Source organism: Diadema antillarum, unplaced genomic scaffold (assembly GCF_040938485.1).
Source record: "Diadema antillarum isolate AM-2024a unplaced genomic scaffold, OU_Dant_1.0 seq00000681_RagTag, whole genome shotgun sequence".
NCBI classification, from domain to species: Eukaryota; Metazoa; Echinodermata; class Echinoidea; order Diadematoida; family Diadematidae; genus Diadema; species Diadema antillarum.
This window is the reverse complement of record NW_027271586.1, coordinates 3,430-147,608: the sequence shown is the minus strand read 5'-3', so window position 1 is coordinate 147,608 and position 144,179 is coordinate 3,430. Positions and strand designations below refer to the sequence as shown.

Genomic DNA, 144,179 nt, shown 5'->3' with positions numbered 1-144,179 from the left:
GTTTTAAAGAAATGAAAAGGGGACTCTTTAAGACACACCTAATCACACTAATCAACAACAAAAAAGTGTTTGAGAAAACCTGCTAAAAACACAATTTTCTGTTCGTTGTAAGATCCCAAACTTTCGCATAGTCTAGAAGAAAACTTGCTCTTTCAGAAAATACGAAAAACTCAAGATTGGCTAAGTTGACCCATTTCACCTATATTTTGATATTTTGAGTCCCGAAACAAAATCAGTGCATGCGACTTTGTGTTGCTTTTGTGATGCACGGTCACAAAAAGATGACAATAGAAACACAAACAAAACACAACCAAATTAAGATTTGTCATTATTACCATTTTCTCTATTCTCATCAACGCCAGGGGACATGGCGAATGAAAATCACAGGATGTTTTCTCTTTTCCCTTCTCTTCTTCTTCTTTTGGTTGCATCTTGTCAGGACGTCGAGTATCGGTGAATGGAGCTTTTCCTCTTCACCTCCTGCTTCCCCCATCGCTTGACATTCAGGAAGCCGTCCAACCATTATGACCAAGGAGGTTCAAGCGATGGAGTAACAACAGTGTTATTCCCTTTTAATCCCATGTTTGATGCAGCCACTAAGAAATATTTGAAGTATGTGCTGAACCGGAGCTGCCTCACAGATAGGAAGACAATTGATTCATGTGGCATTGCATCTTGGACTCGTCACTCTCAATGGAAGATATGTCTTTATGATGGTAATTACTTTTCGCTATACCTTCTTATAAAAGGTAGGTTGTTATAGGGACACGAGGATACGCGAATAGAAATTGAGCAAAAAGAAAATGCTGAAATAAAGATGAGAATTACTCAACTGGGCATACCCGGGCACTAATCTGACATATCTATCAATAAAGAATTATACTTGAAGATTATTCCATATTAGTTTCAGTTGTGGAAATTAAGCGGAAAATTGATAAAACCAGCTTTCAAGGATGGTACAGTTTTAATCATTTTTACATGATACAGCTCTGATTTACACTTTTGCGCAAATTTCTAGACGGGATTGACTTTTGTTTTACATGCTTTATTATTAAGTGTAATTTCATTTCATTTGATAAATGAATAAGCAAGATATGGCCAACATTATGATCACGTTCAAAATGAATATTCAGATTGCTCAGCAAGACGGCGGCGTCAAGCATCGATCATCAAAGGCACAAGTGCACCTGCGGAATTCTTTTTTACATCAATAGAAATCTGACAACTGTTTGAATAATTACAGTCAGTTGGAACTCCATGTGTAACTCTCCTTGGTCCAACTCGCCGCCGTTGTCGTTCAATGGAGTGCTTGGCCTCACTCTCATAGACCAGGAGCTGGCTGCTGGTCAATTTACCCCATAAAGCCCAAAAGGTTTGACCCCTCAAAGTTACTGGGGCCACCCCCCTCATTACAAAACTGGGCGTCAGCCTGATACCTGAGGGCGGGGTCGTCCCCCAGGGACCCCCCCAAAATGGCCCCCGGCGGGTGTAATTTACCCCATGGAGCCCATGGACCAAACCTGGTCTAAAAGAATGGCCTAGGGGTGTACATAATAAAAATATAAAAACTGACAAAATATCTGGTCGGGAAAGGGGTTGCCAGACCGTCCCCCCCCCCCCCCCCCCCCCCCCCCCCCTGCCGGGTGTAATTTACCCCACACAGCCCATGCACCAAACTTGGTCCAATGAAAGTACTATGGGTGTACATAATGAAAATATAAAAACTGACATGATATCTGGTTGGGAAAGGGGTTGCCAGATCCCCTCAACCCCCCCCCCCCCCCCCCCACCACCACCACCACCCATTACGCCCCTTCGTGGGTTTAATTTAGCCAACAGCACCCATGGATCAAATTTGGCTTGGGGAAAGTAGGCCCCACTATGGGTGTGCAAAAAATGAAGATAAAAGCTGACAAAATATCTCACTTACAAAGAGTAATCAAACATATCCCCTACCTTTGCTACCCCCCCCCCCCCCCCCCCCCATTTTTTAGTGTGAAGGGCCTATACGGTTTGGAGAGGTATGAATGAGCGTGTCATAAAAAGTAATAAATGGAACTTCTTGAATTAAGATGAAGTTATGACAACAGAAGCATTGTGTGTGTACATATCCACATGCCCCATCCCACTCCCTCCCCCAAAAGAATGGAGTTATTGATATCTACACTAGAAACATACTCAGACAGTGCAGACCTTTGCCAAGCAGCTCATTTCCACCCATCCACACATGCTAAAAACTGCCAAATTTCCCATATAAAAGCCTTTTGCTCTTAAATGCCATCAACTTCCAGGTGTGTGGTAGTGCATTATACCTTGAGCACATGCCTTTACCTTTAGTGTGCATTGATGCAAACCTCAAATTCATGCAGCTTGAACTCCCAATTCCATTGATCTCATCTGCCATAAGATAAAAATCATCAAAATTTCATAAAGATTCCCGCATCACTACCAAAATTTATATTTATCATCTGTTTTTAAAATGTAATTGTGTTATTATCATCTTTTCATACAAGTTTCATCCAAATGTGTTCTCAACCTTTCAAGTTGTTTTGCATACAAACAATAATGCAGACAATACTATATATAAGTAACATAAAACCTCAAGTGGCAGAAATAATCACAACTGTATGCAACATCCTACAGTTCAACTGTGTTACCATGCATGTGGAGCAAGCTCATGTACAACAGTACAAGAAACTGTATACCTGTGATACAAAATTGTACATGCAGTGGGTGCATAGGCCATAGTGTGTTTAATTGCATGCATATATTTGTATGTTGTATACATTTTACTTGTTGCATGCAATTATACATTTCGAAGATCGGCAAGTACACGTGTATCATCAGTCTGCAAACAATAAAAAGGCGGTGTTTTCCTGACCTTGGTAAGTGAACTGGGCTTTCCTATTGTAGGTACTATACTGGTAGGCCCCTATGACAGTGAGTACATGTATTTCATCACTGGATGACAATTGGTGTCAGTAACAAAGCAAACAAAGAAAGGTCAAGAGTCTAGATCTTGGACTAGATCTAAGTCTCAAATATGCTATGATATGGCTAGATATCTAACGTTAGGACCTATATTTCCTATACATGCTATAGCTTGTAGAGTACCTAGTACTATTTGGCGAAACCAAATGAACTGGAACAGGGGATGGATTATCAGCGAGATGTAGTGTATTATGAGTCATAACTGGAAAACCAATAAATAGAACATCAATGTTCTCAGCCTATATAGGTTTAAGTGTCAAAGGTGTGCATTGCTTTAAATTTGCATAGAACACTTAAACCCTGAATTTGTTAAAGTCACTGCACTTCCTATCATTCACAGCTAGAGTCAAAAAGGCAGAATTATACTACATTTCAATTTCTCTATCTAATAGACAACTTTGATTTTAGGATTAGAAATAGCCTTATTAATAGCTATATGTATCAAAGTGTTGAAGATGCAGATGTTCCACTGAATGAATACTTGCAGAATTTGGTATGAAGATTAGGCAAATAATCTGAAACTCTCTTTAAATATAGCAAAAGAAATAACAAACTGTCCCTGTGTTGTAGCCTCTCCCAGGAGAGGCTGCAGTGCCAGTGTGGTGCATGTAGTAGTCTTTGTGCAGACTCATTGACAACCAACAAAGGTTTGTACCTGTAAACTATGAGAGCTGCACAAGGTATAGAAAACAAACAACTGAAGTGAAAACAAGCTTATGTGTACTTTCGCCTCATACATCAGTGTAAACAAACTCAGAGTTGAGCATAAATACTGTAGCAATGCACAATTATAGCTTTGGCTCTAACAGAGGTGTAAGTGAATGACCTTTGGTACAGATTCCTATATTTTTGCAGGTATTTAAAATATTATCTTACTACCAATGGATTTGATTTGCAATTTAAGCAATTTGAGGCTTCATTTGGTCACAGCTCTTCAATCTTAAGGCTCTCTGTCCATGTTTCTGGCATGGTAGACATGCTGCATGTACTGTAGCTTGTTAAGACATCGATATCACAATATTTGCAACTTTAATCAGGCTGTTTGTTATTTCTTTTGCTATATTTAAAGGGAGTTTCAGATTATATGCCTAATCTTCATACCCAATTCTGCAAGTATTCATTCACTGGAACATCTGCATCTTCAACACTTATGATACATATAGCTATTAATAAGGCTATTTCTAATCCTAAAATCAAAGTTGTCTATTAGATAGAGAAATTGAAATGTAGTATAATTCTGCCTTTTTGACTCTAGCTATGAATGATAGGAAGTGCAGTGACTTTAACAAATTCAGGGTTTAAGTGTTCTACATGTATGCAAATTTAAAGCAATGCACACCTTTGACACTTAAACCTATATAGGCTGAGAACATTGATGTTCTATTTATTGGTTTTTCAGTTATGACTCATAATACACTACATCTCGCTGATAATCCATCCCCTGTTCCAGTTCATTTGGTTTCGCCAAATAGTACTCTACAAGCTATAGCATGTATAGGAAATATAGGTCTAACGTTAGATATCTAGCCATATCATAGCATATTTGAGACTTAGATCTAGTCCAAGATCTAGACTCTTGACCTTTCTTTGTTTGCTTTGTTACTGACACCAATTGTCATCCAGTGATGAAATACATGTACTACTGTCATAGGGGCCTACCAGTATAGTGCCTACAATAGGAAAGCCCAGTTCACTTAATACCAAGGTCAGGAAAACACCGCCTTTTTATTGTTTGCAGACTGATGATACACGTGTTGCCGATCTTAGAAATGTATAATTGCATGCAACAAGTAAAATGTATACAACATACAAATATATGCATGCAATTAAACACACTATGGCCTATGCACCCACTGCATGTACAATTTTGTATCACAGGTATACAGTTTCTTGTACTGTTGTACATGAGCTTGCTCCACATGCATGGTAACACAGTTGAACTGTAGGATGTTGCATACAGTTGTGATTATTTCTGCCACTTGAGGTTTTATGTTACTTATATATAGTATTGTCTGCATTATTGTTTGTATGCAAAACAACTTGAAAGGTTGAGAACACATTTGGATGAAACTTGTATGAAAAGATGATAATAACACAATTACATTTTAAAAACAGATGATAAATATAAATTTTGGTAGTGATGCGGGAATCTTTATGAAATTTTGATGATTTTTATCTTATGGCAGATGAGATCAATGGAATTGGGAGTTCAAGCTGCATGAATTTGAGGTTTGCATCCATGCGCACTAAAGGTAAAGGCATGTGCTCAAGGTATAATGCACTACCACACACCTGGAAGTTGATGGCATTTAAAAGCAAAAGGCTTTTATGTGGGAAATTTGGCAGTTTTTAGCATGTGTGAATGGGTGGAAATGAGCTGCTTGGCAAACGTCTGCACTGTCTGAGTATGTTTCTAGTGTAGATATCAATAACTCCATTCTTTTGGGGGAGGGAGTGGGATGGGGCATGTGGATATATGTACACACACAGTGCTTCTGTTGTCATAACTTCATCTTAATTCAAGAAGTTCCATTTATTACTTTTTATGACACGCTCATTCATACCTCTCCAAACCGTATAGGCCCTTCACACTAAAAAATGGGGAGGGGGGGGGGGGGGGTAGCAAAGGTAGGGGATATGTTTGATTACTCTTTGTAAGTGAGATATTTTGTCAGCTTTTATCTTTATTTTTTGCACACCCATAGTGGGGCCTACTTTCCCCCAGCCAAATTTGATCCATGGGTGCTGTTGGCTAAATTAAACCCACGAAGGGGCGCAATGGGCGGTGGTGGGGGGGGGGGGGGGGGGGGTGGGGGTGAGGGGATCTGGCAACCCCTTTCCCAACCAGATATCGTGTCAGTTTTTATATTTTCATTATGTACACCCATAGTACTTTCATTGGACCAAGTTTGGTGCATGGGCTGCGTGGGGTAAATTACACCCGCCAGGGGGGGCCCAGGGGGGGACGGTCTGGCAACCCCTTTCCCGACCAGATATTTTGTCAGTTTTTATATTTTTATTATGTACACCCCTAGGCCATTCTTTTAGACCAGGTTTGGTCCATTGGCTCCATGGGGTAAATTACACCCGCCGGGGGCCATTTTGGGGGGGTCCCTGGGGGACGACCCCGCCCTCAGGTATCAGGCTGACGCCCAGTTTTGTAATGAGGGGGGTGGCCCCAGTAACTTTGAGGGGTCAAACCTTTTGGGCTTGATGGGGTAAATTGACCAGCAGCCAGCTCCTGGTCTATCAACACGGGACCGTTTACCACGTACTTCCTCCAGAGAGACGCCTCGTGAATTGGTACTCTGACTAGTGTTGCTGACGATAGAGGGCTCTGAATCTTTAGTCAAAACTTTGTGCAGAGTCGGCAATAGTCAGTGATATTTCGAGAAGAGTCTATTACACTTGCGGCTATTGTACAGCGCATCTTTACTTCATCAAAGTGGCGTACATTGGAAAAAAAATAATATGTGTTCTTTAAGTGCCATTAGCACAGTTACAGACCATAATATTATTAGTCCATGGGCCATTCCAGACATTGGTACCACCTGAGGTGGCAATACCTTTTTGGTGTCATTTTGTTTGTCGGGCATAGATATGCTTATCAAGATATGATAGCATTTCCAAATGAGTAGATTAGTCATAATAAATGAATTTTAAACCAATTTGGTCTCGTTGTTATATCCCTATACTTCTGAATCGAGACCAACCGCAATACAAAGAAGAGCACTGTCTTCTGTATGTTCTGTCTGTATGTTTCAGTGGCTTTTCACTCTTTCTTTAATCACTTAAAATGCATTTTCTGGTAAATTTGGACGTTTTGTTACGTTATGTCCATTATGCGTGAGTATGTATTAATTTTGTCTGTAATTTTTGTAAATGCTGTACCTGGTACCTTTTACGATCTAAGTCCAAACATTACTGTCAGTGCAATCACACATACACACACACACACACACACACACTCACAATCCCAGAGACTCCACCTCTCTCGCTTTGTAAAATCAACCCCCCCCCCCCCCCCCATCTCTCGCTCCAGTTTGAAAGTTCCTCCCTCTGTAGCGTGTTTTTAAAGACGTTAGCTTTCTCCCGCCACTGGCGTAGCCAGGGGGGGGGGGGGGGCGATGGGGGCGGTCGCCCCCCCCCCCCCCCCCCCTAAGATTTGGACCGGGGATTTGGGAGGCGGAAAAAAAATGCGTGTATACTGTATGCATTCACATGAAGCGGGTATCCTTTGCAACCTTTCATCAAATAAAATATTTTTTGAATATTTCACTCAAAGTGTGCACCAGATCGTTGAATTTCAATGCAAAATCTCTCGTGCTTGGGAGGGGGTATCCCTCTCCCAAACCCTCCCCCTCTGTGCCTCTTTCCCTAGCTTAGTACACTTTTTAGATTTACCCAAAAAAAAATGAATAATTCTGAGTGCACAACACTTATTGTGATTTCTAAAATGTTGATTCCATGAAATATGCGTATACGAGATATCTCAATTTCAACCTTAAAAAGGCAAAAGCTCCATCGGAAGGGAAGGGTGGAGATAACACTCACCCACACCCTCCCCTCCCCCTTCGCTCGCTGCGCTCGCTCGGGTTCAGTCGCGTTCATGATATTCAGTGAAAGGAATTAATACAAGAAGATTCTTTAAATGATACCATTTCATAGGCAAATTGTTCAATAATAATCTACACTAAAATATACTGCAACCTTAAACAAATAGGACTGTTTCAACTCGTTAAAACGCGCAAAAACATGCATCAAATTGCACTATTTGCAACATCAAAATGCAAAAAGTTCTCACGTGGGAGGGGGGACACCCCCCTCCCACACCCTCCCCTCCCCCTCGCTCGCTCCGCTCGCTCGGGTTCGGTCGCGTTCATGATGTTCAGTGAAAAGAATAAATACAAGAAGTGTATTTAAATTATACCATTTTATAGGCAAATTGTTCAATAATAATCTACATCAAAATATACTGCTACTCTAAACCAGTGGGACTGTTTCACGTCGATAAAACGCGCAGTAACATGCATCAAATTGCACCATTTGCAACATCAAAATGCAAAAAATTCTCACCGTGGGAGGGCTGGGGGACACCCCCCCCCCCCCTCCCACACCCTCCCCTCCCCCCTCGCTCGCTCCGCTCGCTCGGGTTCAGTCGCGTTCATGATATTCAGTGAAAAGAATTAATACAAGAAGTGTATCTAAATCATACCATATTATACGCAAATTGTTCAATGATAATCTACATCAAAATATACTGCAACCTTAAACAAGTGGGACTGTTTCAACTCGTTAAAACAAGCAAAAACATGCATCAAACTGCACCATTTGCAACATCAAAATGCAAAAAGTTCTTACCGTGGGAGGGGGGACATCCCCCTCCCACACCCTCCCCTTCCCCCTCGCTCGCTCCGCTCGCTCGGGTTCAGTCGCGTTCATGATATACAGTGAAAAGAATTAACACAAGAAGTGTACTTAAATTATACCATTTTATAGGCAAATTGTTCAATGATAATCTACACTAAAATATACTGCTACCTTAAACACGTGGGACTGTTTCACGTCGATAAACGCCTAAAAACATGCATCAAATTGCACCATTTACAACATCAAAATGCAAAAAGTTCTTACCGTGGGAGGGGGGACACCCCCTCACACACCCTCCCCCCCCCCCCCCCCCAAGATGAAATCCTGGCTACGCCGTTGTCTCCCGCCCACCACCAGCTGTGTTAATATTGTTGTAAATTAGGCCAAGATTTAGCACTAAAGAACATTACACTGACCATAGAGTTTCCCATCGAGTAAGCGGGTACTTGGCCTCTGGCCGCTTGGTTGGTACTGGCCCTGCTCCGGGCACGGTCCGTACTAACGATTTTAGAGTCATAATCTCCTTTATCAAAAAGTTAGAAAAAAAAAAAGAGAGCGAATAATTATAACGAACAGAAGATAAATCATTTAAAAACTAGGCTTAGTCTAGCGAAGGGGATTCAGTCTCTTCACTAATGAAACACTTCATGGCATTGCGATTAAATCAGGGTAGGAATTCAGAAGCAGAAGAAGAAACTTCAAACGCGTCACACCGAAATTCCAAGCATGTTAAGGTTGGTGCCAGGGAAGAATCGTTTAACTGCATTTACGGAATGAATTTAAGAAAAGAGGGTCGTATTCAATATTCCCTATTCTTTATTCCAAACAACGTCCGGTTGTTTAATTAAGTAGATGAGTCGTCATAAGATATAATTTCCTGTAAAAAAAAAAGGCAGCACAGTGAAAATCAATCTTTCACCAGCAGTTATTTTTCAAAACATTAAATTACAAAACAGAAGCTGATTATAATATCCCAAAAGGCAAGGGGGAAACATGAAAGCTTCGATATCAGTCGCGTCTACTAGCAAATTTCACCAACCTATTTGACTTCAGCAGAGAAAATTGAGGCATTTTTTCTCTCCTCGTACTTTGTTAAGGCCTATACACGCAGAATATATCTTTCAAATTGTCTTTGTACCTCAACAAAGTCACTTATTGTGTACACGTGAGTCAAAACACCATAGTTCCCCGCATTCTACCAGAGCACACTGATCCAGTACTAGGTCACATTGAGGAAAGTTCACCTCGTCACCTATACATCTCAATACATGATCTTCTTTGAAGCCTGGATGTACACTTTTCACTTTTTGATATGTTTGGTATTACAGAGCGATACCGCCCTGAATTACTGTCCATTGTATGTGTGTGTGTGTGTGTGTGTGTGTGTGTGTGTGTGCGTGCGTGAGTTCTTCAAAAAGTATCCAGGCATGTTGTGTGTGCACGGATTGCTAGCAGAAGCTGCTCCACCCCTTCTATTTTAGACACACCCCTTCTTGATCATTGGCAGACAAAAATGCCACGTCAGATTGTTTGATTGGCCGCTGAAGCAAGCATAGCATAAGCTTCCTGCAGTTTCACTTTCCTGGAGGCGTTCCATCAAGCGTTTTGTCAGATACACCTTTCTTCTGACAAATCAGCCGATGAAGTGTAAGGATTTCAGGAGATTAGAACAGTTTGTTGCAATCGAAAAAAAAAAAAATCTGACCAAATGATTGATCAAACCTCCCTCCCCTCCACGTTTTTATTCTTTCATTGGCTGACTCTTTTACTTGTTGACAAAGGAAATGCCCTGCATCGAAAACCAGCATAGAAAGGATATTATTGCTATTGCAAGAGACAGTAATTTCTTTTGTTTGTTTGTTTGTTAGTTTCTTTTTTTTTTAGTGAATTGAAAGTTAATTGGCAATACAGGATTCATATTTTCTTTAAGTATCTGCCATAGACCTTATTAGGTCATTCTGTTAAAATACTGTTTGATTGGGCCATTAAATCATCAAAGTACGGGCAAAAGGTGGCAAAGACTTTCAAAAGGCAAACCCACACACATTCACAACATCGTACACATACAAGCATACACTCATACAAGTATTGTATTGTAAAAGTGATATGGCGTGGTGTTAAGAGAAAATGAAATGATTTCATAGATTCCAGCTTTGGTGACTACAACAACTTTCGATATTGCCAGTAAATGAAGTCTAAGTGAAGTGCTCGTAATGGATAAGCCATTAAAACCAAAACGACAACATTAAAACCAAAACAACAACAACAACAACAATGGACAAACCAGTCACGGCCAATCACTCGCACGCAGATTTGCCGATTTGTGTTTGTCCCTATAGCGCGCGCGCGCGCAATGCACACACACACACACACACACACACACACACACACACCAGAAAGTTTGTGTGAGTGCACACACACACAAACACACAACCACACGCATATACACACTCGCTCACACTTTGGACATAGAGTTATGTGCCCAGCCATCTCATGGCGCAACTTAGCATCACATAACCGGGTACGATTTAGTTACTTAACTACTTTAAACCTTGATAGTCCAGTCAAAATATGGAATGACCCAAAACCAATTGCAACAGAAACCATTCCACTTGCATTTAACCTGGAAGAGCTATCAAAACAACATATTATTAAAAGTTCCCTAAAATTCGAGTGGTGTATGGATCAATGCCTAATTTGCATAAATTCAAAATGGCCACCATTCAAAAATACACCATATCTTAAAAAACAAAATGTAAGAGGATTTAAGAAATTGTTTGTATGCATTGAAACGAATCCAAATTTCTATCTAAAATCTAAAACGTGTCTTACAATAAAGGGAAATTTGTTTTATAGTGACGATGCCAATTGTCTTAAAGTCCTTATTCCGACATGTCTTGGAGTTCACACTTATTTAAAACATGAGATTCTTGGCACGTAGATTACAACTATGGTTTAAAGAGTTAACTGAGATACGCATACCGTATTCGGGCATTTCGATGAAAAACATTTCAATACAAGGTACTGTATATAGTATGAAAATCAAACTTGATATCAGCCCTTATCGGCAACCAATAGACACAATGGAGGATTGCAGTTATGTGTTCATAGTAGACTTGGTAAGGGGGTAAACGCTGCATTTTTAAGTACAAATGTGCTACTTGGCACAGATGTTCCCTAGGGCAATTGAAAACTCTTCATCTAAAGAGACAATCTGTACCTATGCAAATAAGCCTTAATTTGCATAATTTATGCAAAATTACATATAAAAATCGTTAAAAAATATATGTGCATCCAGCGGAAATATCTAATTTGGCAAAAAAAATTCTATTAAGTAAGTGGAAACAATTCCTGCAAAAAATGATTTCATACCTATGTAAATTAACATAGAATTTGCATAATTATGCAAGTTATTGTATAAAAATCTGCATTTTTGAGAGAATTTCTAAATTATTAAGCACTGGATCTTGTAGTACAAAGTTTGAACCTGGGATGGACGTTCCTTGGGTCAAAAGTAAATGATTCATCTGAAGAGACAAATTGTCTCTATGAAAACAACCTCTTATTTGCATAATATTCATATCAATACCTACATATCTACAGATAATCAGAACAAACAATAAGCCTTAATGTGACAATGTCTTAAATCGCTTTGAACTTAATATCCAAAAAGCTGATAGAATAAGACAATATTCTCACAGCAACACTTTTCAGTTGCTTAAATTGTTTCCATATTGTTAAATTAACTTAGGCATTTTAAGCATAAATTATGTAAATAAGTACACCAGACGTAAAATTTCAAAACATATTGATCTTTGAAATGATTTTTGCTAGCAACTTTCCCTCATTGCATAAATGCTTTGCAGGGTGGAAAAAATAACAATCGATAGTGGCACTCTTTAAATATGATTATGCAAATCTAACAATAGAGCCTACATATGAACAGATGCAAATTGGAACTATATTGCTTACAAAAGGACTGTGTTTCCCTTGCAAACAGTACACAACTGAGGTCATGGTTAGAAAATCATTACAAAAAATACTACCATAGTGAAAATGTGAATTCTAATTTTCATTGTATTTTCTAGGCAATCAAGCGAATAAGAGGCTTTTTACATCAAACCGATTGTGCAAATTATGTGGATGCAAGGGTAGCTGCACACATTAAGAACTTACAAGCTTGAGTTAGAAACAAAGTTTGTTTCTGTAAAAAAAAAATGTTAACTCAGTATACTATGAGCTACTATTGCATGGGAACTATACTAGGGAATTTATACACGATAACATTTTGATATGGCAATAATATGCAAAACTTGTCATGTGAACAATAAAGGAGATGTTATACATGTACTTTAAGTCAAATAATCTCAGTCTCTGACTTAGAATCAGTCAATTTCAACCATAAATCAAAGCAGAAATACTATGTCCATAGCCATAAAAGAGTTAATTCGATGGCTTTTACAATTACTAGGATGTGCTTTGTCAACAAATCGTCACAGGCTACTGTTTACGTGAATCGTAAATGTCATATTCTCCCTGGTTGTGACTGTTTTCCCTTGGGAAAATGTAACTCCCTGGCGGTCCAAAGAATGTTATATTCCACCACATATCAGCTAATGCAATGTACCTGTACAGATGATCATGACCTACATGATCTTGAAGCTTTTTCCCAAAAAACAATTATGTTAACTGGTTTAGTGTAAAGATGTCAGAGGTTAAATTAAAAGAAATACACAGGTAAAAATGTAAAAGGTATAAAGAATGTCAGAGGTTATACATGTGTGCATCAAAATTAACTTCCATGCGACCCATACATTAAATGTAATGACGGTGATGACTATACCATGTCACTGAATTTCATGTCCTTTCCTGCTTATCAAGAGGAAACAAAAACATTTGAGAGGGGAGGGCTTAACGGGGTTTTTTTTCGATAATAAACAAAGGCATCACTGTCAGGTAGAACATGCACAAATATGTACTAAGTTTTTCATGATCTCACCTTGATTCACATTCAAGATATGAAAGAAAAAGTGATATATAGCACTTTTATCAGAGCTTTGACATTTTGGCAGGAAATTTCCCAGAGAATATCCATTACATAAGACATGTATATATGAAGTTTCAAGAGAAATCCTATAAGCATTGCAAAAACATGAGGGAAATAGTGAAATTTTGAGGGCTCAATTGACCTTGATCTTTGACCCCTGACCTTTGACATGTGACCCCTAAATTCCCTAGAAAATCCCTGCCAGTACCAAGTTCCATGAAGACACCTTCAACCATTTCCGAGATACATAGAAAAAAAAAAGTGATATTTAAACACTTTCACCTGAAATTTGACCTTTGACCTCTTGACCTGAAACTCTCTGGAGAATCTTATTTGGGTAGTACATTGTATGCAGTTAGTAAGTTTGAAGAAAGTACCTTCAGACGTTGCATAGATATGGGGAAAACAATTAAATTTTAGCATTGACCATGAGCTTTTTTACCTTTGACCTCTAGCTGATTTTACTCAAAAACTGCTCAATCACTTGCCATATCATACGTCATCTTTGGACCAGGTTTGGTGAAATTTGCATAGTCTAGTCTCGAGTTATCGCGTAAACTGATACAATTTCTTAAGTCGACCTTGACCATTGACTTCTGGTACATTCGGGTATTAATATGCATGAGATGCTAATTAGGTGGTATTTGCATAGACAAATAGTCTTTTGATATTACAAACCATTTCCTTTTGACTAAAGGAAATGCATACGACTTCCGTAGTTTCGATTATAAAATGCAGTTCTTTGACTGTAAGAAAACTTTAAAAATTATGTTTTTGCTTTACTTTCTTTGTATAGTAATTATGTAAATTGGCGGGTAATGATGGTTCAATAAATTCAATTTCTTTTCTCATTTTGTTTTATAAAGTGTTTCTAACGGGTTAAATCTATCTAGGATGAGATTTAAGGGGAGTTTCTTTAAAGCTTCATTAATTCTTTTTGTTTGTTCTGATTATCTATTGATGTGTAGGTATTTACATGCATATTATGCAAATAACAGTTTGTTTGCATAGAGACAGTTTGTCTCTTCAGATGAATCATATACTCTTGACCCAAGGAACATCCATCCAAGGTTCAAACTTTGTACTACAAGATCCAGTGCTTAATAGTTGAGAAATTCTTTGAAAAATGCAGATTTTTGCACAATAACTTGCATAATTATGCAAATTTTATGTTAATTTACATAGGTATGAAATCAATTTTTGCAGGAATTGTTTCCACATACTCTATAGAATAATTTTACCAAATAAGGTATTTCCGCTGGATGCACATATATTTTTAAATAATTTTCATATGTATTTTTGCACAAATTATGCAAATGAAGGCTTATTTGCATAGATACAGATTGTCTCTTTAGATGAAAAAATTCCAATTGTACACAGGAACATGTGTGCCAAATTATACAAATGATGCACAGGATAGAGTGAGCTACGCCTCCACTAACGCCACGAAATAATCCTGTGCATCATTTGTTTTATAAAATGGGTCGAAAATTCGAAAACTAACAGCATTTTTCACGTACCTTTGTGGGTCAAGATGTCCGAAGATGTTCGTCCCAAACATTTACGCACGTCGCACTCGGAAATCCCGCACATATAAGTATGATGGGGGGTTGGGTTTCCGGACACTTAAGTTCCCGCATGAAAACTTACTTATTTTACATAGAATATGCACCTTTTACCTTAAAGACTTGACATAGACTCCTCATATAGGCCTACTAGACAACATACTCTGAAAACGGCGTGAGAATTAACCTGCTAAATCGTTGGATTTGCCCTTCAAAGTGACTCCATGTACGCGTCCGGTCCCACAACGCTTGGTCTACTGTACGTATAAGAGTATACGTACGCCACACATGTTATGCACAAGGGAAGAAAGGCCGTCCGGCCGGCAGCCCGAACTAGAAGTAACGTTGTTTACAGGATTGACAGCGCGTATGCATGCAATTCAAAGGAGCCGCCGCGCGCACAGACGATCGGCAATAGGATTTAACACGCAGTGCAATGGGACTAAAATAACCAAAGCACACGTGATTCATTTCAGCGCTTCCTATTGGCTACATTCTTGAACTCATGTTATAAAGGACATTATTGTACTATAAAATGCAGCGATCACCCCTTTTTTCGCCCTTAGCAAGCCTATACTATCAGATATTGTTTGGGTGATACACGCATTCCGACTGATTTGGGATCAATTCGAGTCCCTCTAGCCGAGATTCCGGAACTGCAATGAGCAAACCATCATTATGAATAACAAAGTGATTGAGAATAATGCATGCTCCAGTTTCTGTTTCGTTGTTCTAAACACAGAAAGTTATTCAAATTCATGAAATTCTTCCGTCGAGATGTTTTCATTGCAACTGATTGACAAATTGCCCTACATCGACGTAAATAAAAAAAAAAGTCATGAAATTGAATAACAAAGCAGTACCCACTGCATGCTATAAGGATTAGAACCAACAGTTGCTCTCTGGCGAAAGCTCGGGGGTCTAGTGGAGATGACGCCTGTCCGGTGATCAGGAGGTCGTAGGTTCGAATCCTCCTCGAGTATGTACGCCCATGATTTTTTTTTTTAATCATGGCTACTACTAAAACACTGATTAATTCAGTGATTTATTCATTTACGTCGATGTAGGGCAGTTTGTCAATCAGTTGCAAAACAGAAAGTTGTTTCGTTTTCCAATCCTGTGCAGAAACACAGGGATTTACAGATCATCTTTGGTTATAGCGCCATGGTCGCGTGCAAAATGAATGCAGCTTAGGCAAAAAAAAAAAAAAAAAAAAAAAAAATGTTGTATTGGCGTTACCCGCCCGACCCTAAAAATTCCGCCGACCATATGTTGTTTTATTATTATTTTTTGCTATCGATATCAAGTATCTTCTTGACTGCGATCGCGATCGCAAAAAACCGGAAGTGGAAACGGCTCTGGGAATATCGAATCAGATAAGGGAGAGATCTCGCTAGCGCCTCGCACAGCCTCGCTTGATCAGTACGTCATCTGTTTCCAACACGAACGCGTACTCTATCAAGATTTATACAGTGTATACTTGGCATTCAGACTACAATGTATTGTGCACAGTTTTGCCATAGGTTTCTTGTGTGGAGAACTTACACGAATCTGTATATGTGGGACCGTGATAGAGATCGCCGTGTGCGATGAAAAGATCGTACATATGGGTCAATTTGCATCTATCTTATCTAAGTAAAAATAGTAAAATATGAAGTGAAAACATTCAGGATAGGGATTTCAACATCTTTAAATTCTGTGAAGGGGTATAATTCGAGTAATATCGGCCTCATAAATGATTTGTAGAATAGATGAACACAGCACATGCGGTGTAGTTTTTTTTTTTTTTTTTTTTTTTTTTGGGGGGGGGGGGGGGGGGGGGGACTTATCTAACTTAACCTGTAGTTACCGAATGGGTGACTGCTGTATATTCAATTTATACATATTAATCGGACGATAGAACCTGTCAAAGAGTAAATTGCGGATATCATATACCATTGTCAAATTCACTTTCTATTCTATATACATAGTATCAATGGAATGTTTTGAACCCCTTAAAAATTTCCAAATCATGAAGTATAAGAATATCATAATTATTTCCTTGAAACGGCTGCATTTATATTAGCGGGAAGAGTTTGACACCATACATTGCAAGTGTTGTGACTACAAAATTAAATGTATGTACAATGTAGTATACAATGTTTTAGGACACTTTGAATCATGCCCCCCCCCCCCAAAAAAAAAAAAAAACCAAAAAAACCAAACAACAACAACAACAACTAGTGAAATGTTGTTTTTGACCTTTGAATAGATGGCCCGCATTTTTTCAACGAATATGCATTTGGATGCAACGTAAGTTTATATAAACGAAAAAAAAAATCAGGAAAATACATTTAACCACTTCAGAAATAATTATTGAACAAATAGCGAAATATTGACACGTTCACTTCTTCCTTAATGACATGATAGAAACTTTCCTCACCGAATCCTTCTGCCGTAATTCATGTGCAAGTCACGGACATTTAGTTCGATTAAAAGTATACATTGAGTCATTGCAAAAGTATCTAATGAAAAGTATGCTTCAGAACTACATCATTGTCATTAATATAGATTTATTGTTCCGCCATATTGCCTAACAGGTTGTTGTCCTCCTACGACGTTTGTTCAGCAAATAACGCACAGAATTTAATTTTGCACGTTGTTGCCAAAGACTCTTATCTTCGTTACCACTATTCTCAGATATGACTATGCTGATGCTGTATGATAGAAACGGAAGCTTCACAAATATTCACCATCTAACAAGGCAAAAGCGAAGTGATGTCTCGTCCACATATCGACTTTGTGATTACAGTGATTTTCAAATGGTAGGCCCCCTATAGTTCATTGACTTTTAACTGTTGACGTAGTCGGACTTCACCAATATTAACATTTGACAGCAATCATTACATGATCTGAGGAGTGAATTTTGTGGTCATATATAAATGGCTCAAAAGTGTGGAAAGTTATTGAAAGAACACCAGAATACTATGTCGACAGTGTTTACCAGGTGAGATACAAATTAAAACATAGAACAAGTTCCAGTGGGTTTCAGGAGGTCACTTTTCCCGCCTATAGGCTAGTCTAGCTGGTAAAATTGGGTCTTTGAGGGCATCTGGCGGCTACCCACCACCACTTAAAGCGTCTGACAACGGTCATGCATTTATTTTGTAAGTGTAAAGAACAAGTTCCAGTGGGTTTGATGGGGTCACTTTAATTTTCAGCTAGGCTAGCCTAGCTGGTAAGTATTGGGTCTTTGGGGCGTATGGCGGCTACCCCCACCACTTAAATTGTCTGGCAACAATCATTGAATTATCCTTTGAGTGTAAAGAACAAGTTCCAGAGGGTTTCAGGAGGTTACTTTTCCAGCTAGGCTAGTCTAGCTGGTAAAATTGGGTCTTTAAGGGCTTCTGGCGGCTCCCCCTTCCCCCACCACTTAAAACGTCTGGCAACGGTCATTCATTATCCTGTAAGGGTAAATAACAAGTTCCAGTGGCTTTCATGGGGTTACTTTTTCAGCTAGGCTAGCCTAATTCTGGCTTGCCAATATTTTGCGTCTTGCGGCTACGCCCCACCACCCAAAATGTCTGGCAATGGTGTATTATTGAATCTTCGGTTATGCCTCACAATGTCCCGCAGGTTTCAAGAGGTTACTTTTTCAGCTAGGCTAGCCTAATTTTTTTTTTTTTTTTTTTTTTTTTTTTTGGGGGGGGGGGGGGTCCTTTTTTTGGCCTTCCTGGCCATACCCACCACTGATGACCGGCCAGACGTGCATTTCCCTACTCAGGGGCATGTATCATGTACTAAATTGCTATATACATAAAAATTGGTAACCTTTTCAGCTAGGCTGACGCCCGCTGGCTCCCGTACTATAACTATAACTACTACGGTATAGTCAAGTGCTCTTTCATAATGCTATAAGTGAAAATTCCAGACCTATAGTATTATAATCTTGGAAGTTCCATATATAAATTAACAACTAATGAATTACCATCTATTCTTATCCACATGTTCAAAAGAAATCGCTCTATTCATTGCTACTCCACTGGTCAGAGTGAAGCTTATCACCTTCCCCGTACTCGCACTATTTTTGCAAAGAAAACAATTAATATGTTTACTGGACCCAGATACTGAAATGTCCCCCCCCCCTCAAGATATTACTTCTTCCTTATCTTTATTCACCTTCAAACGCAAATTAAAACCGCTATGACCTAGTGGATACACACTACCCGGCTTCTAGCAACTTTTTTAAAATACCCCCAGTCTTTTGTCTTTGTCCGCAGCTCCAAGTTATTTAACGATACCGTTATAGCACTTTTTTGGTAAACACGGCGAAATATGTACAGTCTCGTTTAAGCGATACTAAAGTATTCATGTGGTTCGATAGTTCGTTTGTAATACTGATTTTGCACTGGTACAATTTAAGTTGGTCAAGATAAACATGTCCGTTCTCCGTATAATTTCATGCCTATAAATTCGGGAACCTACAGTTTTTCCAAGCAGCATTGCTTTTATGTAGACCCCATCATATTTCTGACATTGATTTGTGATATCCTCTGACGATAATGACCATTTATATTTGTGTTTAATGTTTGTTTGTCTTTTTTTTTCAAACATAAGATATGGTTGTATATATTTTGTACTTTTGTTTTATTGTCAATCATTTTGTAATCCCATCACTGACAAAGTGGAAATATGAAATAAGCTTGAAACTTGAAAAGTGATTTTTTTTTCTTCATTATTTTCTTTAACTTGTTAAATCCTTCGTCGCGTGGGTAGGAGTATCGACCTCCTTCACCCCCCCCCCCTTCCACCTCTTCATCAGTAGGTACCTAAACAATGATGACGCAAATTGGAATAAGAGGTTTCAGATATGGCGATTTTAAACAGCCGTTCACATTTACCATTTTATATTTCTATTTTTTATTGGTAGAAAAAAAATCCTAATAATTCACCAAAAGTGTGCAATCGTACTGTAGATTAAAAAAGAAAAATCCCTTGAATACTACACGCTAGTAAATGCTCATGCCTATGTGGGAACAGTCTGCGTCCTTCCGTGCGTGTGCCCGCCACACACAAAGACACTCACCCACATGAAAGACAAACCTCTCTGCACAACTAACTTCCTGAATTGTAAACAAGTGGGGTATCTTACACTGGGAAACTGCCAAGACGGAAACGTATCAGCAAACATTGTCATACGTAAAACATAATGAAGTCTTTCGCAGCGGATCATATTTTGTCATAATTATTATGATAAGAGTTCAAGAACGCCGGATAAGATAACAACCAGATACTTTTACAAGAGATTTGATGTTTCTCGGCTGCCACCCTGGCCATCCGTGTCGTATCAACTTCCCTGTCGTACACTGCTAAAAAAAAAAAAAAATAAATAATAAAAAAAAATAAAACGTACTATAGAATTAAATCAAAATTCTGAGGGCAGCAGAGTGCCAGAAAATCTGCTTTGAAATACAGACTGCATGCAACTATAGCACACATTTCAGAACTATAACAGGTCGCTCTGTAACCTGAACTAGCAGTAGTACACTGTAAAACACTTCACAGATTATTTCTGTAGAAAAACATTAATGTTATACCTTGTCATTGCAATAGGGTCAATGCAGCGCCCTGAGTTTTCAGCTAAAAGAAAATGGGGTTGAATTGGGCATATCAATTAATAGTTACGAGAGTACGTGCAAACACACAGACACTCACCCACATGAAAGACAAACCTCTCTGCACAACTAACTTCCTGAATTGTAAACAAGTGGGGTATCTTACACTGGGAAACTGCCAAGACGGAAACGTATCAGCAAACATTGTCATACGTAAAACATAATGAAGTCTTTCGCAGCGGATCATATTTTGTCATAATTATTATGATAAGAGTTCAAGAACGCCGGATAAGATAACAACCAGATACTTTTACAAGAGATTTGATGTTTCTCGGCTGCCACCCTGGCCATCCGTGTCGTATCAACTTCCCTGTCGTACACTGCTAAAAAAAAAAATAAAAAAAAAATGAAACGTACTATAGATCAAAATTCTGAGGGCAGCAGAGTGCCAGAAAATCTGCTTTGAAATACAGACTGCATGTAACTATAGCACACATTTCAGAACTATAACAGGTCGCTCTGTAACCTGAACTAGCAGTAGTACACTGTAAAACACTTCACAGATTATTTCTGTAGAAAAACATTAATGTTATACCTTGTCATTGCAATAGGGTCAATGCAGCGCCCTGAGTTTTCAGCTAAAAGAAAATGGGGTTGAATTGGGCATATCAATTAATAGTTACGAGAGTACGTGCAAACACTATGGTCCGAATTCACGAAGGTGGTACAATTAAAATCATGGTTTAAACAATGAACAATTTGTATGAAGCGCCAAGTGTCACATGGCGTATTTTGTTGGAGAAATGTTCATTTCGTTAACGAAATTTCATTTGTTTTCATTTCATTGCGAAATGATTCACTTCGTCGACGAAATGACCGATTTCTCCAGGAAAATAGGCCATGCGACACTTGGTGCTCCATATAAATGTGACCCTGCACCTCAAAACAAACACAAAGTCGCCAGACATGAATTTTTCGTTAAGACCATATTCTGAAAGAACAGACCTTAAGCTTTAAAATGATGTATAACTCAAATCAAATGGACTCTCCTACTCTCTAAAAAAAATCGAGTGAAAATTTTCACTCTAAAAAGAGTGAATACAAAAATGTTCATTTTCACTCATTTTGGAGTGACGTCAGGGATCACTCGAAGATTTTGGAGTGATCCCAGACGTCACTCCAAAATGAGTGAAAATGAGAATTTTCACTCAAAATTCACTCCAATTTCACTCAAAATTCGCTCTTTTTTGTATTCACTCTTTTTAGAGTGAAAATTTTCACTCGATTTTTTTTTTAGAGAGTAACCTATCTAAATATTGGAAAGAAAGCACAAAGTCAGGAAAAGTGTGAACTGAGAAAAGAGGCTCTGAAGTACAGTATCTATTCAAGCGCTTAATCTTTACCAAACCGTGCTGGCTGTGCGATGAATGGGACAAAAAACAGGAAGTAAACCACCAGAGTAACAACAATGAAGCGATAATTAGATTAAACTGAAATTAGGCGTGCCTCATTAACACATTCTGTCCATAATTAATGCCAACTTTCAAAGCAGTAGCACTATCCTTTCAAGAGTTATTAGAGTTGAAAGTGAGGAGCGTGGACAAGGTTCTTCAGAATTGAAAAAGGGATTCTAAAGACACGCTATTCTACCAAAAATTTTCGAGATACACTGCTAAAAAAACACACTTTCCTGCCCGTTTTATGATACCAAATTATAGCATAATGTAAAGGAAAAAAATGGTTTTCAAATTGCTGAGATATCCAAAAAAATGATAGTAATAAAAGACTACAAGCCACAACTTTATTAGGATCTCTTTGTTTCACATTGTTTTTGGATATCTTGGCCACTTGAAAACCGAGTTTCATCAAATAAACTTTTTATACCCCTTAGAATTGATGCTCTTTGACAACTCATAGAGTGGTTTCAGAATACATTGTATCTCGCAAAACATTAAAAGCTAAATCCTCACCTCGACTAGAACTGTACACACCCTTTAATTAGGCACAATTAGATATGAAAATACCTGTATATAACACAATTTGAAATTGTGAATAACAGAGCAATAACGTAAGCACAATTTTTAGCGCAGCTAAGACCTTTTAACCCATATTAAATACGAAAGATTTTAATGTTTTTTATCTGTTTTCACTAGTTTTCAAATTTTAGATTTCCTCATCATTATTCTGAATATACATAAATATTTATAATTATTCGTGATATATGCCCTTATTGGTCCAATATGGGACCCATTTAGTTCCAATAGGAATTAAATCATTTAAATGGAATGAAATTTTGCAGTGTGTTAATAATACAGCCGCGGATAGGTCTGTGTGTTTAAATTACAAGTCCACAGTCATATACTGTACATGTGGACTGAGTGAATTCAGCAACAATAGTAGAGCACATCAGTGCAAGTTTGGGGGAAAATCAGACAATCCGTTCAAAAGTTATGAATTTTTGAAATATCTGTACAGTCACTGCTGGATGAGAAGACTATTACAGTGTATGATGTCACATGCGTACAAAGATATACGGAAAATAAAAAGAGAATTTCACAAAACTTTACTTTTTGAATAAAGTGCACATTTCTTCGACTTGTTACTGACGTATGTTAAGGGTAATATTATTCCCCTTAATTCTGAAAGAGAAAAGTCGAGTATTCTTTTGTTACGCGAGAAAAGTGAAAATATGTTGAATTTTCTTTATTCTTTCTTTTATCGTTGTACACAAGTGAAATCACAAGGTAAAGTAGTCTCCTCATCCAGCCGTGACTGAGCAGAAACTTCAAAAATTCATAACTTTTGAATGCATTGTCCAATTTTCCTCAAACTCTCACACTGATGTGTTCTACATGTACTACTGTTGCTGCATTCACTCAATCCACATGTCCATGAAGGTGAACTTGTCTTTTAAGTAGCAACCAGCTGTTTACGTACACACACACACACACACACATACACACACAGACAGACAGACAGACAACAATCACACACACACACACACATACACACACACACACACACACACACACACTCCCACGCACATGCACACACAATAAAAAAAGCTGGGCAGGGCTATATAGCCCTACCAAAACCCATCATGCTCCCTGCTTGCCCACCTGTGCCCATGCGAAACCTAAATTGCAAGCCCATGTGAAACCCATGTCAGTTTTCCTTGTCTGCCCTATTGGCCAGCCAACAAGGGTCACTTGAAGGATGACCCGCAAGTAGCCCTTGCCCAACCCGGTTTACCCATGTTTTACCAATGTTTACCCATGTGGGCCCCACATAGGTTTGTTGACTGGGAAAAGGCTCGAAAAAGTTGAAGAGGAACAAAAAATAATGAATAATTGGAGGTAAATCACACTGGCTTCTTTTTTTCTTTCTCTTTCTCTCATTTCCTCTCTCTTTCTCAACTCCCTTTTTTCTTCCTCATTGTCATTCCCCAGATTTGCACACTTTAGTAATAAAAAGACACAAAAATCATTAACCTTCAACTACCAAAGGTAAGGATTAAACCGCAATATTTTACAAGTCTTTTTTGTTTGTCTCATATGTAGATCGCATAAAACTTGTGTGAAACGTTATGCATAATCATTAAAGCTAAAGTGTTTACAAGACTACAGAAAATGTGTCCAAAATCAGACACATATAAAGCATGATTTACATCCAATAAATTTCTATTCAAATCAATTAAGACTGCAACGTTGGAAAACGGAATTCTATAAACACGCTACAGATTAATCATGTGCAATGGTTTACATAAAAAAAAAACTTTTATACAACACATGTATAGATCCTTACCATCTGATTTGATGAAGGCAGGTCACATGACATTCAGAAGAATCAGCTTCCCCACGCTCACTCCATGGCAGTACAATAGATGTCTATTGAACGGTAAATTAAGGGCATAGGGTGCCAGCGCAATAGATCGTAGGACATACTGAACTTGTGCATCGTAAAGCATTGATTCAATGCATATAATTTATGCGCACGTAGCACCCGTTTGCGCTGACGGCAAGACCTAGAGCCAGATCTAGATTTAGGCCTCACTGTTAGTCCTCCTCCTATATAGTTAGGCTTAACGTTAGATCTATTTTGTTCTAGACCAGGCCTATATCGTGTGTTGTGTAAAACATATTCAATGTTTTATCATTCGTACGACAGTTCATTAAAAAGACTGTAAAAACGGAAGTCGGTACCAGAATGTGGGTTCCTGCATTAAAATCAAGTCACGTCTAAGTAAAACTACATCATGGCATTTAATTTAAGAAATCTTTGTTTGAATACAAATAATCATCTGTAAAAATACAATGTGTTAATAGAAGCAAACTGTATAAAATGATTATCTTTCGCCTTGAACTAACAAGGCTTTGATGTTACTCCGTTTTTTACCAATAAAAATGAAGTATTTTTAAGGGGTAAGTGTAAAAACCACATCGTAATTGCTGTATTTAGTTAAAAACAGAGTAAATCTGCATATTTTTTACTGTTAAAATACAAATATTTTTACAGTGAATTCTAGTAATCACCATCTATGCCAGTAGCATTGGTCGATGTGGCGGATGATGTGGCAGAACGCTGCATTGTGGTCTCAATAGGACAACGATATAAAGAGGTTTTTTTTTTTAATTTGTTTTTTAATATCCGATGTTCAATCAAACTTTACTAAACATGAACAGCTCTACATCCACTGAATCCGCCGACATATTTTTTTTTTCTTTTCGGTAGATTTCCCTTTCTTCTCCCGTGATCACAATCCGGACGCATAACTACCAGATGGTTTTCCGGCACCAGTGAAATCTATCGCAGAGTTTGGGGGTCATAAAGTCTTGCCATCGTTATGGCGCTTGAAAGTCGGCAGTACATAACATTGCATCTTAAAGGGGATGGCTGTATAGCAACTGATCAGTGGGAATCAGTGGGAATGTTGGGGGATGATTGTGGGATTCATTTAAGAGTACATTATATATCTATTGTTGTGTGAAAATTATTTGCTTCAGAATGGTCCCATATTCAACTAATGTGCAGTTTAATGTTTCCAGATTAGCATGCCTGTACAGTGACGGGGCGATCGTTAATGGGCCGTTAACGATCGCCCTGTCACTGTACAGGCATGCTAACCTGGAAACATTAAACTGCACATTACTTGAATATGAGACCATTCTGAAGCAAATAATTTTCACACAATAGATACATAATGTGCTCTTAAAGAATCCCACAAGGATTGCAACAATCATCCCCCAGCATTCCCACTAATTCCCATTATACTAACCATCCCCTTAGAAGAATGTCATGGTCAACTAGGACACAGGCCCAATTTTGAGCAGTCCCTCAATATATCACCCTTCCTATATTCGCTATATATGCATCATTCTACAGACTACAGACTCATTCTACATTTAACTCAATAATAAAAACCATTGTAGACCCATACGACTTCAACTCACTATAGTGTCAATACCGAAGATGCAACCATGGATAGAGAACATCATATTACAGGCTTTTTCGTTCAATTCCTCATTTAGTACGCGCAAGTTTGTAGATAGTTCATTCAATTTTGCACATACTATCTCAGTGGCGGATCCAGAGGGGGCGCACCGGGTACGCGTCCCCTCTTTATTTTTGGTTAAAACAAAAGAAATAAAAAGAAAAAAAAGGGGAGCATGCACTCCCGCCCCCTTTATTTTGCAAAGGAGCCTCTCCTTTGCGGTATTCCTGGATATTCCCCTGTTGTTTGCACATAGTGCAAGTACATTAAAAGGTATAATAAGTCATTAAATTTTGTTGTAAGGGGAGCCAAAATCGCTAATAGTCATTCAGATTTGCAAACAAAGGCAGCATTGATAAAATTGCCAATCGGCATTCAAATTCGCTATGGTGGCCTGGGAGGAGGATGTGGAATTTTGGATTGTTTGATGCATATTTTTTGGCATGTAATATCGACATTAAACAGTCCTCGTTTAGATAAGGTGGAAGTATTTTGACTTACGCTTCGATATTTTAACAAAACAAATATACAATTTAGACATTTAGATTTAATTTTGAATACCGTCTGCTAAGCAATCAAAAAGAAATACATGTAGCATGAACACGAATTCCCAGTGGAGGCGATTTCATATTAGAGGGGGGCGGGGAGGACACGGAAGGTAAATCATTAAATCTTTACGCGGGAAAAAGATGGACGTACTCGAGTATATATTCATGACTGTTATTTTTATGGCTAGTATCTGATCAGTCGTAATCAGTGGGATTGCTGGGGGATGTTTGTTCCAATTCTTTTGGGATTCATTTAAGAGTAGGGGAACCCGGGGCAAAGAGAAACACAGGGCAAAGTGAAACACCCCCATTAAACCTATGTACAGTATATTCAGTCTTGAATCTAAAGCTCATGTACCAAGATCCCTATAGAGATGCTCCATCTTTTGATATCAGAGCTGTGTGAATAATAGGGAAAATATCTGTTTTGCATACCTCAAAACCAAGAATTGATTATTATATCTTATGCCAAATTATCATGCTAATCTGAAATAGAATCTCGAAAACCATGGTATGAACGATGCATAGATTTCAGTTCAATTCAATTCAGTTCAAAAATGATTTTATTTCCATATAAAGTAATACAAAGTAATTCGAGTTTCCATAAATCGTGATATCAGGGCTAGCACATATTGGCCGACGTCACAGTGATGCATGTTGGGAAAATTATACATGGTTGGGGCAAAGTGGGCGGGGCAAGGTGGAACATGTTAACTAATGGGCCTGTGGGTAAAATGAAGTTTGGTACATTTCCACGCACGCCGCATGCCTTGCGTTTTGTATTCCGCTTCGATCGCCCCAATAGTGTGGGGCAAAGTGGAATTTTCATACTTTTTTTCAAATTCACAGTAATTAATAAAACTGATAATTTGAAAACAAATTTTACTGCCATTTGTTAGCGGTAGTCCTCAGGTAATAGTATAAACAAACAAAAAAACAAAAACCTTGCTTTACTATGCTTTGAATTCCCGTTTTGGCTGCACAAGCATTTTTGGTCCACTTTGCCCCGGGTTCCCTACATTATATATCTATTGTTGTGTGAAAATTATTTGCTTCAGAACGGTCTCATATTCAAGTAATGTGCAGTTTAATGCCCGGTTACTGTACAGGCATGCTAACCTGGAAACATTAAACTGCCCATCACTTGAATATGAGACCATTCTGAAGCAAATGATTCAATTCAATTCATTCAATTCAATTCATTTATTTTCATTCTTCTTTTTCCCAACGAAACATAACACAAGATAAATCATGTATTACATCATAAACAAAAAACATTTGCCTTTGCAATAGATAAATGAAATCGATAAACATAAGAGCGCATACTGGCAAAAAAAGATGATACAAAGTCATGCTTCAGTTGAAAAAAAAAGAATAGAGAGGTCCACTAAAAAGCAAAGCTTGTATATTGTGAACCACTCATAAACTTATGAATTACTTATTTACAAACACTTGTCACAAATATGATATAAGACAGGACGGAACAAAACAGAAGAAACACAACATGACACAACTTGCCAGAATAGATGAACAGAATGGAAGGAAAGAAAGAAAAAGAGAGAATGACAGAATGCCTACACGCTGAACAAGGGAAATGGAACAGGGGATGATAGTGTGATGATTTTCACACAACAATAGACATATAATGTACTCATGAATTCCACAAGGATTGGAACAATAATCCCCCAGCATTCCCACTCATTCCAACTGATCAATTACTAGCCATTCCCTTTAAGTAAGATTTATATATATATAATATATATCTATATATATATATATATATATATATATATATATATATACATATATATATATATATATATATATATATATATATATATATATTATATATATCAGGGCTCCACACTAACTTTTATTTTGGGTGGCCCGATCAGGCCACCAAATTCTTCATTTCTAAAATTTTGGTGGCCCAACGTGCGTTTTTGGTGGCCCCGGGCCACCGGGCCACCGTTAGTGTCGAGCCCTGCATATATATAATATATTTATATTGTATATATATATATATATATATATATATATATATATATATATGTATATATATTCATTGAAATATATTTACCTTGGGGGACAAACTATGTTCAATTTATCTTCTTTTTCTTGGGGCGCACACAACTGAGGGCATCCTTGCCACAAGAGGGAGAATGTGTATTTTCAGGATTGAAATTCAACCATCTCGTGCATACCCTCTGGAGGAATATCATTTTGCATTTCCTTTCACTCATGAGGATGAAGAAGACTGGGTATGGTGGGATAGTGTGAATGGCTAATTTGTTGGCCTCTTTCACCTGCGTCTGCAACGTTTATAAAGGTGGTCCGAAGGGGGAGAGTGTTGGTGGGCGTGTCCCCCTAACACGAGAAGGAACTTTTGCATTTCTTTGAACAAAGATTTACTAATCTGGTGCACACTTTTAATTGAACATAAACATCTTTTAGTTTCAAAAATGCAAGAAAATATATTTTCAGGGGAAACTATGAATGGCTACATCATGGTACCTGTCACTTCATAATCCGCTGGGATGATAGGGTATTGATAACTTGCAAATTACATTTTTATCAAGCAAGTGATATTTACGCGTTTACGAGTGAAAGCTCGGGGAAGGTTGCTAAAACTTTTAGTCTATAGTTTGAGCACCTCTCACTATAACTTTTTTTTTTCTCATGCAAAGAAAAAAAATGCTTAAACGATTAAAAGAGACGAAAGGATGTTAGAAGCTGATGATGCACTCGCACGAGAACACTATCATCCTATAGCACAATAATTTACTGCTGCAGGTTGAGACAGACGAACAAAGAATAAATAAGACCTCTCAAATATACTATACGCAGAACGGTTAGTGCTAATTCTTATGTCAGACATGCCTTACAAAAAGATATCGAAAAAAAAAACAAGAAGGATGTAATGTGCTTATAAAGAAGTCAATACATTCATAATGAAAAGATTCTTTGAACTAGTAAGAGAAAATATTATGCATATAATCATTTTAAATGTATGTCATACTGTAAATATCATTTTAATACAACGGATTTAATGTCCATTGCGCTTTTTGGGCTGCACGATGAAGATTTTGAATGCCGATTTTTGTATTTTCGTCTGTACTTTGGCGATTTTGAATGATTTATCAATACTTTTGTATGTGCTGATCGCAAAATCGGGAGGAAAAACCTACATCACATGAACAATTCAACATATACGTTGAGACATCGCATGGAAACATGAAAGCTATGTTAGGTCAAGAACCAGTGGCGTACCGTGGGTCAAGACATGGGGGGGGGGGCACCTCGTGGAAAAGTAATTTTGAGGGTGTGTATGCTTGTGCGTGCGTGCCTGTGTATATGTGTGTGCGCATGTGTGCGTGCGCTGTCAGTCTGCAAACTTTATGGGGATTACAATACATAACGGAATGTGATACATTCCACAGCGTAGTCATAGATTAACATGTTTTCCTTACATGAATTATGGAATGACGGTGTGAAACGACAAATTACTGGTAGCAACATCAGGAGAATTATAATAACGAGTATAAAAATGTTGACATTTTACAGTCCAAAACTGTCCTTTGTAGCTACATTCTTTTCGTTTTGGAAATTAAGGGGAGGGGGGGGGGGGGGCGTACCGGCCGCAACTGCTGGCAATTACCGGCAGTGACATCAGGAGAATAATTGCCATTATGATTAAATGCGAGCGAGCGAGATTGAAGATTATGACATTATACGGTCCCAAAACTGCCGTTTGTAGCTATATTTTTCCGCTTTGTAAATTAAGGGGGGGGGGGGAGACGTACCGGGCGCAAATGCTGGCAATTAATCGGAAGAATGGCATAACGATTATTTGCGAGCGAGCGAAGAGAGCGAGCTTGAAAAATTTTACATTTTATATTCCCAAAACTGCTGTTTGTAGGTATAACTTTTCGCTTTGGAAATTAAGGAGGGGGGGGGGGGGGATGCGCATCGGGCGCAAATGCTGGCAATTACAGGCAGCAACATCAGGAGAATGGCATAACGAATAAATGCGAGCGAGCGGAGCGAGCGAGCTTGAAAATTTTGACATTAAGTTTTTACAGTCCAAGAACTGCGGTTTGTAGCTAAATATTTTTCGCTTTGGATATTATGGGGGGAGGGGCAGGGCACCGGGTGCAGCTTGCTGGCAGTTACTGACAGCAACATCAGGAGAATGGCATAGTGATTAAATGCGAGCGAACGGAGCGAGCGAGCTTGAAAAGACACCCAGTCGCGAGGATACATGGACATATTTCAGCCGCGGGCGGCAACACGTAAACTCGCTTCCGAAGTTGCTACGAAGCGAAATGTGTGTGTGCGCAAGACATCCCTAAAGCAATGTATGGCGCTATAGTATCTCGATTGCTCGCTTGATTGATCTGAGCGTTCGTAGCTAAAATTTTCGCTTTGGAAATTCAATGGGGGTGGGGGGGGGGGGGGGGGGCGGTGTCCCCCGATCCACCAATGGTAGTCAAGGGTGTCAGTTTATGTTCATGATTGGGGTAGCTATGACCAGCGACTGTGCGTCGAAGTGACCAAGCAGGGGAAGGACTTCCAAAATCTGCACTGGGGTATAGAGCATCCCCTAATCGATTGTGTGTGTGTGTGTGTGTGTGTGTGTGTGTGTGTGTGCGTGTGTGTGTGTGTGTGTGTGTGTGTGTGTGTGTGTGTGTGTGCGTGTGTGTGTATGTGTGTGTGTGTGTGTGTGTGCGTGTGTATGTGTATGTGTGTGTGTGTGTTTATATTCATTGAAAAATTAGGAAATAGCCCAGGTCATGTCTCATTATTGGCAATGCAAGGCATTTTAATGTAGACTAGTATGTAAACCAACACTGCAAAATCGATGATCTAGCTTTGATATACCGAAGCGTAAGGTACAAAGGTGTACATTCTACATCACATTGCGCAACATTGCAGCGACTTTGTGCCGTTCGGATGTTGTGAGTACACTGCGAATATACTACATTTGTACTTATATTCAGAATGCCAACCACGAATCACGCTGAATCACAATCTTTTGTCGGCTCCGGGCTTTTTGAACAAAGTTTCACGCTATATACCTCTTTAATTATGGTTAAAAGAAATCTTAGAAAAATATCTTATTTCTTGATCACCCTTTCATGTCGATTTCAAAAGCAGTTTACCATTACCATTTTGTATTTTTTTTAAACCAGCGGATTCCCATGCGCCCCCCCCCCCCCGTACTTAAGGACGTACTGTCAAGGACGAAGGTGAGGTCCAGTGTCTGAATAGGTAACCATTCTAGTGCTTTACCAATGATCATGATGATTGACAAATGATTTTACAAGCATAAGGACGGTTTTAATTGTGTGTGTGTGTGTGTGTGTGTGTGTGTGTGTGTGTGTGTGTGTGTGTGTGTGTGTGTGTGACGTGTGTGTGTGTGTCTGTGTGTGTGTGGGCCTATCATCTAAGTATTCCACAGAAAGAAAACAAGTAGTGAGGAAATCATTATAAGCATATGGACCGCAATTTTTGGTCTTCATTTGTCCACCAGAGTGATGTCGAGTGTATCATGAATCAACATGCATTCGCATTAAAAAAAGACGGAAAAAAAGACAAGCACATGACGTTTCAACGCACAGAAAGTTTCTTATGGCACTTATTTTTGTTTCCCCGTTCCTCGTTGGGGATTTTGAGGGGATATTTTGTTCTCATGTTCAAGGCTAAGGCTACGGCTTGCTAGGGAAAAAAAAAGAAGAAAAAAAAAACACAGTACTGCGCAGGATCCGGGAGCAGTGAACCTCTTTCTGTTGTTGTTGTTGTTGTTGTTGTTGTTTGTTTGTTTTTTTCTCTTTTTTTGGGAGGGGGGTGTGACAGCGGAGCTTTCGTGAAAGCTCTTAAATTGGCCAGCATTTCGCTATCAGAAATCACTTCTCTAATACGTACAGGAGGCAAAGTTTGCCAAATTAGTACTTCGAAGTATCTCTCCGCTGAGCCGAATTTCAATTGCTCTCAGGGCTGACAAGTCATCGTCCTCTTACCCCGTCCACCGTCAGACATTCTGTCATCATCCCGCGCGGCAGCATGGCGCGCCGGCAGTTTGGTCTAGCTCTGGCTGTTGTTGTCGTACTGATTTCAGCGGGAGCTGCAGAACCGTAAGTGTATATTTTTTTAGTATCGTATTCATCAACTTCAAATTATCTGACTGGTTGTTTGTCATAGTGAGAAGTTTCTGATGCATATTCCCATATTATGTGAACATTTACCCATCGTTGCTAATCGGTGCCAGGAAAGGGTGTCATGATCATGCAAAATCTAGATCCGTCAAAAAAAAAAAAAAAAACTAGAGTTAAACTCAACAGAAGCCTGGGGATTCAATCCTCGCGAAATCTTCATCAGAGGCAAAATACCCAAGCTATCAACTGTCGTCATAGCAACGCAGGAGAAAATAGAGAGGGATAATTTAGAATGAGGCCTGTTTGCATCTATATCGTATACCTATGTCAAGTTATTAATAGTTAAGTTTCTTTCTATTTATTATAAATTCAACAACAGACAATATTGTCACAGTGGACACAAATAATTAGACACAAAAAGGGGACTATAACAAAGTGGAAATGGGGGTGGGGGTCAGCAGGATATGTCAATGAGCTTTCAAACACTGCCCCTATCAATTCCATAGACTTGCAGGTTGCCTTACCAAAAAAAAAAAAAAAAAAACAGAAGAGAGAGAAAAAAAAGAGGAAAGACAGACAGACCTAAAAAAAATATAGAAAGAGATATCAAAGTTCGATTGCTATATTCAGTTCGAATGAGAGTATGAACTCAGAATAGAATTTTATAAGCTTGCTCTAACCCTATAAAGCCCAAGGGGCAACATTGTGCCTCCCCAACAATTCGATCAATTTGATTAATTCAAATTTATCGAACTCAAATAGTGATCAATTCAGTGCTTATTTACGTCGATGAATGGCAATTTATCAGTCACTTTGTGTTGTTGTTTTTGATAGTGCGTACGAGAGAGTGATGAAACTTCATTTTGTTTTTGCTTTGTTTCGTGTTGTTTTGTTTTCTATGAAAGTGTTGAACATGATGTAATTCATGGCTTAATAACTTTGAAGTGATGAGCACTCAGATCGGGCTTAAACCTAGGGTATGACTGCGTTAAAAGGGAGAAAATACGAGATTTTGTGTACAAAATATAATATGGCACTTTGTGAGTTAATTTCATCAGCAACTCATTCATTTGCATACTCATATTATTGACTACTCAAGTGGATATCTTTTTTTATTTTTTTTTTGTTAATTGGCGTTACTTCAAAGTGTCTTGATTTCCCTTAATTTTTATCCATTTTTGATCAAGTTTTCATTGCAAATCCCCTTTTTTCAGTTGGATTAATTTTTTGATTGAAATGCACGAAATTTCAACAGGATACGTCGAACCACTGCGGAGATGTGAAAAGGAGAATTTGTTTCAATCTAACTATTTGCCTTTAATCTTATGATCCCATTTTTTTTAATCTATAGTGATACAAGTAAACACTATGTCCGATCAATACTGCAGAGATATCGATAAAGGGAAAACAATGACATTTCAGCATTTCACTTTGACCTACTCTGTGACCTTTGACACAGACCCTGTGCTCCTAAAAGTCGATAGGCACAGTTTCGATTGTCCACTCATGCATACACACGCCCTCAAAAAGGTTCTCACGTTCAATCATGGATCTACTACACACGGACATTCATCGCTCGTTAATAAATTCATGTACCTGTTTCTTTCAAAAAGTAAAAAAAAAAAACAAAAACAAAAAAAAAAAAAAAAAAAACATTTAGAACATGCTTTCCTGCTTTGATCCAGTCTTGTTCACCGACAGCCAGCCTGGATAAAAACAACAAGGCGCTCTAAAAATGACATGGGCAGAAGACAATAACTATTTTAAATCAAGAAAAGTGCATGTGCAGTTGTAGTGTAATATTGCGAAAACATCGCTAAAGCAATTTCATTTGCGAAATACGATTACTTAACAAAAAAAAAAACACAAATAATTAGGCAGGTCGACTGTGCTTTGTAATATATTTTTCCCTATTTGTCGCACATTGTTTCAGAGTAAACATGGACAGTAATAGTAAAGGACATGCTTGTCTCGCTATTCAGGGACGTTACATGCGTAACGTGTGTGTGGCCGCAAGTGTCCGCACTGACAGTAAATTGCCCATTTTGGGACGCTAAATTTGTCCTCGTTTGAGGTTTGCCGCTCCCCGTCATCTGCATTTATTCAAAGGCAGTTGAGTCTGAAAAGGCACCTCAGCCAAATAGGACCAAAAAATGAGGGAAACTGTTCTTTTGTCAGTGACGATGCACAATTACAAAATCGTCATTGTCCATGCTTCTGAATGTACTCATGAAGATACACATAATCTGATGGCGGTGGTAATGATGGGATCAAAGAAAGGCCCCAATTCATAGTCCATATCTGTAATATAGGTCCATAGTTAGATACGTCGTCCACATAACATCGATTACGGACCGAAGGACGGACAATGCGAAGACATGCCTCTCTTGGTGGAAGCATAAGAAACCGCGTGCAATATGTTCCATTCAAGAGTCATAGTACAAAGTTATTATGGTGCAACGTTGTTGCTGTACCTTACTGTCACTAAAGAAATATTTGCCCCGTACCAAAGTAACATTCAGTGATGCAATAATTTTGTAATCACAATTTTCAGTCATCGTTTCAGGTGATTGCTACTCTACAAATGTCAAAGGTCAAATGCTCATAAATTATGCCACTGTCCACTTTATAGAGTTTTCTTCGCCACTGCACCCGAAGTGTTTCGGGTCGGCGTCGACGAGACCGTCTTCTTGAGCATGACTGGAGACGTGGCTGACGATGTCCCCATGTTGGTGTATCTGACTCTGCAGTATTCAAACGTGCAACTTACGAACACTACGGTAGTCATTCCTCGATCAGGTAAGAAGTTTTGCTGGACAACTGCCTGGCTTAAGGCCGTGTCACACCATTCCGGGCAAGCTACGCGGGCTTGTGGCGAGGAGGTAGTTTCCAGCACGTAGAAGATTTTCAGCGGGCGAACAAGAATGTTTGCAATTTTCATTCATGCCTTGTCATACCGTATCTGGGGAAGTTTTGCGGCTTGACTTGCGGGGAAACAAATTTACTCCCCGGAGCTAGCTCTCCGCAGTTGGTCCGCACCTGACAGTATTTAGCGTGTATCTCGCCTGTAGTTGCCCGGAGGTACTCACGCAAGTCCGATTTAACCGCAACCAAGTTTTGAGCATGACTTCACTGAGTTGTCAGCCCCCACGCGACTGGTACAAAGGTCAGACAGTATACTCGCAAGTATAATTTAAGTAGAACGCGTCCAGCAAGTAAGACACACGCGCTGACTCGCTCAAATCCTTTTCCGCCCTCAGGAATGTCCGGTATGCTAGAAAATCCCTACACGTAACAAGCCCGGGTACCTTGCCCGGAAAGGTGTGACAGGGCCTAAACACGGTTGCGGGTAAAAAAATATGCGTGCGCACCTCTGGGCGACTACGGTTGAGATACGTGCTAGGTACTGTCATGTGCGGATCATCTACGGGGACCTCCGGGTAGTCAAAATTGTTCTTTGCAAGTCGCACGCAAGGCTTGCCCGGAAAGGTGTGACACGGCCTTTAGGATGAGCGAGGGTACAGATCTATGTATTTGATAATCCCGATAGAAGCATTCGAAGACCTACATGTCATTTCAATCTGTTCGTTACAAATTGCATCATAATGAAAATAAGAGAGAAAAATGTCAACATTGCGATTACTTTTACCTATGAATAATTTGTTCTGTAGTTGTTTTGTTAATGTATTTAAATCTCGTGTTTTTTTTTCCTGTGTTCGTGAAAACAAGGCATACGCTAAGGCATAGAAAAACGGTAAAGTGGCATGACTGCGTTCATGCCCTCATCAGAGCCCATACATCTATACTTCATTACCTTTGCCTGCATCATAACTTTTTTTTCATTATTTCTATTTTTGTGTCCTTAAAGAGCAAATCATAATATAGGCAAGGTGACTTTCATGAACAAGATCCGAATGACAAATACGGTAGACGTTTGAATTATATCTGACATTATACAGAAATCAGAAAGTTATGGATATTATATTTCACCCGTAGAAATGAAATTTGCAGCCATACTCTCAAATAAGAAACTAAATAATCACCAAAGTATACTTCCACTATCGGCTTGCCAATAAATTATCTTTAGCTCTAGCGTTTTCTGTTTGTTTGTATGTTTAATTGCCATTTAGCGAAAAGTTATGAAGTGATTCTGATTAAATCCGCAGGTGTGGGTTCAGGATGAATGGTAAAAGGAAATGGTATGTTTTTAGAAGTGAGAAGGTTCATAATCCGGAAGTAGGATGTTTAAAGGAACGCGTGCACAGTTCTGGTACGTTAGCGATCCTATGACCAAGTTGGAGGTTGTACTGGTTAAGATATATATATATATATATATATATATATATATATATATATATATGTATATATATATACAACGATATAAAGAAAATACAAAGGAAATTCAATGAAACTTGATTGTTCATGAAAATTACACATTCCATCAACTTGGTACTAACATAATCATAAGGGTAGCACTAGAAATCTCCCCTGCATTCTGAAAGCGGTTAGTCAACTGCTCTTTCATTATGCTTGAAAAGTTAATTTTTTTGTTTAATTCCCTTCATATATTTCCTTTATATTGTTGTCATACGTCATTACCAGTAGTCTCCAGTAGTCTCCTCATCCAGCGGTTTCAACACCAATACTTCAAAAATTTCCCTCAAACCTTCACTAATGTGTTCTATTAATGTTGCTGTCTTCACTCAATCCACATTGGTCTTTGGGTTTGGGTTCCCTTTAACAAACATTATGAAATCTCTCCGGACCGTTTAATAGTTAGTATTGTCTGAAAGAAGCATCGTTCCTTGGTCGTCATGAAAGGTTAGGAGTACAATAATTTGATGCGAAGGATGCATCTACAATTTTCATTTTCTGTGAAAAAAAGGAAGATCTCTAGAAAGGTCTATAATGCGAGACTTGTCATGTTATAACCATACGATATCATCTCACCTTATAGTTTCTTTGTATAGTTATTGTAATGCATGTGTATCACTATTACCTGAACATGTGTATTTGTGTGGGGTTCTTTTTTATACTGTTGCCCCAATTTTATGGAACATCTGTCACTCTGTTTGTTGGTGGAGTATGATTGCTCTCAATTTCTCTCAACCTCTTGAAAACTTATCTGTTCAGATATTGATGATTGTATATGTTACGTCAAGCGCATAGAGAATTTTGTTAAGTATTATGCGCTTTGTTAATGTGAATTATCGTTATTATTAAATTCAATGCATGAGTAAACACCTTGTACAGGAATTCAGACGTGAATTCAAGAAAAGAAGGAAAGTGAAGTTAAAGGGAAGGTTTAGTTTTGGTTGAGATGGGGCTTCAGGTTTACAATTTTTTGTGAGATAATGAAAAACCCCTTACAGATGTCTTATGAAATATGAAAGAGCGTAATATGGATAATTCGAAGAGGAATTCAAAGTTTATTTGAAAAAAAAAAGTTTTGAAATGACGAAAATATCCAGAAACAAAGATGTCCTAATGAAATGTGGGACCCGTCATTTATTGGGACGACTTTGTCTTACTTTGACTTTGGATATCTCAGCCTTTTCAAAACTGATACTTTGACTTTGGATATCTCAGCCTTTTCAAAACTGATTTTCATCAAATATCCTTGAGGTCCTCTTACACTTGCATGCTCTTTATTATTTAATAAGGGGCTACTAATTAACTCGCAAAAACTTAAAAGGATCGTAGAGTTTTGGTTGAGACCTAATTTCAGGTTTCTAACATTTTTGGCAAGATAATGGGAAACCTCTTATGAAATATGAAAGAGCATGTAATTCTCTGAGGAATTCATCGTTCATTTGATGAAAATTGGTTTTGAAATGGCTGAGATATCCAAAACAGAGCGATTCTTATAAAATGTGGGACCCACACTTTATTACGATTGCTTTCTTTTACTTTGTTTTTGGATGTTCCAGTCATTTCAAACCCAATTTTCATCAAATAAACTTTGAATTCCTAATGGTATTCTCTGTACTATATCAAAAGTGTTTTCTTGGTATATCTCGCAAAAAGTTAAAAGCCCAATTCTCATCTCCACCAATACTGTACCATCCCTTTAAGATCTGATGAATTCCCCATCTCAACTGAAACTTTACCATCCATTTAAGTGAACATGACATTTTCATTCGCCTCTCCTGACCATACAGGTTCAAAGTCAGTGACAACGACCATCAGGGTTGAGCCCAGGTACCTCCCTGCCCATGCGGTCCAGCACTATGTGAAGCTGGTAGTTAGGTCTCTGCATCCGAGCTACAGATTTCATGACGAGGTGTTGGTATTAGTCAATTTCCAGTCTGGGTTTGTGTTCATCCAGACAGACAAGCCCATCTACATTCCGAATTCAGCAGGTAACCTTTACAACCGTATTACGACGTCAATACGAAAGTTGGAAATTTACTTCTGCCTCTCACGTACACTTGAGTTGTTAACTAAATTTAATTCCGATTCATCAAGCACAAAAGTACTGTCAAAACCGGTCTTACGGGAGTTAATTTTAAATGATGTTGATGAAATTAAAGCGCAGTAATATGATATGGTTTTATATCGATTTCACTTTATTTACTCAGGGCTGCTGATGGATGAATATGTTCGCGCTTGTTCAGTGGAATCCTCGACACATTCTCTCTGTGCATCAGTTCAAAATATTCGATGAATGTCAGCTCAATGCACTCAAGGTCTAATTAGGCGTTTTCACATCAGCCCGATAAAAATCCAAGCTCGAAACATTTTCCGCGATCGCGAATTAGAGCGCTATTTCATTTCTTATTCACATCAGCCCGAAGAGGGGGTAGCCCGAATAGTTAGCAATTTTGAAATAGCTAATTCGACAGCTGAGTATGTGCAAACAGCATCAGTAATGTGTGTGCCCTCTCAAAAATTCCTCATGATTTGTGTGCAGTTTGCCTCGATCGATCGGGTCACACGCGCTAGGCATGATGGGATTCATCGCGCTAATTTCTCGAGTCGTTTTCACATCATCAAATAGCGCGCTACTATCCCGCTATTTCAGAAATTTCCCGAGTTGGAGTCGAGAAATTTTCTCGATCAGAGCGATACAATTAGCGCGTAAATTTGTGTTCACATTATCAAATAGCGCGCTATTTCGCTATCGGGAAAATTTCCCAAGTCAGAAAATAGCGCGCTATTTCGAAACATCGGGCTGATGTGAAAACGCCTATTGAAAATTACAGTGGAATGAATGAATGAACTATTCTGGCGGAGCAGTGTCAAAGAATTTCCTTTCTCGAGGAAGTCATCCTCATATATTTTGTCTGTAGGGATGCGAGCAAGATCTGCTTGAGCTGTATCCTGTATTTGTATGATTGTCTTTATGTCTAAAGTTGCACCTTTTTTTGTATGCACAGAAGCCTTGCGAGATTCTGCAAGAAGCTTTTAGTAATGCGAAGTAATGATACATGTGTGAATCATGGAAATTAAAGCCAAGTTACAATTTGGCAAAGAGATGAATGCACTATGAAGGCATGGCAGAACATATAACGGGACATAAATTTACAACCCACTTTTTATTTTCAATCCGGCAAAGACATACAAAAAGAATCATTTTAGATTATTCATCATTAGCATTATGATGTCTTGCTTCCATTTCATTTTCAGTAAAAACCAATGTGATTTCTTTGGATCAGAATATGCGGCCGTCCTCCCGTCAAGTAAGTGATCAATGTACAAAAATCATCACAATAAAACTTTATAACGCAGATGGAGTACCTAAGGCTTAGCCTATACAGTATTATAATAGATATTATCTACGATTATTCCTTATCGCTCTTTCTTATCTCGTTGACCATAATAATCTTCATTTTCATTTTTTCCCCTTTGGAAACGCCCAGTATCATGCGTACTTAATGATATAGTCCAGATTCTGGACGTTTTCTTATCATTACGCATCCACGCGCGCTCCACAGCTTATCGCGCTATCCCCTGTAACCGCTCGATATCGATGAGGGCGCCAACAAACCTGTCCGAAAAAAAACGTCCAGAATGGTTTGACAGTGCGTAGGGTCAAAAGTTCATATTAGGTATGCTGACGTAATGCCCTATCTCTCGCAAGCTCATTGCGTATGCATGAAAACTAAGGGATCGATCACAGAAAAGTTCTGTGGGATCGATCGATCTGCAGCCAGCTGTGTGCATTGCACCGTGAATTGCGATCTGCAACAATTACTAATTATGTAACAGAGATGCCTGCATTTTTGCACAACACACATTATCACAATCAAAGAGCCAACTCTTTGATCACAATGCAATGTTATACATGTACTCAGTTCTTCAGTGATCCGTACCATGCATTGTTTGCACAGCTGAATCGTGCAACGTTTTTGACTGGCTGAAAGTTATGGTTGCAGTCATGTCCGACCTACTTTCACGTGGTGTTTTGGACTTTGTTGTGCCCAGATTCGATGATGAGATGACTTGAATATTATTCTTGAGATTGAAAATGGCGAGCTACAAATCGCCATCTCGCCAATGTATGATTTGTGATGTGCCACTTCTAACGTCCAAACACTACATAAAACTGCAAAGAACTCTGTGAAGGTCGTGAGATGTGGACCTCAAGAAAAGTTGGAAGATTTGTTTGGCGATGTTATTGTTGGTAAAGGGGATCAAATTCGATCATTATGTTGGGTTTTGTTTTTTTTTTGGGGGGGGGGATTGTGCCAATCATATTTATTAAAGGAAATAATTTTGTCATCAATTATTCTTCCTTAATAATATTGTATGATGAAATATTCAGAAATTAAAGAAATTCTTTAATTGACATAGGCACTTGTATGCACCTGTTTTCACTATTATCTGGCCCACTAAATAACAATATAATTTTGTAATGTAAGCTCAGGGCTGTGAGATGTAGGTTCTATGAACCGCTACTTAGCTATGTATGGTATACAAGATATCAAGCATACCTATTCTGATCAGGGGTGGTGGAGGTGAAGGGGATAGGGTACAAACACATTACACAATTTGTAGTGCAAAGTTTTGAAGTACATGTAAGGAACCAGAAGGTGCCTTTTTTAGAGAGCAGTCTAAATTTAAAGAATTGCGCTAAGTTTGCACAACTTTTATAATTTTATTACCACTTCATGTAGGGCTTACTGGGCAGTTAGACCGAAACTATTCACTTTGATAATTTCTGTAACAGAGACAATCAGACCGATATCCCTGTTGTAAGAATACCCCGTCACTCAGTGTTTTGTTTGTTAGTCTTCATGATAATAAAGCTAAACTTAGTAAACCAAGATGAAGTAGGCCTATTCATATCAAAAGACAGTCTGACAAAGCAACTTGTTTTTTTCTAATTCACAAACATTTATTAAAGGGGGATATCAGCGTGAAATTATGCTTGGGAAATGTGTGGGCCATGCACACAACACACACAAACACATACACGCATGTGTACACACACACACACACACACACACACACACACACGAACATACACAAACACATGCACACACACACACACTCACATGTTAGCAATTTGATTAAACCCCCTATTACAAATCACATCCAAATTAAAACATTGTACATGTACTTTGTACATACAGCTGTACAGTGTAGTAGACTTTACTTTTTTCAACGTTTATGGCACCTGATTATTGGTAAATAAGTTTAGATTTTTTTTTTCCGTGTTGAGGTGTGGTCAGGAAATACATCAATTTATCACTATTGTACTTTGAAATGTACAATGTACAGTGTACATGTACATTATGTGCAATATATGTACTGTTACATACACTGTGTAGTCTTCATTATTTCATGTACAGTTAGAGCAGACAGCAAAGTGAAAACAAATGGACTACGAGTAATGTAATTTGAGCATATGTATAACTTGTACATTTTTTTAATCACATTACTTCTTAAGCCTTCATTATAAAAATTTGGCCATGATGGTAAAACTGTTAACGTTGTACCAACTACCAAGGAAGTTTCGAAGCTAGCATCCCACTCCCAACTGTCAATAATGAGTTCAAAAAGTTGTCACTCTGGGAAGGACATTCAAAATAATTCTTCAGGTGTATAAGTGTCTTTAAAGTTGGATATTCTGTGCCACCAAGTACTCATAAGGAACTGAAATAAAATGTTCTATAGTTGATAAAATATTAGGCATATTTCAGTTGTTTCTCCAAGCTCTTGAAATTCCTTCATTATACACTTTCATTTGTACATGTACATGTACAAGTACTGTAATATACAATACATTTGCTGTATATTCATGATAGTTCACGATCATTGTTCAACAACAGTGCATTATTTCAAACAAAATACATTGTAAACTGTTTGACTCTGAATTTTGATGTCAGAGAAATAATTTGATATGTCACATTTCAGTCTGATTACCATGTGTAGTAGACTCTCATTACACATCAAAAACACAGGATTAACACAAACTGGTTACAAGTTATGACAAAGAAATCTTCGTTTTTTTCATTTGTTGCGCTTTACAACAATTCTTGGTTTAAAAAAAATGCTTCGAAGTTCAAAAAAGAAAATAAATTCATTGCTTCACAGTTCAAACTATAGGTACAAATGTTAATGTGCATTAACAGAACTAGTTTTAGTTTTATCAAAATGGGCCAAAGAACATACTGTACTTCTCATGAATGATTTTCTATGTAAAGAAAGTATATGTAAACAAGTTCTTGGTAGTTGTACAACTCAAAAACATACTCTAAACATGTGTACACTTGTATGTACATGTATGCATAGATGAACATGCGATGTACAATTACATGTGCAGACAAACAGCATAATAGTTCAATTTTCAAACACCCACCCAAACACCCAAAACACACAGCCCATCCCCACTTGGCATGGTCTGTATGTAAATGTACATGTAATCCACTACATCACAAAAACACAACCTTGAACTAAGATATTTCAACTTTTCCATAATTTTATCACTTGTAATTACGATATGTACCCATCAACATGTCCAATGAAATGAAAATATTCACGCCTAAAAAATAAAGTACAGTATGAAAAGTAGGTGTGTACAAATGTACATTGTATTTGCTTCTATGAATAAGAGCAAGGTACAGTAATTGCAGTGATAAAAAGAAAATTATTGTACATGTAGCATGGAACTGCAAAAATTCAGGTCCAAAAATTAAGGTACACCAGAAACCAATGTACCAACCACTCACCATTACAAACCTTAAGGAGGAAAAACACCCACAGTGGGTTCTTGTTTGAAAACAATCATATGAATTCTCTAAAAAACAATTTTCAAATCCCAAAGGTACAAGCTAAGCTACATGTACATGTGTTTACGTGACATTTTTCATTAAAAAAAAAAAAATCTCAGCTCCGATGTACAGCTGTACAGCTGTACATGATTCTTCATGTTACCAGTATATCTGATAACTCCTGAAAATTGAGTGCTTTTAAAAGGTGGATATAATCGTCTAGATCACTTGGGCATCCACACAAAACCGTACTGTGTACGTTGCCTACGTCAACACCCAGGCCAGACGCAATGGTAGCTATCAGGGCCCCATTTCATAAAGATTTGATCTGACAGCAACTCTTGCTGGACTGGCAGTTGTCATGGTAATGACAAGAATCCAGCTTCCTGATTGGCTGTTGCTATTGGAAGTTGCCATTCCAGCAAAAGTTGCTATCCTAACATCTTTTATGAAATGGGGCCCAGAACTCTGATTTCACCATCTGTTAATACCATGCTGTCAACAATTTCCTTTTGGATATCAGTTTCCGTGTTCCGGTGGTACATACATGTATAAACTTATTAACATACCTGTGGCAACCTTCTGGAAGCAGTGCCATAAAGGTTATCTTATCATCCTTTCACAACATGCACCATGGATCTTCAAGTCATCTGCCAGCCACTTGAACATTGTATCTAAATCTCTTGCAGCAGACTTGACAACATGCTTTATATTTTGCTTGTCCGGCAACTGATTTACCCATACATAATTGCGAAAAGCAAAGTTTTCGATGATACCGCTACGCACATCTCTGGTTGCAGTGGCTGTCAGGGCAACAGCGGGACTGACGACTTGAGTTTCGATCGTAATTCACCCAATTTTCCATACACTGCTCGAAATGCTTTGGTGTCTCCAGATGCAGTCCCCCTATTTGAAAAATAAGAAAAAAAAAAACACCAGTAAGATTAAAATAAAAAAACATTTTCTACATTGCACATGTGATTTTAATAATGCCTGCAGTCTCTTCAATGCATAGCGCATAGCCATAAGACTGCATAATTTTAATCTATAGATGAACAAGTATTGTAAGGGAACATAATGTGTAAACGGTTATAACAGATACGCCGAGAGAGGGCGGAAAGAAGAACGAAAGATGGCGACTGTCCTCACAGGACCTATGTTGACGATTCGGTACCGAAGACCGAATCAAAGTGTTCAAAAGGCAACCCTGTCTGGTTCTAGTGTCATTCCCTGTTGTGCAAAGTTGTCCCCTTTCAGTATGAGTACATTTGCATACTGAAGCATGTTCCTATTTGAGTTTTTCTCAATGTACATGCACATGAAGAATTAGTCTGTGGGCCACAGCGTGTGTCTCGATTGCTCCTCTGTCTGTGTAGAGGAGCAAAGCCAACGAGACACAGGCTGTGGCTCACAGATTAAAGCTAAGGCAGTAGGCCTATGTGTAATTGCATTTGTATGCGAGAAAGTTACAGTAGTTACTGTACTGCTACTGTACAAAACAATTAAACCAGTGCAGCTACGGTGTATAATAATTTATTACAATTACACAGGATTTGACTCAGGTCAGTACACCTAGGAACACTCACAAGAGTAGTACTGTAGTAGAAGCCTGACATGTGTTTACCCTACCCGGCCTAGAGGCCAGACATTTAACTACATTTAGTTTTACAATCATTTTTTTTTTTTTGTTGTTCAACTAGGGGCCTACAGTTACAGTTTGTAATTCAAGACAAGAGACACGTAATGAAAGTTGCCTTGACGAATCATTTGTAGAAACTGGATAGATCTAACGTTAGATGATCAGATTAGCTTACCGCTAGGCCGCTTGAGTCTCCGACTTGTCACGCAGGCCAAGCAAGATCCATAGCCCTGCTCATCTGGTCCGAAATTAAAGACTTCAAAGGCATGACAACAAGAGCCACAGCTTTCGGAGAGTCTGGTCCATCATGTAGATCTAGTTTGCGAAGAATATCACCGCACAACGGTGCAGCTTGGAAGTTGGAACACCACACTATTGCCGAAACCAGTCGGCATGGAGATAAACAAAATCATGAGTCTATGACCACGCACGGAGAAACGAGATGGTCTACGTGTAGTAGGGACTTCTAAGTTCTGGTTCTGCTGCTGCTCCCCGAAACCGTCAACGAATCCAAGCTTCTCAGTAGCACATTGCACTGAATGCTCTTCTCATTATCACTGTCAGAAAAGCGACGCGGAGACGCTGATGTTGACATCCATTGATCATGGAAACAAGGTTTGGAGGAAATACTTGAAATGCTACTCAGATTTTGGTCGGAAAACGCAAGACTCGGAATCAATACGAAAAGCACATTTGTTACACAAGCAGCAGCAGCTGTATGCTGTACACGCGATTCGGGGGATCCCCGATCGAGAAGTAAAAGCCACCTCGATATTGACATGTACGATAAGTCACGATGCTTTAAATGGGCGAATATCTTTAATACACGTATTTATCAACTTATTATTTGTAATTTTTATATTATTATTTTTTTGTCGAAAAAATAGATTTAAAATGATGATTATTGTGATATTTATAACTTAATTTATAACAATTATAGAAACGAGTAAAAGTTAGTCTTAATCTTACGCACGGTTTATATACGTTCTAATTTCATTCTCCTCTTATGATCTCTAAGATATATTATTTGAGCATTTTTTAATAAAAAGAAAAATAATTTTGAAATTACATCAATATATGTAGAGATTAATACAAATATTGGCGTACAATATGTATGTTATATTGCTACATGCAATATACCTGTTTGCAATAAGACTACAAGATTAGAGATCGATCGACTCTTTTCGATCCCACAAATTGCCTGCTGGACGCAATCTCATCGACCAATCAGGATGCTCGAAATGAATGAGGGAGTGGGGGTGGGGCCATTTTTTTCCGAAATATTTCGGGGAGACTTGGCAAACCCATAGAGATGTATACTAAGAACACTAGAGGGCGGACTCCGTAAAATCCCTGTGACCGATAGAAGTAGGCGTTCGCCATTTTGGTCCGGGCAAATTTCGACTAGCGACCGTACCGATAACGTGTAGCGCTACGGAGCATGCAGGGAGATCGACGACGGGATGCAACGGCAGTAGGCTGGCATCTATGCCAAGGTCTCCATCGGAGTTTGGAAATCGAAAAATGTTCTTAAATTCGCAAATTCTACTTAAAGTAGCATAGATCTATGTTGCAAAATGCCTGGTTCATGTGCTGCTTTTGGATGTAGAAACAGGAGAAAAGAAGGGGAGCGGAGATTCCTTTCACAAGTAACTAAAATTACATTTATAGTGTGTGTTAAACAGATTGATTCAAGACAAAAAAAAAGAAGGAAAAAGAAAAGAAAAGGTCTTGCAAAATTCGTCAGGGGCACTCCGCCCTCCCTCAGCTATTCTCGATCTATTGCTACTATAATATAGATAGCTAATACAGTACATAACTATATGCAAGGTCGGCGGAACGGGGGAGGAGGCATTTGCCCCATTTAAAAAAAAACAAAAACAAAAACTCCCCTTTTTAAGTTAAAAAAGTGCTCATTTCTAAGTGTCCTATTTGGCCCTTGAGCCCCCCCCCCCCCAATAAAAAAAAAAAAATCGTTCCTCCACCCTTTGCTATACCAGCAGTTAATTTCACTAAGATAGTGTGAGAAAAGCTCAGAATACGTAATATATGCCTGGTGACAGGACATATGCTCCGGCATTGATATCTTTCTGAAAGTACTTAGAATTACCATCATGGGTCTGATTGGGCTTTTGGTTCTTGTAAGAAAGGCAGGGTGAGGATTAGGATTAGGGTCACCGTGGGTGTTATGATTTGGGTTAGGGTTTATGTAAGCTTCAAAATTAGCATTTCGAGCTTGAACATCAATATGTCATGGAACCAATTGAATATATGCCTACACGTACTTATAAAAATGATTTATTTCATTTCCACCACCACCAGAAAAAAAAAAAGAAATACAATGAAACACTCGTATACACAGATAGGACTATAGAATGCAGTCCCCTCATACAGAAAAAAAAAAAATATAACTGCAAAAAAAAAAAAATACAAAAATTGACGCAGTATACTGTATCACAAGGGGCATCCGGCAGTCTAGAGACCAAGAGGACCCTTTGTATTGCATGGACCATGGTCGTGTTGGTCGGCTTGAAAGTATTACCTCGTTGAGAATAAAGTAATTTTTTTTTTCATTTTCTTTACCACTCATAATAAGAGATTGCTAGCAACTTAAATTTTTGAGTTGTTTCCTTCTCTCATCTCCGACCCCCTCATCTTTTTGCTGAAAGGCAATACGTGTTTGAGCGCTTGTTGTATTCGTGTTCACGTGTCCACCACTACTGCGCTGCCCGGACCGATGCTTGTTTTTGCCCGGACAAAGATGGCGCGCGGCCTCTTCATCTCGGCACACGAGCACTGCGTACGCGCCACACGCAGTCCGCGCTCTAGTATATTATTAGTATACATCTCTATGGGCAAACCAGACTGGACTGTTTTGGAGGTCGAGATGCGTGCGTGCGCGGCAAATTAATACAAGAGCGTACGGTGGAGCATACGTGTGCTGTGAATAGCGGTGTGTGTGCGCGCGGTAAATGATCACACAAAACAGTCCAGGCAGTGGACTATTAATGATACGGCGACCGTAACTGAACGTCTTTATATTGATTTCGTTACGCCATTCTGCGCCAATTACAAGTCTTTGCAGTATACTGCACCTATTTTTGCTGATGGTCAAAAGGGGTTGGGCATGCTTCCAAGTTGATAGACCCTGCCATGCATATACTATGTTTGTTACGGAAATTATTTATTTATTTATTCATTCATTTACTTATATGTTTTATTTTCACAGGGTGGCTCTGTCAGTGGGTTAAACACCGTTGTTCTTGGGAGGCCCTGCATGAACACATACATACAAATAAACACATAATAATAATACAATATCAACATTAAATTTGCAGTATCAAATCTGTATATAACTTAACATACTATATACTATGTATTAAACTCAAAATATAACACAAACTAGAATTATCACTGAAAGTGATTGATACTCCCGCCCCTAATGTTGCTTTATAATATGTGATGTCATGAGGGCAATAACGTTAATACCAATTTTGTGCACTTGTCAAATTACAAACAAAATAATTTTAATTTACTGTACAATTACAGAATTAACACTGAGTATAAAACTTACAGCAAATGAAAACATGCTTTCCCCCAGCATCTCTACACTTATAAACCTTCATACACACCAAATTTAACCTTCATAACTTAAATGATTTATTTTGAAACAAAAATGAGTGGTTACCATGGCAACACATTATCCTTAAACTAACAGATTAGTGTCTTGCAAAACTACACTTCTCAATCATAATACATACTAAATTTAACTTTAATAACTTAAATAATGGAAAAATTATTTGATCTGCAAAATTTTGGTAAAAGTGTGGTTACCATGGCAACGGTTTGTGTGACAAACACAAAAATTATGTGTTCCACATCTATACCTCAGGGCCATAATGCCTACCAAATTTGGTTTCAATTGCTTGAAAACTGTGGAAGAAATTCACTCCACAGGATTAAAAAAATATATATATGGTTACCATGACAACGCATTGTCCGATACAAATACAAAAAAACATTTTACAAAACTACACTTAAAGAGCATCATACACACCAAATTTCATCTTCATAAATTTAATAATTCAATTTAATACAAAATTTACCTTTCGATCATCATTTGACCTTAATTGCTTGCATCACAGTGATTCCTATATATCCCCTTCACACTATATATGGCGGGGTATGATTATTTAATGAAACACATCCTCCTATCCTTAAATTGCCCCTACCTCAAAAAAAACACACACACACACACACACACACACACCAATAAACAGAACTAGGCCTATACTTGGGCACAGTAAAGTGCCCTCCAAAATTGGGCTGAGAATGAATGTTTGGATGGGGCACGCCTTAAGTTTGTTGGTAGGCTGTTCCATTCGAGCGCTCCGGTGTATGAAAAAGACTCTAGTTACTATTAGCCCGTCAGAGACTGCTGATCTAGTCTGGTAGTTGTGCGTATTACTAGCTTTCTGAAACAAGAGTGACAGGTAATCTGGAGCATCCCCGTTTAGTGCCCTATAAACCAGTTTGCACCTTTGAAGCTTCCACCTATCCTCTATCGTGGTCCAGTTTAGTTCAGGCCTCCTGAAATCTATTAATCAGAAGCATAAGTTGTACTCTAGGTTTATTAAAGATCGAAGTGATGCAAACTTTAAAAAGTATGTGGTACATAAAAATGTGTTGACTTCTGCTGTTCGACAGAGCAAAAAGAGATATTATGATAATGTTTTTTTCGGTCAACACAATATGATATTAAGAAGACATGGTATCACATAAATGAATTATTAGGGAGAGGGAAGAAACCATTAATTCCGAGTGAAATGTACCATAACGGCATTACACTTCAGTCAGATTTATATAAAGCTGAATATTTTAATAAATATTTTATTGATTTGCCCTCAAAGATAACCAATGATATACCTGCTGCCAAAAATTCATTTCTAGAATACTTATCTGTGCAAAGTCACTCCTCATCATTGTATTTTACTCCAACATCTGTTCATGAAATTATAAAATTTGCTACTGCCCTAAACCCATCAAAATCATGTGGGTCAGATGATGTATCTCCAATGGTTGTAAAGAGTTTTATACAGTATATTGCTGATCCCTTTCGTGATATTTTCAACAAGTCTCTTTCACAAGAAACTGTTCCACAAAAATTGAAATTAGCAAATATAATCCCTGTATTTAAAAAGAATGATAACAAATGTATAGAAAATTATAGACCAATTGCTTTGTTGCCCATTTTCTCAAAGATCCTTGAAAAAATTGTGTATAAAAGATTGGATGATTATCTTCAATCATATAGTGTTTTGATTCCACAACAATTTGGTTTTCGGAAAAAATGTTCCACGAGCATGGGTGTCTTGAATTTAGTGAATACTGTCATTAATGCTATTGATAGTGGCAGGTATTGTATTGGTATATTTTTAGATTTGTCGAAGGCTTTTGATACTATTGACCATTCGATACTCCTGTGTAAGCTTGAGCATTATGGTATTCGTGGGGTAGCTTTAGCTTGGTTTAAAGATTACTTGCAAAATAGACAGCAATATGTAACGGTAAATGGAGTTAAATCACAGTCGAGGCAAGTAACATGTGGTGTTCCACAGGGCTCAGTCCTAGGCCCTTTATTGTTCCTTATTTATATTAATGACATTATCAATTCATCTAGCTTATATACTTATTCGCTTTTTGCAGACGACACTTGCTTACTTGCTCACCACAACTATTTGTTACCCTTAATAAACTCTGTAAATGATGAAATTGGTAATATATTTGAATGGTTTTGTTGTAATAAACTATTATTGAATACTAGTAAATCTCAATATGTTGTATTTAGATTAAGAGGGAAAAGAATCCAAAATGACATTGTTCCACTGGTAATAGACGGTAACCAGATTGAACGAAGCCTTAATGTGCGATTCCTAGGCGTTATAGTCGATGAATATTTATCGTGGAAAGACCACGTCAGTTACGTCTGTACTAAAGTTCCTCGTAGTGTTGGTATCCTATCCAAGTTACGTCTCTATTTACCAAAAGAAACCTTAATTACTCTGTATAATGCCATAGTTATGCCTCATTTAATGTACTGTAATGTAGCTTGGGGAAATACTTATAAGACTCATATAGATAAGTTGATTGTTCTTCAGAAAAAAGCTGTAAGGTATATTACAAATTCAAACTATAGAATTCCAAGTTTGCCATTGTTTATTCAACTTCATATTTTGCCATTTGAAAAATTAGTTATCTTGAGTTGCTTGATTTTTATGTTTAAGACACAAGGTGATCCGAAATCTTTCATGAAGGATGCGTTTGTGTTAAATTCTACCGTTCATGCTTATAATACGCGTAAAAGTAATCTAATTCATCAACCCTTTGTAAGAACTCAAACTGCCCAAAATTCATTTGTATATGTTTGTATTAGAGAATGGAATAATTTGCCATTGAGAATTAGGTCAGCCTCAACACTATCCAACTTTAAACGTACATGTCGCATCTATCTTGAGGGAAATTTGTAAAACAAGAATTGATCAGGGAAGCTGAATTTAAAAGTATAGTAAAATAGAAAGTATCTTTCTGCAATTTCATGTGAACTACATGTATGTGCATGAGCGTTTTTGTGACACGTGTTTGTGTGATTGAATGTGTGTGTGTGCGTGTGTATGTGTGCTTGTGTTGCATCTGTCCTATGTAAATATGTTACTATTATACTTCTTGTTAATATGCTTAAAACTTTAGTATGTTTTGTTTTATATGTTTATCCGGGACCCCTTTTTTACAAGCTCTGCTTCTTTTGGGGTCCCAAACCATTCATTATTCTTAATGCTGTATCCTTTTGTAAAATGTCAAATGTTTAATGAATTGGTTAAATAAAACTTGAAACTTGAAACTTAGTACGTGATCAGTAGATGTACGTGTGTCTACCCCTAAGACTATTCTGCCTTAATTGCCTTTTGACGTCACGCCATGATATTATGATGTCATTTGTTAAATATGATTGTCTTTTTTTTTATCTCCTTTTGGTAAAGCTCCACGTTGAAATAAAAAATCCGGAAGGAATCAGTGTGAAGAGATTCAAGAAAACAGAAGCCGGACCCAATGGATTTATTCAAGATATATTCGACATTTCATCGAGGCCAATGTTCGGCATCTGGACTATCGTAGCTTATTACGGACATAATGTAAGCAGATGTTTTCTGATACCCTGAGGATGTTAAATTATCGTTGGTGGTGTTGATGATGATAATATCAGAAAGAGCATTGATACACCGCCAATGATGCATATTTTGATCTTGCAATAACAAACAGGCATTTTCAGAGAATCGCCTGGACTATCATCTCGATAATCGTCTATATAAAATGACATATTTGGTTTTTTTTTTTTCTTTCCAGGCAATTTCCTTCTACTTTTTTGATTACCAGCTTGGGAGTTGTTAATTTCTCAATTGGATTGAATATGAATGCACTTATAGAATTACCTTACATGAGTATTATTATTTTGAAAAATGTTTTGCTGAAAATCAGGGTTACATCTCTTGCGAGATAAAAAAAGCAAATGTGACCGTGCACCTCAAAACGAACATAAAGTCGCACACACTGATTTTGCGTGAGGACTGAAAATAAGTGAAATGGGTCAACCTAGCCGAACTTGACTTTTTCATATTTTTTGAAAGAGCGGGTCCTCTTTTACATTATGCTAAAATTTGGTATCATAAAACGGGCAGGAAAGTGTGTTTTTTAGCAGTTTATCTCGAACATTTTTGGTAGAATAGTGTGATTAGGTGTGTCTTTAGAATCCCTTTTTCATTTCTGAAAAACGTTGTCCACACTCTTCACTTTCAACTCTAATAACTTTTGAAAGGATAGTGCTACTGCTTTGAAAGTTGGCATTAATTATGGACAGAATGTGTTAATGAGGCATGCTTAATTTCAGTTTAATCTGATAATCCCTTCATTGTTGTTACTCTGGTGGTTTACTTCCTGTTTTTTGTCCCATTCATCGCACAGCCAGCACGGTTTGGTAAAGATTAAGCGCTTGAATAGACACTATACTTCAGAGCCTCTTTTCTCATTTCACACTTTTCCTGAGTTTGTGCTTTCTTTCCAATATTTAGATAGGTTAAGAGAGTCCATTTGATTTGAGTTATACATCATTTTAAAGCTTAAAGTCTGCTCTTTCAGAATATGGTCTTAACTAAAAAATTATGTCTGGCGACTTTTTGTTTGTTTTGAGGTGCAGGTCACAAATGATATTCAATAATCACTAAATATTTTACTGACTGAAAGGAATACATTATTGCCCTGTTTAAGACATTATCCCGACAACGTAAGGATAACGTCCTAAGAACAAAATTCCTCTCGCCGGGCAACAAAACCTCCGGAGAGCGCGAGGGGTATATCGTTTTAAAAAACACCCCTCCCCCGAAAACCTTCCCCGGGTAGGTTTCCTTAACAACCTGACCGTTCGTGCGCGAAAGGGGTGTTGTTACAATGCCATGCAAGTGATCGGCGAGTGACGTCATTCTATCTGGGCTATTGCGCATGTGTGATGAGTGTATCAAAGGAATGCTATCGCGAAAGCATTTTAACAGAGGAGTTGTGGGGGTACTGTCGGGGTACTGTCGCTGTATTGCGGGGACCATAAATAGGCAGGGTTTAAAACAAAGAATTAAAGAAAAGGACGTTGTCACAGTAACTCTAATTTGGAAAACTCTCAAAAAAACAGGGCTTGAAATTTCACTAATTTTTTTGTTCATGCCATGACAGCACTAACGCCATAAGTTTCTATCATGCTCTTTTTCGTATTAAAACAATGACACTTTAATTCATGTTTTTGCGTTCAGTTTCAGCTGAAGACTAACGTGACCTTTGAAGTCAGGGAGTATGGTAAGTGTGCAAAACACCCGAAATGAGGAGGCCGAATGAGGCCGAATGGAATATGGCACCAGACCGTAGATATTTCCCGTATTTCTTTTTAAGTGTAGATCTACAGGAATTCTGTAGTGTAATCTCATTGATAAAGTTACACAGGCAATCCGGTATTTCATTTCTGTTCCCGTTATCTTTTTTGCAGCGAGTGAAGTTGAAATCGCCTTCTCTCGAATGCATCAGCTAGCGCTGATTATGATGCGCTGCTGTGAACGTTAAAAGTCACGGAATACCATACCATACTATACTCGCTGAACTGTATTTTTGGGCGTTGTGCTTACCTTCTTAGCGCTGATTTCCTCTCGTGAATGATGTTAAAATCGCCGGCTGTCAGCCATGTTGACTTACGTCTCGCGAGCTGATTATGGGCGCGTACGTACACGCGCAGCTAGCTGTATAATATCATGACGTCATATCACGGAATACGGTAATTAATTATCAGTGACTGATTTAGCGCACGCGCACAATATGAACTTATTCACGGATTACGGGAAATATTCCGTGGTTGGTCTGCGTAACACAGGTAATACGGAATTTTATCAATTACGTGATTGACCAATGAGGTTACAGAATTCACGATCGCTAAAAGATAATTGTCTTTATGCACTATGAATACAAACTGCATCAACTATATAACCAATACCAATATCAATATAAGAAGTAGATTTTCGAAATATAAAACTTGATTCTCCGTTCTTTCCCTGGGACTGCAACGCATACTGCTTATAAGAATCGAAATCATGCCTTCAATGATGTCAATAAATGCTAATGTGTTAGCTATCTAATACTGAGGAAGAGTGTTTTATTTACAGTGTTGCCGACGTTCTCCGTGACGGTACATCCAAAAAAGGGATACATTCTGGAGGATTCCCAAAGTCTCGAAGTAGACATTGCTGCAAGGTGAGCATAGTATATATCTTCTTTTTTTACGCTGTGCTGGAGGAGTATTTCCATCCATATCATCCATTACTTTGGCGGTAACAGGTTACGAGGCATAACAAAATTTGCTTCTGTATTCGAATATTATACAAATATCGACTGCTATACAGAGGGAGATGGTAAAGCTATTTGCACCGAGGTGATTTCTCAACAGTGCTATGTCCCAAGACGAAGTCGAGGAACATGACACTGTTGAGAAATCACGGAGGTCAAATAGTTTTACCATGGCCCGAAAGAAAGCAGTCGATGTTTGTTTTATATCCCTCTCGAGCAGAGTGATGACAAGGTTCCCTTTTGGAAAAATGTGCAGGTTAGGTTTAACATAAATTGAATACCTGAATATAAGAATGACCCAAGTCCATTAGAGAAAATTTGGGGAAAATATAAATGAATAAATAACTTCCTACTGCTTTCAGTGTTTTCAGTTGTTGGGATGTTATTCATACAAATTTGAATGTAAAACAGTCACTTGAATGATTATCTGTATTTGCATGACTTCGTAAACAGTTTCCAAAGACATTAGACAGATTTGGACTTGGGTCGTTGTTATATTCAGGTATTCAATTTTAAATCTAACGTTAGGCCGTGGCAATGCAGCAGCAGTGCGTGCAGCGCGTATTGTAGCGAATGACACCGCTGCGCTGTACATGTATGTATAGGCCTACGCACGAGTCTACAGCGTGCAAACTCCGAAAGATCGAGGAGGTCCAGGACTAGAAGTAGGCCTAAAGCGGCTTCGTTACCCAGATCATCTTCAATATCGGTTTTAGTTTATTCCTATTTCGTACCTGATCCTTCTGCTGCAACCATTCCTCCGTTACTTGAAGCAGTCACTTTGTCAACTGAGGTGAACTGCATTGAACGTTACACACACACGCCATCGCACCACAGATTTATGTAATGCCGTCGCAAGAAACTTTACATGAGGGAAATAATTTACAAATATACTTGGCCTTGAGAGTTTCTTGTTAAAACTATGGGCAGAGGCGCCGAGGCCTATAGTTTTAACAAGAAACTCGAAATTAGGCAAAGTGTATTTGTTTTATATTTTGGATCAAAAATTCCAAAAAAAAGAGGAAAATTATTGAAATGCAAAGCCAGAAGCCGTAAACGTGGATGCGATGTGAAGGGATCCTACACTGAATGCAGCTAGCTAGCAGCGTACGATGTAGAACGCTTTGTGATGTTGTTAAAAATGTTACATTTTGACAAGCGCGACGCGATGCACGGTGCGAAGCAATTTCCGCAATGTCAAAATTGCTTTTTATGACGTCACAATTGCTTTGTTAGAGATTGGTACATTTTCGGAGTGACTGTACGAGCAGTGCGCATGGAAATTGATACATTTTCAGAGTGACATGGGGTGCGTTCGAACGCTCTAAAGCGAACCAAAGCGAACTGAACTAAAGCGTACCGTACCGAACTGTGCCAGTTTTGGAGCGTTCGAGCGCTCTGTTGAGAAAGCGTACCTCACGAGCTATTTTTAGAAAAGGTCACGCTTGTTTACAGCAAGAATGTCATTCATCTTGCGCTTGACCTACTTACAACTGTCCCGAACAAAGAGAATGATGTCTTTGCATTGTGACGTATGCGCATGATACGCGCATGCTTTACAACGAACTTTTGGTACGCTTTGGTACGCTTTTGGAGCACATCGGGAAGTGGTCCACTTTTGGCTCGGTACAGTACGGTACGGTACACTTTAGGAGCGTTCGAACGCTCCTCTGGCGCAGGTACGGTACGGTACAGTTCGCTTTAGGAGAGCGCTCGAACGCACCCATAGGTACGAGCAGTGCGAAATGTCAGAATAGCTTTGTGGCGTCACAATTTTTTTTTTTTTTTTTTTAGAAATTGTTACATTTCACAGACGGATGGTTCACAAAGCTGCGCACAATTTCAGAATTGCTTTGTGACATCATTTTGCAAATAGTACTTTATGGACTGTCAACTTTCTGAAATAGCTAAAAATACCTTTAATCACGTGAAGCTCTTTCAACCAATCATCAGAGGATAAATTTTTGATCCAAAATATAATACCAAATAGTAGTCAACTTTATAATTATATAGTGTTTTGGTTTACAGGTCTGTACAAGCTACAATCTACAAGCTTCACTTTTTAGTGGGTTCCACCATTTCTATCTTTTTATTGTCAGCAAAATGTTCATTAAATTCTGCAATCCCTATTTAAAATTTGATGTACACTTTTTTACTGCTTACTTATGTTGATATTTCTTTACATTCTTGTTCACCACTATAGGCCTACATTGTGCGAATATGTTGATTATGGTGAGATGGAGAAAAATGAATTCAACTTGAACTTGAACTTAAAACATCAATCTTCCACTAAGGCCTAGGTTCTTCTTACCGTTCTGACTATTATAATAACAACGTGTTTCTTATCGCGTTAAGGGGTCGCACCTGTAAATTAAATAAGAATTAAAATAGGGAAGCTGGGGTTTTCAAGTTGGGATAAGTCCCCAGGGTAAAAGAAAAGTGTAAATTGATGAATGATATGAAACAATATTTGCGAAATTTCGTTTCACAAGCCCCCAAAAGATGGCTCTTGTGACCCTTGGAAATACTTTATGTGAATACGATAATTCATTGTGTGCTCACTCATGCATTAATCAATAGGTCACTCTTACTTCCACACTGAGGTTATGTTATGTAGTTATGAAGTGAAAAATTAACGATGACAATTTATTTCTGGTCAAAATAAAAGCTACGTAAACTCGATAAGGGGTATTTTTTCTCGTTTATATGATTATTTTGTATGCAGGTAAAGTGCAGATACCACTATAACTTTAGTTGGAATATTTGTGAGGATCTTGAAGAGGTGATTACAATGCAGCAATGACATAATTTCAAACGAAAGGGTCTATACGGGGAAGTTGCCAGTGGTTGTGCCAACTTGTGTCATGTCCAACTACACTATATATACAATTACTCAAGCAAACACGGACATTATTATATATCCCTGTGTGCTTGGATGGTAATAGTCCCGGAGAGTTGGCTAAGTTGTTTACAATGATATAGGATAGACTAATTGGTAACTGAAATAATCCAGATACCATTAATGCCTATCCCTTCCCCCAAATTAACCCCCTAACTAAATACAACAACATCAATAACACCAATAGTGGAGAGAAGTTCACTGTAGTGTTTTCATATTTTCTTCTACCTTTCTACAATAAACATTAAAATATTACGTTTCAGTTACGTGTATGGAAAGCCAGTTAACGGGCGATGTCTTCAAGTACGGCTTCGTGAGAAGTAACGGGACGGTCGAAATGATGGCAGAAATGAAACGGGGAAACGTAAGTAGAAAGTAGACGTCCCACCTATTGGATTTTTCTTTCCTGACTGCTGATGCTGCATAACTCTCAGAAAAAACAAAACAAAACATACTAAATAATTCGAATGGTTAGATTTCTCACCAACCTCGGTTTTTATTGTGTCCTTCTTTAGTTTTAGTTCAATTCAATTCAATTCGATAGAGTTAGTGAGATAAATGTGTGTGTGCATGTGTGTGCGCGCGTGTCCGTGTGTGTGTGTTGCTCCGTGTGTGTGTTGCTCCCTACCATATTATGTTCATTTCCCACTCCTACGCCCTTTACCAAATTTGGTGAATTTTCCTAAAATTTTATTGCAAACATTAATTTTGGTATATAATTCAGCTATATGTCTGATATGATTGGTTGCCATGGCAACCATGTCAATCAGATTTGCGTGCTTTCTCTCCCAATTTCAGTTAGCAATATAAAAGCGGAAGAAATGGGATTTTTTTGGCTGTAATTTGTTGAAGGACCAACATAGTATGAAGTAATTATGGCCTTGAATTACCCTGATATGTGTTTTTTTTTTATCATTTCCTTTACTTTTGATGTGACATAGGCATCAAACAATAGAACAAAATAAAGATAATTAAAAAAAACAGGTTTTTCCAAACATTGAATGATAATGATAATAATAATATGGAACAATGTGCTCCTCCCCCCCCCCCCCCCAACTCGGGTCATTTAGGTTGGGCTCTATGGGGTTAAGAAATAAACAATTTTTGGATCTAGAACAGGGAAAAAGGTTCTGTTTGCTGTACTACCACATCTTAATTTCAACTGTCAAAAGTACAACTGTACTTCTGATTAAAAGATATCGAGGAATACTCTTTCTTAAATTGTTTTAAAATCATGTGAATATACTGTCATTTTGTACGCAAAAAAAAGGTAGATTACTATAATTAATGAATGAAACTATTGGCAAAGCCAAAAATAATAAACATCCAGCTATTTTACCTTCGGAATGAAAATGACAACTTATTTAGAGATATCGTTTTATCAAATTAGTCACACCTTACACAGTTTGGACACGGAATGATGAAAAATTACCAATAGGGGATTCACATATACACAAACTAGCCGTTTACAAATCTCGAAATTCGGAGAGCGGTCGCCATCCCTCTATTTTGTACGTGTAAATGCTGTTAATGTATCAAGTACAAGTTCCCAAAAAATTTTGGACTCATTTAGAATTTTAAATGAATAATCTTGAGTTAAGAAGAAGAAGATGTCGTGAATGATTTTGATGTTTCAGTTGCAAGCAGGAAGAGCAGCAGTGGTCATAGATTCCCTGGATACCGCCTTTGGTGAGGACTGGTTTGAGGAATTCTACGATTGCCGCTTACACGCTGAGGCTATTGTTGAAGAGAGAACAACGGGCCATACTGAAGCAGCTATCGACACTACAGCCATGGTTGTGTCCACGCCCTTTAAGTTTTCCCACAAACACGCTGTGAAATTCTTCAAGAAAGGTCTCAACATTCATGTCAAGGTACTTTTTTCGGATTCGCCATTTTCACTGTATTAGGTGGAAAGGAAATTGGCGCACAGATCAGATATGATGATTCTTAGTTATCAATTCTTAGATATACAATTTATAATCGTCTACCATCAAGTGTCTCTTAAATTGAGACGCACACACACACATACACACACAAAGAGAAACTCTGTATTCATTCATTTTCTGTTGATCTTTATTTTCATTTCATTCTTAAGGCAAACATGGCTAATCCGTTCTCGATACAAAAAAAAAAAACATACAATCATAGCTGGTGACAAAATCACTATCATCATTTCCCTTTTACTGCTATTATCCCTCTCTTTAACATTGACAACGATAATAAATCACTTACAGTCAAACCAACTACATAACACTAACGAAACAATACCGATTACGATACACAGTTTACATCATATTCCGTAAATCTTATCCTAATATATACCATTTGAATTTATGCATTTTATTCTCCTTGATTTTTATTGACATATGAAACTATATTTCCCTTGATTGTGTAAATGTAACGTATCATATTCCACTTTTAAGATAATAAAATTATATGCAATAAAAAGTTTATTATACAACTCAAGTATGAAATCTTTCATAAAAGCTCTATTAGCCCCCACACAACCGAAATAGATCATTACCTATCATAATTATCCTAAATAATCAATCAAACCATACAATTCTTAACAAAATTTAACATCATCCTCTCCTCTAAATCAAATTCCAGTCCCATCCAATCCATCCCGATTCAATGCAAAACCATAAACCTAAATGACACGAAAGACACCGCCTTCACTCTTGATGAAACGCTTAAATACCAGTTTACCACTTTGCCGTAAATTATTGAAGACACCGTAGCTGCACACACATTACTAACAACGGTAATGATTATATATATCAAAAGTAAAAACTTAAACATCTGTTAAAAAAATTCCATTTCACCAAATGTAATTTCTTTGTCTTTATCCTGATACCCCTTCACATTGATATAAATTTCTTCATAAGTAGGATTCATACCCTCCGAAATCATAAATAATACATAGTAATCTGGTATCATAGCTGACACAGAAAAAAATAAATGATATTCCCCCGACTGTTGTAAAAATATATATGAAATAGAAAAATAAGCTCCCGTCCCATTTCCTTCCCACCATTGCATGTACATTCGATGTAAAAGCCGTTTTACCCACATAATTCCTTGAGGTTTTATAAATAATTTTAAATCTGTCATTTACAAGAACACGATCACGATATTGATGATAAGAGGAAACCCTTTTATTTCAAGTTCAAAGCGATTAAAACTCAAATTTCTGCCATTACCTGCTATAGAACAACAAAAGGCGAAGAAATATAATTCAATTTCGTGTTTTTTTTTACCCCAACAGGGTAACTATTCCCTCCATAATTCAACATTTTATATCACATTATACAAAAAGTGGCAAAAGACAATACACTAAGCTTAAAAAGACATTCTTGAGATTAAAAAAAAAATCACAAACAATGTACGCAATATTCATCATTTGCTTCGGTACTTTATGATGTGTTTTCTTAATATTCAAAACTTCCTCTATTCTTTGCCATCTCTTTTTGATATGCCATCTCTACGAATTCTTTTTCACTGGTAGTAAATTTTATAAAAGCTTGAAATTGAATTCTTTCGATTTGTTTCCTTTACAATAACATAAGTTTCTTTTGAATATATTCATCCAATTAAATGATGAGTCGAATATCTTTTCCCTGCGTATGCAACATCTGTTACTATCGGAACAATGTGTACACAAACTTTTTTGTTGAAACATCCTAAATACCTCTTTTATGCTTTGTTATTCTTATTCTTAATTTAGGAATTTCTAATGATCTATTATGAAACTTTATACATAAATACGCATAATTGCTTATCCATGATTTTGAGATCGCTGGGTGTAATTAAATATAATAAAAATCAATGTTTGCTTACTTTTCTGTCGTTTAAGTTGAAACAGAATTACCATTCTTGAAAATGTCTTTGAAAAGTACAATTCCACTTTGATACAACCATAATAAAATAAAGTATTTATGTGAAAAATTACATCTGTATTATGCCATAACATTTGATGATTTACTCTATGTACCGTGGGTTGATATTTCAAACAAATATTATTCTTTATCATTAACCAAGCGTCTGATATTTCAATATAAAACAATGGCCGTTGATTCTTACTTATCATTTTCATATTCAAACAATGCAAATTGGAATTTAGTAAAAATTCTAATCCACCAAAAGAGTTATACCAATAAAAACACATTTTACTCCATGTTCCTTTGTTGCACCTATAACGCGTCCAAACCATCTCAACCGGAAGCTGAGTTTTTGCATGGAAAGGTAGATCATGTTAAGGCTCCTTTTTCAAACTCTTTAATCATTATAATTCGTTTCACTTTTTCAATTTTTGCTTGCCAAATAAACGTATATGACAAATTATTCAATCTGTTGGTTGTTCTTTCAGGAATTGTGTCAACCGTTAGTATATTAACTATCTGACATTATAGTAAATCTAAGGTCTTTACAAAGATCAATCTACCAAAAAGAGTAAATAAGTTTTCGTTTTCTCCAATTGTCTAAAAGTCTTTGCAATTTCATAAGTTTTCCCCCCAATTTAAAGCTCGTGCTTTATCCATATCAGGTGAAACATAAAACCCTAAGCACTTTGTGGGTGTGTCTGCCCACACTAAATCAAGGTCATCGAGTGACCATTTTGACTTGCCAGCTCCCAGCCATATAACTGATGTTTTGCTCTTTCAATATTCAGTTTTGGCCCTGCTACATTTCCAAATAATTCTAACTCTTTACTTACTTTTTCTAATGACCGTTTTTCTGAAACAAAAAATTATGCGTCATCTGCGTATTGTAATAATTTTACTTCAAAATTTTCCTAAATCTTTAAAACAGAAATACCATTTATACACTTATTATTTCCTATTCGGGTCGACATAAATTCTGCAGCAGGCACAAAAAATAAAGTTGAAAGTGGGCATCCCTGTATAATGCCTCTTTGTATAAGCCAGTTCACAGTTAGCACTAGTCTGCAATGACCTCTCCAACCACAGACCTTGCAAAACATGGGCTAATCTGCAAGAAGAGCAATTGAAAACAGCCATGCAGGAAGTGGTAATTTACGTGTCAGTGCTGCATATCAAAATGGCCTTTGCTAATGTTGTTGAAAAGAATGCACATTCACCTGTAAATACCAATCTGCACCTGGTTCATTTATATAACACATTTTCCATGAGGCCCTATCTAGGCTTGAATAATACCTCAGCTGCAAAATCCATTTCAAAAGAAGGTCTGCAATGACCTTTATCTGCACATGCTCATGTTGGAACTGTGAACTGGCTTATTGAGAAAGACTCAGATATCCAGCCATTTACATACACTGAGCTGCGAATATCTGTATATAGTATTTTATCCATGTCTGAAAAATATTACCAAAATTAAATTTGTTTAAACAAAACTAAACAACACAAAATCAAAATCAATATACATCAAAAGCTTTTGAAAAATTTGCCATCATTATTGCGCCATCTATTTTTTCTTTTCATGAATTCAATAATATCGATTGTCATTCGTATATCAAAAGCTGATAATCGATTTTTGATACAACCAGTTTGATCTTCGTTTACAATTTCGGCAATTATCTTGTAGTCGCAGTCCAACAGTGTAATTGGTCTCCAATTTTCTAAATGTTGCTGATCTCCTTTTTTATACATTAATGTTATGAGTCCATTTTTTGAGTTTCAGACCTTTTTTTCTCTTTCAAACATTCATTAAGAAAATTAAGAGAATTTAGATTATAGTTAAAGTCAATCCTCTTCTTTCACGACTACATCTTCAGCATTATCTTTAATAATCCAATATCACTATGTAGTGTAACTTTAACCCATACGGGGTCCCCTACTTTCTGTAATTTCCATTGATTACATAATACATTCATGTTTGGTTCTTAGTTTTACATTTAATGCAGACGATTTTTTTTTTATTCTCACGAAGTATTTGAAAGGCCTTAAACACACTGAATTTAGAGACATTTAAAGTATTCCAGTGGTTCCGATGTAATAAGTTGTCATTAAATATTTTCAAGACAAGTTAGATTTTTGTAAGATTTACGCTGCTTAATTTTCCAAATATTACTCATTATATTGATTACTGTATTTGCTTCGACGAACAGCCAGTTGCTGAAAATCTATACACTTTTCGTAGCCTGTATGCTATTGATTCAAATTTGTCTTTTAGAATGATCACAATGTTAATACTTCAGTTTCTAGAGGAATCGGAATCGTATCTGCCTATTGTATACCATCTGAGAAACATGTTTTCCGAAGTCTTTGTTTAAAACTGTACAATGCCTTAGGGGAAACTGTGTCCTTCTTACCCAGTTTCTCAATTAAAAACATTAAAAGTTGATGATATTCATACTTTTTAAACAGCAATTTTCATGCACAAATACACTTTCCACCAACTTCCTTCGTATTAGTAAGTATTCATTGTTACCCACAGAGCCGATCATCACATTATCATCTTGAAAACTCAAGAATTGTCGTAGCTCAAAATTTTTCACAACATCACGGCCCAATGGTTTGACTTTTTTTTTTTACCCGACAACCTTAAACAATATAAATCCATTTATTCTAAATAATAATAATAATAATAATAATAATAATAATAATATATACATATATATATATATATATATATATATATATATACATATCAAACAGCTCGAAGATATGATCTGCACTCAATACAATATGTCTGATCATTAGAGCATGTTGCTACTCATCTGGGTTTTTTTTTTTCTATTCACTGCTTTCATTCGTTTGCATGTGCATCATAACATAACAGCCGTCAAAGGCCGTGTTACAACCTTCCTGTGAGCCTGTTCATTAAGCTGTTTTTGTTTGTTTGTTTGTTTTTTTGTTTTTTGCACACCAAACAGATTGATCTGCAATACGCGGATGGAAGCATCGCATCAAACGTACCCGTCAGAATCAAACTAAAAGCCACGCGGGAAGACGCATCGGAAACCGTTTTCTACAACCAGCAGCTGCACACTAATGCGGAAGGTCTGATAGCAGCGGATGAAGATACTTCTGATGACTACACGTCAATTGAAGTTGTGGTAAGTTCATCGTCAAGACATCACATCAAGAAATCCAACTATATAGGAAAATTGTAAAATCGTTTTACCTATAGTATGCTGCTTCAAATTTGAATTTCCCCTTCACCATTGTTCACGTATGTCTGGAAATATCTTGCTGTTTGGTCCTCTGAACATCAACTTTCCACAGTCATAGTTAGTTATGACCTTCTTCTTCTTTTTAATTCTTCTCCTTCTTCGCTCAAGGGTGGGGAAAATAACATAGTACATGAACAAATGCTTTAAATTTCGTCAGTATTTCATTGGGCATGACTGTGTCCATGCAGAAAATATTCCATAGTAATAGTATTATAATTGAAACATGTCTGTTTGGAATTACGTGACATCAATGAACCTGGCAGTGTATAGAAGGGTCTTCGAAAAACAAAAAGTCGGCATAAAATTTTTCATCAACTCTCTCTATGACCCTCCCCCCCCCCCCCCTCTCTCTCTCTCTCTCTCTCTCTCTCTCTCTCTCTCTCTCAGTGTCAAACGGAAGTCGAGGAGTTCGGCGAGAACCAAGCTCTACTAACATTTGAAATGATGCCGTACGAACCCAGTGTTGACAATGAAGTAATCACAATCATCATAGACGACTTGGAACCTTTGCAGGTAAGACAAGTACTATCATTACAAAGATATGATATCAACCTTAAGAAAGGTTGATATATGAATATATATAAAAATATAATAAAATATGAAACCTTGAGAGTGACATTATAGACTTCATTGCAATTATGCTTGTAGCTTCTCCGAAGAAGTGGTTACCTCCTGGTCTAGAATAAGTGTTCTGCATGCGGAAGCCCGGTCGTTTACAAAAATGTTTTTGATTATATTTTGAGTTTTGAGAAAATTGTAAATGTCATGTTTACCAGGGTTTCAAACTGTGCGTCTCCAAGTGACTTGTTGCCGTTTAAACCCCTTCGTATTTTATTTTGGATGAACGTTTATTAGCTCATGTAAGATATAATGGCCTAAATTGCTAATGTCCGTTACCAATACCCTAATAATACGGGGTACAGAGATCGTAGGGGATCTCCAAACGATTCTTAAATAGGGCGAGCTTGTTGACTGCACCTAGCGTATGGTTGCTACAGATGACGATTACTTATTTTGATCATCAGAACTGGGTATTATTAGTTCGCAGGCAGCCCTCGAATGCTATTAAATCATATCTTTCCTGATTCAGGTTGGGAGATCAAAGTCTGTGGAAGTCTACAGATCAGCTTCGTCTGATAATGTCGATTTACATTACCTGGTAAGTACTTACCTTACGATGTACAAATTGTGTTCGATTAATCCCAAAGAAATTTAAATTTTATGACGTTTCACATTGACAATACTGGAAAGAAAGACAACTCGTTATAACACTGTTTTACTTGATACAATGTATATTGTTTAGTAATTTATAATTGACATTATTGGTTTTTGTATGCTGCTTTATCTTATTTTTTTCTTTTCTTGTTTATATCTATTTGTATAATCATGTTTTTGATCTCTGTAATTTTGTTTGATGTTGTTTAATAAAAAAATGAAAGATAGTAAAAAAGAAAGACAGAAAGACTGCGTATTTTTTTTTGGTCGGGATTTACTGCTAAACGACAACGTTTGAGTGCAGTGAATAGGTATCACCAGCACGATGTCATTAATGCTAAGAGTTGGTTTGAGAAAACAATGAGGAAAAAAAATTAGTAGTCATGTCGTTCTATACAGATATCATATTTAAATTTGCCATTTTTCCTGAGGCATAAACCACGTAAAAATAACCCTGCAATCCATATTATATAATATTTTTATATATGTATATATATATATATATATATATATATATATATATATAGATATATATATGTATAATTATGATAACTGCACTACTTTAAAAAGGAAAGTTACTGGAAGTTTTAGTCCACATGGTGCGTTAACATGCACTGTAAAACGGTTAAGGCTGACCTCAGGCGCTGACGTAATGTACTACGTTGCAATGCGCCATGAATGCGAAGTGATAATAAACAAAAAGGAAGTGAGGTTGTGTCATTGATCACTGACATTTTAGGGATATACCATGTAAAGGAAAAAGAAGATTCCAACTGGGGACGTTTTAAGTAGGTATGTGATGCACTCCCTGTAAATATAGTCTCAAACGATACGAATACATGAATATTGTCATCGTTTGCCTTTTCGTTTCTTTTCACGCAGTGCGTGACAGCCGGTCGCATCGTACAGTCAGGGACACTTGATAACGTTGGCTCAACCCCAGTTCTGCACATAAATGTTACACAGGAGATGGTGCCGAGAACACGGATCATTGTATATTATTTCACAACTGAAAATGGTAGGGTTTACGTTACAGCGGACTCTTTGCTGGCGGAAGTGCAGGAACAGTGTGGCGACAATGAAGGAGAAAGTGGGGTAAGAAGAACACATATTCGTGTGCGCATTTTCTTTAGACACAGCCATTTATCGTTGAAGCAATTACAGCATAATTGCAAGGACTGAAATTAATTGTGGTGCCTGTCTTTAAAATTCATAATCATTAGAAACTGCTAAGTGACAGGCGATTAGTATCGTGATAACAACTGTCCACTAACTATTGATAGAAGCTATCAAAGTTATAGTTTGTGTGACTGGGTAGAAACTACTATCATAATCATAGCTTGAGTCAGAGTGTCAGTTGACAAGTGGCGTCAACTTGTACCGGTTCAAAGTGATAGCGCCTGCTATGCGTGGTCGATCTAACAACTTACTCTCTAAAATAAATCGAGTGAAAATATTCACTCTTAAAAGAGTGAATACAAAAAAGAGTGAAAATGTTCATTTTCACTCATTTTGGAGTGACCTCAGGGATCACTCGAAGATTTTGGAGTGATCCCTGAGGTCACTCTAAAACGAGTGAAAATGAACATTTTCACTCAAAATTCACTCCAATTTCACTCTAAATTCACTCTTTTTTGTATATTTTGAATATTTTCACTCGATTTTTTTAGAGAGTAGTGCTCACAGGTGGTTATAGTTCTCCAAGTCATCTCACAAACACGCTTTAGTTGATTTCAATATTCCCCGTCAAACGCACTTGTTAATAACCGCGGCTGTAGTCCTTGGTAAATTGTCGTGTGTACCCAATATGGTAAGGAGTCTTCTCTTGACTCCTGTAACGAGTAATGATAAAAGAAAAAATCTATAAAGAAGGCAAAGTAGACTTCGAAACGTGGCCGGCCATAGACCAACGTGTGATATAAGATCGCAAGCTTGATCTCCTGCATAAATCATGTATAATGACTGGTTTAGGTGAAAGACACAGGATGAATTGGAAAAATTGTCCTTCTCTTTTGAACACGTTAGGTGACTATTACCAGAGTGGTTACTCAGAACAGGGAGATTGTTGAGGACCCAAGAGAGTACTTGCCGCCCCATGCTGCCGTGAACTTGGAGATAGACGCCCCCAGGGATGCTGCCGTGGCAATCATGGCCGTTGATACGGCTGTCTACCTCTTAAGAGACAAGGACCGCTTGACCAGACGGAAGGTATAATTATTCAAGTTCACCCAAACATACGTGTTAATTTAGTGAGGTTGTCACTTTTACGAGAACTCATTAGTAAAAGTTTTGAGAAAAATCGGACAATTCTTTTAAAATTTATGAATTCTTAAAGCTTCAATGCCGCCATCGCTGGATGAGAAGACTAAAACAGAATTTAACGTCACTGCGGGACAAGGATATAAAGAAAAGAATAAAAACACATTTCTACATTATCTTCATATTTCTAGAAAATGGAAAGAGCATTGACTTATCTCTTTCAAGAGGCAGTGAGAACACTGTCACCCTTAACCAGTGGAAGTAACAAGTCGAGGGAGGCTTTGTTTTCATTAAAACAAAAACAAAAACATGAAAATCTGTGGAATTCTTGTAATATGTTTTATTATTATAACACTGATGTGTTTTGCTAATAATATTGTTTTATTGGGTAGCAGTCAATGCTGCCTCATATTTAACGTATCTTTAATTTTGACTGCATTTACAAAACGTTTATTGATTCAATACCTTTCGTCATTATGGAAATAAACGTTTAGTTTTAGAAACACTTCATCCCTCAAGGTAGAAATGCCGTTTCATAATCTAGAAAAAAAATTATGGGGAAATTACAAATGTCTTCTACTCCTTAAGCAGCCCCGTGAGTTAAAGTTCAATTCAATTCAATTTTGTTCGAGTCGAGTCGACTCTATTGTCCATTTCTTGAAATTTGTTTTGTTTGCATGCATACACATTTCATCGTTATATGAATGTAGTGCATACATACAGAGCAAAGATAAAACGTAGATACATAGACAGGATAGACATACAAGACATATACAACACTATACAATATCGGTATTAACGGACAAGTTCAGCTTCAGAGACATGTGGGTTGAGTGAGTGCAGCAATATTAGTAGAACACATCAGTGAATGTTTGAGGAAAATTGGACAATCCGTTCAAAAGTTATAAATTTTTGAAGTTTCTGCTCAGTCATGGCTGGATGAGAAGACTACTACAGCATGTGATGTCACATGAGTACAACGTTATAAAGAAAGCATAAAGAAAATTCAACATATTTTCTCTTTTCTCTCATAACTAAGGAACGCTCGACTTCTTCCTTTAAGAAGGCAAGGGGAATAATATTACCCTTAACATTTCTTTCAGAAGGCAAGGGGAATAATACTACCCTTAACATACGTCAGTAACAAGTCGAAGAAACTTTAAAATAAAAAGATACAGTTTTGTGAAATTCTCTTATTATTTTTCTTACATCGTTGTACGCATGTGACATCACAAGCTATAGTAGTGTTCTCTTTCAGCCGTGACTGAGCAGAAACTTCAAAAATGCATAACTTTTTAACGGACTGTCCGATTTTCCTCAAACTCTCAGTGATGCAGTGTTCTACTAATATTGCTGCATTCATTCGATCCACATGTATACGAAGGTGGACTTGTCCATTAATGTCAAAGAAACATGGCACTGGAGGAAATATTAAACTGAAATAGGCCTATGAGTCAATATTGCGTTGGGGTGATGTTCGTGTTTGCAGGTATGTAAATGCGTGTCAAGTTGATAATGACTATTATAACAGTTATAAAAGTTACAGGTGAGTGTACTTCTTAATGATTGCATGAAATATTGAAGGTTATGTGTGAGTGCGTGTGTGTTAAAGGACAAGTTCACCTTCATAGACATGTGGGTTGAGTGAATGCAGCAATATTAGTAGAACACATCAGTGAGAGTTTGAGGAAAATCCGATAATCAGTTCAAAAGTTATGAATCTTTAAAGTTTATGCTCAGTCATGGCTTGATGAGAAGACTACTCTAGCTTGTGATGTCACATGAGTACAACGGTATAAAGAAAGTATAAAGAAAATTCACCCTATTTTAACTTTTCTCGCATAACAAAAGAACACTCGACTTCTCTCTTTCAGAAGGCAAGGGGAATAATATCATCCTTAACATACATCAGTAACAAGTCCAAGAAATGTGCACTTTATTTAAAAAGTAAAATTTTTGTGAAATTCTCTTTTTATTTTCATTATATCGTTGTACGCATGTGACATCACACACTGTAGTAGTCTTCTCATCCAGCAGTAATTGCGCAGATACTTAAGGAATTCATAACTTTTGAATGGATTGTCGGATTTTCCTCAAACTTTCACTGATATGTTCTACTAATATTGTTGCATTTACTCAATCCACATGTACATGAAGGTGAACTTGTCCTTTAATGTAATTGAAGTTGGGTCTATTTTTGACAAATATGTATATCACATCACGGCCATAATCATTCTTCTCTTGAGTCAAATTGCAAAATGACCATAACATGGTAGGATGATTCACATCCGACTTTCAAACAATATTGATATACAAATAATATGTTATAATGCTATATCGGGCAAAGTCCAAAGCATTAGTGTTATGATTCATACGTCATATCGGACCATCGTGGCGCCCCATGCACATGACATGACCCATCATCCATTACTAGTATCTTTGAATTGTAGTCTTGTTTCTGTCCTTGTCCCCGTGTAGATGTTCAATCGAATGAAGGGGTATGACGTTGGCTGCGGACCGGGTGGAGGGCGTACGGTGTCAATGGTCTTTGAGGTGAGATTATAAGACAACTTTGATGACATAATGATCAACGACCCCTTCCGGTCTTGTTTAAACCACGATTGGATGAAATCACACACGTGAGAAGCGTAATTTTCCGAAATATTCCTAACGGAATTTTAACTCGAAATGGCATATGTCCTATAATTGTATAATAAGTGTCACAAAATTGTAGCGCATTAATTACTAAAAATCAACTTCACTTTCTGTATACATCCCTGAACAAGAGATATTCCCCACTGATGTCTAACAGTTGCATAGAGATCAGTGATATTCCTCCTAAGTTGCTTAACCGAAGACGTTTTATGATTATAGAACCTCGTGCATGACGTTGTGCAGACGGTACTGGAATTTCACTCCTAGATGTATTCTAAAATTTTTAACATCTTAATCTTGATAGATCAGAATCCTCTGTGTGGACTAAAAAAAAAAAAGCATCATTGACTTCCCCCGATTTGGCACAAAAAAAAAAAGGATTGCAAGTCTTGTTAAAATAACAACTTACCGTATATAGCAACAGCCAATCAGAAAGCTGGATGCAATGATATTGCAAATGGGGCCCATGTCCTCTTTATCTGTTGACATGCACACGTACAACCTATAATTTTAGATCAGGCACAAAATAATAATACACTATCATCTCTTTCGTACTTATACGTAACTAGTTACAGAAGGTACTAGTATACTCGCAGACCTGTCGCAATTCAAAACTGCTAATTACAAGTAATTATAATGAAATGTTATAAAGCAGATGTACCACACATTATTTCATTGACGTGAGAGCTGTCCCTGCAAGGACAGCTCGGGAAGTAAATTTTTCATATTTGTTGTTGTTCGGGATGGTTTTGTTAAGCCGTGGAAATCATTACTGACTGCTGTTATAGGGACCAACTCATTTGTACACGATGAATCATCCTCGTACCATACCTTCCTTCCCGCTCCGCACACACGCTCACACTTTACAAGTGAGATGAATTATGATTGAGTTGTGATTGAGGTTTTTGTATCGTTTACAATGTGTTTGGATTTTATTTACAAAAATACTTCAAAATTGCTTGAGTGACAATTTTCTTTCCCAAAAGGATGCACATTTTACTCCAGTACAATTCTGCCTCGATTATTTTGATGACAGGACTCTGGAATGACGGTGCTTACAAATGCTCAACTCGATGTCAGCACACGCGAAGGTTAGTAGACATACAGGACAAATTTGCCCTTTTGATAATGAAAGTAAAGGCGGGAGAGATCCTTCAGTCACATAATGCTCTGCGTCCAACGTTACGTCCAAAAAAGTCTTCTTTTTTTTTGCGGACTCCCGCGGATCCTTTGTCGTCACCAGAAATGTGTACAAAACATACGGGGAAAAAATGCGGGCGATACGGACAGATACGACCAGATGCGAATACTTGCGTCCACTTGCGGATATTCTTACGAATTGGCACGTAATAGTTCTGAACACTTTCGGAGAGTTGCGGATATTTTCGGATAGTTACGGATAGTTAAAGATTGTTATGCCCCAGTCACACAGTGCTTTACGATGGGTTACGTCCGCCGTGGATAGATACGAATGAGTGGACGCAGGGGGACGCAGCGTGGACGCAGGCATCCGCAGGGACGTATGTAGACGTAACTCTCCGTAACTCATCCGTAAAGAAATGCAAAATGACGTCGCCAAACCTGCGAAATTTTGAAATGTTCTTTCGCAGAACGCTACGGATGCAAACTTACGCAAAAAACCAAACGTAACTAGTTAACGTATCACAACAGTTTCGTCCGCTTACGGATATTTACGGACAGCTACGGATGCTGCGGACAATTACGTCCTCGACGTTTTCCGTTTTCCACTCGCTTGGGAACACAGAGACTCGTGGGAAGCCACACAACTCGTGTTGCCAAGCTGCAGCGCCTTCACCTGAAGGAATGCTACAACACAGTCGGAGCGGTGGAATAATTTTGCGAAATTTTGAACATTTCAAAATTTCGCAGACTGGGCGCCGTCATTTCGCGTTTCTTTACGGATAAGTTACGGATAGTTACGTCTACATACGTCCCTGCGGATGCCTGCATCCACGCTGCGTCCCCCTGCGTCCACTAATCCGTATCTATCCGCGGCGGACGTAACCCATCGTAAAGCACTGTGTGACTGGGGCATTAATAAGGCATCATCCCACTTAAGACTCTTGAAGGAACAAAGCGTAATTATTTCTATCGGCAAGCTTCAGTAAACCGTATTGTTGCGCGGGCAAAAATAAAGCATTAAGTAACTTCCCCAAGGTATTCTGATAAGAATCCTTTGAGTGGTCCACAATATACAACCATGCTTTTCATTGGACCTATCCATTCTTTTTTACCCTCTAAACGTAACTTTCTTTGCATGTATATATCTTTATTTGTGAGTATCATTAATCCTTCGAACAGTCGAATGTTTGCAGCAATATAATTCCTTCTTAATTCTCTGCTTTGTTTTGTTGGGAAAAATATGAAAATAAATGCTTCAAACAAGAAAGGAGATAGTTTTTACATCCCGGGTAATAAAATCAGCGAGACACTTTTCGATTTTAACTTGAGTTTATGCATTTTTTTAATCTTGATATTCCGAGAACATTCCCCAAATTTGAAACAGATTTTATGTTCCAATACAATTTAACCCTAACTAGGCCGGGGGGGGGGGGCCCCCCCCCCCCCCCCCCGACGTTCTGCGCGATGTATCGCAATCGCAAAAAGCTATCGCCGCGACGTTTCGTGACTTTTTTCTTTCGAGTCTCCCGCATCTTTTGACACCAAATTTGCGACGCCCGGGCGCACAGTTCTGAATTTACGCATTAATATGTACATGCATGTCAGGCCAAAAATTGCTCAAAAACGTGAATTCATGTACAATTTCAATGCAAACTGTGCTTACAGGCAAATTTCATAAAAGCATGATTATTTTAATAATAATAATAATAACTCAGTATTTATATAGCGCTTTTCAATAAAATCCTCTAAGCGCTTTACATGATATATAGCATACCTAAACATAAACTACTGCATAATCCAAAATACTATAATTTACACAGATAATTAATTACTTAAATAATAATAATAATAATTATATAAATACACGGTTATTTACACTACAATGAAAAACACAATACTCTCAACAGGCTGGTAACATTTACCCGAGCAACTAATTAAGAAAGAGATAAGTCTTAAGTGCAGTTTTGAAGCTGTTGAGGGATGGCTGATTTCTTAGGCTCAAGGGGAGTGAATTCCAGAGTGAAGGGGCGGCGACTGAAAAGGCTCTGTCACCATGGGTGTGGGAGACTACCTTAGGGACTTTTAGGAGATTCTGTTCAGCTGATCGTAGAGAGCGGGATGGTTGATATGGAGAAATCATGCTAGAGATATATGTGGGAGATTTTCCTTGAAGACTCTTAAATGTGATAACTAGGATCTTGAACAGAATGCGCTTATCGATGGGTAACCAGTGTAGTTGTTGAAAAGTATTAGATACATCACGTTTCCTAGGAACCCTCTGGACAATCCTGGCTGCAGTGTTCTGGATTCTCTGAAGTTGGCTGATCAGGGATTGTGGGAGTCCAAACAAGAGGCTGTTATTGTTGTCAAGTCTACTGGTTATAAATGCATGAACTAAAGCCAACGTCGCTCGAGTAGTGAGATACTGTCTAATCTGTCATATCCTTCGGATGGCTATCATGGCAGAACGGCAGATAGAGCTGACAGGTTCTTTCATTGTGAGATGTTGATCCATGATGCAACCAAGATTCCTTCCGAATGGGGATGCTTCCACCACCAGATCTCCAACTCCAACGGACAGCTGTTCAGGCATATGCCGAAATCGCGATGAGAAATGAACAATTTCAGTTTTTGCATCATTCAGTGTAAGCATGTTCTCCTGAGACCAAGCTTTGACATCTGCGAGGCATTCACTGAAAAGAGAGAGTAACTGAGCCCTGTCACTCGATCGGAAAGTCAAATAAATTTGGGTGTCGTCAGCGTACATCGTCACTTCCAATCCATGCGCTTTAACAACATCATATATCGGAGCACTATAGAGTGTGTAGGTAAGTGGACCCATTACAGATCCCTGTGCTACACCACACGTGTCGCTGTAAACGCTTGAAGATGAACCGTTGATCATCACGACATGGGATCTGTTGGCCAGGTATGACTGAAACCAGCTGAGGACTATACCGCCAAATCCATAGCGTTCAGCCAACCTCCGGAGCAAGATTTGATGGTCGATAGTATCGAAAGCCGCACTATAGTCTAAGAGAACAAGCACGACTTCCTGGTGGCCATCCAGCAGCGCCAGAAGAATGTCATTCTGGACCCTTATCAGAGCTGTTTCCACGGAATGATTGGCTCTGTATGCTGACTGTACATCTGGCAGAAGGTTATTGATATCCAGATAGTCCTTGATCTGGCTTGCAGCTATTCTCTCAACCAACTTTGCGACAAAGCTCAAGTTCGATATGGGACGGTAACTACTGAGTTCATTACGAGGAAGGTTGTCCTTCTTCAGCCTGGGTGTTACAATTGCCTGCTTCATGCTCTCTGGTACTACTCCTGTCTGAAGACTACCGTTGACCATCTTTGTTAAGATAGGAAGTAGGGCTGACGAACACCTTTTCAATAAAGACGTCGGTATAGGGTCCAAATTACATGTAGAATTTGATGTTAATTAATTTGATAGTTTCCAACACTGTGTCATCAATGACAACATCAAAATCCCTCAAAGTAGCAGTACAATTCTCAGTAACTTGAACCGACATATCTCGAAGGGGGCAACTGTTTAACTCAGCCGTCAATTTCTGGATTTTCCCATCAAAGAAGTTTCCAAAAGAGGTGGCAAGTTGCAGGTCAGAGTCATGTTCTGGAAGAACTGTCTGTGACGTGGGTGCGGAGAGGCTGCTCGCCAAGCGAAAGAGGGCGCGGCTGTCAGCAACACGTACCTTTTCCAGGAAGTAGTTGGATTTTGCTTGCAGAAGTTCCTTGTTGTATGATTTACAACTATCCTTGTAGATTTCTTTGTCAACAGTTAGTTTCGTTTTTCTAGCACGACGTTCCTTCTTTCGTCGCTCTTGCTTAGCACGGCGCAAGCTCTGAGTGTACCAAGGTGCATGTGGCCTCAAGATAACATCTTTCTCTTCTATTGGAGCATGCTCATCAAGGATTCGTCGAAGCTCTCGATCACAGAGTTCCATCAGTTGTTCTGGAATAGTTGGTAGATCATCACTACACACTAAGAAAAAATGATTCATTCTTGCACCTTTTAAGGGTGCAAAGTGATGTCACACTGGTGGCTCCCTATGGGTGTTATCTTGCACCCTCGAGAAATGGGTGCAAAAGTGGTACCTTGCGCAAGGGTATAACCTTGCAACCTGTGGGTGCACCTTTGCACCGCCAAAGAAGGTGCAACATTGCACCCTTTATTGAGGGTGCGAAGTGGTTCCCTTGGGTGCATATTTCCACCCACACTAAGTGGTGCTAAGTTGCACCCTTTTCTTGAGGGTGCATCTTTCCACCCACACTAATTGGTGCTGAGATGCACCTTTCTTGAGGGTGCGATCTTTCTCCCTTTAATTTTCGGCGCAACTTTGCACCCTCTCTTGCCTCTACTTTTGGTTCAACTTTACACCTTTCGTGAGGGTGCAAAGAAGCACCCTGAGTTCCAAGATTGTAGCCTCTTTTGAGGGTGCGATTTTGTGCCATATATATAGGTATAATGTTGCACCTATGTGGTGCTTATTTGATCCATGACTGCAGCAAAATTGCTTCTTTAAAGGAGCCAGTCAGTGTCACTGTCTACGTCTTTAGAGGCGCAATGTTGCCCAGTATAACCTCAAGTGAACCTTGAGATTACTGGGCAATATTGCGTCTCTAGAGGAACAGGCAGTGACACTGATTGGCTCCTTTAAAGAAGCAATTTTGCAGCAGTTATGGATGAAATAAGCACCGCATATTTGCCACATTATACCTATAAGGTAAATATACTTAGCATCACATAACAAGGTACAATTTAGTTACTTAACTACTTTAAACCTTGAATAGTGCGAACTAATGCAAGCCTGTTTGCTCAGTATATCAAACTTATGCTGTTGTTGCACTTTGCAAAGTAAATAAGATTGGTGTAATTTGGATCCTGTGAATCATGAAATGTGTGCGTGGAATTTGTGAGTTTTGAAATGTTAATGTAGAAGTTAACTTATAGTTGTGTTTGAATGACATACTAAAACCAAATATTTACCCAATTACCTTTCCAATGAGGTGAGCACTATCACTATCTATCAAACAAACCCTCTAGGCAAGAGCATACATCTGCATGAAGGAAGAGGTAAAAATATGATATACATTTGTCTGGATACGTTTTATTCAAAACGTACTTGAATACGTACTTATTCACATAATCTATAAGAATAAGATATGCTTTTTGCCAGTACACAAAGCCTCAAAAAAAAAAACAAAAGCATGCTACGTACATTTCTAAAGTATGCACCATATCTAAAAAAAAAATGTAAGAGGATTTAACAAGTTGTTTGTATGCATTTAAACGAATAGGCCTACATATTTCCATGCGTACAATATTCATGTAACAGTGACGTCATCATGAATCATCAAAAAGATATGTTTCCAGCATAGACATGAATTTATCTAAAATTTGAAACATGTCTTACAATTAGGAGTTTGTTCTATAATGACGATGCCAATTGTCTTAAAGTCCTTATCACGACATGTCTTGGTGTTCACACTTATTCAAATCATGAGATTCTTGGCACTTAGATTACGACTACAATTTATTATGGTTTAGATACTTAACTGACATACGCATACCATATTCAGGTATACGGGCATTTCGATGAAAACATCTAAATACAAGGTATAATTATAATATGAAAATCGAACTTGATACCAGCCCTTATGGGCTACCAATGGAGACTAGGCAGAATCGTAGTTATCATGGTTATGTATTCAGATTTTGTTTTGGGTGATCAATTCGAGTCCCTCGAGCTGAGATTTCGGAACTGCAATGAGCAAATCATCATAATGACTCCAGTGATGACTAACAAGTGACTGAGAATAATACATGCACCAGTTTCTGTTTCGTTGTTCTATACATAGAAAGTTGTTACGTTTTCCAATCCTCTGTAGGCACACAGGGATTTGCAGATCACCTTTGGCTATAACGCCATGGTCGCGTGCAAAATGATTGCAGCTTATCTAACTTGTAGTTTCCGAATAGGGGACTACCGTTCTTATACATATTAATCGGATGATAGACCCCGTCAAAGAGTAAATTGCGGATATCGTATACCATTGTCAAATCCACTTTTTGTTCTGTACACAGTTTCACTGGACTCTTATGAACCACTTAAGCATTACCAAATCATGGAGTATAAGAATATAATCTTATGTTATTTCCTTGAAACGGCTGCATTTGTATGAGCGGGAACAGTTTGGCATCATACATGACTAAATGCATGTATTATACAAGGTTTCAGGACACTTTGAACCGTGTCCCCCCCCCCCCCCAAAAAAAAAACACACACAAAACAAAACAAAGCAAAACAACAGCAACGAGTGAAATGTTGTATACCCTAGGCCCATTAGTGTATGATCTTTGTCCTTTGAATACCTTGCCCATATTTTTCAACGAATAAGCATCTGGATGCAACGTAGGTATATATAAAATGATTTTTTTAAAGGAAAATACATTTAACCACTTCAGAAATAACTATGGAACAAATAGCATAATATTCACACGTTCCCTTATTCCTAAATGACGTGACAGAAAACTTTCCTCACCGAAATCATTCTGTCGTTATTTAAGTACAAGACATTAATGATTATATACCTAGTTCGATTAAAAGTATACATGGAGTCATTGCAAAAGTATCTAATGAATAGCATGCTTCAGAACTACATCATAGTCATTTATTCTATGACGCTAATGATAGAGTAATTGTTCCGCCATACTGCCTGGCAGGTTGTAGTCCTCCTACAACGTTTGTTCAGCAAATAAGGCACAGAATAGAATTTTGCGAATTTTACACGCTGTTGCCAAAGTATCTAATCTTCTTTACCACTATTCTCAGACATAAGGTATGCTGATGCTGTATGAATTAGAAACGGAAGTTTCACAAATATTCACCATCTAACAAGGTAAAAGCGAAGTGATGTCTTGCCCACATATCGAATTTGTGATTACACTGATTTTCAAATGTAAGCTCATTGACTTTTTGACTGTTGACGGAGTCGGACTTCACCAATATCAACACTTGACAGCCATCTTTAGATGTTCTGGGGAGTGAATTTGGTGGTCATATAGCTCAAAAGTGTGGAAAGTTATTAAAAGAACACCACAATACTATGTCGACAGTGCTTACAAGGTGAGATACAAAGAAAGAGCACGAAATGACATTGTAGAATTTGACAATGACCTACAATATTTGACCTTGAACGCTGGCACCCACAAGGTGGTAGAAGTAACTTCATCCAATTGTACATACATATGCAAAGTTTCATTTGGATACCTCAAACAGTGCTTAAAGGGGAATGAAACCCAAGTGTACCCGTGGATTGGAGCAATATCATAAGAACACATAAGTGAACATGGAAAATCGTATGATCCAGTGGAAGTTATGCATTTTTTAAAGTTTCAGTGTCACTTTCATGTATGGAAACGTATATGACGAAAATATCAAGGGAATTCCATTAAATCTGATTCTAAATGAAAAGTACAAATTGCCTCCACTTATTTGTCGTTGCCATAATGTTAAGGGTAATATTACCCCCACCCCCTTCTGGAAGAAGTAAATCAAGTGCTCCTTTTGTAATGCTAGAAACGTGAACCTATGCCTATTTTCTTTACATTTCTTTATATAATTTTCCATGGTTGACGTCAAAGATGTAGCTTTCTCATCTCGTAATGGCGGCACTGAAACTCTAAATATATGTGTATATCTCTTCAACGGATTTTCCGATATTCCTCAATTTGTGACGATGTGTTCAACTGCTAAAGTAATCTCCCTGCATTAACTTGTCCACTTGTACTTTTCGTTTCATTTCCCTTCGTGATACAACGTTGCCATAATCGATAACAGACTGATGTACGAACGGAGGGACAAGCTGAACAACATCATTTCTCTGGTGACAATTCCTTGTAAATGTATACACCATGAAAACTTTAGGCTGGTAAACTATATCAAGACAATTATTGAACAATATTGTTAATGAAATGCCGTAGGTTTTTCTTCGTGATAGTTGCCTGTTCAGATCAAGGCTTGCAATGTACTGCTGAAGTATGCATCGGGTGTTTCTGCCTTGTCTGGGATACTGAAAGCCACAGAGCACAGCAGGCCGGAAACATTGTAGCGAAGGAAGACACGATTGTATACAGGAATTCGGGCAGATTTCACAACCATCCAGCCAAATAGTGCGCAGCATTCACAGTGAAGATTGTGGGATTTAGTCCTGCCAGGTTCTGAACGAGATTTTGGCATGAATAAATAATGACTGAATAAAATTTCGAAGGAAATAGGTCGTTTACACTATAGGCGGTTTTGTTGCTTACATAAACTAACAGGTTGCAACTATGACCATTGACCATACAGAAAATGGAAAATTACACTGATTGCATAGATCTACTTCAGGTTTCTAACGTCTTTTGCTGAAATAATGAGAAATGGTTTTGAAATAGCTGCGATATCCAAAACAGAGCAATAATAATATAATATAGGACTCACTTTTTATCACGATCGCTGCGTTTTATTTTGTTTTTGGATGGCTCATCCATTTCAAAACCAATTTTCATCAAATAATCTTTAGAATTCCTAGAATGGCATACTCTCTATTATTTCATAAGTAGGTTCTTGGTATATCACAAAAAGTTAAAAGCCCAAATCCTCACCTCCACCAATACTATACCATCCCTTTAAGCTTTGATATTGGTTAATAAACAAATCCGTTCGGATAGATTTATTTCAGCTCTTTGTCATATAAGTAGAACATGATAATGTTGCAAAGAAATATTCCTCATATTTCTAGTCACAAAGCAGATGTAATTCCCGTCTCCCATAAAAAAATAAAAGTGCAGCACTTACTTTGTCACAGACATACAGCATGTCCTCTCCAGGCAGACGGGGAATTAGGAGACAGCATGCCGACATCACTAAGTTAGAGCTGAAAAAAAAAAGAATAAATGTGGAATAGCCTGAGTAAAGTCATGTTGAAAAGAAAAATGTGGCGAATTTGGACTGAGATGAAAATACACACCTTTTATGTAGGCCTGCATACATTTATGACATAGGGCATATTCAAATATTCCCACATTTTTCCTGACCAACTCAAAGTCTTCATAACATAAAATAACAAAGTAAGACAACATCAAATTACATGCCACTTTAACATCAGTTTGCTGTATATTTCACACAGTTAGGAAAGGAGTAAGACTTATAGACCTCAGACATTCAGCCGTTGCTGAGCTTGCCACAGATGATGGTCCGGGTGCTGGCCATGGCAATGGGTGTAATGATGCCCATATGGTTGACACCTCTAATCCTGCTACCACACACACAAAAAAGTGAAAATATAGCCCCCTCTACTTATTCATAACATTGATTTGATTTACTTTGATAATACTGGTTACAGAAAAGAAGATTACTCCCCCCCCCCCTCAAAAAAAAATAAAATAAAATAATAATAAATAAAATAATATAAAATAAAATAAATAATATATAAATAAATAAATAAATAAAAAATGAAAAAAATGAAGATTCTTGCGGGGTAGAGATGCTGCCTGTATGAGTTACAATCCATCATGGAGTTTTCAGGAAAAAGTCCAAAAAAACTGAGAAGACGTAGAACGGAAAAGGCAAGAATGAATGATCGCAATGGTCCACTTGAGTAACATATCTCTCGATTATAGATGGTATAAAAAATTGCACTATAGTCTTATCAAATTTTCCGCAACCCACTAAACGGTGGCTACGTTATAGTAACTGATAAAACTGCGTTCATGTGTAATAATACGCTTTAATTATAATATACTTCACGGATATCACATGCTGAAAATCTAGATGAATCAATAACCTGAAAATACATATACAAGTGTACATGTATTACGGATTAATGAATTAATGAAACTTACATATTCTGTTGAGGAATCACTCTGTCCTTCAGAATTGCATATCAGTTTACGTGATCAGGAGAATGCGCGCAAATTATTGTATCTTGCTTGAATACCTGAAAAGGAAAATCAAGTGTCGTGAGTTCAAGGCCACTGTTCATGCGTGTGTAATAATTTTGCAGAAGAGCTAACTTATGTAAATGTGACTACATAACTCTCTCCATGGCAGCTTAATGTATAGTTCAATTTTTATGCACTGCCTTGCTGCATACAGGGTGAACTTAAGTCTACCACTAACACTACCTGACTACAGAGAATTATCCCAGCATAAAGATAAGCGTGCAATGTTTGCCATTATAAGTTTAGTTAGTACACTATAGTCTATTTGTCCATAAGTTTATCAACAATTATTCATCAACTTCAGTTCCGTTCCTTTTATTCGTTATTAATCAAATGTGGTATGGCACGACGCGATGTATTATCCTTGGGGATGTGTGTTTGTGTGGGGGGGGGGGGGGGGGAGGTGGCGTAAAGGTTATGTTAAGGATACACTTCCTATATAGGAATATCCGATTCCACGTTTTCTTAACTATTTTGTTTTGTTGTTGATCGGTAAATATAAAGAATTACTTGAAATTTGTGATTATGTATGTGTTCACTGTATTGTGAGTATAAATTATGCTTTTATAATTGTGTATGTAGTAAAAACTGTATCATTTATAATGTGTACATGTACATGAATATATGTGAGTTTATGCATGTATGTAGATATTCCTATGTGCACGCCCATGTACCAACAAAAAGAATTTCCTAAATGAACAATAAATGAATCTGAAATCTGAAATCGGAATGCCATGACGTCTTTAGCAAGACATTTTATCGCTAAAGCTGCTCTAATTCCACAGAATGGTTACGAAACAAAACAAAATAGAACAGAAAACAGCACGCATAAAACTAGCCAGTTTTAACAGAACTCTAAAATGAACATTTTAATATTACTGGCTGCAAGCCTACATTATAAGACATGGCTATACAACCAAAAACATAACAGATACAAGAAATTTGATGAAGGGTAATATCGAGAGTAAGGCCTTGGTCGAGAACATTGTGGATATTTCAAATCATGCTTTACGATGATGTTTTAACTCACCATTTTCCACGTGGTAGGAATCTGCGGGGTCTTGATATTATGAAGTGGACAAAATAATTTTGAAGTCAGAGTTGCAGTAAGCCGCTACGAAAAGCCTCAGAAGAGCTGATCTGCTATGGAAATGGAATTTGCGCTAGATGCTCAGCTCAAACACGCATGGACGAGCTGTACAATGAGCCATCTGGGAGTCAACTTATGTGCACATAAGTTTGCACGACTCAACAATTCATTGAATTCATAAATCATGTTCGAGAAAAGAATGAACATGCCCACACCAGGTGACCAAACTACTGGGTCCGTGAATTGACACTCTAGGAAACATCCATGTCATTATTTTGCATCGAATGTATTCTATGGATTGATAGGCGTTAAAAAAATCCACTTTTGATTCTTAATAATTCAGTAACTATATATCAGATAACACTATCATTGATATGGGAGATTGTTGTATAGTGTACAATTTCGTTGGAGGTGGTTTAAAACACAAATCAGTTTCATGAAATCCATGATCAATTTCACAGTTAGGTTACAGATTTTGCTCTATTTCCAACCCTCTGTACAAAATTTTCACTTTGCACAGGGGTCAATGGGTGTGTATGGGAGTATGTGGTTAACACCCTGACATTGGTGTTGAACAATAGCCAGGGTTTTAATGCTTTATTGTTTATTCATGAGAAATTCCACTATCACAGCTAGTCTTTATTCATTCTAAAATGTGGTGTTTGCAAGCACACGGAAACATGTGCTTACATTTTTCATGTGCATGCATTTTACCCTTAGGCTTTACCGTGCATGAATCCATGAAAAAAAGGGGGAAAAAATCAACCCTTACAAATAAATCGTGGAGTTTGCACCCTTATATGTCCGCGAGTTTGCTCTCTAAATGATTTTAGTTTATCATTTCCTTTACGTTCACTTAATAAAATATGCATACATAAAATGTGACAATGGTATGAATAAAATGACAATGTGACAAACAAACAAACAAAGCAAACAAACAGCAAAAGATATCAAGTGAAGGGGTGAGTGAGAAGGCAATTGGCCTTATTTAAAACTAATCCCGGAAAAGTAAATACATTGTATATACAGAGAAAAACATTGGCACACACACACACACACAAACACACACACACACTCACACATACACACACATGCATACACAGACAAAAACATGGACCAGCGCACATTAACAATTCGCAAGATGTCATTTTCACAAACACACCCTATCTTGCTAGTCTCTTATAAATTCGTAAAATGATATTGGTAACTTCCAGAAAACCTTTCAAGTAAAATACGTTTTAAAGCTTCCTTAAAACTTTGTACCGTTTTCTTACATTTCACATCAGAGTGGATGGAATTCCAGATTTGAGGGCCTTGTAAAAATATTGACTTTTTTTTTTCTGTCCCGAGATCGAGTCGCAACGAAAATCTTAAGCGTGTAGTAGGGTTTGATTCCATCATCGCACAGTAAGCATGCAGGGAATGCTGTGACATATTCCATTTCGATTGGTCAATACCAGACGAGCAGTCAAGCATTCTTCGTTAGCTTGTTCGCAGACCCTTTCATCAAAGACTCCGATGAATGATTATGAAATTATGGGAGAACATCAAGTTTATGATGTCTTTAAAAAAACATGTTTATAGTAGCACCACGACGGTATGCAATATTGTATTCAAGTGTCAATCAACACCATATGGGTCTTTCTTTGAGACTTGTTATGGGCTCAATATTGCACCTTAGCAAGAATGAACCACGAACAGGAAGATATGTCTTTGTAATGGTAATTACGTTTCGACATCCTAACAAATAAGAGATAGGTTAGGTGAATGTTAAAGACACGGGGATACACGAATAGAAATTGCTCAAAAAAAAATGAAATAAAATGAACAATTTTCTAATAGGCATGCCTGGGCAGTAATCTGATGTTTCTATTGATAGAGAATTCTATTTGAAGATTCATATCCGTTTGCTTTGTCAGAATCATGAGGAAAAGTGATAAAATAAACCGGCTATCCAGGGTACAGTTTAAACACTTTCACATGAAACAGCTCTGATTAACACTTTTGCACAATAATATTTCTGTTCAGAATTGACTTTTGTTTTATATGTTTTTATCTTAAAGTATAGGATTTCATTTGAAGCAATATATAGCCAAAATTATGTAAACGTCCAAAATGAATCTTCAGATTGCTCAGTGAGACGGCGGCATCGAATCCCGATCAGCGAAGGCACAAATGCACCTGTGGAATTGTTTTGTACAGCAATAGAAATCTGACGACTATTTGAATAATTACATCCAGTTGGAACTTCATCTGTTAAACCTCCTAGGTTATGTGTACAATGTGATTGGTCAATACCAGACAAGCAATCAGGTATTCTACTTTTGTTTTTTTAGTAGACCCCTTTCATCATGGACTCAACTTAATTTGAAAATATACTCTCAATGAATGATTATAGAATATGAAAGAAATTTAAGTTTCCTGATATCAAAAAAATATATGTTCATAATATCAGCACAAGGATGTGTAATATTGCATTTTAGTGCCGAGCAACACCATAGGATGGCCTTTGTTTTGAGACTAGTTTGGGGCGTAATATTGCACCGTCAATGACCGTGGCAAGATCGAACCCAAAATGAACCATATAAGAAGCAAAGTTCCACCATTTTCTCAAATCGTGTGGTTTGCACCCATTTTCGCGACTTCGAACCCTTCTAGCTCCCTTATTGAACCTTTTTTTCTTAGTGTGTACATAAATCCGAGGAAGTGATGTCATTACAGAACCTGTCCATGGCAATGTCCTTCAGTTTCCTAGCAGTAGTGTGTCGCTTAATTGGATCGGGTCTTCTCGTATTCAAGCGACACATAATTGCAGAATGGTCTGATGGTAGGCTCTGCGATGTTGTAACTGACGATACCAGGGAATCGTCGTCCCTAGAAATAATGAGGTTTAAGGTATGGCCTGCCGTGTGCGTCGAGCATGCAATGTGATTCTTTAACTTAGACATTTGGAGGATGTCCAGGAAACTTGACGCATCAGCACTATCCGACTTCTCAATATGTATGTTAAAATCACCGGCAATGATCAGTCTCTGAGGTGATGCGAGAAGTATCTCCAGTAAGGACGAGAACTCTCTGTAGAAGGTGGCACTTAAAAGCTTATTCTTTTTCGAAGCTGGTGGTCGATAAAGTACAATAAGTCGGAAAGTACACGAGTTCGCTGAGGCTAAAGTCAGATCCAGGTATTCAAAGGAGTTGAAGTCCTCGAGAGGATTCCTGGTAACATGGTACCCTTTGAGAAGTAAGACGCCAACCCCACCACCTCTGCCACTATTGACTATCACGAGGAATGTGGTGGAAATCTAGATGAGGTAGTGTCTCTTTGAGAGTAGCAAGAGTATGACTATCCTTCTCATTACCAGTCAACCATGTCTCTGTGAGCACCATTATATCCAGTTTGTTAGTGATAACAAAGTCACAGAGAGCGTTACACGTACCACGGGACTTAATAGATCGGGCATTCCACAGCGCAAACCTCGTCGAAAATTCCGACTGGCTGGAAAAAGTTCCGTTGGTAGGAATGCTCCAGACCTCAGATGCATTACCCTCGATTCGGATATTCGGTTTGTGATACTGTCGCTTTTCCGTTGAGAAATGCGTGCTTCAATATCCCGAGTACCACTGTTGAAACGTCGTTTTCTTCCCCCCCCCCCCGACATCCTCGACGTTTAACAATGTTTAGTTCTTTCAGCAGATTCCATGTCAGACTATCAACTCGGTTTCTCTCAGTGCCTCTAATAGACGATTTAACTTGAAAAAGCTGTCTTTTTGTATAGTGGTGAATAGGTCGATCCATTGTGCCATTCCCAAATTCCGCCCCAGTAGGGTAGAATGGAGTACAGTGGACTTTGGGTGCACTTGACCATACACTGATAACAATGGTAACAAGCAGTAGCAAGTAGCGTCCCAGCGGCATTTTCCAGTCCGTATTAGAGGCGAAACCATCGGGGAAGATCCGGGGAAGAAATACATTACATGTCCGACGATAGACAACTCACTGTACGGCAAAAATGATCACACGAATCCAACCAAGTTTTGCGTCAATAGTATACATGTACAACGATCCAAAATGTTGCATACTACATATGATTCCGTGAACAATAGGTAGTGAAGATCGGAAGCAACAACAAAATAATGAAACCCTGACTTTAAAGACCGGTTTTGAGAGCGATCGAAAAGATCGTGCAGCTAGCGACAGCGCTACATATTTTGGTGTTTTATTGATTAAAATCAATGAATAAAATATTTTCTTGTTCGGAGCGATGTCGCGGACAAATTTCATCGAAAAAACAATGAAAAACATAAAGTAAAAAACAAAGAAATACATAAGAAATTAAAAAAAAACAATACAATACTTAAGAATTTTTTCTGATATCACAATTTTTTTATTACATTTGCTAAGGACACTGAAAAGAATATTTACACAAAAAATGTGCCTGTTTTGAGCTTTATGTAGTGATTTATACAAAATAGTCTGATTTCATGCATCATTATGCATAAATTAGCATAATTAAGCATAAATGATAATTTTTTGAAAAATTAACTTCATGGTATTTTAGATTACATCATAGGCAATGTGTGTGCTAATTTTCCTTACGATCGCGCGGTCGACAGCCGAGATCTGGAGGGGGGTCTGGGAGGGCCCCCCCCCCCCCCCCCCCGGCTCTATCAACTACCTAAATAGCCCGGCCTAAAATGAAATCCCTAGGTATACAGATTTCTTTTCCTCGGAAAAGACATTTTATTAATAGCAATAGCGGCTCGTGTTTTCCCTTTGTATATTGTCCAATGCCTATATCTGCATGTGGTATACAATACGCATAATATCTTTACCCTCTAAAAATTAATTTGGTAAATCAACATTTTAAATGTTGTCACTCCTCAAACCTTTTATAGTTTAATGTTACTAATACTCAAATGTTAATGTTAAATTCTACGTTCAAAATGTTGACCTACCATTTCAGAAATGGTAAATCCAACATTTCGGATGACAGAGTCAACATTTCCCACATGATTGGAGGAGTGACAAAAATTAAAATCATTTTTAGAGTGTATTAGGCCGATATGCCTGTATGAAGGTACGCGTTCATAAAGAGACCGATAATGGCGTAGAAATTTGATTTTGTTGTGGCTTCCGGTTAATTGTCTATAGCTGAGTGTATATAACATAATTATATACATGCGTGTGTGACCCGCCACAACAAGAGGATCCGAAAGTCACTGACGGCTTATCCGATAAAAATCGAGTTTGAAGTCAAGAATATCATTAAAATTGGTCAAAACCATCAGATTGCTGTTTTTGTCTTGATCTTGTAGTCTAATGTATTTTCTACCATCTGTCGAAATTTCGAAAATACTATTGATCCAAAAAAAGGCAAGAAATTAGACTCTTTCTGGGCCTTGATTTTCCCACTTTCAACGAAACGGAAATGTGTCTAAAGATAATAATAATAATATGGTCTTATTTACCCAGGGTAGCCTCTTCAGTGTTGCCACTGTTCTACCAGAGGGCCCTGCTATTATTATTACCCTAGCGTTGCCAGGTACCCATTTATACACCTGGGTCGAGAGGGACATTGTGGGTAAAAACATCTTGTCCAAGGATGTAAGCACTGGGCGGGATTCGAACTCACGGTCCTCCGTATGGGAGTCGGGAGTCTTATCCACTATGCCACAGCGCCCCCACAGCGATTTGGATTTAGCTCCGCAGATAGACTCCTCCCCTAAGAACGAGGGAGCGATCTTACTGGTCAGAGCGTATCATTCTGAACAAGGAAATAATATCAAGTCATTTTCAGAAAATCACCCTCCCCCGACTTTCGGATCCTTTTGTTGTTGCTGTGTCCATATATATATATATATATATATATATATATATATATATATATATACATGTATACATACGTTAATTGTTAATTCTAAGTGTCACACAATCACTATCATTATTTTTTATTATTACTTTGTTTAATTCCATGTATCTTCCTCTTACAAATGTTCGTGGCAAGACGCCATAGAGTAAACCAAAGTTTTTATTTATCATCTTTTTAGGGCCTCAATGCAGACGAGGACTTTCGAGAAAGCGTCGAAATGTTGCAAGTAAGTCCCCCCCCCCCCCCTTCTGCCTCCTCAAGCACCGCCAGAAAGCACCTCTCATTTATGGTTGTTTGTATTAAATGGGCGTATCACAGAGATGGTGTTTGACAGACATTCAGAATGGATTTTACTTCTTCGCTTGGATTAAATGGGAGAAAAAAATATGGTGAGCGCTCCTAACATCAACTCCGAGCGTTTGGAATACATTTTGTATTTAAGGAAGGGGTTAAGATTTCACTGTCATTGACATCTGCGCACAGTGATTAAAATTGATGATGGGGTAAGAGCCCCCTCCTCCCCCCCCCCCACAAGTCTGTTTGTTTGTTTTTTAATCATCATGAGTTTGTTCTTGTGTGTGTGTGTGTGTGTGTGTGTGTTTTAACACATGATCAACCCAGTCAAATGCTTCATTGACGGTCTATCAAAAAATAACCCTATCATTTTTCTCTTGTCTATTGCACTGATCACATTATGAATAAAACCAATCAAAGCATAAGATGTGGATCTCCATGCCCTAAATTCATACTGGTTTTTCTTTATGACACAAAATTTATAAGAAAATTAAAAAACCCCGAATTTTTCAAAGTTTGTGAATTCAGTTTTGTTTGATTTGTCCAAATAATTTCTTTGTGGATTACGGGAGGATGGATTAATGAAAGGATTATTAGCAGAACTGATTTGATGTTGAATTGCATTTAAATGTTGAATTTGAGGAATACAGTTAATCAGTTCATGAGCTAATATGTAAACTCATTCATGCATCCCTGTGTCACTATTTACTGTTTTGGGCAAGCTTCTGACATTTCAGGATTATGTCAATCTTCCACCAATTTAGTTTGCCTGAGTACTGTATATAATGTGAACGCGATGCGGCGCTCTACCTCAGGGAATAATGATCCAATCTTGTCAGGGTCAAACTATCATCGACTGTGGTCGATTTTACACGGTCTTTATTTCTTCCCATCCCATGCATTTTCAATCAAAGCTTGCTTGACGACCAGAATACAAGAGTTATGTTTGTCCACCCGCCCACGCTTGCAAGCCCTACTAACTAGCGAGCAGAACCCTGACTGTACACGATGGACCAGTCTATTGAGAAGGAATTGTGCCACAACAATCACAAGAGATGAGAGAATAGTAAGCATTTCACTTCTTTTTCTTCATGCTTTTCATTTTTACCTCCGCCAAGGGGGGAGGTTAAGTTTTCGTTACCGTTGGTTTGTTAGTTAGTTAGTGAGTTTGTCCGTGTGCAAAATAACTCTGAAAGTAGTTAACGGATTGGGATGAAACTTGCAGGAAAGGTTGAGAATGACACAAGTAACAAACGATTAACTTTTGGTAGTGATCCGAGATTTTTTTTTTTAAATTTATGAAGGAATTTTGATATTTTGGCAGGTAGGGTCAATGAACTTGGGAGTTCAGGCTGCGCGTATTTGAGGTTTGCATGCGCGCATTAAAGTGCGTGCTGTAGTTTCTGCTAGGGCGAGGCGCGCCGTGCAGCTGAGGGTTTATGACGTAACAAAGGCTTCTATATTGAGAAATCGAGCGATTTTCAGCACACAATGCTATAAGTACGTATGGAAGGAAATCACTGATATCTCTAAAGGAAGAACAAGATCAGTGGTGGAAATGAGCTGCATGCTTGGCGGAGGTCTGCGCTCTCAGAGTGCTTCTCTAGTTAGTTCGCTCGTTCGTTCGTTCGTTTGTCCGTGTGCAAAATAACTCAAAAAGTGGTTAACGGATTGGGATGAAACTTGCAGGAAAGGTTGAGAATGACACAAGTAACAAACGATTAACTTTTGGTAGTGATCCGAGAATTTTTGGGAATTTATGAAGGATTTTTGATATTTTGGCAGGTAGGGTCAATGAACTTGGGAATTCAGGCTGCGCGTATTTGAGGTTTGCATGCGCGCACTAAAGTGCGTGCTCTAGTTTCTGCTAGGGCGAGGCGTGCCGTGCAGCTGAGGGTTTATGACGTAACAAAGGTTTCTATATTGGGAAATCGGGCAATTTTTCAGCATGTAGACCTATGGGTGGAAATCACTGATTTCGATGGAAGAGCCCAAAGAGCTTTTCCCCAGTGGTAAAATCTCTTTGGGAAGAGCAAGATCATGGGTGGAAAGTGACTGCTTGGCGGAGGTCTGCGCTCTCAGCGTGCTTTTCTAGTTTGTACATGTATTTAGGCGGAGCCGTCTACATTGCTCCAAACTCCACGCAGTGATTCCTAGAATGTTGAGTTGAGTTGAGTTGGGTTTATTAACAACATACATGTGAATATGATAACATGATAACATGAAATTCCACAGTGTGAGATACAATAACATGAAATTTTTATGAGAATACAATGATTTTGTACAAGGTTCTTACAGCTTTGCAAGCATATATTTTACATACATGTACTTATATCTACCTTACATAAGAATACATGTGTTATAATAGATTTAGTTTCGTTGTGATACATTTATCACTGAAAAGGCAAAGAGAATGAATAAGTATGTAATGTAGACATATATGCATAGACAGAGGTTCTGAAAAAAGAAATCGAAAAAAATAACAGAAAAACAGAAGATAATGTTGTTAAAGGGGGAACCAAAAGTTAGCACAAGTGCTAGTCGAGAATGGTTAGTTATAGCTACATGTATATTTAAGCTGCTTATTGCAAGGTCTACTCTTTTAAAGTAACTGTACTATAGAAGTAAATTAAACTAAACAATGAAATTTCTTTTCATCACTGAACTTCTTTTAACAAGTGATTTTTTTAGGTTTCTTCCAAATGAAGATCGTGTTCTTTCCTCTTGAACATTTTGGGGCAAACTATTCCAAAACTTTGATCCGACAAGATATAGAAAATGTACCATGTGTCGTTTTACATTTCGGGAGTCTAAGCATGGAATGATCGTTGCCTCTAGTCCTGTATGCATGATTCATTGGCTCATAATATTGCGTTACAGAATGTGGTAAATGTAAATGTAAATGTGTAGTCTTAATGCGGCGTTTGCACATTTGCAAGCGGCATTCCCTTGTGCCTGCGCATGCTCAAGAAATATTGATGATTAATCGATTGAAATATGCACTGTATACTGTGCTTAATGCCAGCACCGCTTTAAAGGGAAAACACGTTGTCTACAAGTATACCTTTCATTGCAACGCAAGTAATAAGCCAATGTTGCAAACAACGAAGAGAAACCCGAATTCCAAAGAACTGTGATTCGGTAAGCAGCAGCAATAAGCTACGGGTTATGTCCATACAAGATACGTATGCAAAATATCTCCTTTAACAGATAACAAAGTTTCGACAAAACCGAATGTTTAAGCGTGATCCCGACATCCAGTGACATAATGGGGGGGGGGGGGGGGAGGGTTATTCCAATAACCCAAAACGTCGGTTAGAACATATTAATATCTGGGAAAAATTCACGAAAGCATAAGTTAGCTTTAATATAGTGCTCGATGAAAACAGTGATGTAAATTGACATTTAATGAAAAAATGGACTGCAATATAGAGATAACATATTTAGAGGTCAAATCTTACGAGGGTAACTTTAATCGATTTTTCGAGCTGCGCGTGCGTACATGCACGCACGCATACGTTGCCGTCATTGTTTTTTATGCCTCCGCCACGGAGTGACGCCGGAGGCATTATGTTTTCGGGTTGTCCGTCCGTCCGTCCGTCCGTAATCAATTTTGTGGACAGCGTATCTAAGAAACCGTTAGAGGTATCATAATGAAACTTGGCATGTATATGTATATGTATAAGTGGGGGAAGATGTACCTAACAAATTTTGGGCGCACATTCTCAAGGTTAAAGGTCAAAAGGTCAAGGTCAAATACTCAAAATTTCACTATTTCCCCTATATCTATGCAATGCCTAGAGGTATTTTCTTGAAACTTGGTATATACATGAACTACCAAATAAAGATTCCCCAGAGAGATTTTTGGGTCATGAAGTCAAAGGTTAAGGGTCGAAGGTCAAGTGAAAATGTTAAAATTTCACTTTTTACTCAATATCTCACAAATATTTCAAGGTATCTTCATGGAACTTAGTATATATGCATGTACTGACTGGCAGAAATCATATAGGGAATTCAGGGGTCATGAGTCAAAGGTCAGGGGTCAAAGGTCAAGGTCAACTCATCAAAATGTCATTATTTCCCTCTTATCTATGCAATGTCTGCAGGATCTTTCTTGAAACATAGTGTATGCATGTATTACCCAATACAGCTTCTCTTGGAAGTTTCTTGCCAAAAGGTCAAAGATCAAAAGGTCAAAGGTCAAGTGGAAGTGCCAAATTTCACTTCTCCTTTAAACTTATAAAATGCTCAAAAGTTGGGTACAAATCCTCAAATCTCCAAATACCTGCACTCAATAGACAGTATAGCCATATTCATCCAATTAAACTAAGGCCGCGTTTATAAGATTTTGCGTGCCTAGAATCACTGTTTTGAAACACTGTTTTGAAACACTGTTTCAAATCACAGTTTCGTCAGGAGAGCGTTTATATGATTATTTCTCCGAGCGTGTTGGGGCTCTCGCTCAGACTGTGCCATTGCGCAACTCACTCTGCGCAGTTTTTCCTCGGCAAAAGGTTAAACTGTGTGCGCGCAAGGCATTGTGACGTCATTTAAACAGTGTTTGAGATCGCGGTTGCGTTTATAAGATTTTTGAAACACTGTTTCTACAGAAACACTGTTTCAAATCACGGTTAGCGTTTATAAGATTTTTTTTTCTTGCTAGAAACACTGTTTGGCCAGAAACGGTGTTTCAAAACACTGTTTCTGGCCAGATTAACGCAGCCTTAGTTCAAGGAAAGTGAACATTCAATGCATTTGTGACAATCCTGTCATGTTAATATTTTGCCAGTTTTGTAAAACTGTCATCACACATTGTCAAGACATTGTGTCATAGACCTATGCGGAAAACCATGCATTATGGCGGAGGCATACCAGTCGCTATAGCGACATTTCTAGTTATTTTTTATAATGTTTCAAGTGATCTGAAACGTGTGCAAACAAAATAATGAACTCGATTGGAGCAAGTTGACATGTCAACGCGGTGCTTACCATAATATATGTAGCTTGATTTGGACTATGTGACCAGTAAACATGGTAAATTTTATTGAAGAGTTGAGTTCCGTTAAGGGTCCGTGATCCGTGCAAATCAAGCTACATATGTGGTAAACACCGCGTTGAAATGTCAACTTGCTCCTGTGGAGTTCATTATTTGACCTTTGACAGGGCGATGAGTTGGCTCAGTCGGTAGCACGTCTGCCTCACGATCGTGCTGCCCGGGTTCGAACCCGAGTCTGGACTGAGCAATGTTGTGTGTAAACATACCGTCCCCTCTAGCAAGAGGCAAAACACTCTGTCCCTCGGATAGGACATAAAATGTAGGTCCCGTGTATGAGAGAGCAACAACCCATGCACGTAAAAGATCCCGCTTCATTCATTCATCGCAAAGAGCAGGGTGTTAAACCGGGTGAAGTGGTCCCATCTCACATCCAACTGGACCCCATGGAAGATCAGCTTAACGTAGCTGAATATGGGCTATCCAGCCATCTTCTCAGATAGAAAATGAACAAACAAACAAACAAACACGGATCGCCTACTAAAAATAAAGTGTTGAAGATAGAGAGGAGTTTAATTTCTTCATCATCAAAACGCAACCAAGCTCGAAATCATATATCTTAGATTCCGGAGGTCTTTCAAATCAGAGCTGAGCTTCTTTATCCTGAGTGAAAGGAATATAACAATTTGGAATATAACAATCAAGCATAGGCTTGACCACCCAGCCTATGCTGAAAAGACGAGTAATTTACCGGAGAGAGAAGATATATGAAAAGCCTTTATGTTTCATCATCCATCTCGGAAACGATTTATAGAAATATTCTAGCAGCATAGAATAACGGAAAAGTGCGCTGCTCACGGTAATGATGAAGTGAAGAAAAATATTCATGATGTCCTATTGCAGACGTACAGAATATGCTGCCAAAGTCGGACCCAGAACTTCCTTCTTCGTTCGAATGATGACGAAGACGTAGGGGAGGTGAACACCAACGTAGAAGTTCGGAAGGATTTCAGGGAGACGTGGTTTTTTGAGCTACTGGAAATGGGGTAAGGAGTGATGCATATGCCACGTTTGCTGTTCAAAATGGCAGGAGTTGTTTGATTAGCTTATATGACATTTGCTTCTGCGACAGTCGCTCCCCCCCCCCCCAAAAAAAAAAAAAATAAATAAATAAATATGCACGCTAACATGGCTGAGTAAACATAAATATTATAATTCTACTCACAAGTATAACTCTAAAACCCTAATCCTAATTCTAATCTCTCACATCAAACGACACCTAAAACCCTACCACAACCCTAACCTTAAGTCCAAGGAGAAATACGATTGTCGCAGGAGCAGATGTTCATTAACTCTCAGGCAGAAATGAGCATCATTTTGGTGATTTAGAGCTAAAATATTCAAGTTATGTCATGTTTCTGTCCACAAACAAAAATAAAGGAATTTCTACTCACAATGTAGTGACCATAAGGAAATTTATTTGTTTCTTTTTGTATTTTTCCCTCTGATAATCAAATTAGTGATCTAAAATTTATGTTGCTGATGAGTCAATATTTACAATTTTGGCCTTGAGAGTCCCTCCGTAGAATGGAAGGAGAGGTTGCGGTAAACGACGGGTGATGTAAAGGAGTAAGCCATGGACTATAAACACATGGTCGTTCTTTTCCCTTTTTTTTTTCTGTTTGTAAGTAACAATACGAAGATCGTATACACAACGTCAGCACCGAGTAGCATTACTACGTGGGAAATGGCCGCCGTCAGCGTGTCACAACTCTCCGGGATGTGCGTGGCGGCTCCCTCGTTCGTCAGAGTGTTCCAGAAATTCTTCATCCAGCTTCACCTGCCGTACTCAGTGGTCAGGATGGAACAGATGCAGGCTCTAGTCACGATTTTTAACTACGATAGCGTACGGATGCAGGTACACACACCATAACAACACCAAGTATCAATGAACAATGCAGTTATAGTACCGGTGGAACATCATTTCAAAGTTAGGGGGCCCAATAGCTATACGATGAGAAAGGAGACGTCTATCCGTTTTCAAATTTGAGGGATGTGGTGCAGAAGCGGATCTAGAGGGGGGTTGGGGTTGGGGGGTTATCTTTTTTTTTAACTTGTAATTTTATTTTTTTTTCTATTTATGTATTGCACATGCTATGGCAATGACCTCTATACCAAAAATAGTGGTGTTTTAGATGCAAGAAAACGCCATTTTCACACACGGATTTTCAAAAATTCTCCCTACTGTCGGAGGGGGGACATCCCCCTCCCACACCCTCCCCCCCCCCCCCTTTATAAAAAGCTAGATCCGCCCCTGTGACGTGGGTAGGCAGGGTCGTATATTCTGTTGTTTTTTTTTTTTCTAGGGGGCAAGTGTATACCCTGTGTTAAATATTTGAGATGAACAATTATGTGAGGGAGGAAGCGATAGACCTTGGGAGGGTATGTGTGTGTGTGTGTGTGTGTGTGTGCGTGTGGAGGGGGGGTATCCCCTTCCACAAGACGGAGATTTTGCATTTTTAGAAGTGAAATCCAACAATCTGGTGCATGCATAGTTTTTGGTTGAACATTTTGGAAAGTTGTCTACATGCAGGTTGTATAAGTATGATCCCCTGAAGCACATAATCCAGATCAGGCTCAGGACAAAATATAAATATGTTTTGGAAACATTTTAGATAAATAAAACCCATACTGTTTTTTATTTGTATTTATTTAAAGGTAACAATTGCCCTGTTCTTTTGATTTTTATTTTATGAAGAATAATGAGGTAAATACAAGACAGGCGAAAGATTATAGATTATCCAATTTCAGTTATGAGTTTTCACGATACATAACATAACTCGGGCCTACGCAGTCCTTTCGAATAACCTACGTATTAGAAGCATTTTCTTTTCATCAAAAGTGGGTCCTTTTTTCGCACAAGTGGTACGTGTGTGTATTTGTTTCTATTTAGACACAAACATGAACATACTGTTATTTTTGCTTCTAGCGTATTGGTTAATGCATGCCTAATTTCAATCAATTCTTGGTACATTCTGTTGAAAAGAAAATGGAATTAATTTTGGATTGAATTGACACCGAATTGAATAATGGCTTACCAAATAAAAACTTGTTCCCTGTAACTGTACAAAACCCGTTCCCTCTCTATGATATCTCATACTTATACATTGTTTACTTCCACAGGTTGACGTAAGCTTCTCCACTCCGGATGGTTTGTGTGCCGGAAACGGAACGAGGGGAGCCATACAGCGAACCTTGATTGTCCGTCCCAACGATGCCAACACCACCACCTTCCTCGTTCTACCCATTGAGGTGGGCGAGCATCCGATCAGGGTGGAGGCGAGGGCGAGGTTTGGCAGTGCAAGGGACAAGGTCGAAAAGAAACTCCGAGTCGTGGTAGGTTTCGACAGCTATAGATTTGCATTTTTCTTTTCATTCATGAAGTTTTCCACACGAATTGCATGGGTAACATACATCCTATAGGCAGTGGTGGATCCAGAGGGGAGCCGGCGCACCGGGCGCGCGCCCCATCTTTATTTGTTGTGAAAACAAGAGAAATAAAAAGAAGAAAAAAAATGAGATGAACCCGGAAGTAGCACAAGAAATGTTGTTTGCGCCCCCCCCCCCCCTCCTTTACGGAATTCCTGGATCCGCCCCTGTACAGATCAATTGAAAGTAACGAATATCTGAATAGGCCTATATCAGTGTCTGTTATAAATGGATAGAATGATAAAGACGGAAATAGTTTGTGCAATTGTTCATTACGCAAGATCAATGAGAGAGTTGAACATTTCCACTGGAGAAGCAAAAACACGGTATTTTGTATCACAAGGAAAGTAAGTGCTCGAGGGACAATTTCAGCGTAGTACAATTTGGCGCTATGATGAACACATTCCAACATATTGGCTCCATCTCTGTTTTTTTAAGAATCTGATTTCTTTCACCACAGCTTGACTGTCGGTCTAGTTTGATATTCGATTGATATTTCATATATTTCCATGCACTCGAAACCAGCGGAGACTTTAAGTGGGGGAAGTATTAATAATAACTTGGATTATTATTTTTGTCCCTATTACTCTCCCATGCCAGTGACAGACCTAAGGTGCCACTGATAATGTATATCAGGATTGTGGCGATTGCACAGGCAGAGGGATTCGTCCTAAATGTATAAAAGGATGAATTTATCATGTGACCGTCATCTTTGATTCAATGAGCGCCATGTCATCCTCCAAATTGTTCACCAATGAGGAGTTACTCTGTGCACAATCACACTTTTTTCTTTCGTGTTTTTTTTTTTCAATTCCTATCAGGCGCAAGGAGTGCGGAAAAGAGCTGTTCAATCTCTGACCATTAACCCCAGCGACATTCTGCTGAATGAGGGAAGTAGTACCACTACGCAAGCCCCCGCGACTATTGGCGGTATGTGCCAATCTCGTATACCTATATTCAAGTGATTTCTCATAATATCAATGCCGCAAAGATCGAAAATTAGCTCGGACATAAACACTGAATCATGTACTGTTTTTCGTGTGTTTGTTTTGATGTTAAGCCTTAAAGTTATTATGGCTGTGCAGATAATCTTGAGAGAGAGCTCGTCTCTGAATCACATGAGCTACATGCTAGTTGCTATTGATGGGATGGGTTCGTGGGTTCGAGTCCAACGTATAGCTTGAAACGTCTGCCCTTCAGCAAGGCGCTTTGTTCACATTGCTACCCTCCACCAAGGAGTATAGATAGGTGCCCGTTAGGATGATAATGTTAATGTTGGTTGAACAGCATGCGCGCCTGTGAGTGGCGACAGACTGGAATGCTCCCCAGGCAGTGGAGAGTGAGCATTGTCAGCGCTTGTTAGAAATACTGTACATGTGTTGAATCCAGTGACCGGGTTTTTAATGGTCTGTAAGACGCCGTCTGAAATGCGCTATGTAAGAACTAGCTATTATTGTTATTATGAGTAGGCCTATTATTTGTTGGGAGGGGGGGGGAGCTTAAGTTAGCATAAATACGCATCAGTCTCATTATGCCATCACACTAGAGTAAAAGACGCACTCGTGCCCGTGGTGAGGTCCATAGCGTTACAATATTGTAAATTCTTCCAAAATCATTGTCATAAAGAATTAGGAACTCGAATTTCGTTGTTGGAATGAAATGTACAGCATTCTTGCTTCAGAGCTAAGGATTTCTTGCCCGTATGCACAAACACTTCCCACCTTCTTCATATTGATCTGCGAAAAAGGTTGTCATGTGGATTGATGATAAGTCATGTGGTTTTCATTTTATTTCTTCAATCCATTGCTCAGTGTTTCCTTTACTTCTTTGCTTCAATAAAAAAAAAAATCTAAATCATTTTGTATATGGAGCATACATTTTCTAGAAACATCTTTTTAAGGACGTTCCTCAGTTAAAGTGAAATCCATGTCATTTTCTTGAAACTTTCCGTACCGTAACTTTGACCCATCCGAAGCCCAAATCCATGTTTTTCTTCTACGGGACTTTGAAGAATATGACTAATCTGCCGTCCTGTACCAAAATGATAGCGTTACATGATCAAGACCATGATTGGCAACAAAATCTGCAATGACCAACGTAAATCCCCATAATTCTTTCAAGATCCACGTTATTTTCTCCAAATTTGCAAGAATTGCAGAAAAGGGTACCCAAAACGAGAAAAAGGTTTTAAAGTTAGGGTTTACACTCTCATTCTTCAGCAAGCAGCGCCCTCACGCGGCAGAAAACACCGAAATCCCTCAAATCCTTCTCATCGACGTTCTCTGTTAGGGGTTCAACGTTCATAAAACTTATGCTGTATACATTCAAAACCCATGTCAATTTCCCGAAACTTGACCAAATTGTAGACAGAGGCTTACTTATTCCAGAAAAACAATCAAAAGTGGGGGTCCATGTGCTCGTTTTTGTGCTAGCAGCGCCCCTATGCGACATATATCATCGTAAGTCCCCAAAATCTGGTCAGGAACCTATGGATGCCCTGACAAGATGAGTTCATTAGGCTTATGCTGTTCATTCAAAACCCATGTCAATTTCACCAAAATTGACCAAATTGTAGAAGAAGGCTTACTAATTCCAGAAAAATAATTTAAAGTTGGGGTTCATGTGCTCGTTTTTGTGCTAGCAGCGCCCCCATGCGACATATATCATCGTAAGTCCCCAAAATCTGGTCAAGTACCTATGCAGGGAGACCCTGACAAGTGGGTTCATAAAACTTATGCTAGCTGTTCATTCAAAACCCATGTCATTTTCACGAAACTTTGCCAAATTATAGAAGAAGGCTTACTAATTCCAGAAAAACAATAAAAAGTGGGGGTTCATGTCCTAATTTTTGTGCTGGCAGCATCCCCAGATGATAGAAATCACCTCACCGGACCCCAAAATCTGGTTATAAACCTCTCGTGGGTGTCCTGATTATAGGTGGGGTTCGTGAATGTCATGCTGTACATTCAAAACCCATGTCATTTTTACGAAACTTTTTCAAATTGTAGAAGAAGGGTTATTTAATGCAGAAGAATTGTATAAATGGGGGGGGGGGGGTTCATGTGCTCGTTTTAGTGCTAACAGAGCCTCCTTGCTACAGAAATCATCGTAAGACCCCCAAATCTGGTCAGGAACCAATGCAGGGATATACCCTGCTAGGATGCATGAATCTAATGCGGTTCACTCGAAACCCCATTTTCTTTAAAAAAAAAAAAAACACACACAAAAACAAACAAAAAAACATGTCACAATTGCAGTGATGTGGTGAAAATATTCAGAAAGAAAGGTCCATGTGCGTTTTTGTTATCATTTCCCTTCCACAGCCATAATGATATTATGTGGATGCAAGCGTGGAAAACTCCATATTATTGATATGCACGCTTGTTTGTTTGTTTTACCCACTTGCTGTAACCATGTACAAAAAGTGATAATGGAGGAAGAAGAATAAATATAAGGAAATATGAGTTTTGGCATTAGTCTGACGGTCCTCCAAATGTAATGACAAGTTTAGATCTTATTTAGATTTTAACAGAGACACTCAGATTGTTTTAGCTGCGAGACCTAAAGATGAAATGTGTGTCTTATGCTTGTTTTGTTGTTGTTGTTATTGTTGTTGTTGTTTTAACACCTAGTCCAATAGACTAGTGAGCCTTAGACCCCGACTAGGGCCTATAGGCCCTTGGTACCTTAGCACTCGACTTTACCATGTTGATGACCGGATAATGAACTTCATGTCACAAAACAGATCTATGGATTGAAAATGGAAACATGGAAACAATGGAAAATGGAAACAATAAAACTCTGTTCCACTTCCAAGCTTCGCGATTCCGTCAATCAGTGTTGTGCTACAATGACCATGTATATGCGGCTCGGACCGCTGAACTTTGCGTGGTATGTACAGATTGTAACGCGTACAGTCGGCACGCGAGCCGAGCGAGGCCGCCCAGCGCGGCTGCCCGGCGCGGCCGCGGTGGGGAGCTGTCGGGTATCCGTACGTACACATGCCACACTCTCGCTCGATCTACTAGCAGCTGCTCAGCTCAGCTAGCTCAGCGCATCACTAGTGCGTGCGCTTCTACGCTCTTTGTTACGTCACTGACCTGCGCAGCTAGGATGCGCACAAACTCAACTGAGGAACATCCTTAATATGCATCTATTTTATGTACTTTACAGCTGACGATACGTATCGCCCCACCAGAGGACGTCAAGTTTTCAAAATGAACGTGTCTCTTCCCCGCGATTCAATCATGGATACCGAGACGTGCCTAGTTAACATGATTGGTGAGTCAAATAGCTAGAATTTCTTCTTTTATTTCACATAATTTTTCGTTTCCGGTTACTGCAATTGTAAAAGACCATCGGCAGCTACGGCTGTGGCACCAAGCTGCATTTGCTGACGTTCCGTCTATCCGTGTTACACCGGCCTTTCATGGCATCACTAACAAGTTTACATAATTCATGAATGATGCACTCTAGCTTTTCGTCGCGTTGCATATAACTTTAAGTTACTTTCAGCACTTTCCTAACACGTACTTCTTACTTTGATATTATAACGAAATGAACCTTTACTCTGCTTGTACGTAGGCCTACATTTATGCACGCTAGTAGTCTTCCATTCCATAACCGCTTGATAGGGGTCAAAATCCTGGGGTCATCCGACGAGTTCGACACCCATCACGAGTCATACAACTGAATAGCTTGACACTAGGCAAAAAAGGCCCTCCAGCTCAACACTATGTAGATAAGGCCCATAAGCTCGACACTAGGCAAACAAGGCCCATGAGCCCGATACTGGGCAAAGGAGGCCTACGAGTGCGACACTGCATACATTAGAGCTAAAACATGACAGGCTTTACTTGTAAGGGCTGAAAATTCACCTTGCACCAATTCAAATTTGCTAGCAATATATTTGAAAGCTCTTCCAAGAAATGTGTCAGAATGACGCAATTTGCCGGGATAATGAGTTATTTTTTGAAGTATTTAAAGATGGAAAGAGTGAAATAATAAAGTCAGTGTACCGACTTTTACTCCTGAAGCGCCCTCCATGCTCAACGCTGGAAATACGTGATGACCGAATCGTATATGAAAAACCACGTAGCAACCACTACTGAAGCCTCTGAGATTGTAGTATCTCCGCGGCGAAGCTTTTTTTGGCTAATATTTCGCATTTTCATTGTTACCCATGCGAGATCGTTCTATTACAGCATGATTTCAAACATTCCTATGCATTTGTGTATAAATAAAGATCAAATAAAGATCAAAAGTTCTGCAGCCATACGAGAACTGCGTTATCACTTGAAGGTCCGCAATGTACATGATGTATAATTTCGGGCTCATGGGCGTGTTTTTGTCAAGTGTCGGACTCCTCGGCCTTGAATGCCGAGTGTCCAGTTGCAGACAGTAGTTGGTGGGCCTGTTTTACTTGATGTCGAGCTCATGGGCTTGTCCTTTTCAGTGACTCGTGGGCTTTAGGAATCCTGGGCTGTATTACTCGTGGGATGTTTGACTCTTAATTGGGTTGTATGTTTCGTCGGCTGTATGACTCGCGGGTGAAGGCTCGTGACGTGCACTAAAAATTCATACCCACTTCCGTGGGTATTTCTAAGAATCTACATAGAACAAGCATTATGTATTTAATTATAGTTGGCTGCCTGAGAGGGAAAATCGGGGTCTTCCAGTCTAGACGGCTGAAGTAAACTTTTTTTTTAAATTTATATGTTTTATTTCGAAATCACATAAAATCACAATATTTACAAATAATCATCAATCAGCAAACACGAGAAAAAGAAAAAAAAGAAAAGAAAAAAGTGACAAGAGCAATTCAGAGATAATATAAAAAGAGAACCACCATGATTCATCAATAAGTAGTAAGGCAAAGCTTCCTCAAAGACCCCCGTCTCATAGCACACCCAGGGAGAATGGCTCCCCCAGTGGGGTCCCCAGGTCTGAAAGAGGACCATACCCTCTTACTCAACGACAAAAGTCACACCTTATCCTATACAATCAAAATTTTCTCATCTAATCATCCCTCAAAACTACACATTCTCAACTCATCTCGAGACATCTTTAGCATTGTAATTAAAACCACTACATAAAGCCTAAATCAGACCTGGAGATCCCTGACAGGAAAAGATTACATTATAGACTGTTTAAAAAAAAAAAAATTAGAGCCAAAAAAATTCCAAAACCATTGAGCAAATAATTCATATCCAAGGCGCGCCAACAAAGCTGGAGAAAACATAAAGGCCAGACAGAGGGCCGGCAAATTCACTGACTACAATGTAGTACCACACATGGTTGTACTTTGTATCAGCGACAGATCATGGAGATTCCAATGAGCAAAATACAATGACAAGTATTCAGCATACCAATACACAGTATGAAATAAACTTAATCCAAGGGGTATGAAACAATTTTAACGTAACATTTAAACATATCATAAATCAAATCTATATTTTTTTAAATGTAAAGGAAGCTTATTTCTTTTCTTAGCTAAATAATACTCTGTTTCTTTTTGCTTCTTAATGAAACTCTTAAAAAAATCAACAGTTGGTACTTCATTCCTAAATTTACAAATATAAAGGCAATATTTTACAACTAATACAAGGTATGTTAAAAACTGATCTGATAATAAACCAAATAATTTTTCAAAATTGGAGAGCTCAAAATTATTAATGTGGATTTCTATTATGTTTACTACATATCTCCAAATTGGTACAACCTTCTCACAATCACAAAACAAATGAACCATAGTCTCTTCCATTTTCCCACAAAATGTACAGTTTGGAGAATCTTTCCTTTTAATTTTATACAAAAAAGCATTCAAAGCTATGGATTTGTGAAAAACTTTAAAATAAAAAGAGCGTAACCTAGTATCAATAGTGCAAGTAAAATTAATCTTGTGTACATTATCCCAAATGATATCATCAGGGACTGTTATTTGACTTTTCCAATATTCATATCTTTTCTCAGGGACATGTAGCACATTTAATATTTTGTAAGCATGTTTGGGTACTTTTTTTCTGGGCATTCAAAATAATAACCAAAGAATCACAAATATCTAAATTATTCAATGCAGTATCGTCCAACCATCCATTAGGAATATTCCTTAATAAGAAATTGAATTTTCTTCTGTCTGTATGGGGAATATCAAAATCTAAAATCAATTCTTCGAATAATTTATGACCAGGGAGGGGTGGGTTCAACAAGTCGGAAATTCCCAAAACATTTTTTTCGTACCAAGTTTCACAATAGAAATACTTTTTTGATTTTGAACGAATCAATCTATTAAACCACAGCACTTGACAAGACCCAATCTCAGAAAATTTAGAATTATAGGATTCTAAAGTGGCATATTCTCTATAAATATACCGGCTGAAGTAAACTTGACACTAACTGTGAAGCCTATCACGATATAACACGCTTGGCAACACACTTTTCTCCTTTTCACATGTAATGAATGTGAAATGACAAACATTTTTTTTTAGTTTGCAAATAGAAGATGGGGGACGTCACATTGTACAATGTATATGGTAAATTAATCATTGTGCGTCATTTTTCTAAGGCACAGGGCTGAAAAATGATACAACACCCCAATTTCCTTCAAAACCTAATCTTGACCCTAACCCAAATTCTAACCCTTTATAGCTGTTACTCTAAACTCTACTCTAACCCTATCACTAACTGGGATTTAGACGGGTTTTTTTTTTCTTCGTCGAGTAATAGTTCTGATACGGCCACTTCACTCGTCGAAAAGATTCTCACTATAATAATTCTTGCCGAATTCGTTCCTGTAGCTGATCCACTGGGAACGATAGCCGCTGATCCAATACAAGGACTAGAGGGCCTCATTAGACTCCCTACCGGGTGCGGAGAACAGACCGTGGCCAAACTCGGTCCCACGCTGTACGTCTCCAAGTACCTTCGGGTTATTGGTGCAGAAACCAGTGAGATGGAAAGGAAGTCCCATGACTTCGTATCACAGGGTAAATAATAATGATAGAAGAGTCAAGCTCAGGTCTCTCCAACAATTTTCAAGTAATCTAAAAGGAGTAACAAAAAATGATAAAGTATGAAACTTGAACCACCGCCAAATGAATTCAGCGTGGATCTAGCTTAGGAAGAGAATACATTATTCATGTATTATAAATGATTAGCAGAGATTCATTTCACATTTGTAATCCAAGCCAGAGGCCTGAGATGGTCGATGGATTCTGTGGAAGAAATGAAACAGAAGGGAAAAGAAAGACGTCAATTGTTACTTTTTTTTTGCAATTGAAATGGTTCATAATACATGAAAAAGTATACAGATAATCTGTTCACTTTAATCGATTATCTATTAGAATTCAAAATAGTTACAAACAGAGTAGTGTGTGCCTCCTTTTATATCTTATATCATTTTTTCAGTGGTTGACGGAGCAGACAACAACTAAAGAAAAAGCTAGTTTACCTCAAAAACTCTTCCTTTCAAATAATCTTCTAAGGATGGATGGCGATGCGTTTTTCGGATGTGCTCAAAGTCCAGTTTAAGTCTTAACACTTTGTTATTATGTTTTGTTTTGTTTTGTTCTGATATATTCTGCTTTGTTTTATTGGATTAACATGTAACTGTGTCCTTGATCGTTTAATCACAGGAGTTGACAGAGAGCTGACTTTCCGTCAGAGCAATGGTGCCTACGCCGCTCACATAAATCGTGCAGGGAGCACATGGTAACTACTAGTAAATAATTTGATTAGGAAGTGTAGGAGCAAATAATATCACCGTGGCGCAAAAATAGTTGGAACTTTGAGATTCCAAAACTTCTAAATGAGGTTGTATGACTGTCTGTTTGGTATGTTTCTTATAATTGAAGTCAACTAATGAATTTAGAATATTATTATATATCTATGTAAATGTATAGCTATAAATCTATATCTATATAGTTAGAAAAATGAGACAGAAACGAGGTTCAGGCTGTTAATACCAACAATTTATTTTAGCACACAAACTTTGGAGCAATTTGCTTTTTCTCAAGTGTTCTTGGTTCAAGAACACTGATATTAGAAGCAGTCTGTAGTATGCTGTGAATCGCGCAATCATGAACAACGGGTCAATCTTAAACATTTTACATCATGCTTCAGTAAAATGAGAAAGAAATCCAAATCAAGAATTATTGACCATTTTTTTAAACCTATCTATACCATCCCTGAAAACACCCCCCCCCCCCCACACACACACACACATTTACACACACACCCACAAACGTTCCGCGGCCCCTGCCTTATAACCAAATCGGCTTCGGAATTTTTTGTTTGCTTGTTTTTGCAGGCTCACCGCTTTCGTAGTGAAAGTGTTCAGTCAGGCAAACCAGTTTACTCCAGTGATGCCGGGGCATGTTCTTGGGAGCGTAAAGTGGTTAATACAAGAAAACCAAGCGGCCAATGGCTCTTTCGTAGAGAATAAAGCCGTCAGCTGGAAGGGAATGATGGTAAGTCATAAAATTTAATCATATAAAATGTATAGTGAGTGCAAGCATATCTTTGTATTAATACAAAGGCGATGATTATTTTTTGAATGATATATAGTCATACTCGTCAGAGCAAGACAATCGAGTTACAATGTTCAGGTGAATTTAATTCAAATACAGGTTTTCGTGGCGAATTTCATTGTGCAGTCATTCAATTTCCTATTAGAAGGATTCATTTTCGCAAAATTTGCTCAGGCATGAAATAGCGTCACTCAAATCATATTTTCTTCGTTCAAAATGACTAATTGGGCAACCGATTTCTCATTTATTGCGCATTCTAGTTCATCGAATGGGTACATTTTCAGCAATGGTTATTCATATATGTCTCCACCTATCCCCGGGCAAGTCCAAGATAACGCGCGCGTTACGTATGGGACATTCAGAGACTTTTATGACCTGAAAAATAGTGTTAATGGCCTTTGATCATATTCAACTTTATCATGGTGATTGATATCTAGGAGAAGTATAATCAGGTTAAAAATTGAGAAAAATGACCTTCACAGTTATATTCTAGAAGAGAAAATATGTGCTGTTACGTATGGGACCAGAAAAATTTTGTTTTTTTGAACATTTTTTTCAACCGCAAAACTCTCTGAAAGTATATTATTCTACAACTTGTAACTCACTGTGATGAAAGTCACAACACTCAAGATTATCAGAGGTAGGTTTCATGTCATGAGGCAAAAAGCTCTAATTACAGGTCCTGATTAAAGACAGACATGACGTGTTACGTATGGGACAGTTACGTATGGGACACTTTGTCCCCCATTCGTTTAGTGTGTGGAGAACCATGTTTATGGGTATTTTGCATAATTATTGAAGTAAAATCAGTTGAAACTATTCAATACTGATCCAGATTGTCAAGGAAACAATATTCCCTAAATATTTACCATCATAATCATATTCAATCATATCTTTATATTTTTATGACCAACCTGAGTATGCATGCCCTTTGTCCCCCATTCGTTTAGTGTGTGGAGAACCATGTTTATGGGTATTTTGCAAAATAATTTTGCAAAATACCCATTTATAAACAATTTTTTGCATGATTATTGAGGTAGAATCAGTTGAAATTACTCAAATACTGATCCAGATTGTCAAGGGAACAATATTCCCCAAATATTTACCATCATAATCTTTAATAATATATTCTATATTTTTATGACCAACCTGAGTATGTTTACCCTGTATTTTTATCACGATATTTACTACTAAAAAATAGAATAGTAAAGTGTTTACTTCCATTGATGAAGTTTGCCATTCAGTTTCAATAAAAAACAACTTGGCACAAGAAATATTAATTTTAATAAATATATATGTAATACCTGCTGCGTGGAACTTCAGTAATCGAGCAGATATATGATGTCTGTCGAGCAATCAGGTCATTGATTCGAGTCACTCCTTGGTATGTATACTCATGATTTTTGTCATGGCAACTACTGAAAACTTAGTAAAGACAATTTGTTTATCACTTGAAATAAAAAAAAATGATACAAAAAAAACACTAATTTGAAGTAACATCTTCATTATCATCACATATGTGTTATACAATGCAGCTACAATGTAGCTATAGCTCTACATTGTGTGGTGAACAGTATCCAATATACTCTTAGTTGAACTGCAATTTTTTAATCTGCTTGTGTATTTGGTTTCAGTACCCTTTAAATCAGAGGTCTCTACTTAAAGGGACTGTACAGTTCTGGTTCAGATGGGAATTCTGATGTCAACTTTTACAAGATAATCAGCACTTCTTTGATGAAATATTTAAATAGCATACAATTCTAAGAGGAATTCAAAGTTAACATGACAAAAAATCCGTTTTGAAATGGCTGAGATATCCAGAAACGTGGTGTCCTAACAAAAGACGGGTCACATTTTTTATTAGGACCACTTCATTTTACTTTATTTGTTTTTGGGGGTTTTTTTTATCTCAACCATTTCAAATTGGATCTCCATCAAATAAACTTTTAATTCCTCTAGACTTAGAATTGTATGCTCTTTAATGATTCATTATAATTGGTTTCCAATCATCTCGTAAAATGTTGAAAACTGAATCCCCATTTCTACAAAAACTATACCATCCCTTTAATGCTGATTTTCATTGTGTATTTTGCCATCTCCCCCTCCCCCTTTCTGAAAATTGTTCAGTCAAGTACATGTATTGTTTCAAGTGTCTATAACTCAAAAGTAGCTGCAAAGTTGGGATGCTTTCTTCAGGATGATTGACCATTTGTGTACTGAGAGACCCTCCCAGCCAGCTTCATGCATTCACATGCAATATTTATGAGGATGTCCCGTACGTAACGCATTTGTCCCATACGTAACATTATTTAATTGCCTAATAAAACATATTTCTTTAACTGTTTTTTCTTTTTTCTATGGTGTTTAACTTCTCTAAACAATAAATTAGAACTTTCCAAAAGAACATTCAAATAACCTTAGGAATTTCAGAGAAAACCTAAAAAAATGACCTCAATTTGTTACGTATGGGACATCTCATTATAGGACACGAGCTAATTTGCATAATCATTTGCATAATCCCTAAATTTTCATACCAAGTTAAACCATTTGATGAACTTCTTATGTCCACATATTAATCAAATATCATTTGCTTTCCTTTGAATAAATATGAATTTTTAAAAATGTCCCATACGTAACGCTGTATTTCACATTTATGCAAATTAAGCCCTTGAAATTTGCATAAATTTACATAATATTATTTTTCCTCCATGGAAATCAAAACTTCAACTCCTAAGCTTCAAAATGATACCAAACATGTCAATATTGAGCAAAGATGAAGTTTTGCCTTCTGAGGGGACCTTATCTTGGACTTGCCCCCCCCCCCCCCCACCTCTTTCCGAGCACTCAAATATACATATTGGCAAACAAGTTCATAAAATATATCATTAAAATAAACCTGTATGATGGCCATTAATTGCACATTACTTGCGCTGCGTTTTGAATTGAATGTTTAAAACGCCCACATGTGGATCAAACGTGACGATGCAAATAAATGTGTCAAATGATAGTCACAAAGCGTGAGTATGATGATCATAATCATAATAAAGATGTCAAGTAAAAATCATAAACACAATAATGTACGATCTTAGTGAAAATAAAGATGTAAATTAGGACAGTGATCAGGTGATTGATAAAGAAAGCCATGTGATGACATGACGAGATAAGGATTTTCTATTAAAGTTTACATAACATGTTTAGCTATAATATCGATGTTCAAATGAACAAATGCTGATAATGATGATTAAGGAAGTTAAGATGATAAAGTGAAAGTCTCATTAGGCCTAGAATCACTCTTGCTTATTTACAAGTATACGTACGTGCATTACGAAAACGAAACTGTTGGGGGGGGGGGGGCTAAGGCCCCAAGTTAAGGGAGGGTAAAAGAAAAAAAAATCCTCCCCCTCTTCAAGTATGCTCTCATCCGCCAACGCAAACTCGAAACTACATTCATAAAATGTACTTACAGTAGCTGTTCTAGAGAAGAATTTGTTTTTCCAAAAATCTCTTGAATATGCCACCCCTACAAGAAGCTTATCTTTTTGGTTCTAAAGGAGATAAATAATCCATAGTTTATAGGGACGTTGAGGTTACAACTGAGGCTACAACCCCCCCCCCTTCCGAAAAGGAGGGGGAGGGGCTCATTTAAACAAACTGAGGTCCTGTGACCCTATAAAGAGGCTAAAGTTTTGTTCCCCTACCCCCTCCCCCGTGTAGGAGCACACCTGGATCAGCCATGAGCAAACTTGAAACTATAGTCATTAATATCTATATTATAGCACTTAGTTAGCTCTACCTTATTGGGTTTTAAAGAAGAAGATTTTTAAAAAATCCATGGTTTATGGACTTCGGGGGGGGGGGGGGCTTCTACCAAGGTTGGTGAATATTCGTTGCGGGATTTAAAAAAAAAATGGTAAAGCTCCATTCTCGGTTTTAATACACATCGAGATTATCAACCACGGGTTCGTAATATCATTGAAGTAAATGATTTGTATATTAGCCGGCAGCGTTAGCGCATTTTCCTTCAAAATCTAAAGTTTGCTATACATGTACATTTTCCGGCGAGACGTTTGTACATTTTCCGTTGATGAAATTTCAGAGATTTGAACGTTTCCCGGCGTTTGTACCTTTACTGACTCCACACTCCTATCAGTGGATATTGTCGCTGCCAACGCAATAACGGGCTTTTTCTCTTTATCGCAATTGTGTATAGAAGTCTGTCTGCACTCATTAGTTACTACTGTACATGACATAAGTATGATTACAGTTAAACCTGCATTAGCGGCCACTGAAAATCCCCCGAGAGAAAAGACCTGTTAAAGACCCTGAGTATAGCGGCTACCTGTCTAACGCGGCCGGCGGCCACAAATTTTGTTCCCGTGGTAGATTTTAACCTGTCTATATATCGACCATATAAAACCCGATGGAACCGTTGATAATACGGCGTGTTTTTCCGCTTTTTAGCAATGCCACACCGGTCATACATGGGAAACGTTCAGTGGTCGCCACCGCTGCATTCATCACTCATTCAATCATAATAATGCACTTTCTTCACGACTGTACACATGCAACTGTGCAACAATTTCATAAACACCGGCATTGTTTAATGCATGAAACGCACGTGTGCATACGTACACATGTAAGTAGGGGCCCTACAATATGTGTACAACGATAATACCTGTACATGTAGGCAGTGCACACAAAGTTGGATATCCTGTCTACAGCAGCCACCTGTCTATAACGGCCACTTTCTTCGACTCCCTTGGGTGGCCGCTATAGACAGCTGTGACTGTTTGTAAAGGTGTTGGCCTTTTAGCGAGGAAAGGAGTTCAAGAATATTTCTGTTTGTCCATCTCAGTGGCAAGTGGCAAGTTTTGTTTTTTGACGTAAATTTTAAATGTTGTGTTTGGTACAAGCTTAACATCTGCACTTATTACACAGTCTTTATGATATTGTTTTAAGTAATCTGTGATGGAAACGATTATAGTAGAAAGAGGACGAGTAGACTGACATTCAAGTTGTCATGTCAGAATGGATTATATTCAGTTTTTTTTTTTCTAAAAGACTTAATGATCGTTACCTTTGAAATACTGAAAAGAATACCCTATGTATATGCAGAAATCGTGACATGTCCTAGAAAATCATTGTTGATAGGACATATTTCCCAGATCCGTGCAATCCATTAAGTCCATGAACAAAAATTACACACAATCAATAAAAAAAAGAATCGTAATTTAACGCTTTCATGGTAGTATTTCTCAGATATTTCAAAACAAATTTTCATCAAACAAACGCTCTTTCGTATTAATAAGAGGTTTCTCATTATAATAAAAAATTATTGAAAATCTGAAGCCCCTTTTCAACCCAAACTGTTCCGTCCCTTTAATTTAAAGAAGAATGTGGCGTTGTGCCTATACTGAGCTTTACAATGATGGTCAAATTGCTTTAAAAAAAATCTCTGTGCAGCATACATAAGATTAAAAATTATTCTGTTATCATGGTTATAAGCATGGGCAGTCGAAAGGCAAATAACTTCATGCTATTATTTTTTCTTTTCCTTTAAACTGTTAGATTTACTACAAGTTGGAACAGGGTTAATTCGGTCGCTCCAATATCTTTTTTCGCACATAAATAATGACTTTTCAACATAATTTCTTCTCTTTTTTCTAGTGTCATAGATTATTTTCGTTTCACACATTATCGGAGACAGAAGGTCTGAAGTAGGACCACTGAGCTCATATGAAAAAAGCAGCAAAATAAGAAAGAAGTGGCAATGTTGTCGAACGTTTCTTCAACGGCTCTGCTTGGGATGGGAAGATAAATAGCAGTGGATCAATTATCATCTGCTTCTGTTTTGTTTTACATAGGGTGGTGTCACAGGCCCAATATCCATGACTGCCTCTGTGCTGATTTCGCTCCTGGAATCTCGACAGTTTCTGGAACCTGAAATTGCGGTAAAATCCTATATTCTATATACTTTCCTCCATTTCACAACCCGTTTATCAGTGAGTAAGCTATTCGTTTGATTCAGATACGATGATTTCATGAGGGGTCTATTTTAAATTACTATTCCATTCTACTCCTCAACCTTATAAGATGGGTTTTGCTGATGCTGATGCATGAAATCAAAGAAATAGACTTGGTTCCGTCTTGTAATGTATTTGTGTAATTAGTGCAGAAATAAAGTCATGTATAATCAATGTATAAATATATAATAATTATGTAATGTCTAAGCAAAATGATCGCAAAATGGATTAAGCACCGTTTTTTATACATTTTGAAGTAAGCCCGTCAGTAGATCGAGCAAAATTAAAGCTTTCCGTTATACCTTCACTTTTTTCCAATGGTTACATAACAACGAATGCTTTTTATGATCAAAATTATTCCATTATCTACTTACGATTTTTTGTTGCTTTTTACCAACTTTACTCGCAAATATCTAAAATTAACAATGGGGTTAACTCATTTCGGGATAAAGCCCTTAATTTTTGTTTGATTTTGGACAATATCAATAGCATCTTAAGATTTTAGTCCTGAGGGCCACTTCCCTAAATAGATGATGTGGCCTGTCGTCCTATGCATTTGGCGACACCTTTGACAAGTGTTCGTGTTTGAGATGTATATTGCAAACGTCACACTGTCCCAAAATTGAGCAAAGATGGACACAAGATAATGGGAATTTTCAAATTCAGCTCTGATTGCATAAGCATTGGGTCACTCCAGCTCCAGTAGCAACTTCATGAGTGGTTGCAAATTCTTATACCTATCGTGTTTCCTTCGTGTGTCCGTCGCGTAAATTTCTTAATATTATCACCGATTATAGCAGGAGTAACACTGTCTCGAAAAAAAGCAAAGATGGTCTCAAGACAAAGGAATTGCTCAAATTCCGCTTTGACCATAATATAAACTCCCTGTCATTCATGGTCGCTGAAGGAGTTTCTTAGGCTCTGGCAGCAACTTCGAGAGAAGCTGCAAAATCTTGGCAAGCAAAAATATAGCTCGAGGATTTTACGACGGTTCATTTTATAATAAAGATTTACCCCTGCGTGTTTGCTTTACATGACATTGTGTGACCTTCTGTGTATATAGGCATCGTATTTGCCTTTGTTCTTGATTTGCTTTAACCAAGTTCGGGACCAATTTCGCAGGAAATTGAAAATAAGTCATCATGCGTCACCTTCGTGACGGTGTGACGCCACCTAAAAAAAAAAAAAATCACATTTTTGTGTAGACTTTCGTGTTTTCCGGCTGTTGATTGGCTTTTGACGAAGAGCCGGGAAACACATCCACAGGAATATACCAGTTAGAATAACTTCGTCACGCCAAACATCGATGGAAAGAGAAGATGGACAGAGAAAGGTCACAAAGATTACGAAAGAAAGAACGAAAGTAGCATTGCGTACATGGTCAATGAACAGTCTTTGGGAAACAAATTCGATGAATTTAGTACTACAGTTCGAGACCAGAACTTTGACATAGTTTCAGTGAGCGACAGCGTGGTTCAATGATGATTGGTTTTTGGAATTCCTGGCTATATTTTCCTAAAGAAAACAGATTTGGAAAACGTGGTGTAGTTGTTGCCCTTACGTTAAAAGTAATATAGGGCCAAAGCACATTGATCATGTTCACCTGAACTTCAAATTTTCTAGGTGCAACAGCGTAAGTTGAAACAGGTAGTTGAGAAGCCTATACGAGGAAATAATCGACATAATCTCGACCAATCTGCAAAGTCTATACTCTTCCGTGGAACTGACGAATCCTATTGGCAACAGTGACCATACAGGTGTTGTTTGGCAGCCCAAATGATACCAAGTCCAGCACAACAATCGGATATATCGCAAAACAGTTCGACTGATGAAGAGTCTCGACATTTTGGGAATTTAATTGTTAGTCCACCACGATTGGTCATTCGTCACAAACACTGGTGGAGTAAATGCCAAGTGTGAAAATTTCTACAAAAGATCTTGATGATGCAATTCAACAATACCTCAAAAGCAGGGAATCCAAAGTCCACTGCAAAGACAAACCCCGTATTACCCTGATGATAAAGGAACTCATCAAGAATAGACAAGTTGCTTTCCACACCAAGAGCAAAGACTAGTCTCGTCTGAGAAAAAAAAAATCCAGAGGGAAACTTAGAACGCAAAGGCAGACTATAACAAGAATCGAATTCAAAGACTCAAGCCACAGAATCCAAGCGCCTGGTACAGGTTTGTGAAAATCGCGACACTTAATGTTCACCGAGCAGTGAGATTCGAGTGCCTGGAATCGATGCAGAAGATAACAAATCAATCGTCAATGCTATCAACAAGCATTTTATTTTCGTCTACATCTGACCGGACACTCTGACACTTGCTAACAATGAGCTACCGACAGTCAGACCTTCTGATCCCTGTACAATTCATTAAGTTCAGCCTTGGGATGTGTACTCAGAACTGAAGAAACTAGGATAAGCTGGTAAAAGCTGTGGCCCTGATGGAGTGCCTGCGAGGAATTGATTCATGAGCTTACTGTTGAGTTGGCTCGCCACTTTGTGACATCATCAACACATCTTTGCTGGGAGGAGAAGTTCAATCTCAGTGGAAGAGAGCCATTGTTGTGCCAATACCTAAAGAAACGCCATCTACAATGGAAAGACTCCGACCAATAGTCTTGACATTTCACTTTGCCAAACTCGCGGAGTTGTTTGTTTACCGTGTCTTGCTTAACAACATACGAGCAAGTATCGACACACAGCAGTTTGGAAGTAGACAAGGCATGTCCACGACTCACTGTCTAGTGCGCCTTCTACATTAGTTGTATGCAGTCACGCGGACAAGCTGAAAACTACCTCCACATTCTGCTCTGCAACAGAGCGGACTCACGAATCTGCACCAACGACGTGAGGATTTATGTTTTAATTTTGCTCTGTTTCTCTTCAAACGCTTCAGAGACTGGTTTCCTGAAATGCAAAACTCCGACAGACTCCTCAGGCGTAGTGAAAGAATACAGATGTAGAACCGAAAGACTAAAAAACAGTGCAATGCCTTACTTTGTGAGAACAATCAATGCACGATTAATCTGATTCAATTAGAAAGGTATTTTACGACCATCAAACTCATACCAGGTATATATCTGAGATGCCATTTCAAGGACAAGTCCATCCTCATAGACATGTGGATTGAGTGAATGCGGCGATATTAGTAGAACACATCAGTGAAAGTTTGAGGAAAATTTGACAATCCGTTCAAAAGTTATGAATTTTTGACGTTTCTATTCAGTCACTGCTGGATGAGAAGACTACCACAGCTTGTGATGTCGCATGTGTAGAATGATGTAAAGAAAATAATTATAGAGAATTGAACATAATTTTCACTTTTCTCGCATTATAAAAGAATGCTTGACTTGCCTCTGTCAGAAGGCAGGATGGATGATATCACCTGTAACAAACGTCTGTGACAAGTCGAGGAAATGTGCACTTTTTTTTCTTCAAAAAATCAAATTTTGTGAAATTCTCGTTATATTATCCTTATACAGTTCTACGCATGTGACATATTATACTGTAGTATTTTTTCCCATCGAGTAATGACTGATTAGATACTTTGAAATTCTTAACTTATGAACGAATTGTCCGATTTTCCCCAAGTTTTCACAGATGCGTTCTACTAATATTGCTGCATTCACTCAATCCACAGGGGATGTGCGTGTGTGTGTGTGTGTGTGTGTGAGAGAGAGAGAGAGAGAGGGATGAGGAGGATGTGAATAGAATATGAGGGAAGGAAGTACCTAGGTTCTTTTAATTCAGTTTGTGTTTATGCGTCACGCACGGTGTGTAATCTAATAGACTTTGCTTGCGTCCACGATGGCACGTGCTGTAGTTTTCCCCCCTTTTTTCCTTTTTTTTCCCTCTTTTTTTTTCTTTTTTTTTCCTTTTCTTTCTTTTTCCCTTCCAAATCACCTTGATGTCAGTCGACATCGGTTCGTTTTATTTCGTTTTATATTGCTGTCTTGTGAATTTTCTGAGGGTCCCATATCGTACAAGCTCTGCTTCTTAAGTGGGACCCTCCACTTCCATCCTCATCCTTAATTGACTTGTATTATACGCTTTATGTATATATTAACAAAGATGTAATTGCATCTACTTCTCATTTTCATATGTACCTTATCAAATTACGTTCTTCAAGTATTACAAATATCCTGTACATATGCAATGTATATGGTTTCTTTGTTTATTTGATGGAAGTGAAAATAAAGTTGAATCTTGAACCTTGAATGATTATATATCAGTTGAACATTTTTCAATAGTAAAAAATTGTTTGAAATGTGATTTTTAATCAAATTTGCATTGTTTTAGTTTTGTTAGCAAATGTTGCAATTCGACCGTTTGGCTGCGAGAGCATTTGTAATAAACCATACCATACCAATGGAATCACACTCCTTGCGTGATTGTAATTCCTTAGAGACAAAGGAGTTAAACATGAAGAAATACTTAACAAATATCAACGATCAAGACGGATTTAACCGGCAGTGTTATAATTTCTTTCTGTTTTGGAAGATTACGTTCTTACTTTTGTTCAAGACATAGAATATTAATGTCTCAACACTTTGTACAGGAAGGAGACATGAACGAAATAGACACGGCGATTGGTCGTGCTATCAACTTCTTGGAGGGGGAGATTCAAGAAATTCAACGGGTGTACGACAAAGCCATCGTCGCCTACGCGCTGGCCCTGGCGAGCAGTGGCGTTGCTGCAGAAGCAAACGACAGCTTGATAGCAAGTGCAAGAGAAGCTAACGACAGACTGAAAAACGCATCAAAGTCTTTTGAACGTAAGCAGTGAAAGTCAACGACTATGCGCGAATGGAACATGGGTTTGTGCCAATAGGAAACTTTAGATTTGCTTGAGACGACGATGAGAGGCAATGTATAAAAAATAAAATGGCGTTCCCATATGATCGGTGCATGAAGTAGCTCTCTATACGTCGTAAACTGAGCGGACGCAAAAATATCCCTGAACGCGTTATGAAAACTCAGGCGCGCGAGCTAGAAATTGATCGATTTTGATGCTAGCACACGATTCTGCGCAACTCAAACCGGGTTTTTTTTTCCCCTCTGAACGTCCCCGTCGGCAAAATCTAAAGCTCCCTAGTATGACTGTGAGAGGAAACTCTGTGGCCAGGTCAAATCATGTTCTTATAACTAAACATCCTGTATATTGAATGAGAGTTAGAAGGACCATTGTTAAATGAAATTTTTGAGTTTTTTTTTTTCTTTCTCCTTGTCATTCCCATACGTTTTTCATGTTATAACCACAGTGCTTCCGTCCTTGGATAGAATAGAGTTATCCACCATGTCCCTCTCGACCTAGGTGTATAAATGGGTACCTGGCAATACTAGGGTAATAATAATAGCAGGGGCCTCTGGTATAGCAGTGGCAACACTGAGGAGGCTAGCCAGGGTAAAGAAGGCCTTTTTATTATTGTTATCATTATTAACCACACACCAATAACATTACTGTAAATATAGACATAATATTTAGCAAAGGTAATTTTCCTAAGAATATGCAAAATAAGTTTAGAACTTATGACTTCCAAACCCCTTATGTATAAAATTATTACCATCTGTGATAATATAAATTTTTTTTTAATTCATCCACTTGTAATTCATGAATGCGTCTTTACAACCTTTTTGATCGTGCTATTGCTTGCAAACAAGAATGTTGTTGGATTGCGTCATATTTCCAAATCAAAAGTGAACAAGCACCAAAACTGAAACAAATTAGAAATCGTACCACACTATAGCTGAGTAAGTCAGCCAATTTCTCTCCTTGTCACAGACACCAATGCCGTATACTGGGACCCAGACGAAGCAAACAACGCGGAGAACGTCCCCTTCTGGCTGCGCAGAAGAGCAACTGCAATTTCCATTGAGACTACTGCCTACGCTTTACTCGCCCAAATTACCAGACAGGACTACAACTACGCAGGCAGGATAGTTCGATGGCTGAGCAATCAGGGAAATTACAAGGGCGGATTCGTGTCGACGCAGGTTTGTTGAAGGGTTTTATTCCCGTGTGGGAACATGTCGTCCTCATCAGAATATCTGGTATATTTTGAGAAGTGTCCCAGAATATATACCTGTTATACTTCTCCAACTATACTTCTATATACAGCCTTGAATAATCGTTCACCATCCCAATTATTGATATCACACCCAGCCATGAACGTCCACTTTAACCTTCACCTCTTCATCTCACTGTCCTCACCAGGTAGGTTCATCTTTTAGTTTTGATTTCCTGTTATCTTCATTACATCCGCTACCCCGCATTTCTTTGTGCTTACACCAAAAAGCGACAACAGTCGCCAACTAACTTCAGGGTCGAAGGAGGCACTATCAGGAGAACAAGGAAGATGAGAAGAAGAAGAGGAAGAAGAAGAAATCATCCCATTACAAGCTTTCTCACATTCATAATTGCCTCAAAACTTAGAAAGGAAAAAAATAGGATGAGTAGGTCTACATAGATCAGCTCTACATGATATTAAAAGACTAGCATGATTTTCTAATTATACGTGTGGTACAACAGTTACTGTTGAAGTCGGTAATGACACTCGCAGAGTCACCGCTGGGCACCTCTGCAGGCCAGAGCTTGCACTGAAGAGTTTTCCTTGATAAGTAAGGTTAATATATATATATATATATATATATATATATATATATATATATATATTATGCCTACTCTACTTTCTACTCTCAATAGGATACGGTTGTGGCGATGCAGGCTTTAGCCGAATACTCCTCTACCCGTCCGAGGGAAGACGGACTCGACCTTGAATGCCGCGTGCAGTACGACCGTCGGGTGAGGAGGGATACGTACCAATTTACGAATGACAATGCGAGGGTGCAGCAAGAAGAAGATGTAAGTCGAATTCAATAACGCTCACGTCCTATTATACTCTAAACACTGCCTAGTTACATGAGAAGGACATTTCCATTATATCTGTTTCCTTTGTATTAATGATGTTGGAAATAAAACAGATGCACTGGAGTGTTACGTAATAATTTTATATCGTGCGAGTTATGTGAGTATTGAAATTCCTCTCGAAGGTCAGCCAATACTTAACTGATCTGTAGCAGAGAGCAATTACTTTATCGAATATTTTCCAATTTCGGTAGCTATTCAGAAAGAGCTAGAAATCCTCATATCGACATGGAAAAATCCCTAATTTATGATTTTATGAGTAATGGACCCTGTCTTGTGAACACTGAATTTGGAAAGAGAAGCGATTACCCATCAGTCAAAAGCAGCAGAAACATTTGGCTAAAGTAGCAGAAAGTGGGAAAAATTAACAACTCTGTACTTTACACTTGACATAAGCGTGCATGGATTTAAAAAAAAAGTAATTCTATAGGGTGTACTAAAACATTAATTCGATTTGTATAGTAAATATGTTTAACTACAGGACTTTGCAGTTATATGGATGGATTGCGGTCACAGCTAACAACGTACTTCTGTTCATCATGAGAGATATTGTCTGGAGGGGGGGGGGGGGGGGAGGTGTGAAATGCAATCCTAAGAAGCAGATTTGAGCTAGATTTGTATTCATGTCTTAATTACATTTTAAAGGACAGCAATAAACGTAGTTTTCTTTACCGAGTGTTTTTAAACGGGGACTGAATGCCACCATATCACTGGAATTCCTCGGGCTTTCAGTACGTGGGAATTCTGAGCAACATTTTCCTCCTTGAATAAAATATTGATTATTATACAAATAATGCACAGGAGAGATTACTTTAATGAGTTGCAGCGTACTCAAGATTATCTATATTGGTGAAACATGATGCAAAACATAATACCTATGTATACCAGAGTGTGCGGCGTCTCCACTAACGTCATAACCTTTAAATCTGTGATTTTTTTTTATACCCCCACCCACACATAGTGTGATGGGGGGGGGGGGGGGGGGGGGGGGGGGGTATATAGGAATCGGTGGGTCGGTCCGTTGCAAAATCTTGTGGATCGAACTCCTCTCTCATTTTTTGAGCAATTGACCCCAAATTTGACATGTGTGACCGCTATCAAAGTTAGATGTGCAAGACACCTTTTTTGTTAGTATCGTATAATGCGTTGCCATGGTAACGGCATATTTTCATAAAAACTTATGGATCGAACTACTCTCTCATTGTTTGAGCAATTAACCCCACATTTGGCACGTGCGACCGCTATCAAAGGAAGATATGCAAGACACCTTTTTCGTTAGTAGGCCTATTGCATAATGCGTTGCCATGGCAACAGCAAATTTTTAACAAATCTTGTAAAATGTTGTGGATCGAACTACTCTCATTTTTTGAGCAAATGACCCCAAATATAGCATGCATGACTGCTATCAAAGGTAGATGTCAAAGACAATTTTTTCGTTAGTATAGCATAATACGTTGCCATGGTAACGGCATATTTCCACCAAAAATTGGTGGATTGAACTTATCTCTCATTTGTTGAGCAATCGACCCCAAATTTGGCATGTGTGACCGCTAGCAAAGTTAGATGTGCAATCTTGTCAAATGTTGTGGCTCGAACTACTCTCATTTTTTGAGCAGTTGACTCCAAAGTCGGCATGCATGACTGCTATGAAAGGCAGATGTGCAAGACAACTTTTTCGCGAGTATCGCGTAATACGTTGCCATGGTAACGGCATAGTTTCACAAAAACTTGATGGATTGAACTACTCTCTCATTTTTGAGCAATTAACCCCAAATTTGGCGTGTGTGACCAGGATCAAAGGAAGATGTGTAATACAACCTTTTCCATTAGTATTGCATGGTGCGTTGCCATGGCAACAGCAAATTTTGAACAAATCTTGTCAAATGTTGTGGATTAAACTGCTCTCTCATTTTTTGAGCAATTGACACCAAATTTAGCATGTGGGACCACTATCAAATAAAGATGTGCATGACGCCTTTTTCGTTAGTATTGCATAGTGCGTTGCCATGGCAACGGCAAATTTCAAAAAATCTTACAAAATGTTCCTCTTTGAGCACTTGGCTTGAAATTTGGTACATATGACCATTGTAGTTCATAAATGTGCAAACTTAATCTTTCGTCATTGTTTGACAATGTGTTGCCATGGTAACAGCATTCTTTCCCTAAGAAGAATACAAAAATATTTTGGATTCAGTCAACTCCCTCAGTCTTTGAGCATGTGGCTTGAATTTTGGTACATGTAACGGCTATGGTATGTAGATGTGCAGAAAACATACAATACATAATCAATTACAAATCTCAAAACAATCAATCAATACAATAACACAAAAATACCCAAACACTGAATGCACCAGTCCTGACAGGGCTGCCAGGCATTGGTCAAGTTAACTAAATAACTGTAGTCCGCGGACCGCCCTAACCTATATCCCTTCCAGACGCATCCAGCGTTACAGATTTATGTGCCACTGATTATCATGATAAGATATTCATAACTGTACTTTTTAAAATTTCTTGAATTAAAATACAAACCATGTAAAAATCCTTGTATATTTCACAATATCAAATCACAATTTACAAACTCATAATCACAGTGACATAGTTACAAAACAGATCCCTTTACTCTCCAAACCCTCCCCTCACACACTCCCCAAATTAAGAATCCTATCACCCCCCCCCCCCCTTCGTACAACCATTAACACAGGACAAAACAAACAAAAAAACATTCTGCAAACATTAATAACAATTCGAAGCGGGTGGTAACCAGGCCAACAGAACTGTACAAGGAAGCCAGTGGCATACCACAATCCGTAGACAATCTCAATTTCTAAATTAAACCCACTTTTCCCACGAAACCCTCAGAAAACCAATAAAAAAAATCGTCAACATACATATACAGAACATATATAAACATACATCATTATTATCAAACTGCTGGAGTGAGGAAATGACAAGAAGCAATGAAAAATGCAGCTGTTTAAAAAAAAAGGGTTTAAACTATGACAAACAGGTAAAAATCATTAAAGAATTCGCACAGATACTATAAAACAGAAAACAGCCTTCTGGGCTGGGAAGAAATTAAAGGGGAAGGTTGAAAAAGAAGAAAAAAAAGCAAATTGACTATCCAACCCTCCCCCCCCCCCAAAAAAAAAAAATGGATTAATACTTTTCTTAAAAGCAGTGTTACCAAAAATAAAAAAAACAGCTCATAACTGGCAAATCTTAAACATAAATACAATTTTGTATTATCTAATCTTTTGCAGATTAATGCCATGAGGTATGCATACTTATGTACACATATTCATTCACTCATAAATACATTATTTCAATATCATTTAAATACCTCAACTTAAAAAAAAAAATGTCCGTCCACAAAACTGGATATAAAAAATACATACACAGAAATAAAATTCTGCACTTTCACTTAATCTTTGACCATTTTTAGATTAGTTTTATTTATTTTGTATTTCAATACAATTAGGCCGCTCTTCGATCGGTCGTGTATAGTCGACCGCGTAGGGCCTATATATTTTATAGATTGTTTGGATTTTGCGCTGCGCGCGCGCGTCTCATACATGTGGATGTTCTGTACTCCTTGCAAATGTAGGCTACTGTAGAGCTATAGCTACACACCATGGCTTATACGTGGGCGTTGGACACCCGAGTATACGCCGTGCTGTTATGCTTTTTCGCTACATACTTTTTTGCACGCCCGTGCACGTAAAGTTAGAAAATAAAGAGCCCACACGTCATTCATTTCAGCACTTCTGAATGGCTAACATTCTTGAACGTGTTTTATGACATCGCATTTTGTAGTCTTTTTAGTTTAAATGTAAACGAGTAAAAAAGTAATGAAAATCACGAAATATCAGGGTGCTGTGGTGTTCCTGGAAATCCAGAAGAAAGATTGCTCGGTAACTGCATGCATACTGTAGTTTATGCAATCCATATTATGTGTATTTTGGGTTTTTATTTTTTCTTAGAATAGAAATGCTATGTTTGAATGCGATGTTAACTGCTATTATTTTCACCTTGAAGAAGGATTGTTTGTAATCACCATTGATCACGATATGCACTGAAGCCTTCGTTCATAACATCAAATTGAAATTATGCGTTATATACGCTTTCTGTGTACCAATGTAATAGCATTTATGATTATTTTTGTTTCAGATTACTCCCTCTATCGGTAAAGAGTTAACTCTCATCGGGGAGGGACATGGAGTAGGCAAGGCAAACGTAAGTTTTAAAGGAGAATGAACCCCAAATAAATATGCCCAAAAAACCCTATACAGTATTATTAAAGCATTTTAGTGAAGTTTGAGGAAAATCGGATAATGCGTCAAATGTTTAAAGTTTTTGGTGCAGCCATCGATCACCTGGATGAGAAGACTCAACATCACTTTGTGACGTCATTTAGGAACAAGATATAAAGAAAATTCAACATATTTTCTCCTTTCTTTCATAATGAAAGAGCAGTTGACTTACCTATGATAGAAAGGCAGGCAGGGGAATAACATTAGTCTTTAATCAGTAGATTGTAACCAATCTAAGTATTCACAAAAATTTTAGAAAGTGAAAATATGTTAGAAAGTGAAAATATGTAAAATTCTCTATAAGTTTTCATTGTATCGTTGTACATACGTGATGTCATGCACTGCGGTAGTCTTCTCAACCAGCAATGACTACACCGTAACTTTAACACCTCCTAACTTTTTAAAGGATTGCCCGACTTTCCTAAAACTTTGCTTATAACGGCAGTCCTATTAATATTGTTGCATTAAACCTTATCCACATGTATAATTGTTTTTATTCCCCTTTCGAACGAAAATTCAAAGTTGTTATAGCAGTGTCTGTATCATCGTCACGTAGGTAATGTGTTTTCTAACCCTGTCATCTCGACTACTATCATGACTATTATATAAAATATCGCTACTTTACCATGTGAATGAAGTTTCGATATGGGATTTGAATATCAATGTATTGACTTGTTCTGTCTACCGTCTTTTCATAGTTTTGTATTTGTTGCTGTACGTGGAAAAAAGAAATACCACCAAATCAAATTATCAACACACACACACACACACACGCACACACACACACACATACTAGGCGTTTCAAAAACATTTCCCACTTTTGATTCTTAGTACTAGTAATTCAAAAACTATATATCAGATAACATTGTCATTGATATGAGTGATAGCTGAATAGTGTACAATTTGGTTGGAGGTGGTTTAAATATGAAAGCATAAATCAGTTTCATGAAATCCATGATTAATTTCACAGTTAGGTTCCAGATTTTGCTCTATTTTCAACCCTCTGTACAACATTTCACTTTGCCAATGGGTGTGTATGGGAGTGTGTGGTTAACACCCTGACAATAGTCCTGAACAATGGCCAGGGTTTGAATGCTTCATTATGTATTCATGAGAAATTCCAATATCACAACTAGTCTTTATTCAGCCTCTGGCCGTATCTGTGTAAAGTCAAACGCCTGCCGATCCTGTCGTTGAGTCGTGATAGTACTCTCCCTACTTCTGAAAAACGAAATTACAATGATTACCTTCTGTTATATCCTAAACATGGTGACAGGAAGCAAGGAAAATCAATTAGAGTATACACTTGTGTATATGGAGCCTTAAATTAATGTACTGTGAAACAAATCGCCCCAATGATAAATGCTGCTGAACTCTTTACCAAAAATGATCTCTTTTTATCGAAAAAGCGCAAAATTTGTCAGACTATTTGAATTAGTAGACAGTTGTATTAAAATGAGGAATTTTAAATAATTTATGCTTATCTATCTCCCAAATTTAGTGATATGTGAAGCAAAATTTCAAAATGATTGCCAGCAGGAATGAAATGAGGTGTTTGCAAGCACATGGAAACATGTGCTTACCTTTTCCATGCGCATACATTTTACCCTTTACCGTGCATGAATTCAGACTAGCAGTGCCCAGGGCAATCCACATGAATTATTGATTAAGCATTCATGTGCCTGGGAGCGCGAGACTGACGCCTGGTCAACAGGTGGTTCAGGCATGTCCATTGTTAAGGGCCATTGTCAGCACACTCTCACATACACATCATTGGTTCCTGTGCAAAGTTCAATTTTTGTACAGAGGGTTAAAATTTGACCAAAATCTGAAACCTTACACTGTACTTCAAAATCAATCTTAGATTTAATGAAACTGATTTATGCTTTCACATTCAAATCACCTCCAACAAACTTGTACACTATTCAGATATTACTCATATCAATGACAGTTTTATCGGATGAATAGTTGTTGAACTATTAATGATCAAAAGTGGGAAATGTTTTTTGAAACACTTAGTTTATACATTATATGTATGTATCGGTATTGTGTAAACGTTCAGCAATTCCAGTTTGATGTGTCATATTTCTCTTAAGATTTCACAATTTCTTTGAAATGTGACATCATAAGAAAGACTTGCTTTAAAATGTTGAATCTTAATATTTTTGTGATTACAATGACCTTAGCATTTCAAACGATTCTAAAAGCAGTGTATTACCATGCTTCTGCATTGCTTGGCAGGTCGAATTATCCTACAACTCGGAGGCATCAGACGTGGCCACGTGTCCGTTCATACTTAATGTTAACGCTTCGGAAGTGAGGGACGGAGGAAACCTCAAGCACATTGACATTACAGTCTGCACAAGGTAGCTGTGTAAAGTGTTCAGTGCTTTTTATACAATTAATTATTCTTTTTGTAGACGAAGAAAAGCCGATCAGCACATCGAGTTATTTATTGGGACGACACTAGTCTGCCACTACAAAAGCAGAGCAAATGACGTCGCGTTTGATTTATAACAAGAAAAATACCAATGATAATAATGCATCATCGTCAGTGAGAACCAAATTTTACAAATAAGAAAAAAAATAAAGAAAGGTCGTTTACACTTGATTAAAATGAACAGATTCTGAAGCTCTTTTTCTTGTTCAAGAACAGTCATGTCCAGGGTAGACGATGTGATATGTTTTTCATCTCTTATCCCAGTTCGATTCCCAATGGACCTCATGGGAAAAAAAAAAACAGCTATCGCGCAGATTTTTCTGAAATGGGTTATCCAACTTCACATATTTTATCATTTGCCACACGTCATTGATTTTTTTTTTCAATTATGTTCTCATGCTTTACCTTTGATTCATATCTCAACTATGTCATGTTGAATACTGTTATTTTGTATTGTACATAATCTTACTGTTTCGGAAATAAAAACAGATGAACAAACAAGGCCGTTAGCCCCGTCAAGCCATGCTTATTCTGATGCTCTCCTGCTTCCTTGCTGAATTAGTACTGCCTATTATGATTTATACAACCATAAAAGATACAATAATATAATGAATATCAATATGAGTATAAATGTAAATGATTATGTTATAAATGTAATTGTGAGTATGAATGCTCTCTCTGAAGTTTGATATAAATAAGACAATGATACGGAAAATTCATACAGCGCTTACAGTCAATCTTCGAGTTTCAGAGCGAATTGCAGATGATGCGAACCCATCTCAACCCACGAAGGTTTAAGTGTATTGGTGTTAAAAAAGGTCGTAAGAATATTTACAGTCGTCTTGTTTTTGAAGGTTGTGATGTCATGAATAATCAAACATGGGTAGTTGTAATGAAATGGTTTAGGGAAAGGTTATAACCGACAAAAAATTCGACGATCCCGAGAGAGTGATGGGACTTTTTTTTTCTTCTTCTTCTTGAGGTATTTGACTTTGGAGAGAGTGTAAATTGTAATGATGTGAGCGCTGCTGAAATGCTGCTTTCCGTACTGAAATATTGATACAATGCAACGTGACTTCTAATTTTGCAGAGGACCACAGTGCATCGTATGGACCTACGGAATAATGACCATGACTCATATACCTTTTGATTTTCCCAACATGTTAACTAGACTGGTTCTGCTCTAGAGATTACTTCCATCCATTTTTATGCCTCCGCCACGAAGTGGTGCCGGAGGAATTATGTTTTCGTGTTGTCCGTCCGTCCGTCCGTAATGAATTTTGTGGACAACATAACTTTAAAAAAAAAAAAAAAACCTTTTGAGGTATCCTAATGAAACTTTGTGTATTAAGGGGTGAAGTTGTGCCTATCAACTTTTGGGTGCACATGCTCAAGGTCAAAGGTCAAAAGGTCAAGGTCAAATATATAAAATTTCACAAATTTCCACCATATCTATGCAATGCCTGAAGATATTTTCTTGAAACTTAGTGTATACATGTATTACCCAACTACGATTCTCTGGTGAAAGTTTGGGGTCATGAGATCAAAGGTCAAAAGGTCAAGAAAAAATATCAAAACTTCACATTTTATTCCATACCTTGGAAATTGTTCAAGGTATCTTCTTGGAACATAGTACATATACATGTACTGACTGGCAGTGATTATCTAGACAATTTAGGGTTCATGGGGTCAAAGGTCAGGGGTCAAATATCAAGGGCAACACTTCAAAATATTACTATTTTCCTTATATTTATGCAATGCCAGCAGGATTTTTTTTACACTTGGTGTATGCATGTATAACCTAATAGAGATTCTCTGGAAAGTTTTTTTTTTCGCCTCAAAGGTCAAAAGGTCAAAGATCAAGTGAAAGTGCTGAACTAACGTTTTCCTCCATATCTCGGAAGTGGCTCAAGTTATCTTGAAACTTACTACATATTTATACATGTTCTGCCTGACAGTGATCATCTTATGAATTTTAGGGTCAAAGGCCAGATGAAAATGGTAACAATTCACTATTCAATACAGAAATTGCACTTTTTCTCCATACCTTGAAAATTACTCAATGCATAAACGTATGAATGGGTCAAAGTCAAGTTAAAGTCCTTAAATCCCAATTACATGCTCTCCTATTCATCCAATTAAACCTAGGTCATGGAAGGTGAACATTCAACACAATTGTGACAAACTTGTCATTTTAATATTATGCCAATTTTGTGAAAATGTAATCACACATTGTCCACATGTACTATCTAGACCTATTAGGAGAATCATGCATTATGGCGGAGGCATACCAGTCGCCATAGCGACATTTCTAGGTTTTTTTTTCTTCTGCTAAGGTCTTTTTCAATAGGTGTATATTCAGTCCTTTTCACGTCAATCGATCCAAATACCGACGATTTTCGTCAGTTTTCATGTTGATGAGTCCGTTTTTGAACGCAATATGATAATCATGACACAGTCAAAAACCCTTAATCACCATGAACCCGATGAAGGTGTAGCTGTCCCATGAGGTTTTTTTTCTTTATATAAAGGGGACGGAGTTGTTTTGTCTTCTTTCTGTGGGGGAAAAAAAAACATGTGTGTGTGTGTGTGTGTGTGTGTGTGTGTGTGTGTGTGTCATCTATCGCTCACTCTTCGTCTATGCAGTCTTTGCACAGAGAACAGAGAACCGTTTTTCAATGAACACGTGATTTATGTATTTAAAGATAATGATGTATTAATGTGAATTCACTCATTGTAATTTGGACCTACTGATTTTCTCCAAATTGTGTAAGGTAAATGTGGTTGAATATTTTGTTTGCTGTCGATGCATCAAGGTATCTCCGCGAAAAAGAGACCCACATGGGGATCATAGATGTTGGAATTTACTCTGGCTTCCGCCCTGTGATTGAGGACCTAAAAGAGGTGAGTGCCTGGAAAAACAAAACAAAACAAAACAAAACAAACCAAAACAGCCCACAATAAATCCCCATGGTCTTTCAAGATGAATATGAAATTCTAACTCTTGTTCCGAAGATGTGGTAGTTTCAATAATGATAGCAACCTCAGCACTGATTACCACACTGTGGATTAAGTGCACTATAACTTTGCGTTTAAAAAAAAAAAAGCCTGACAGCGATTATCACTTGCAGGTGCTGAAGATCTTATTGATTTCCAGTGTCATTTCGGTTCACCATCCTGAGCACTAAATATGGTTAAAAGAGCAAATATTTCTGTAAGAGATTTATCAAAGTGTATTTTTACAATGGAAGAAGTTTTACAGATTGCTCTGTAGGTGATGAAATTTGGTTCGGTGTTATGTTTCCCTTCTCCTTTTTTTTAAACAATTTACAATTTATTGAACTGAAACTGAAGTGAGCTGAAATGTCGCTTTGTTGTGAGGTATTCCTACGATTAAAGGGCCCTAAAGCGTTATTATGTAATTCCATTTGTGAGATCGTGAAAATGATTGAAACATGCTAAATAGATGTATTCCTTCTCATTTATCTTTTAACAGATCACGAACAGTAGCGACCTCATCGCAATGTACGAAGTTAACGACCGATCCGTGATCTTCTACGCTGACGCGGTAGGATAAGTTTCATGGATTGTTATGCTGCATCACGAAGCATTGTATACTGTACCTTTAACACAATCTATGGCATGACAGCGAGAAGAGAAGCTAGTTCGTCTAAGTTATAGTTGTAGTTTTAAATCTAATGATACAATTTATGTCAAAATAAGCACATGGACGCAAACCACATGTGCACACACAAACACATTGGTCCACGTTTGCATTTTATCGCAGTACTCACAAATTTGCGTATCCGCACACACCAGCATGTTCAAGATCACGGTCTCATTCCTGGAGCCCTCTTCTTTCATTTCTTTTTTCCTCTTTGATCTCATCGGCTCTTATTTCTTTCATTATTTGCCAGTACTATTTCTAGACGTCCATATACATGCACTATTACTACTTTTTTCTTTGCCCTCAGAGGTTGCCATGATCATCAAACAATTGCTTGATAAAGCGGTCTCCCTCATTTAAAACTTACACAATTTCCCAAGACACAAGTCGAAGAGAAGATTAAAAGGCAATTCCGCATCAGTTAAAGTTTTAGTTTGCAAAGGAAAAGTAAAATTGGGTATGAGCACAACAATGAAAATTTAATCAAAATCGCATAAAAAGATTCGACCCGTAAAGCTAACCGCGGCCCTTAAAGCTGACCCCAACTCCCCCCCCCCCCCCCCCCGAAAAAAAGTTTGCTATGTTCTTAGGTAATATAAGTGTGCAAGAATGCACGGAAGGTAACTTGCGACTCTCGGGTGAGCGCAAGACCTTCAGACCTCTTGCTTTCAAACTATAGTATAGAAGTGTTTTTTGCCTGTACTGCCTGAACAAATGACTCTAGAATACAAATCAAACTAAAATGACAATGTAACGCTCTATCAACTGACAGATTCCACATGATGAACTCCTCTGCGTCAACTTTAAAGTGATTGCAGATAGCATTGTTGGAAACATCCAAGCCGTGCCTGTTCATGTGTACGACTACTATGTTGGAGGTATGAGCTTCATGATACGATTGGATGTGACCCAGCATCACAAATTACCAAAAAGTCTCCAGACTTGTATTTTTAGTGAACAGCAGATTCTGAAAAAAAAACAGACTTTACGCTTTAAAATAATGTATAACTCGATTAAAATGAACTCGCCTAACCTATCTAAATAACGGAAAGAAAGTAGCGTCCTACACACTTCGGAAAAGTGTGTACTGAGAAAAGAGACTTTAAAGTTTAGGACCTATTCAAGTTTTATCCTCACCAAGATGCACTCTGTGTGATGAATGGGGAAAAACAGGATGTAAAACTCTATAGCAACCACATTGAAGGGATTATCAAATGAAGCTTAAAGTGAGCATGTTTTATTACATTCAATCCGTGACTAATATCAACTTTCAATGCAGTAGGATCATTCTTTCAAAAGTTATTACAATCGGAAAGGAACTCTTCATATATAATTTTTGTATTTGTACGAAAATGACATGTGCTATATAGAATACAAATCGCTTTTCGTGCAAATTCGTGCAGGCTTTTTACTGAATTAAGTTGAATTTTTGACATATCTTAATGGGTTGATCTCGTACTTCTTTCTAATAACACACTATAGAGGAAACATGCACAGTCTTTTACAAGCCTGGGAACGAGAGCCCGCTGCTTTCAACTCTCTGCGCTGCTGATGATTGCGTCTGTGTTCGAGGTAAAATAAGAAAAAAAATGTATATATTATATTATATTATATATATATATATATATATATATATATATATATATACAATATCATGTATGTATATAATGATGAACATATATATATATATATATATATATATATATATATATATATACATATACAGCATGTCCCCACCCCGACCCCCAAAAGCAAAAATACAATCAGATTTTCGCATTGAAAACTTCCAATATGGTTGAACTGCCGGAATGTTATTTCAGAGTCTAAAAATATATCATCTTACATATATTTTGCTGAAAACCCCACACAGTTAGTTTACGTGGTCACAGAGAAGCGTGTATCATTGTGCTGCATGTCGTGCGTTTCATTCTTCCAAGTTGTTGCACTTGTTTGCTTTTCGAACTGCACATTCATGTGTGAACACAATGGACAGAACTTGGAGTGAAGGGATTACTGACGTGTTCTACAGAAAAACTCCTTTCTCTTTGACCACTGAAGCAAATCGGGTGGAGTTTTCTGTGAGATGTGGATAATACGTTATAGTTTCACATCCTGAAATTGTGCTTGGATTATCGTTGAGGAGGGTCCCGTTGCTTTGTGTGTGTGTGTGTGTGTGTGTTGTTTTTTTGACATACGCTATATAAATTACATACATACATACATAACAAAGCTTTCTCAGGTGACCCATTTGGGCCACTGTACATGACTATGAAATTTTGGTGCCCCCGAAAAAAAAAATAATTGACCGGAAATAAAAGGAAACATTAGAATTCATATCAAATTTCAGCTGCACGATCGGGCAACCAAAATATAGCCCAGGGCAACAGCTAACATGGCTAATGACGGTGTATATATATATATATATATATATATATATCCCATTCAGTAATCATTTATTTCCATTCAACATAAAGTTGAAACAACACACAAAGCATACACTACAAAGATTTAAGATGTATATATCCTCAAAAACCCCACAAACCATGCCAAATGAGCAATATATCTCACCCAAATATTTTCAGTGATTGGTTTGTGATTGTTTATGATAAACCTAAAACAGTGATTGCACGTGCATCGTCTTCACGTGAGTTACGCCTCGCAGAAAGCGAAGAACTAAAAGGCCTACTCTTAAAAAAAAATCGACTACTCATGAATCCTTCCTTTTAAAAAAATCTATATTTCTGCCATAAAGGCTTTAATATCATCGGTATATAAGAAGAACGAGATTTCATTAGACCTGACGTCAGCTAAGGCATACCTTATAAAATAAAAATAAATATAATAATACATAAATATAATTATATAGATATAAATACTCTTTACTGTTCGAAAGCTCCCGAAGTGATCATAAAATCATGTTACCCGCATTCTTGATACCCACGATCCACTGAGACTCCTTATCCTCGAGGTCATATTTGAAAGATTTACAATTTAACCCTCAATAACAGTTATCTAGTGTATACAGAATTTAGTACCAAAGATGGCAGATATGACTCCCTTTTCTAAATGAGAATCCAAACATCACACGGCCAATGTCTCTAAACACAGATGAAACCTGTATGGTCATGCCTATTGCGATCAGGACTCGAATCATTGATTTAAAAAAAAAAAATCGGATGACCTTAATTTGTCAGTAATGACAAATTACAATCTCTAGTTTCATTTACTTCTTCAGGAATATTGTTATAACAATAGATATTAATTTGACTATGCATTCTTGTAAAAGTACACAACGGGCAAAAAACAACATTTTATTCAATTCAAATTCAAATTCAATTCAATTCAAACATTCAGTTCAATTCAATTCAATTCAAACACGCCAACTTTGGTAACAGTCACTCGGACTATTGGTATAATCCCTGATTCACAATTAACAAGACACATTTGGAATTGCTGAAATAGCAATAGGCTAATACTTGAGAGTAATTTCATAACCTGGCTTACTCTTTAGGAGACTTCAAATACATAAAATACATGAGGTCTGGAGGTATAATTACGCACTTGTTAAGATGGGAACAACTTTCATTTGGATATTTAGAACGGAAGTGCATATTGTTCTTTATTCATTTTTTGACGATAGTGGTATCTACATTACAAGTCATTCCATGCAGTGTTGTGTGTGCCGTATCGAAACAGGAAGTTGTTGTTCTTTTTTTTTTTAGTGTCCAAACATAGCCAAAGGGTGGAAAAACTCACGGTAGCCAAAGTGAAGATCTGTTTATTACCGTTACCCTGACTTTAGAATTGGCTGGAAGAAAAGTAGTTTTCGACAATCGATATGACTTTGTTTTTGTCCTTTTTCATCCTTTCTGTTGTCGATGTTTTTTCTTGTTTGCTTGCTCTAGATGCTTGTGGTGAATGCGGGCAGCGATTCGACGAAATACAACTGCGGACAGCGGCCTGTGAGACTGATGAGCACTTTGGTAAGTGTTTGTGTGCGTGTGTGTGTGTGTGTGTTTGTGTGCGTGTGTTTGTGTTTGAAGACGAAGAGAGATACAAAATAATCTTCATATTCGTCACAGAACATTTTTTTTTTTCAAAGGGATAAAATGTCTTGTTGGAAATTTCTTTTTCTCAAAAGTATTGATGACTGTTTTGTAAAAATCTATTTTGTTCTCTCTCTAATTTGAAATGTATACACCTTCCTTTTCGCCATCAGTTAGGATCTGACATAAAAGGCGGTACTTTGGACGTCACGGTGTTGACAGGGATGAATGATTAATATCGATTTCGTAGTGGAATGGATATAACACATGATATGGATTTAGTGAAAGTAGCAATAGGTCTATATATGGAACGCATCAGCCAAAGCTTGAGGAATATCGTACAATCGATTCAGATTTATTTTTTTTTTTACAATTCCAAAGTTTTGTGCCTTCATCATGCTCATTGCTGGATGGAAGACTACTATTGTTAATGACGTCAATTTTGATGATAATGTAAAGAACATAAAAGGAGAATTCCACAAAATTATTTTTTTTTCATAAAACGTACACATCATCCATTGACTTGTTGGTGAAATAAGAGTACAGTACCATTCCCTCTAATTTTCTTTGTTCTTTCATTATGCTAGAGAGGTGGAAATATGCTAAAGTTTCGTTTCCTCCCTCTTTGCATTTAGTCCATAATGACGTCATGAGGTGTAGTAGTCTTCTTATCCAGCGATGATACCTCCAAACTTTGAAAATTGATAAGTATAGAATCGATTGTCCAATTTTCCTCAAACTTTCACTGATGTGTTTTATATACATTTAAACTCAATACACTTTTATAATTGGGAAGGTATTCTGAAAACCTTCAAAAGTTTTTCCTAAGTTTCTTTCTAAGTAAAAAACTTATGAAGTGCCTAGAACAGACAGATTTGTTTTCTGAAATTTCTTGCTAGGATCTTCTTGTCGTTTAGATTATTAAATAACATTTTTCAACGTTCAGCCAAGTCACACAATTTACAATATTCTCACCTTCGGTGCTTGGGCTTCGTGGTGATAAGATGTTGGATTCTTAAATCTATTTGATATTTGATAAAGTTGACCCCGAGTTGAAACATTTCCTTGTAGTTGCGTTCAGAGAGATATCGTCATCAAAAGGTAATGTGAATTTATATTCGTATATTTCAGCGTTCAAGATAAGAGTCGACACAGTAGTAGAGGAGACCGGCTTCTACGTCATCACCGCCACCGTAGAAAACCCGATCAAAACAGGTTAGTTTCTACAGTTCTCAATATGACATAATGGTTGCCATGGTTGCAGGATCAGGCGCTGGGATGATACCGACAGAAGACATACACGCGGTCTCTCCCGTCTTGTTCCTGCCGCGAGGAAGCAGCAGCTGCGTATGAAAGACAAAGTTCAATGATATTATGTTCTTCAAAGTTCATGAAAATATGTATGGATTGAATAATGATAAGGCAATGCATTAGTGAGGTTTGAAGAAAATTGGGCAATGCGTTCAAAACTTATGAATTCTTAAATTTTCTGTGCAGCTGGCAGACCATTACAGTTCGTGATGTCGCAATAGCGTAAAACGAGTATACATGTATATAGAGCAAACATAAAGAAAATTCTATAAGATTTCATGTCTTAATTTAAAAAAAAAATACACATTCCCCTTGTTTTCTCAGAGATGAGTGATGTGCTCTTCATTGGCGAGGAAATTTTGAAATATGTCTAGTATTGTTTTTATCTTCTGTATGTCTAGACTGACGTCGCAATATTGCTGAAGTCTTCTCATCTAGTGACCACTGGCTTCACTGAAACTTTAAAAATTCATAACTTTTCACTGCTGTGTTTTACTCGTTTTGATGTAGTCACCTAAATCATTCTTTGGGTGAACTTGTTACTGGCCCAGGGTCTTTGTTAACAAAGTATTTTGGGTTCTGTTTTGACTGTGGACGAGCAGATTATTATACTTTAGATTCAATTTCCAGGGGACTGCATAGCTTGTTATCGTATAAGCCGTAAGCCCCATACACTGCTCCAACGCGCGGTATGTCACATTATTGTTATGTAATATGAAAATATATTTCCGAAACGTAATGAAAAGATAAAACCCACTTATTCATGTAATATGTATATGCTGACTTAAAAATGTGAAATAAACTCTTCATAGAGGTAGAATGTTTCTCTTGCCTTGTAAAAGTTTGTGTGACGGATCCCATGCTTTTTACTTCTTTTAACGTACTATGTGGTATAATTACCCTTTTGAAAACCAAGACATTTTAGTGTGTTTTCTTTTTAACTTTCTCGACGTAATAGCTGTGTTTACAATTTTTTCATCGAAATTCTCTACTTACTGAATGATTATTCAGTAGACTACTTTCTTTATTGTTTGTTTTGTTTTGTTTTTGTTTCGTTTGTTCTAGCCATTATGGAATATTGACCCTCATCCTGACTGCAAAGTGCAATCTCAGTGCAGATGATAAGAAATATATTACATCCATCAATTTTCGACAAATCCGCAGTTACACGTTTCCTTCTTTTACCACGAGCAGCCTATACAATCTGTATCAATTCAAGTTCGTCTAACGTAAAATCGCTTGATATGAAACATCTTTCAAGTTTCAAAATGATGGTATTGCGGCAGGAGGGAAGCTCTTAAAGAAGAATTCACTACCATGGCCAAGATGACCATGAATTTTGAAACGCTCGGCTGACCAATCCTACTATATCTCTATCAGTAAAGGGTCGATATCTTTGATCGTTGTTTTTGTGTCCTTCCACTTTCTGCTGCTTCAGGAACTGATCGGCTTAGTAGACAAGACCAACGAGAGTTCTACTTATCACAACACTGTGCCTGTGTCGATGTCCAGCCAGGTTGGAGTTATCTCATCGTGGGCTCAAAATTCGTGAAATACACTATGGAAACTGGAGAAGAAGGGTTAGCTAAAGCCTAAAATTGAATTCTCTTTCTTTCTGTGTCTGCTATACGTTTTCTTTGACATTGTATTCATGTGAATCCACCGAACTATACTGTTAGGATACACTTGTACCAGCATGTGAAAAGGTCAACATGCGTTACCTTCTTTCCCAAGCCCTCTGACCCTATTTCGCAATACAGCCTTGTCGCCAGACAACAACAAAAGAAAAAAAACACGTGAAAGAATGAAGAGAAAAAGAATAGCAATGACACGTTAAAACAAATCATTTGTGTTATCTCCAGCTTTTATTGCATCTATACCAACTGATGTTACAAATATACGCTGTTCTAGGAGTTTGATTGTGCAGTATTATATAGACAAAGATCAAGTGTGTGCACCAGAGCATTCACCTTATAAGCAGGCATTATAATATACAAAGACGATTATTCGCACTTACACGGTCTTTTATAAAGCTCAGCAGAACTTCTAACAACATTGACCAGCTGTGTATGCTCAACATTCTACCCTCTGTTTAATATTTCTTTAGTACATTTTTTAAATTTTTTTAGAAATTCGTTCACTGACTTCTGACTGCACTCAACGAGTTCATGTGTTATTTGTAAGTCCAAATTGGAAAATAATAACAGAAAGTCAAAACGAAAAAGGAGACTGCGATTTGTGGTTTGGTGCACTTTACACGCGGTATGTTTTCTAATACTACTTACATTGCACTAATGTACGAATTTCCTGGTTTCATAAGAAATACACGCAGTTTACATATAAAATGTAATTCCCTTTTGCTTTGCCTACCATGTGTCAATCACAGATACCGGTATTTGATTGACTCTGGATCAAAGTTCACAAAATGGCCAGAAAATCGTGGGAGAAAGGCGAAGATTCTGAATACGTTCAGTAGGACGATGACAGACTCGGGCTGCGAGGGATAAAGTGGAAATGAACCATGCATCGCAACGGATAACTTCGCCACGTACTTTTGATAGCCTTAACCCTATCAAGCCCAAGCTATTCTGAATTTTTTTATTATTATTTAATGTATCATTGTCATATTTAGCACATAAGTAGACCAACTCATGCTCTACATGACCATACATTTCAATTTTCTGAAGGTCACCCATGGAGGGCGCTATTTACCAGAATATAAGGAAGTACACAGGAAATAAAAATTATGCTAAGAACATTTTTTCCGCATAATTTTCTTTATCCCCAGTATAATAATATGCCTTATTATAGACCATTCATTTTCATATTTGCCATTAATGATAAGCAGGTGGAATCTTATTATTTGTTATGGCTGAAATTTCTCAAGGTCACCACATGGGGGCGCTTTTTCATAACAACATAAAGAAATACATTATGAGAACTGATGAAATGTTTGGGATAGGTACATGTATTATTATAACATTTCATATTTGCATAATATTGGAATTATGAGTTTGCAGATTGGTAATATAATTTAATGATATTAGAGGCATAACTTGGGTGAAGGAATCAAAATGACACAAAACAAAAGGGCAATCTTTGGAAAACACTATTGTTTTCAGTTATCTCTATTATGTCTATTGTTTTATGCCTTTGTCACATAAAAACAAAGGAAACAATAAGAAAAACGTTTCAGGACCGTAATTCACATTTTGCGGAAACGCCCATTTCATACACTGTAATATTGTTAATTGAAATTAGAACAGAAAAAAAAAAATGCAAAATCTGACTGACATGGTTGTCAGTTTATAGTTGCCATGGCAACCAGCAGTATAAAGTATAGCTAAATTATATATCAAAATGTTTGCCATAAGATTTTAGGGAAAGTCGCCAAATTTGGTTGAAATCGAATAAAGGATGAAGGAGTGGCAAATGAAAATCTTGTAGGGGGCACAATGTGCCCCTCCCCTCCCCTTGGGCTTTATAGGGTTAATGGATTATTAAATCAAGTCAACGATTAGGGTAGAACTCTGTCTAAGGCAGAACATAATAATCATTATCATCATTTAGTTTATGGCGTTGTTGTTATACAAGGTAGGTGTGCGTAGGTAATTTTTTTTTATGTTAAAGGTATTGATCAAACATCTTCAAACACTTTCACACTTCAAGTTACTCGGAATAAGTACGTATTGTCATTAGCTATTATACCGACCTTTTTTGCCTATAATACACGTGTTATAAACTTATAACAAAGCAAAACAAAATGCAATTCAGTTTAAAACTCACTTCATTTATTTCCACATACTGAGTAAAACTACAAATGGCAAACATGAATATTTTAAAAGTGGAGAAATCAACAGTAAGCCATAATACCCTATAAAAGTTGATCTCTGTCAGATAAATTGACCAGCACGTGGGTATAAAACAATATGACAACACAGCAATTTAAAGAAATACGGTAGGCTGAACTCTTGCAGAAGAAGTGGCCGAGTTACATAATTATACAGTGTATGCTGTGTAATATCTTTGTCCTCATATTTTGGTGTTTCTTTCCTTAATAATGAATTACCAGATTTTACAATAAATTCTTGACAAATTGCACTTGTGTTTGATCGTAATAAAGAATGCACTGATCATGAAATAATCCATCTTAAAAGGTTTACCTTTCGTGTCTATTCTATATATGGGGTAATGAATTAGGATCTCTCCTGGTTTTATAGTATATATATTATATAATATATACATGTAATACATATGTGTGTATATATATATATATATATATATATATATATATACATACATATATATTATACATGTTATATACAGTATATACTTTGTGTGTGTGTGCGTATGAACTTTCACCAAGAACTCTAGCGATAATTCTAAAGCGCTGATATGCGTGTTTGTCAGTTGATAATAGCGATTTTTTTTTCGACGAAGTCTACGACGATGATTTTGATAATGAATATTTGAGTTTTCAGTTGGAAATGATATTCTGATGCAGAGTGTTTCTACCGAACAAAAATTATATGAATTTTCTTCTTCAAATAAGCAGGAGGTTAATTGCAGCAGAGCTGCAGTGATGTAGGAGAGCAACAGTCTTATGACGTCAATCTTTTTGTAGTCCCCACTATGAAATGTTCCCCACAAAATAATGACAAAACAAATACATTGAATACAAATGACTGGCAGTAACACGCTGAAATGCCACTTTTTCCACAAATTCACTGGGTATAGTAAATACTGAAATCACGCTTACAGAGAAAAGCACTTTAATTGATATACATCAGATTGTACGGAGACAGCCCCGAACCTTCAGAAGTTCAAAGCTGATATTCAAACATACACTCTTAAAATAGTTGGCCAAAAGAATGCCAAACTTTTAACCAACACTGGGCAACATACTGTCCACAACACTTTTGGATAAAATCTGCCCAGCTGATTTTCGGTAATGAGTTTGCTATGTGGTTGGGCAAAATAAATTGCCCATCAGCTGTTGACCAATCAGACTTTACTCAACTTTGCAATTTCCCGACCATTTGTTATATTTTGAGTTGGCTATTCATTTGGCCAACCAATTTTACCCAATGAGTTATTGCCCAACTTCCATTGTCCAACTGTTTAGTAAGTTGAATTTTGTTTACTCAGGCCTCGAGGGAATTAAAGACTTAACAGACGACGCCCTATAGCCTGGCTTGGCAGCCTGGACTTTCCACTTTAACTACACATACGTATTTCATGTGATGTAAGAAGAAAACCCCCATTCTGCAGAGATTTTTTTCGCATCGGTCACTCGTCGGAAACGAAGTTTGTTTGTTTTTTCTTTGGTTTCTTTTGTTTGTTTTTTTTTGTTTTTGCTTCCTGCCATCCACCGAAGCGTATAAGATCGCAGTCTAATGAATCTGACCTGTGTTGGTCGACTTTCAGGTCAGTGACAGACATATCGGGCGTGATCCAATGAGATCGTCTGATGAAGGCACCAAGCTCAGGGATTATACCCCCATTTCCAGAGATTTTTTTTTTTCTCATCCGTTACTCATCGCAAGCAAGGTCTGTTGCTTCCGGCCACCCACCGAAGTATATCGGATCGCAGTCTGATGAATCCGACGTGGTTGGTCAACAATCAGGTAAGTGTCAGATCTTCATAGGACGATCTTGCCTCGTCGGATCATCACCCGAAACGTCTGACACTGAACTGAAAGTCGACCAACACAAGTCGGATTCATCGGACTGTGATCCGATACACTTCGGTAGGTGGCCGGAAACAATGGACTTTAGTTTGCTTCCGATGAATGACCGATGAGAGACGCCCTTTTCGGTCTTAAGTCGAATTAGTGTCGGATGAGTGTCGAGTCAGTCTGATGTGTGTCAGATGTGTGTTGTGCAAACCCCTTTCCACATATTCCCGAGCTCAGTCGCTTCTTCCCTCGCACGAGTGTTCATTCCAAACATTTTCCAAATATTCCCCAAAATTGTTCACCAAATCGTTGAATTTCAGTTATAAAAATGAAAAATCTCCCTCGTGTGAGCCACACTCTCCCACACCCTACCCTTGGCCTATCTCCGTATAGATCTTGTATACACAGTGAAGACGCAGACACAGGAAGTGGTCATAAATACCACATTAGCTATTCTAATTGTCCTCGAATATGAATTTTCTCACGTTTTTTTATCGAGAACTTTAGAAGCATTCAACCAAAATGTGTGCACAGAGTCGTTGGATTTCACCCCTAAAAAAGCAAAATCTTTCTCGCCTCGGAGGATACCCCCTCCCCCTTCTACCTACTTGGATCTCGCGATATACACAGCGAAAACGCAGACACAAAATAGAGGTGATAAATTGCATATGAGCTACTTGCATTGTGCTTCAGTTTCTTACATTTTTTTTTTACAACTTTCCAAACTGGTCCACTAAAAATTATGCACCAGATTGTTGGATTTCACTTCTGAAAATGCAAAATCTTCCTCGTGTGGGAGGGGGATACCCCCTTCCCCCATCCACTCTCCCCCAACTCGGCCGCTTCCTCCCTCGCGCGAGTGTTCACATCAAAATTTTCCGAATATTCCCCAAAAGTGCCGACCAGATTGTTAAATTTCAGTTCTAAAAATGCAAAATCTCCCTCGCCTGGGATGACGACTCTCACACCCTCCACCTCCTGCCCATCTCCGTATACACAGTGAAAACACAGACACGAAAAAAAATATATATACATGCGATACAATCCATATTACTTGCATTGTTCATTGTCCATTGCTTTACGTATTATTGACAACTTTCCAAAACTGTCCACCAAAATGTACGCACCAGATCGTTGGATTTCACTTCAAACAAGAGACTAGGGGGTCTCGCATCACCCTAGTATCGCAAGTTCATCTTCCATGCATTCTTTAAGACTTATACCTGAGAACATTGCAAACAAGGGGGCAGCTTTGAGAGCTTCTATGGGGGCACGGTGTCCATTTGTACATATTCTATCACACTGGTAAAATATTTGCCGTTTACATTGTATTTCGACAATTGAACTTCAGTAGGATTTGCATAAAAACAAACTTTTAATATAAAAATTGCCCCCTCCTTCAATGAACACCGAGAACCCCTGGATCTATTATAAATAAACTTGAATGTGTATGTATTTACTCAGAGTAATTCGTGTTTTAAACAATATTTTTCTTTCATATTTTTTTTCTTCTTCTTCTAGGAAATAGGGGGTTCTGTGGTTCTTGCATTAAGTGCATAAATTATTACCCTTAATAATGCACTGGGTTTAGTGACAAACTTGAACATGTATTTCCAA

At 37.8% G+C, this 144,179-nt stretch overlaps 2 protein-coding genes across 2 annotated transcripts; both read left to right on the top strand.

The window, feature by feature from the left end:
* The first annotated feature begins 54,471 nt into the window (after window positions 1-54,471).
* LOC139737084 (complement C3-like) lies at window positions 54,472-111,901 on the top strand. The gene is made up of 22 exons (XM_071647761.1): window positions 54,472-54,514; window positions 55,369-55,456; window positions 58,712-58,812; window positions 60,086-60,322; window positions 65,308-65,490; window positions 65,995-66,120; window positions 66,698-66,766; window positions 67,705-67,917; window positions 68,848-69,030; window positions 71,560-71,634; window positions 72,773-72,827; window positions 90,030-90,077; window positions 91,060-91,211; window positions 96,042-96,184; window positions 96,828-97,056; window positions 98,322-98,534; window positions 99,449-99,557; window positions 102,801-102,908; window positions 106,424-106,612; window positions 107,261-107,336; window positions 107,935-108,094; window positions 111,869-111,901. Exons 3-22 carry the CDS (start codon window positions 58,720-58,722, stop codon window positions 111,899-111,901), a joined length of 2,694 nt encoding a protein of 897 aa, XP_071503862.1. The 5' UTR covers window positions 54,472-54,514; window positions 55,369-55,456; window positions 58,712-58,719.
* A 7,097-nt stretch (window positions 111,902-118,998) lies between these two features.
* LOC139737083 (complement C3 alpha chain-like) lies at window positions 118,999-138,400 on the top strand (the record flags this gene model as incomplete). Its single annotated transcript, XM_071647760.1, has 12 exons — window positions 118,999-119,002; window positions 119,968-120,179; window positions 120,889-121,047; window positions 125,278-125,343; window positions 127,662-127,786; window positions 130,677-130,764; window positions 131,357-131,428; window positions 132,300-132,405; window positions 133,010-133,099; window positions 135,433-135,510; window positions 136,705-136,788; window positions 138,323-138,400. Coding segments are annotated over exons 1-12 (1,162 nt in total), but the record flags the coding sequence as incomplete, so codon positions are not given.
* Between the last annotated feature and the right edge of the window lie 5,779 nt (window positions 138,401-144,179).

Excerpts from the sequence above, each read along its gene's own strand:
- LOC139737084 (XM_071647761.1), top strand. The coding sequence starts at position 58,720 with ATGGAAAGCCAGTTAACGGGCGATGTCTTCAAGTACGGCTTCGTGAGA. Across the intron at positions 67,918-68,847 it reads ACAATGAAGGAGAAAGTGGG|GTGACTATTACCAGAGTGGT; the intron begins GTAAGAAGAACA and ends TGAACACGTTAG. Across the intron at positions 72,828-90,029 it reads CGATGTCAGCACACGCGAAG|GGCCTCAATGCAGACGAGGA; the intron begins GTTAGTAGACAT and ends TCATCTTTTTAG.